At 40.2% G+C, this 144,179-nt stretch overlaps 2 protein-coding genes across 2 annotated transcripts; both read right to left on the bottom strand.

Moving 5' to 3' along the window:
• Positions 1-36,767: 36,767 nt before the first annotated feature.
• On the bottom strand, positions 36,768-101,822 carry FLRT2 (fibronectin leucine rich transmembrane protein 2). The gene is made up of 2 exons (XM_053224795.1): positions 86,195-101,822; positions 36,768-51,874 (listed from the first exon to the last, which is right to left on the bottom strand). The coding sequence occupies exon 2, from the start codon at positions 51,490-51,492 to the stop codon at positions 49,510-49,512; it is 1,983 nt and encodes a 660-aa protein (XP_053080770.1). The 5' UTR covers positions 51,493-51,874; positions 86,195-101,822; the 3' UTR covers positions 36,768-49,509.
• Positions 101,823-129,240: 27,418 nt separating this feature from the next.
• On the bottom strand, positions 129,241-143,355 carry LOC128316177 (translation initiation factor IF-2-like). The gene is made up of 4 exons (XM_053225105.1): positions 143,175-143,355; positions 142,632-142,918; positions 133,397-141,846; positions 129,241-133,219 (listed from the first exon to the last, which is right to left on the bottom strand). The coding sequence occupies exons 1-3, from the start codon at positions 143,353-143,355 to the stop codon at positions 140,644-140,646; spliced, it is 1,671 nt and encodes a 556-aa protein (XP_053081080.1). The 3' UTR covers positions 129,241-133,219; positions 133,397-140,643.
• Positions 143,356-144,179: the final 824 nt, after the last annotated feature.

Here is a 144,179-nt window from a genome sequence, read left to right as displayed (position 1 = left end):
GTTTTGTTTTGTTTTGTTTTGTTTTGTTTTGAGAGAGAGAAAGCAGAGGAGAGGAAGAGAGAGAGGGAGAGAGAAAATCCCAAGCAGGCTCTGTGCTGCTAGGCTCATCAACCCTGAGATCATGACCTGAGCCAAATTCAAGAGCTGGACACTTAAAAGACTGAGCCACCCAGATGCCTCAAGCACTCACTTGTTTTAAAATAAAATTATTTTATAAGTTATAAGAGTTTTTATGCTAATGACAGCTATAATCTGAAATACAAAAGTTAGATATTCACCAATTAAAAACCATACATTTGCAGACTTTCCTGTTTAATTAAAAAACAATACATAGGGCGCCTGGGTGGCTCAGTCGGTTAAGTGTCTGACTTGGGCTCAGGGCATAATCTCAAGGTTCATGAGTGAGTTCAAGCCCCACATTAGGCTCTGTGCTGACAACTTGGAACCTGGAGCTTACTTCAGACTCTGTGTCTCCCTCTCTCTCTACCCCTGCCTCGTTCATGCTCTGTCTCTCTGTCTCTGGCTCTGTCTCTCTCTCAACAAAAGAAAACAAAACAAAATTTTAAAATTAAAAACAAAGACAAATATTATATTATTTAAGTTAGCTGCAGTATGTAAGTCATTAAATATTTAGAGACAGAAAGTTGACCAGTGGTTTCCAATGGCTACCAGGGAGGAATAGAGTTAATTGTTGGTGGATACACAGTTATAGTTTGTGATAATGAAAAAGTTTTGCAGATAGTGATAATAGTTGTACAATTTTGTGAATGTATTTAATTCCACCAAACTGTACACTTAAGATGGTTAAAATGGTACATTTTAAGTTATACTTATTTTATTAAAATCTTAAAAAGTATATATACTTTATATACATACATATATGTTTTGCATGTATTATGTATATATGTATACATACATACAATGTGTATATGTACATATGTATATTATAGTTTAATACCATGCTACATCTGCTGAATGTCAATGACCTTAAATTGACAGCTAATAAACAAACCAACAATGTACCTATTACCTTTCACATCAACATATAACTTTTTGATCGTACATTGTTATGGTCTTTTTTATTTATCAAATGTAATTGGTATATCTTCTCCTAATTGTCCTGAACGCTATATTGAAGTTAAATCTATTTTGGAACCATCACCCAATAATAAACCTTTGAACTTTCTCAGAGCTTCTGATTAGAGGTAAATCAGCCTAAGGGATCATTTTCTATAACGAAGTTCTTTGATAGTCTCTTACTGAAGACTTTGCATTCAGATTTCTACACCCATCCATCAAAAACCCTCAAAGAACTCTGTTATTTCTGTGAATTCAGCTTTCCCATTACCTGTTGAACACACTCCTAGTTACTTCTTCAACGCAGAGAGTACACATTCTGTGGAAAGAAAATACATCCTTACTCTAGAATAAAGGACCACCACTCCATAAGCTAACTTTCTTCGCCGAGTTCCTAGACTCATTGAATTCAGGTTCAGGAGTCTGTTTACTTTATCCGAATGCATGTGTAGAGGATATAACATTGTTTATTCTTTCTCAGCATTCATTTTCTCTTCTGAGAGTAGGTCCAGTTTCCTTTGGAAATCCAGTATCACATCCTAACCCTCACTCATCTTCAGTGCATTTGGTTTGTGTGTGAAAACCCTATCCCAAAACCCACGGGAGAAGACAAAGGTAGTTAATTAGCATGTTCCGTCCTCCTGTCCACTGGACTTATTTCAGTAGACTACATTAATTCCATAGATTAATTTAATTAATTCAATAAATTAATTCAATATAATTAAATCAAAGTAAATTTGTTGAACTCATTTAAAATAGAAGTCATTTCTCTAATAGGTTTGCTAAGCCAGTATATTTAAGCCAAATTTGTTCGTACCACATTAAAACCATTCCCAGTCAAAGCCTCCCTGACAATGAAGCCAGCAAGTATAAAAGCAAAGCCAGAAAAGACAGAAAAAGTTTCCAGATGATTTCTTGTCAGCACCTGGGGCCACATTCATCTTAACCTTAAGGATCTGCTCTTGAACATTTTGAGCACTTGAATCAATATGTTCCTACTACTTTTGCTTAAATAAAATTGAGATGAGCTTATGTCCCTTGCCACAAAAAAGAGTTCAATCATGTATTAGCACAGTGTTCCTCAAAAGTGTTCTTGGTGATGACAAGGTGAATCAGAATTATCTGTACATCTAAAACATGCAGATCTTTGTGCCCCACTTTTGACTTACTGAATGAGAATTCATGGCGAATGAGGTCTGGTAATATACTTGTGTTATTCCAATGTCTGAAAGTCACTAATCTGGAATTTATTTGCTACTTTCCATTTTCTTGAGTCACCAGGCTTCCAAAATTTACTTCTATGTTTCCTTCAAATTATTTACATGGTTCTCTTATTTCTGTCTTTCCACCATTTTGAAAAATAACCTGGCCTTGACCTCATCTATCCCTGTGGTAACTACCATGCCTTTTGTATTTAATCAAAGTTCAGGTCCTGGTCTTGGTTAGATCTAGAAATTTCCTTCAGGAATCTTCCTGAAAGAAAAGGGCATTTAGCAGTCCTGAAACTGTAAAAACTGAATTTTATATGGGCCTTATAGCAATTATTACTGTCTGATATGGATTCTACAATGCATCCAAAGGGGTACATTTATGGTTCAAAAGATTTCTGTGTATGGGTTCCAGGGCAGATAAATACCAATGTTGTTGAAAGACTTCTAAAATTGGAGCAGAAAAACACCACAAGTAAGTATAAGGACTAATGCATTTTAAATCTATCACGGACTGTTTTGATGCACAGTGAAAGAGAGAGAAAGAAACACGTTAAGTGTTTTGGGGGCTGATTTGAGAGAGTGAACACGATTAAAAAAGGACTGGGTAGACCATCTGGACAGTCAAGATTCAAGCTTGCTGTGAACTATAATTCAGCAGTCACATCTTTGGTGCCCAGCAACTTTTCCAGGGCTGTGTTTGCTCTGTAGATGTTTCCTTCTGATTTCCTCCTGGTGGTCTGCCTGTTGGAGGTCTTTTCTGTTTCCATTCAGTATACTTTTTGACTTGCTTCCCACTTCCCTGGTTGGTTCATTCAGCCTAATTATGATTATCTGATAAAGAATGGAGGTGACATTTCCAAACCACAGTCCAAGCAGTCTCATTAGGCAGGAAACACTGCCATTTGTCTAATTTAAATAAAAAGGTGTGTTTTACACAGAACAAACCCAAGCAGCCAGCCACAGAAATTCCTTTCATTGGATCTATTTACTTCTCTTCGGTATTCAGTCTGATCTCTTAAGCAACAGGCAGTTATAATAAGAGTTAAATGGTCCTCTAATTTTTCAAATGGAAGTCAGATTTAGAAGGTGTTTGGCTTTTGCAGACCTGCTAAATTCCTAGGCTTACATATTTCAATAGTTAATCATGAAGTAGCTAAAAAATGTTCTCCTTTTTGGAAGTATTAAATAAGTACAGAGATTGTTTTGCTCTTTAAAAATGAAAAAATGCAGCAGGGAAAGCAGCTCATGAATTTAATTCTATGGCATCATTTTCAGAAAAGACAGGTTAATAATTGAATGGTGTTGTCAGGAAAGATGGACTATAGAGTACTTATGAATGTCTGTTGTCAAGTGAACATTTGCTGTTGATGTTGATGTAAAAAGCTAAGACTGACTGAACTTAAAAGAGAACACTGATAACAGCTGAGATCTCTAGATAATCTAGAACACTTGGACTCAAACACTTTCATTCTGTCCCCCGAGGATCTGTATGATGAGGAATGTAGGGGTATCAACTGCTTCTCCACCGGGGACCAGATGTTGGGAATGGGTGACCAGCTCTGTTCTATACAGTGGTGGTGAGGTGGAGGTTCCCACCTAAATTATCTGAATCCTAGACCTACTAAAAAAGAGATCTCTCTCCTCTGATGGCATGTGCTTTTCCAAAATAGAGAAACTATAGACACTTGTGCTTTCATGTTCCAAACTGCATATTTACTATGCTTCATCAGGGATAAATCCTGTTTGAGTCCATGAACACATTGAACCACACATGAAGACCACACATTTTTAATATTTTCTGACTTGATAATACACAGTACTTGGATCATCACATAGCAACAGCATTCTTTGCTTTTCATGATTAGTCGGTTAGAGTGGTCAGAGAGTCTTACTAAAATAATCTCATCAACTCTGTTTAGGTTCACATAAGTAGGATATCAACCTGTTGGCACTCTTGGTAGCACAACTTTTATATGATGAGGGACCTGGAGAGTTTAATTTCACACGCACTTCCATATATGGCTCTTTAACAGTTGCATACTGTTGGCCTTTCTTCCATATTTGGCTCTATACCATTTGCATGATGTTGGCTATTCTTCCCATTCCAACTGAATTTCTGACCTGGAGAGGAATGAGTCTTGTTTCACTAATCTTTCCCAAAGACATAATGCAGTTAAACTCTCTTGGTAATTTTTCCTGCGACTCTTAGACTTTTAAAATTTTTTTTATCTCTCCTGCCTTCCTGCCACTAAGAACTAAGCTGTTGGTCTTATTTTTCTTTACATATACTGACCTTATAATATCTTTTAATGATAAAAGGGAAATTAAGGTCAGCGAGAGATCACTCGGTAAGAAAAAAAGTATTTTGTTGACTATTATACTAAAGGATTGAAAATGGAAGAATTGCAAATATAGATAAAAGGTTTTTGGTGGGGATATGTGATACATTTTGCTCCATTTCTAGTAAAGTATAGACGGTGGATAGTAGAGTCCTGCTATCTTTGTGGGTTTTGGCCAAGATAGGAAAGGAGTCTAATAAGAGAGACTGAACTTGCATATGCTGATTCCTTTAAGTTACACAAAAAGTTTAGACCTGTGTTTTGGTTTCCTTAAGCCAAATCATGGAATTAAAAAGATAATAACAATCTTGTTTCCAACTAAAACTCATACACCCTTATCTGAACAACACTTTCCAAAATTGAAGTTTGAATGTGAGGTTGGGAACTGAAGTTGGTCTAGTTTCAATAAAAAAAGAATAAACTCAAGTTTGGTCTCTTGTAGTCAAACTTCAAAGTGATTAATTTTTTAAAACTTTTTATTGATTTATTTTGAGAGAGAGAGACAGAGAGGCAGAGAGTGAGGGAGAGAGAGACAATTCCAAGCAGTGCAGAGCCCCACACAGGGCTTGAACTCATTAACTGTGAGATCATTACCTGAGCCAAAACCAAGAGCAGGATCCTTAACTGACTGAGCCCCCCAGGCACCCCAAAGTTATAAAAATTAACAAAACCAGCAAATAGACTTAGCAGCAAGATGTACTTCCTGATATGATGCAGTCAAAAGGGCATAATGCCTCTTTGGTCCTCTTGCCAAAAATGCAAACTTGAATTTGACCATGAGGAAACATCATACAAACCCAAAAGGAGAGACATTCTCCAAGATAAATGTCCAATCCTCTTCAAAAGGATAGAGTCATGAAAGACAAAGATCCTTCCCAATTTGGAGGAGATTAAGGACACATGATGGCTGATTGCAATGTGGGATTATGGATTAAATATTGGGCCAGTAAAGAATACATTGGTTGGACAATTGGTAAAATTTGTGCAGTTCTACTGATTACCTAACAGTACTATGTCATTGTTAATTTCCTAGTTTGGGTTATTATACAACTGTAGTTATGTAAATATGCTATCATTTTTAAAGGCTGGAGAGATGGCATCTGTGAATTCTTTGTACTGTTGTTGCCAGTTTTTAAAATTTGACATTATTTCAAAATGAAAGTTGAAAAAGTTTATGAAAAAATTTGTGATCACAACTGATCACATGAAACCAGATTCCCTAACAGAGTTAGAAAATAATTTGTGTCGTTCAGCTATTCTACTAAACAGGATTACAACACTAATATAATTTGAGAGGTGTATACTCAGAGCAATTGCTGTACAGAATGCACAGGAAAACTCAAGTGTGGGAAGATGTAGTCTTTGCTGTTTAGTAGTACACAAATACTATCAAAACCTAAAACCTCTCTTTTAAAAAGCTGGGAAAATATATTTGAAAGTCCACGACACTAAAACTACATGGCATAATTCGTGTATTTCCCAGTATGTCAGCAATCACTGCATAATTTTGTAATTTACCAGAATTATTGTTATGAAGAGAAGTTTTCAGTGCATTATACACATGCAAAGAGATCAATTATATATTACAGTGTGGGATATGAGATATTCTCAGATAATGTTCATAATGACTAATCACACAATTCGCACCGCAGAGAATCTGATCGCTGGGTAATTTATTTACTTGAAGAAGCACAATATGTGAAAGAACTTACACGTCTTCAGTTCTGACAGAACACAATTATTAAATTATTTTTATGAAACAGGGCTATTTACAAGTTAGTACAGTCAAGATTTTGTATGTTTAAGTCATCTCTACACCCAACGTGAGACTTGAACTCACGTACCCGGGATGAAGCGTTGCACACTCTACTTACTGAGCCAGCCAGGCACTCCAGATGAAATAGTCTATCTATCGGAATACTCAATTTATATGTATCGTTTGTGTGATATTTCCTCTCCTTAGAAAAGTTCCCCCTAAATTATACATATGGCAAACTTCCACTTTTTCAAGTATCAGTGCCAACAGCACCTCCTCCAAGAAGACTTTCTTCACTTCCCTAGCAGACATGAGCACACATTCTTCCATGGTTCATTCCATTGTTGCTTCTGGGATAGGAACTGTCGCATCTCACTGTAATTTTCCATGCAGTGTCCTTCCACACTAGACGCTTGTCACCTTACGAGAGCACCTAGTCCACGACCCTATTTTGACTAATATGTAAATAAACAATTCGACTTGTAAATCCAGGATTAGGATGGGCTCTTCAGAACCAGTGACATGAGGTCAGTAAAATGATGATTTGATTGTGACCTAACCTGATTTCATGGGAAATTGCTTACTCAGATGTAGATGGGCTTTGATATAGCAATTATGGCATTGAATCATTGGGGTCCAGGTGTAATCAGCAACAATAATGATAGAAATTACCATGCTCCCATGAGTTATTCCTAGAACTTTTTATTTTTATTTTTATTGACTTAATTTGAGAAAGAGAGGGGGTAAGGGGCAGAGAGAAAGAGAGTACCCCAAGCAGGCTCCGCAATGTCAGCACAGAGCCTGATCCGGGGCTCAGTCTCATGGACCACGAAATTATGACCTGAGCCGAAATCAAAAGTTGGATGCTTAGCCGACCGAGCCACCCCAGCGCCCCTACCATAAGTTATTCTTAATTATCAAGATCTAAAACAAGGTTGATTTGTTTAAAAAACAAAACCCCCCAAATTCTCCAATGGCCTGCAAGCTGTGAATGTTTTCCACAGAGATTCAAGGAATGTCCATCTATATTCTTCTAATGAGATCGTTGAGGCAGCACCAGGAACATCAGAATCCTTCATATGTTGGCATTAGCCGGGCCATGTAACATTCCAGCTAGGCCAGCCTGGGAAGGTTTTGTCCCATAGGCTGCCCAGAGCACACCTCTTCTATTCATGTCCCTGCTGTCTGTCTTAGGAACCAGTGCCCGTAAAATGGAAGATTAATGAGATCATTTCAGCCCTGCTTTGGGCAATCACATTTATCCCTCATCATTCTGCTTCCCCAGCCCTGACATTTAGCCTCTTCTTATACTGCTGTCTGATATTACAAATTGTGCTGGGCAATTTCCCCCAGCCAAAACAGGAGATTTAGAAGCACCAGGGAGTTCTGGAAATCTATCCTGCCCGTCACAAAATGCTTCCTGTCCTGGCTTTAACAGCCCAAGGGAGAGAAGAAATGAGTCTACATCAGGGTGGTGGGGCCACTACAAATAATAGAATCATAAGAGCCACAGAAGCAGGGGGAAAAAAAAAAGACATGTGCTTTTTTTTTTTGGTAAGAATTACTATCTTGACACCCCAAAAGTAATAGAAGCTGGGAAATTTCTTAAACATTACTTAACCTACCTACCTTAATATGACAGGATTAGTTTCAGCAGAATTATTTTATGGAAAAAAAAAGAAAAAAAAAGGATTTTAGCTGGTAATTTATACTCCTAACCTTGGTAGTAAAGATGTTTTTGTTAAAAAAGCTAGGGTGTGTGTGGGAGATAGCTGGCTTGAGCCACTGCAATATGTGCATTGTACAGTCCTTATATAGAGGCACCTTCAGGCTCCTGTAGCTCAACTGAATTCCAGAGGAAAGGGATTTATAGGAAAGATTGGTGGTGTGTTTATGAGAACTGCTTATTTTGCTTGAATCAAACAAAATAAGAAAGGTTCCACTCAGACTTCATTCCACCCCCTTCCTTGCCCTGGCAACCTATCCGTGTGTTTGAGGGCTAAGCTAATTAGTAACTTGGAAGAATCGTAAACATTTTTTTAAAGGAAATATTCTTCTAGGGGCGCCTGGGTGGCTCCGTCGGTTAAGCATCTGACTTCGGCTCCGGTCATGATCTCACAGTCCGCGAGTTCGAGCCCCGCGTCGGGCTCTGTGCTGACAGCTCGGAGCCTGGAGCCTGCTTCGGATTCTTTGTCTCCCTCTCTCTGACCCTCCCCTGCTCATGCTCTGTCTCTCTCTGTCTCAAAAATAAATAAACATTAAAAAAAAAAGAAAAAAATCTTCTAAATGCTGGATTGTGGTAAATTTTCCAATTTTTTGCTTCAGGAATACGTAGAAGTAGAAAGAAGAGGAGGCAGGGGATGATTCAGAGTACCGCTCACTGTCAATGCCTACCTTGGTTTGGTTGAATGAAGTCAAACACAATCATGGGTGTCCTGACTTAAAAAGTATCTTCACAACTTCCAAATGGAGTCTTCATTAGAAATAAGCTCAGGACTATGTAAGCAACTAACTATTCACTCACTATGGCCACCCCGCCCTCCCGCCACTGGCACCCTCCTCCCAAATGCTGGCAGGTGTACAAAGTGAGTTCTTAGCCTCCAAATTATTTGCCAGCAAGATAGAGCCTTACAGATATTGAAAGTCTGGCCAAATGTATTGCTTCCTCGAGGAAAAGAAAAAAAGAAGGCTCAGAGAGGCTAACAACTCTTCTCCAAAGACACGCAGTCAGCAAGTAACATCCTATAAGAAGGTATGTGAGCTGGAACTCCCAAAATTTTAAGAACAGTTGCAGGGGTCTTTGATGCCCCTTCCCTCCTCCATCTCAAATTCAGAGTCCTTATGCTTTCAGAGAAGGATATAAAAAATATTATTAATACTAAGGCATAGAGATGGAAACATTTTCATGTGTTTCTCTTGGTATGAATTTTCATCCTTCAATGAATCAGGAATAAAACCAGTTAAAACTGTCAGAGTGCCTATGTGAGCTGACAGAAAAGAGTCGGGGGAAAGTGTCCCAAAATTCTCTCGGCCCCTAAAATCTTATCCAGCTGATATGCCTCTTCTATACATTTGTTAGGAAGTATCCCATGGAAGAGAGGTGTAGAGCACCTTGCATCCACAGTCTTGTTTATCTTCTTGGTTCTATCAACCCCACTCCCTGGCTTCAGGTCTCCAGGCCTACAGTAATAGAAAATTACAACTGTCTGTCAAGTCCAGAGAGAGTCTGGTATAGACTGACTCTCTCTCTCTCTCTCTCTCTCTCTCTCTCTCTCTCTCTCTCTCCTTCAGTCTTGCTCTTGCCCACTCAATAAATCACCTGCTTTTTTTTAGCATCACATAGACACAGTTTTGGCCAAACTTTGCATATGGGTGAATTCGTTTAGTAAATCTTGTCCTATGTGCTTGAGAAACAGACACTATGCTGCCCACTGGAATTTGGAGCCAGAAGACATGAGAACTAACCTCTCAGTTCTGACAATCACTTTTGGGAAAGGCATTTGACAAAGACTCTATCCTTCACCAAAATTTTTCAGGCTCTTTTAAGCTCTCTTTCTGGCTAGGCTTCAATTTTGGGGCTCCATGTTCTTCTTTGTAGAATCCATTTTTAGCAAGGCTTCCGAATAGCCCTCAATATCTTATCACCCTCAATATCTAACGAAATCCCCTATTTATGGCCCTTGGTATCTGATCACATTGACCTGCCTTCAGCAATAATCTTATAAAGTCAGCTTATTCAGAATCTCCTGTTACCCTGGAGATTCCTTCCTAGTAATTTCATATTCATTTACACCCCACCTTAATTTTTGGCTGTAATTCCCATTGGTCCATGCTGGATTTGGAATATAACCTTACAGTCTGTTTTTCCTTATTGCAGTAGCTTTTTAAAAAAATAAAATGTATCCTCACTGCCTCCCCTTCTATCCTGCTCTGATTTTCTTTAACAGGCCTCATCTCTCTGAGCATCAGTGTTTTTACTTGTAAAATAGGTCTAACACACTCTATAAAAATCTTTGGTTAAGGTTCAAGTGTGTTAATACAAGAAAACCCATTAGAAACTAAAAGGCATTACACCCTTGTTAGCTGCTAGTATCATTGCAGGTTCATAACCCCTTCCAGAAGTTCTTCAAAATTCAGAATATCTTAGATTTTTAAAAAGTAATTCAGCTGAAATTTACTAAGAGGATAGATCTCAAGTATTCTCATCATACGCACACACACACACACACACACACACACACACACACACAAGAAACTATGTCTGGTGATGGATATGTTAACTTGATTGTGGTAATCGTTTCACAACTTATTTGTGTATTAAACCATCACATTGTACACCTTAAAAAATGAAGCTTATTGCGATCCCAGGGCAAAAAAAGAGTAATTCAGTATATACGCCAATTATGAGAGTTAGTGGAGTCTGGGATAGCATCTCATTACTAAGCATATTAATACTTCTAAAAGCAAAATGGACAGATCTTCCCACTAAGTGGGATTAACAAAAAGACTAACTCTAGCTTCATGACAGTTTAGGACAGGTTTAACTCACACCTGAATTATAAAAACTGTTCCTCTCAATAACTTTTCAGATTTGGGAAACAGTGATGAGAAATCATCAGCTTATATTTCCATAATTTCAATATCAGATGCCATTCGTTCTTGGAAAACCCAGGCAGATTACATTTTTTTTTATTTTTTTTTAATTTTTTTTCAACGTTTTTATTTATTTTTGGGACAGAGAGAGACAGAGCATGAACGGGGGAGGGGCAGAGAGAGAGGGAGACACAGAATCGGAAACAGGCTCCAGGCTCTGAGCCATCAGCCCAGAGCCTGACCCGGGGCCCGAACTCACGGACCGCGAGATCGTGACCTGGCTGAAGTCGGATGCTTAACCGACTGCGCCACCCAGGCGCCCCATTTTTTTTTTATTTTTAAATGTTTTTATTTTTTTTTGAGACAGAGAGAGACAGAGCACGAGCGGGGAAGGGGCAGAGAGAGAGGGAGACACAGAATCTGAAGCAGGCTCCAGGCTCTGAGCTGTCAGCACAGAGCCCGACGCGGGGCTCGAACCCACAGACTGTGAAATCGTGACCTGAGCTGAAGTCAGACGCTTAACCACTGAGCCACCCAGGCGTCCCAGATTACATTTTTTTAATGTTTATTTATTTTTGAGAGAGAGAGAGAGAGCACACATGTGCATGCGATCGTGGCGGGGTGGGGGAGGGTGGCTGTGCAGAGATAGAGGGAGATGGAGAATCCAAAATGAGCTCAGAGCGGACAGCCGAGAAACCGATGTGGGGCTCAAACCCACCAACCATGAGATCGTGACCTGTGCAAAAGTCAGAGGCTTAACTCACTGAGCCACCCAGGAGCCCCAAGGCTGATTCATTTTTAAAGAACATTTTAAAAATATCCGAATGCACTGGGCACTGGGCACTGTGGGAGACCTGGTAATCAGGTGGTATGAAAGCAAAAAAAGAGTAGACTTTATCAAAATTAAAAATGTTTTTTCACCAAAAGCCATTACCATGAGAGTGAAAAGGCACCCCAAGAATGAAAGAATATCATTGCAAATCATACATCTGATAAGGATCTAGTATCAAGAACATGTGAGTTCCCTAAGAGCTGGAGACCCCTGGAAAATGTCTTCTTGGGTCCCTAGACAAACACTGAGTTGCCGCTGCTAGGTTATAGTTAAAAACAATTAAAAAATTAAAAGAAGAGGCGAAGGAATTGCATAAGAAATGTCTTCTTTATAGCTCATAATTGTGAAATGCCTTGTGCCCTTCTTTTCAGTTTCAATTCCAGAGCGCACAGTGTTCATCTAACAGAAATGGAAATCGCATCCACGCTGATAGACAGCCCTGCTTGTGTTTTCATGGTCGCTCATTTAAGCATCACTCCCCGCTCCGTTTTTTCTGGCTTTTTGTGTCTATCGTATATATAAAGCATTTCCAAATCGCCTTTGAAGGAAGCAGTTTGACATGCTAAATTAAACAGAGCTCCAGAGACATTTGTTTTAGGCAGCAAAACAAACTCAACTAGACAAAAAAAATGCCTAGCCCATCAGATCTGGAACCATATTTCTACTCGTCTGCGTGTTAAACGGCAATAATGTCAATGAATGCGAATCGCTTGGCGAGCCGTGAGAAAATAAGCTGCAAATTACAAAGCTGGCGAGTGAATGTTGGAATTGGTGGAATGTGATGATAACGCAATGGGTGGGGACCTGAGCCTTCATTAGAGATTCTCATTTCTCACTCATTTCATTTCCAGTTATAAAGTCCAGTGAAATGGATCTTGGTAATTGCAAAGTTGATTGCTGCATCAGTTTAGGGGAAATAAATACTGCTTTACTTTTTCCCTTTCTCTTTCTCTCTTCTCTCTCTCCTGCTCTTTTGTTACATCCATGGGATTTTCAGAGAGCTTTCCCAACCCATTGGGAGGATCAAACTCTTTAGTAGTTTTGACATTTCTATGGCCTGTGGGCACCAGTGCAATCTTCCCCTTTAAAAATTAGATGTGATAGCATCCCCAGATGACAAACCAGAGCTGAAGCCTTGGTACCCTGGATATCACAACTCCTCTGCTTGCCAAGAAAAGAAAGAAAACAAAGAAAATCGCTACTTTTTGAAGTAAAGGCTCTATAAGGAAAAGAGAGGCAGTGAGATCACTGGATATTACTGGTGACAGAAAATAGACTAGAAAACATTTTGTATCAAAGGTGTTCATTTAACTGCATTCAAAGCTCTTCTTCAATGAAATTTATTATACTTTGATAATCACACTAAGTAGATTCTGTGAGATCGATTGTCCAGTGGACAGTTTTCCAAATTAAACCAAAAGCAGCTTTTGTGTTAGGTGTTGACATCTGTCTCCTGTCATGCTCATAAACTATACTAAGAATTGACTGGTTCATGGAAACCAAGGTACCGCTGTTTTCATGAGAGTGGCCAGATTTCAAAATGGCTGGCACAGCCCTTTTAAGATCTGTTGGAAGCAAAGATGGGTCATAAGCAAGGTAAGGAGATATGCATAATTACGTTTAGGGATGATATTGGAGAATTTTCAGGTGAATTCAGGTGAAACCTTACAGTCATTATGATAGACTTCCTGCCTGGGACATTGTACCTCTCATGATCAAATTCCATTTTGTCTATGAGATTTGATCTTATGTCCCTATTCAAGAAAGGCAAAGCAGAGTTTCAAGATGAGTGTTTACTGTTATAACTCCAATGGGCTAGACAAGGGAATTTGACCCATATTGACAATAGTGATCAGATTTAGGGACAGCAAGGCTCAGTAGGCTGTGTCTGACTTCACACTCAAGAATAGGTCATACCTATTATGGTTTGCTCAGAGTGTTGGGACTGTAGTCTTTTCCAGTTTGCTTTGTCTCTCCTTATAGCAGGCTTCTGATTACAAAAAAAAAACAAGTCACAAGGAACATCCAATTCATACAGAGTCAGCCAAATTCCATCTTCCTCAGATTCGGAGCATCTACAATTCTCTGGTGTGATGATTAATTTAACATGTCAACTTAACTGAGCCATGGGGTGCCTAGACATTTGGCCAAACATTATTCTGAATATATCTATGAGGTGTTTCTGAAGGAGGTTAACTGAGTAGAGTAGGTTATTCGCCTGAATGTGTGTAGACCTCGTCCAGTCAATTGATAATACAACCAAAAGACTCAGCTCCTTTTGTCTTAATGTCGGGCTGGGGCATTGGTTGTTTTTTTGTCTTCAGACTTGAGCTGAAACACTGGCTCTTGCTGGACCTCAAATCTGCTGGCATGTCAACTGGAACTTACCCCATCATCTCTCCTGGTTCTCATGTCTTTTGACTTGAACTGGATCTACACCATTGGATCTCTTGGATCTCCAGCTTGTCGACAGTAGATCTTGGGCCTTTAGAGCTTTCATAACCATGGAAGCCAATACCTTACAATAAATCTCTAGATAGATAGATAGATAGATGTAGAGATAGCTATAGAGAAATATAGATACAGATAGATGTATCTATATATAGAGAGAGCCTATATGTACATATATACACAGTCATGTAAACATGAACTTCTCATATAGCACTGGTGGAGGACACCTAGAGAATATATTTTTCCCTTTTTTTTTTCAAAATGGAAAACTGAATGCTCATTATGATTTTGTATAACTATTTTCCTTTACTTTTTTTTTTGTTTTTCTTTTTGATTTTTTGTTTGTTTGTGCTAGAAATTTAACTAGGATCTTCACACACACACACACACACACACACACACACACAATTAACCTGTCAACAAACTTGCAGATGATGAGGAAATGAGGTCTGGAGTCATTATGCAACTTGCTCATAGTCATTCATTCAGTGGCTAAAGCAACATTCATATGGGTTCACTTTATACTGCCCATCCTTGGCACTGGTAGAAAAATGGTAAAAGGAAGTAGCAGGGGATGTCACCTCTGATTCAAATCAGGAGAAAAGAGCAGTAGTCAGCATGTGTTTGTCACCCAAGCTATTTATCACTTTGCTTATCTAATTATCTTATCGTTTCTTTCTCCTCTGTGCACAGCAAGATGCCACTTAGTTCTGTTCTCCATTACCCCTACAAGCTCATGGATAGACAGTAGCATGAAATTCAAGCCAAAACAGATTGTAAGACCCTTCTCATTGGGAAATGAAAATGGAAAGAAATGGAAATCCCACATACATACTCAAAAAGAAATAATTTGTAACATATCTCTGATGTTGACAACTTCCTTTGCCCTTGGCCCTAGGTTGGGGCTGGGGGAAGGGGAGAAATAAAGAGGATCTAGTCAAGTAATTTTATAATGTCAAAGTTTGCTTTCCATTCTTATAGATAATTTGCCTGATTTATAAAAGAAAGACTTTAAATAAGATCATTTCTAATGCTCCCAGGATTAACGCTGTTTCTTTATATAGTCCTTTTTTCAAAAAGAAATTCCACAAACTTCCAGTGGATTCATTGATTCAAATTCTTCCCTCTACAATCATTTCTGAGTTTTGTCCAACCTTTAACAGCTGAGAGTTACAAAGTCCTTGACAAATTCACAGGAGTTTCCTTAGACCTCCTCTTCTTGAACAGAATGCAGTATTTGGCACCGTGGGTCACTTGAGACCACATGTAGAAATGTGTTTTTATGCATTAGCATACTTTTCTAGTGAAAGATCTTATAGCTTTCATCAGAGTCTCAGTGAATCAAATTTCATGGCACAAAAAGATTCTTTAACTGATATAATAATAGTTAAAACAACTAAAAATAAGAAATGGAAAGTCATTGGAGACCATTGTCAAAGTAGTTCTATGTTTGGGATAAAAGAAACCTATTGCAAAAATGCTTTGAGAAGTGAAAGAAAACTAGAGGCACCTGGATACCTTAGTCAGTTGGACGTCCGACTTTGGTTCAAGGCATGATCTCTCTGGTGGTGGGTTCAAGCCCTGCATCAGGCTCAGTGCTGAAAGCTCAGAGCCTGGAGACTGCTTTGGTTTCTGTGTCTACTTCTCTTTCTGCCCCTCCCCTGCTCATGCTCTGTCTCTCTCTCTCTCTCACTCTCAAAAATAAATAAACATTTAAAAAAAGGAAAGACAAGTGAAAGAAAACGAATAAAGTGAGAACATCAGATGTAGTCCATACTTTTCAGAATGAGGTCTCTCTCCTTTTAATCACCTTTATTTTTATGATCTGTATCAATAATCTGGTGCTTATATTCAGAGTGGTCATCTGGAAGGATGTGCAATAGTAATTCATCAAATTCTCTCATTGTATGGAATGTTTAACTGGTTTATCCAAGTTGATACAGAGAGTTGTGGCAGATCAGAGCCATGAACTTGGGTTTCCACATCCTTATACACAAACTCTTTTCATCGTTTTTTATTGCTTCCTAATGCTTCACATATGTAGCTATTTGTGTTTCTCCCAAACTCTAGACTAAACTTATATTTTAATATGATACAATTAAGAAAAGGATGGGATTTGACTTGCAGGACCTGAATATAAGTCTGGCCTCATTAGATGCCAAACTTTATTTTCTTCATCTGTAAAGTAGAGCTAATTATCATTGTGTTTTTGATATGAGGATGCACTTTAAAGTTCTTTAGAAGAGCCCAGTCCATAGAAAAGTTCCATAAATGTTGGGTAATTATTATTATGGCACTTGTATTGCTCTACACAGTACAATATGGCATCCTGGTCAAGAATAAGGGCTTTGAGATTGCCAAGAGCTAAGTACAAACCAGGTGTCATTCCTTTCCAGGTGTGGAAATGTAGACAAGTATTGTTATAATTATAGGAACAAAACATATAGGACAAAGGAATACACACTGTTTCAAATATTCACCATACTCACTAGTGGAAAATTTTTACCCACTCCCACCATGCCCGTGTCATTCTGCATTTGAAGTCTATCTTTCCTCTGATCTCTGCAGTCACTCGTAAGAACTGATTTGCAGGCCAGACATTGTCTCTCTCATAAATCTGTGCAAGTAACTGTTGATTTGGTAATATCACTGCTTTCCAGGTGCAAGCAACACTTTGTCCTATCCTTGATGGATAAGCTTTTCATAAACAAAAGTAACCAATGTGGAATGCTTCAAGATGACAGGATGCAAGGAAGCTAAACTAAGGGAAGTACAAGGTGGGATGAGAGATGGACTTTGCTACTGAGGATTTGAAAGTCCTCTGAGTAACACAGCCTCCATTTCTATTACTCTTCTCCCCGCCAGAATAATTTTCATCACCAAATCATGCTGCAAACTCTACAGTTGCAGCCATCAGGCCATATGATACTGTCATCAATCTATGTGATAATTCTCATGGCACACTCTGCATGCCCAGAGGAATTTGTCAAAGAAACATAGAAGTAGCACGAGTAGACCTCTCTGAAAGGAATACTTTCCAAGTATGTGAACAATCAAATGAAAGAGAAATCGGATACCCCCCTCATTTGATCTAACAGCCGTAAGAACTCATCTTTACAATGGCCCCATTCCAGGTACCTGGAAGTAACTAGCCAGTTTAATCCTGATTAACAATTCCACAAGGTAGGTGTCATTATTAGTCCATTTCCCAGAAGAGAAAATTGAATCAAGTACAGGTTAAGTAATTTTCCAATGCCAGTAAGTGATAGAGACAGGTTCTGCTCCCCACTACAAATCTTATTATCCTGAGTCTGGGCTGTATCACCTCCTGCTATGCTCAGTGCGCAGTATGCGTAAAATTCAGGTGATTGTTTGCAACTGATTAACTCCCCTCATTGGCTGATATCTGATGGGTCTTCCAAAAGGACTCGCAAGGCCAAAGTCCATCAGAAAATATCTATCTTGATGCTGACACCAGCATAACACTGATTTGTTGGAGGTAAGTTTGAGGCAACACATCTATTGGAAATAAGTCCCAGATTCTCTTTTGCCTTCCTAATTCCTTCACTTTCAGACAATATGTTCCAGACTCTCAAAATTACTCTAAAGAGCCAAAGGTATCGAAGGGCTAAATCAAGGGGGATAAAAATTCTTGAGTACTTTGACTTAAGAAAAAGAAAAGAAGAAAGCTTTCAAAGTCATTTTCTGGACCTCATAACTTAAAATTCCTTCCCAATTAGCACCACATCTAATAAAACAAAATCAGTGTCACCCTCAGAAAAGCTCATTACCTTTCCTTCTCTGACATGCCAGGAGGGACCTTTCTCCCCCATGCCAGCTGTTTCAGAAGCCTGGGGCCTGCTTCACCTCTAGGGACGTTAGCTTTAACCTTTCAATCTCTTTGATTTAATCATACAATCATGTAATTAAATTCCAATAGTCGAGTTTCAAGGGCAAGGAGGCAAAGGCTGGGCAGTTCCATTTAGCCCAAGCAGATGGCAGACACTGCTCCTGGAACAGCATGCTCAGGTTGCATGTTGCTAGCATTTATGTTGAGTTCTCGTTAAACACATGCAACAAAAAGGCAGAGTCAGTCTGCTTAAAGAATGAAAGCCTCTTCACCCGCTTCCGTGAGATAAGGTGCAATGTATTTTTAATGTACACTTTTATCTCTCCTTGGCAGCAAAGATGGTTTCCACGTGATAGCCAAACCATAAGGTAAGCAAAGCTAATGGGTCTGATTTGTAGACAGCATATGGACCCCTAGGTTCAAATTAATGCATTCTTTCTTCTTCTGTTGCCTCAAGCTTTTCAAATGTTGAGGAAGAGCTTTCAGGATTGAATTTAAAGATGCTTCTTCAATTTGTTTAACTGTTGTTAATAGCCAGGTGTTATTTCAACATCTGGTTGGAGTCTGTTTTATGATTTTACCAAGAAGACATCAGCAACGGCTCCAACCTTGTTACATTAGCAATGTGTTAGCGGGGCTAGCATAAAACGGGGATCTTTATACACTGCAGGTAAATCTGTAACTTGGTACAAACTATTGAAAGAAGGTGATTATATGAAATAAAAGCTTAAACGTATTCAGACCTTTGCCTAATTTTCCCAATTATTCAAAGTGTACAAGCACGAAGATGTTCATGTTACTTTAAATATATTACTGAAAAAAAATTAATCTGAGTATCTTTCTTCATTGGACCACTGGTTAAATAAAGGTTAGTGCCTCAATAAGATGGAATAGTATATTCAAAAAGTAAATTTATAGATATAAATTGCTTAAGTAGGATTCAGATCTGTTTAGATTGGATTATCCAGATTTTATTTTTTTAAAGAAGAATACACGTACAGATATGAAAATGGGGACATTTGGTAGCTCTGGGCGATGAGAATATATGAGTAATTTTTACTTTATATTTCATGTGTTTTCTTAGATTTTCCACAATTAATATGTATTGCAATTACATAGAGAAAGTTACTTACAAATTAATACATGACATTTTCATAGCCATCTCAAATCTGTGCTATTATTCACAGAAAGATCACAGGCAAGAAGGCTGGTCTCTTCATTTCAATCATTCCACCAGAAACTGAACCAGACAATATTTGGCACAGGCATGAATGTCAAAGTCCTTTTGCCAATCAATTTTTCTTTTAACATCTCTCAGATTAAGAGAAATTATTTTGATTGTCATCCGATAACTTTGAAAAACAAGATAAGTAACACTAAGTCAGTTCACGTAAAATGACATTGATAGGAGATAAAATTGTAAAATCGCACATTCTTAGTATCATGAAAAACAAAGGTACAGCTTCTTCGTAATTTACTTTAAAAGAAAAATGGGCATCATTTTTTCTGTTTTCTTCATTCATTTCCTAGGCGGCTACTCAGTTTTGTCCTGACGATGTCTCTCTAATACCGACACCCAGCGAAAAGTTCATACACATGGACTTCTTCTCAAAATGTCCCTGCAATTACAGGCCAGGAGTGGCACTTAGATGAGGACAAAGGTTAAGTTACTCAATCAAAGTAACTCTGTGGCTGAACTCTTAATAGAGTCCACGTCTCCGGATCTCGGGGCACATTCTCTCCAAGGTGGCTTTGGTGAGGGGAATACAGTATACTCGATTTTGAGTTTCTTTCATGTGCTTCTAGGAAAAGGCAGTGAGTTTGAGTAGCACTGTGGAGAATACTAATAGGTCCCCTAGCAGAAGCAGTTTTAGCTTTGCCAGAGATTTCCCTTAAACTGCTAAAAGATACAGTTAAATTGAGATTCTGGAGATCACTCGCTTGGAAGTTTGGCTTAAATGACTTAATGGAGCATCCTTAGTGGCTCAACATAGAACCTCCGGATATTCTTCACCCAGGGCTGACTAGCCAAATGGCACTCCATTGATGCCACCAGAAGATTTGTCATCTAGGATGACGAAGTTGGTATCTTTCCAAGTTACATCTGTTCCTTAGAAAAAACTATTCTGTGTCTAGGGTTGCTTTTTAAAGTGTTTTTTTCTTTCTTTTTTGACTTTGCTTAAAACATTTCATTTGTAATATGTCACTGGAAAGCTTTAGCCTAATTACATAAACCCTCAAATTGATCACCAGTTGATTTTTTTTTTTTTTTGGTTCTTGTTTGTTTTTGTTTTTGTTTTTAAACGTGTTTTGAGTTCTGATGCATCATTGTAAATGTCTGGAACTTACTTGCTGCCTTCCTTGTTGTAGGTAATGACCATCATCCCAGCCATTGTGTATTAGCTGACTTGGGTTCAAACCTTGACTTTCTCCTAGTTCTCATGTGGTTAAAGGGAACTTCCATTCACAGCATGGAATATGACATTCCTCAAGCAGAACAAATCAAAGGGATCAAAGTTCTACAACTCAGAGTGAAATGATTTTAGGGTATTATTATGTGGATTAATGACTGAAACTTAGATTTCTTTTATTTCCTTTATTAAAAGGAGTGGGGGAAATTTGAAAACCAAAAACTGTTCAAACAAAGCAAATTCGTTGATAACGTCTACGTTTTTGTAAATCACTAACAGTATTTTTATACTTATTAGTTGTGATATACTCATTTTGAGCAACTTCATTTGATATAACTTAACATAAACAAAAAGCCAGAGGTTCAAATTGTGCAATTGGCTCACTAATAGAGGAAGATTATGTTTAAGTTGTAGCCTAATAAAAGACACACTCATTTTTTTTTCGATTGTCTGAAAGTTTTATATTTTCATAAGGGATAATTCGTCTAAAAATAAAGATGTCTTTTTTGTTTGCTTATCAAATTAAAAACTCAACTCAAGAATAAAATTCTCAGAAAATATTTTCTGTAACTAAAAAAAAAAATTAAAACCCACCCCAAGGTGGAAAATGCACATTGCTTCTCAAAGAAAGCTTGCAGAGTGTGTGAGTGGCTCCAGGCTCTGAGTGTCCGACTTCGGCTCAGGTCTTGATCTCACAGTCCATGGGTTCAAGCCTGTATTGGGTTCTGTGCTGAGAGCTCTGAACCTGGAGCCTGCTTTGGATTCTGTGTCTCCCTTTCTCTCTGCCCCTCTCCCGCTCGTGCTCTGCCCCTGTCCCTCAAAAAATAAAATAAAATAACGTTAAAAACGTAAAAAAAAAAAAAAAGAAAGAAAGAAAACTTGCTATCTTGGGTATTCTTCAGTGAAGAGGAAGCACGTCAGGGAACAGAAGTCTTTCCTAAACAGTTATAAAAAAAAAAAATGCTCCTTAGTGTAAATGCTACTGCATATCAAACAAACAAACAAACAAACAAAACAAAACAACAACAAAAAACTAGCAGTGTTATTTAGAGATTCTCCAAACAATATATTAGCACAAATCATTAAAATATCTTCTGTGCTAAAAACAGAATTCTAATGACTTTAAATAATATGTTTATGAAAGAATCTTCAGCAACATGAAACATACTTCTAATAACACTTTATTTTCCTTGGATGTTCTTTGTTCATTGCTTTACTTTTAAACAGTTCATTTAATGAGACTTATATAATCTAGATGATTTTCTTGGTGTTGTTTTGAAGCCCCTATTTAATAGAAAAGTCTTTTTTCAGATGTATGCATATGTGAGCTCCCCGCATATGTAAATAGGCACGGATGAAGGACAGTAACATGTTTGAAAGCCCTCTCATTATTCAGGAGAAATAAGAAACCATTGATTCATTTGGACTTTAACTCAAACAGGCTTGCTGTGATTGTCAGGAAACCACTTTTTAAAAAAATAAAAATAGAATATGCATCTTCCAAATCAGTTGCGGGAGGGAACTTCCTCTTAAGAGACAGTTTAAGGATAAGGACAGAGGCTAAAAATAAGGGAAAAAAAAAAAAAAACACAACAAGAAAATATCAGCCTAAATAAAGTTAGTGTAACCATGATAACAAAAAAATAGAGTCTAAGGCAATAAAGTGAAATGTCCCTCTGAGAAATGAAATGGGTCCGACATATTTATACAAGGAATAACTTAACAAAAACATAGAACTAGTTTAAAATCTACCCATTTAATAACATAGAGTCAACACATGACACAATTGACAAATTGCCACATGCACAATCATTTAAAAATGTACCTCAGTAATTCATCAAACAAGCAGGTAAAAACAAAAAGTTGAAAAGATAAAATGAGGTAATCTTAGCTCAATCTAATGTTACATAGAATTCCATAAATAACAATTAGGGAAAAAACACTCGTTTCAAGCAATGACCAAATTCTACTAAGCCATAAAACAAATCATAATACCAAAGAATGGATATTTTCAGGTCATATTCTCAACTTAAATGAAAATAATTAGGAATAAGTAATAAAAGATATATATCTATAAAACAAATAAACAAATCCTGGAGACATTCCAAATAATTTATGGATCAAAGAAGTTACATCAGTTGAATCAGAACTAAATTCTAGAGCTGAATGTTAAACTTACACGCGAAAAGTTGAGAGAGATGGTGAAACTCATACTGAGAGAAAAATTTGTAGTCTTGTATTAAGAAAAATAAATTTTAAAATGATTGCAGACAATATTACAACCTAACAGTTACTATTTAGCATATATAGAGGACTTGAACCGATAAGGGAAAAATTAACCAAATTTCCAAACGGATAAAAAAATAAATAAATGAAAAGAAGCTTAAACACCAGAAGAATCAGGGAAATGCAAATTCAAATCAGAACAATGCTGTTTCCTTTCCTAAAATAGACAAACATTTAAATGTTTTACAATAGGAAATAGCAAGGGTGTGAAAATGAGAACTCTCATGTATAACTGGTGATAATGAAAATTTGTACAAACACTTTGGAGAACAATTTGGTAATATCAGGTAGAGCTACAAATGAAAATTGAATGTTCAATCTAGCAATTCAAATCCTAGATATATATGATCAAGAACTCTCATACATAAGCTATTAAAAGTATGTTCAGTGAAGATTCTGTGATCCTAAAATGTAAAATGTAAAATGACTTAAATGTTCATCAGCATGCTAACGTAAAAGTTAAATTCTCATATTATATTATTTGTAAAATGATATATTTATATGATAAAATATTATACTGTATTGAGAATGAATGGGTTAAAACAATATAGGTACATTTCACAAACATGATACTGAGTACAAAAAAGCAAGATAGAGAATGATTCATAGACGTTGAAACCATTTAGGTGTATATTTAAAACATGTAAAACAACACTATATACTGTTTATTGATTCATGTGAACATAGTAAATATTTGAGAAAGTAAAAGAGACTAGTGTGATAGATAAGAGACACAAAGGCTTCAACTATATTTGTACTATATATTTTTTTAAATAAACGCAAGACCTGAAGTAAATGTAGAATAATATTAAGATCAGACAAGGGTACTTGGTGGGTATATGAATGTTCTTCTTATTGCTCTCTTTATTTTTCTGTGTGGGTAAATAATAGTGATTTCCCCATAAAAAATATAAAATAGTACACAAAAAAGATAACAAAGCAATAAGTTGTACAATCAACTAGGACAGAAACTCTACACTCTTCCTCAGAATATGAGAAAGCATTCTCTATGTGTATAGATGTATATTAAAAGCAGGAACTCATTGCCTTTGCCCAAAAAATGGTTTCTTCTCAGAAATTATTGACAAAATTCAAATAAAGATAATTGAAGACTACAAAGATGACCCCAACATGTCAGCGATATTAATTTCATTAAATTTTATAATGATGAAAAGTGCAGATACATTTAGATACTCCATTTTGAAAGAATTCATCTTACAATCTTTTACCTAAAACTAGTGTGATAGAAACAGAGCTCTGGTTGCGATCCTGAGCTGCTTGTTTGTTAGGATCAATGTGACACCATCCTTGCACATTATTCAAAAACTTAATCCAATGTATTTTGTGCCACTGATAACAAATGTGGTTAAGGAGTTCATCTGACAAAATATTTTGTACAATTTTGAATTAAGTTCTGCCTCGAGACACACATATCTATCTTGGGTCCTGATTATCCTCTTATTTTTCAAATTATTAAAGCACATAAACCAAAAGACCAACGGATGCGAATAGGAGTTAGCGCATCTGCAACAGATTTTGTTATCTGCTTCAGGCTAGTTCTTTCAATGAGCTATTAAATCATCAAAATTTGGGTCAAGTGATTTCTGCTCAAATAAATTGTTACCCAAAATAAATACTTCGGAGCTTTCTGGAGGAAACTGTAGAATAGAAAATTAATAATTAATACATTTTCAGATTCTTAACATCATGTTTAAAATGAATACATTTAGAGCCTGATCCTGGAGCCAGACTTCAAGACAATCTTAAGTCACATTGAGGTACTGGCATAATGACGGGGGACAGTATCAAAATTCCCCAGAGATATGGAATATCTGCCCACATTAGTTCTGGAGCACTGTCTGTGGCAAAATACTCTACATGGATGTGGGTAAATTACTGGTGGGTGGGGAATGGGTGAATTAGGCAATGCCGATTAAAGAGTACACTCATCATGACAAGCACGGAGTAGCGTATGGAATTGTTGAGTCACTGTTTTGTACACCTGAAACTAATATAACACTGTATGCTAACTTTCTATCTATTCTGGAATTAACTTTCTTAAAACTTGAAAAAAAAAGAAAACAATCTACAAACTTTGTACCAGCTTACACATGGTTTCAAATCTATGCATTCAAAGTTGTTGTTGTTTTTTAAGTCCCACTACGTGTGATAGTCTCTCTCCCTGACTAAACTTCAGACAGTTTCTTCTGAGCCCTCGTTTCAATGACGCCTCAGCCTCGAGCCTGCCTAGCCCACTTGTAGCAAGTGTCCTGCTAGGTCATGTTGTGAGAATTTTCCACATTTGATATGTGATGACCTTGGCCTGTGGAAAGGAAGAATCCTGACTCTGTTAAACAAGACTCCCCCTGCCCTTGACATTTCCTCATAGTTAACTAACTGTCCATTACTGACAACTCACTTCACTCCTTGGCTATAAATCCACCCCCTATAAATTCCCCCACCCCGCCCTTGCTGTGTTCACAGTTGAAGCCACTTCTACATTGAGCTCTCTTTTCCCTGGTTGCAATAGTTTCTAAATAAAATCTGTTTTCGCCACTTTCACTATTGTCTGTCTGCCTTTTCTGGTTCTGCTTACAGTGCGAAGCATTGTGCTAAGTTCTGACCAAAACAACTGTTGTCTCTACTTTCATGGATCTTGTGATGAAACAGGAGATAGTCATGAAACCCACAATCACACAGACAGATAACCACTGAAGCCAGTGTCGTTGATGCAGTTCCAGGGGTAGGTAAGGAGGTAGACACAACTGAATACCGATATCTAGTCAGAGATACAGCTCAGGAAATAAAACTTACCCTAGGTATTTAGGCAAAAAAAAAAAAAAAAAATAGGTAGATGGAAAATTGTAGGGAGAATTGAAGAAGCAGCAGAAGGGGACCTCCAATGCAAGTAGTCACAGTAAATTCTAGAACACGTCTGAGTGATTGTTCTCTGGGAATTAGGAAAACTGCTGCTCAGTCTGCAACTATCCCATCTCAGCTGCTCTTTGCACTCAGGTCTCCGTGAACTTGCTAACTGAAACAGCAGCATAAGCATGGCCTCTGCCTCAGTTTGCCTTTCAAAAAGGTACATCTGATGGTGTTACCTAATTTCCATCTACACTACTAGCAACAGGGGGGTTGGAAATGCCTTTTTAGGCCTGCAGCTTCTCTAATACAGGACAACACCCAGAAGGATGTGAGAACGGATGCTGAGTGCCAATTGGCTGTATCCTATACGCTCTTTGGCAACTCAAGACCTGCAACTTCTACTTTAAAAAAGGGCGGGGTGGCGGGGGGGGGGGAGTTCAATATGCACCTGCCTAATATATAGCCAGCATTCTTTACACAAATAGAAATATTTGTATTTCTCCCCAAATGTATTTGTCACTGCGGCCATAGCTGGGCTGTCGTCATCCTTCAGCTCCAGTCTTAATCCTAACCTGATAGTCTGTAACTGGAGGACCAAATTACAAACATCATAGTGTATATAAAATTGTAGAGGGAAAAGAAAGAGGTAAAAAGGAAAGTCAGTACATACATAACAGGGCAAGGAAGAAAAGAGGAAGGATTATGAATTCCTTATTCTGCAACTGGTCACAAGATCACAGATGTTGTTGATGACAGCTTTTATCCTAATCCCATTACCTTTACTTTTGAGTACCTCTCCCAGTACTGAAATTGGTCAGGTGTTTTTGTTTGTTTGTTTGTTTGTTTGTTTTGCTGGATAAGGGAATGGAATCCTTGTTCTTGAGTGGTCTTTATTGTTGATGGTTCTGCCTCTACTGGGTTGGTATGGTCTTCCATTTATTTTTATTTATTTATTTTTTCAATATAGAAATTTATTGTCAAACTGGTTTCCATACAACACCCAGTGCTCATCCCAACAGGTGCCCTCCTCAATACCCATCACCCACCCTCCCTCCCTCCCACCCTCCATCAACCCTCAGTTTGTTCTCAGTTTTTAAGAGTCTCTTATGCTTTGGCTCTCTCCCACTCTAACCTCTTTTTTTTTTTTTTTTCCTTCCCCTCTCCCATGGGTTTCTGTTAAGTTTCTCTTCCATTTAAATTTTGACCAAAAAGGTGATCCTATAGAATTTCCTAGGCTCCAATATACATCTCCTTATCTGTGTAGAAACAACTCTATTTTTCCTTGATAATCACGATCAGTTGTGCCAGCCAATGCAGTTAACTTCTCCAACTATTGGTTAAGTGGCATGGGAAGACCAAATTATCCAATGGTAATCTTAGAATTCACAGGAATCACTGGTGTGTGTCATCTTGGAAGAGAAGCTGTCTTCCTTTGAGTGCAAAGATCTTGAAACTATTGCAGCTCAAGGTCATGTGAATAGAAAGGTACATATTCTGAGTTGTCTCTAGATGAAATATAAATGTCTCCTCTCTCAGTTCCATAGCTTGGTTTCCAGACATATACTTTGCATGATTTATATATGTTCTATTGTTAGAAATCATTCAATTCTGCTATTACTGACACACACAAAAACACTCATAAGATGTGTTATAATGTTAGTAATCTATGAGCTATGTTAGCCATGTTAAATATCGATAAACAAGTATGTCTTCTGTGTGCTGAATGTAGATATAAAGATATGGGAAGACCAAAATCCACCTAATATTCATAATATGCTAAATATACATGAGGTACCTGAGGCACAAAATACTCCTGACATACTAAAAGTATATAAAACATATGAGGTACTCAAATTTATGGGGTTGAGGATTAGCCACACATTTGTGAAACTCATCCTGAACCAATGTGTCCTGTCTTTCATAAATGCAAATAAAATACATAGCTGTTAGTGCAACAATTGGCGGTCTACAGCTTTTGCCGGTTAAGTATGGCCCTGTGCTTCTTGGGTAGGGTAAGTTAGCCCCAGAGTACTTCTATCTATTAGAGACCCTTCCTTAGACCTTAAGCTCACTTGCACCTTATTTTAAGAATAGTGTTAACTGACCTCAGCTCTTTCCCCTTACTTTCTGTCATGTTCTTTTTTAAGTTTATTTATTTATTTTGAGAGAGAGTGAGAGAAAGCATGAGTAGGAGATGGGTAGAGAGAGAGAAGAAAGAGAATTCTGAGCAGGCTCCACACTGAGTGTGAAGCCAGATGTGGGGCTTGATCCCACGACACTGGGAACATGACCTGAGCCAAAATCAAGAGTCAGAGGCTCAACTGACTGAGCCACCCATGCACCCCTGTCATGTGTTTTAAATTGAGTTAGTCGTGTAAGATTTGGGCATCTTAGTTTAGTCTGTGAGCCTCTTTGTATTCAATGACTTCTGGGATAGCTTAAGGTAATTCCCACATGACATTTAACAATAAAAATGTACCATGTATTGGTCACTAATTCAGATCACATTTCTTATTCTGGAACACCATGCCTTCATCCCCCCATGGTGTCTTCTCCCAAGTGATGCTATAACTGAGTCTTCAATAGTACATTATACTGTTTTAAAAAGCCAGTTGCTTCAGGCAGCTTGTGGCATATGATAACACAAGTGAATCCTATTGACTTGAGTCCATTTTTTCAACTTTCGTATCATAAATGAATGCATTTCCCCAAAACAGTATTGTGTGGGTCACTCTGATAATGTCCCATTAAATAAGTCAACAGATACAGAGGCATGGCCACAAAAAAGGCAAATCCATATCCAGAATTGTCTATTCCAAATTGGATAAATGTTTGCCCTTTCCATAATGGAAGGGGTCCAGTGACATTACCTGTCATCCGATAGATTGCTGGTCCCCCTAGTGAATGGTGATGTGTGAGAGTGTCAGCATTTGTCTCTGCTATTGGCAGCTTGGATATTGATACTGATATGCATACTGATATTGAACTGAACCAAATAAGCCCATGTTGTTGAATCTATGTTTTAACCTATATTCTTGCTGTTGTTAATTTTTAATTCATGAATCTACTGAGCAAGTGAGGGGAAGTGGCTATTGAAAGTAACTTATTGACATTCTTATAATGAGTCATTGTATTCACACAATTATTGAGAGGTTCTTCAGCTGGGAATGGCTTCAGAAGAGAATTGTGGGACGTTAATATCCACATGGACTCTACCAGTTCTAAAAGGTCCTTCCACATACCTCTTTCCTAGATCTCCTATTACCAGTCTCCCAAATTGTATTCATATTTCTGGCAACTTTCATTTCCAAGCAAAGTGAACAAGCACATGCACTACTCAATGATCTGTCCACCTGGAAGATTTCTCATCTCTATAGCTTTTCTGGGGAATAAGCATAGGTTAAAGAAGTGGCAATGCACAAACACATAATCCATCGGTAGGGTAAACAATTGTTCAAACAACAATTTGAGCACTGAGCCAATCTTATATATACCATTTCTATTTCATGTAGGTTTTTTGTTGCCCAAGCTCAACTTTATGGTTAGTTCATTTTAAGAATGATAGCTATGGTTGCATGGCCACTTGGGGGTCCGATGGTCAAGTGTTTGGCCTCTCTTAGCATCTATTAGCAAAGTAGACTCTTTTTCACAAAAGGATATTAATAATCAATATCAGGAAAAAAACCTGATTTTGTTTCAATACCCAAAAGGTCTACATTATTAATCTCCTATCAGATTTGCAAGATTTTCCAGACTACAAGGCCATTTGCTTCAACCACTTTAGACACCATTGAATTTGCTGCATCATTATGACCAAGCGGCATAGGGAACAGCTTGCAGTGTAGCCTGGATGAGCTAGAGAGTCTACTCTTCTTCTGGAACAAACAAAATTCACAGCTTTAGCAATTACTTGGTAAAAATATTGTAATAGCAGATCCAAAATTAGTATATTTTTGCTTTCAAACATCCAGAATCCCACCAAGAAGTGGGCCTGTTTCTTTGGAAGGGATATTCAGACATGTCTCACTGAATTTTCAGAAATATGAAAAAGATGGTAGATCCTGAATTTTCATGAGGTGTTTTCGCCTACCTTTCAGCGTGTATGTAAATTACAAAGTTGGCTAGGATATCATCTATTCATAGCTCTCCAATTTCAGTCACTCGATGTCATTAAATGGTAGACCTGTGTGACATCTTCTAGTGTGGTGAAACAGTCAAGGCCCCTGGAAGGAATGCATGATATCACCATGAGAAATGTTAATTAAGGTGAAAGCAAACCAGTTTGGTGTCTTTGCTTATTGAGATAAAACAAAAAGGTATTTTATAACCATTTCTAGGTTAATAGCTGAAATCAAGATGTCACAGCTCAGCTGATTTTTTCCAATAAAGACCACATTGTCTACAACCGTGGCAACTGAAGTCACCACTTGATTAAACTTAGATCTGCCATTCTCCAAACTAGAGCCAACCTCTTCTGGGTGAAAGAAGCAAGTGAAATGGGGATAACATAGAAATCACTATCCCTACAACTTAACTCTGGGTAACTCTTGGTAAGTGGCTATGACACTCCATTGTCATAATTAAAGCCAGGCTCTCATTTGTCATACCTGGGTCATTTCTTCAGTTGTACAATATAATATTAGTTAAGTTGGCTGGACATCTATTTTATTCATAAAGTTACAATAAATATACACTCCTAGAAAATGGGTAAGCCATATTTGTACTACTTTACTGTTGATGCCTATTATAATCATGTCCACCCTATACCTGGTAATAAGTTCTGTCATTTGACCTCTCTGACTCCAGGATTCCATCATTCCCACTTAAACATAGAACCCATTTCAAGGGCAGTATCATTTCTGTCCAAGATAGGACAGCTTCATCAATGTATTGCTAAATGCCTCATTGAAATAAATACCCTTTGGACTCTCGTAGGAGACATAATTAGAAGTAAAGTGAATCAGATGATAAATCACTCCTCTGTTCATATGCCCCCAAGCTGCAGATTTTACCACATACCAAAGATTCCTTGCATCTCACCTTCATTTTGTGTGAGCCATTATTGAGTCCAGGTTTTAGGCAACCAATCCAGTAGACACAATCACTCTGAGCTGCTTGGGAAAGCACATTAGATGCAGATTCTAGTGGGTGCACACATATTGGTTCATTTCAACCAATGTGTTTATGATCTTTCTCATCTGGTGAAACTCCCTTCAAATCTATTGCCACACATATTCCCCAGGTTTCAACTGATAAAAATTAAAAAAAAAAAAAAAACACGACATTTTCCCCATGTTTTAGCCTTTTCCTCCTGGTTCACCCTTTGGCCTCTTCTAACACCCTGGGAACTGATTCTAACTCTAGGTCTGAGAGCAGTAAAGTGGCAAGGACAAGCAATGAGGAAAAATGGCATTCCTTATACATGAGTTACCTCAGGCAAGTTAGTTCCCCAAGTCAGGAAAAACTGACCTTTTACAACAGGGATAATGGGCTTCTACTGGCAAGGAGGTTTCATTGGATTTGGACAATCAGTATAGTAACATTAATCTATATCCACCTAATATTTCCATCTGAATTTTCCAGGTTCTCAGTCTTTCCCAATCAATGCCGTAACTTTTACAGAGGAGACCTGGGGAGGTTGTGATTCAGCCCACATTATAATTCAGCAATAAACAAGATCTGATACTGTGCACCTTTTCTTTCTTTTTCTTTTTTCTTTCTTTTTTTCTTTTTTTTTTTCTTTTCTTTTTTTTTTTTTTTCCAACAGCAGCCCTGCAGCTACAAGATATAAAAGACTGTGGGGAGTAGTCATGGATGCTTTCTGGGCCTCTGACTTGCCTTGAGCAAAGTATTTAAAACCCTGAGCTGTTGTTTTCTTTCTCTACACATTTCAGTCCAGTCAGAAGGAGCTAGCCTGTCCCACAATTATTATATTTATATTCCTATCATAAAATTCTATTGAAGAAATCACATAGCTCACCAAAACTTTGGCTGTAATAGGTATTTCATTCTAAGTGACCTCAGGTAATAATTTCAGTAGCTGATTTTTTTCTTCCACTGCAAGCCAAGAATTGCTAATGTTCCATTACACAGTGATAGAATTGTCTCTTCTTTCACAACCAGGTTAGGTAACCAATACCAAATTTATATCTTTGAGTAAATAGACTTGCAACCAGTTTGCGTTCCAAATACTTCATCCAACAAGAATAAAATGCAAGAGATAGAAATGATTCCAGTATTTTAAACAGGAGATGATTTAATATAAGTATTAGGTGTGCACAATATATTAAATGTGCATAATTTTTGGACAGCTTAACGGTTATTTTCTTTAATATCTTCAGCTCGAGCTTTCATTGTAACAAACCATGATCTACCAACATTCGGAAAAAACACTATTTTTAAACTATTTCCATGTCACCATGCAAAAATTCTTCCTTCTATTTCCTATTTAAAAGGTGACTTAAAAAAATCTATTGTTTATAGAGGCTGGCACTAGCCCCAGAAGAAGAGCAAGAAATGGCTAAGGGAGGAGAAGTCTGGGGCCACCCCTTAAACTACTGTATGCAATAACATTTTACTGTAGCCTTTATCTAGAAATCAGGGCTCTCTTGCTATTGGCTCTTGACCTCAGGCATTGGGACACTGATTATAGCTACCTTGTGTGACTGCCTCTATACCTAAACCCACATATTAATAGGCAGATAGCCTCCACTCCAGATTGTCTTGGAAATTTTGCACATGTGCATGTAATTTGCAAAGCCTAACTGACATCTAGAACGCTGCATGCAGGGGTGTCCTATACATGTGCTAGATTTCTTCCAGGAAAAAAAAAAGTATATAAAAGGAATTAGGAATGACAAATAGCAATCAGCCATACCTAAGGGCTTTGTCAAAAAGGTTAACTCTTACACCATGCACCTCAGCGTTATATACTACATTCCCTGCTTTTTATCTGTGGGGGGTACTATGCTTTGCAAAGCCCTGTCATTAGTTTCACTTTTGCTTTATTTAGTTTTAGCAGAAATGTTTTATTATCAGGATAGCAAGGCACTACAAATAAGTCATAGATCAAGTGTACTACAGGTGGGATTATAATATTGCTACCCACATTATGGAGAACTGGATATAGGATGTGCCTTATATGCATTTAAACTCATTTAGAACTTATACCAAATCTATGGGGAAATGATGGCTACAGTTTAAACAACTTGCCCAAGGTCACGTAGTGAGTAAAAAGCCAGGTCAGGATTTCCACACAGGTACTCAGCTATGCTATGGAGAACCCTAAGGTAGGATCTGTATTTTAGGAATGTCCCCACTAATTCTCTCAAGCCATATGTGAGAGAGAACAGGAGGTGGTTTCTCAAGATATGTTCACCAGGTTCCTTGAGAGCTTTGCTGTCTTTTAATCAAGGGGCTTGAAGTTCTTTGCAGAGATGCTAGACTCCAACAGAAAAGACAGAGAGAGACCAGTAAGAATCTAGCACATGTATATAGACACAGTAATATTCACAAGGCACATTTATTAAAAAGTAGGAAATTTATGGCAGCAAATTGTTGTGTAATGGCAGAGGTTTTAGTGAGAGAACTAAGTCTTCTTCTTCTTATTATTAATGAATTCTGTCTCTTCTAATTTGCTTCTTAAAGAAGGCCCCAATGGCTTTTCCAAAGATTAAAGAAAATACCGAAACAATTCTCAAGATGTCTAATATGTGGTATATATACTTTGGTGACTCAATTTTACTTGCCAAGGAAACCTGGGTCATGATCTGCATTAAAATCTGTAATTGCATGATTCTAAATGTAGTCAGCAGGATGGTTGGGTCATTAATCCACTGACTACCTTGCTGTTCTGATAAAATATACAGTTTGGGGAATAAAGTGCTCAGACTGGTCATTTCCAGATCTCTTTGGATTAATCTTCAGGATGGCCTACCACAGACTCATCACAGCATCACCACTAGTTAGGTAATTAGGTAATAATAATAACTGCAAGAAAACTCACTAGTAAAGTAGCAAAATGAGGGGAAACACCTGATTTGAAATCCTAAGCCCTGTGTTTCAAAGCGTCAGAGCTGACTCCATCGCTTACGGTCACCAATTCTCTCAGGGGGCTTCAGTTATGGCATCTCTGAAATGGGAGATGCATATAAGGATAGCAAAAAAGTTTCTAAGTATAAATTCTGCTAAGCACTCTAATCCTGGCCAAAATCATAAGAGAAAATTCAGCAGCCCTCCAATAGGGTTGAGACAAATCATTCATTGCTACCACTCCTTGGGCATATTAAAAAAGTCAGTAGCAGAAAGGAAAATCAAAAGTCTTAGGATTTCTGCTGAAGTCCCAGAATTCTACTTGCATCTATAGAACGTAAATTTGGAGCCTAGAATACCTGATAGCCTTTAGTGCTTATCCTCTGCTTGCCCATGTGGGCAACTGCTTTCAAGAAAAGCTGCTCATTCTCAGGGCACTTGGGTGGCTCAGTTGGTTTAACTTCCGACTCTTGATTTTGGTTCAGATCATAATCTCAAAGTTCGTGGGATCAAGCCCTGCACTGGGCTCTGAGCTGACAGCGTGAAGCCAGCTTGGGATTCCCTTTCTCTACCTCTCACCTTCTCTCTCTTCTCTCAAAACAGATAAACACTAAAAAAAAAACCCTGCTTATTCTAAACCATAAACTACTCCAAAAAGAATTCAACTTTTTTATTCCCATCAAGATTTTGTCCACATAAGGAGAAGATGTGCTCATAAACAACTTGCCATCCAGATAGCTGCATTTGTCAAGTGGCATTATGTCTGAAAGAAAGAAACTGGGCCAAAGTGAGTGAGAGTCACCCATGTTCCCGGCATTCAGCCAATGACTGAGCAAATTCCTGGGATTTTGCAGGTATGGTTGAAATAATTGGATCATGAAAAAACATTTGTTACAGAGTAGAGACCGCCTGCTCTGGAAATTCTTTTCAGTTTACTTTAGTTTTTGTCTATCCACAGAAAACACTTGTTCTCATGAAACCAGTAACCAAAGGGTCAATGGGACTGATCTCAGCTGCATACTAATAAACGCAACTGCAAATTTTTACCCCATCTTTTTCCTTTGCCTTTAAATTTCTCTGCCTCTCTTCCTTCTGGGAGGTGGGTTTCAGGCTTGCCCTCCTGTCTCCTTCCCCAGCCGCCTCTCCAATAGACCCTTTCCTGCCATACACGGGATTTCTCAGTGGTTACCTCTGCCGTGCATCAAGCAGACAGAGTTGGATTTAGCTAGACTAACACACCAAGCATTTCGATTGCCTTTTCCAAATATCTTTTTCTCTTCATATAGAGTTGACAACCTTTCGTTTCATGTGGCTTCAAGGAATTGAATGTTAACGGTTCTTTTGGGTTTTTTTTTGGTACCTTGTGTGTTTTTCTTAAATTTTTATGTTTAAGGTATATTAGAGTTATTTTCTTAGAAAGTTGACAATCATCAGAGATGGAGAAAGGTTCAGTATTGATCAACTCACTAGGTTTGCCATAAACATGCAATCAAAGTTGGACCTCGTGAGTACATGTTGATGTACGTCATTCAAATTCACAGAACTAAATGGTCAGAGGTTATAACGTGAAGTTAATTTTATTTCATATTGTTCAATAAATAGGGGACACCTTTGGGCTCAGTCATACCCATTCATGTGATTATAGTCCTACCTCTGGTGACATTTAGCCTTGAGCGGAAGTGTGAAGCAGGCCGTGGTGGGTTGGTTTCTCAGGGAATCAGACTTGCACACAGACTAGCATACAAGAGGCTTATTAGAGAAGGCTCGCTCAACTGACACGAGTGAAAGGGATGCGTGAAGAGGAAGGACAGCGTAGAGGGAGAGGTGAACTGGTGATGAAATCTCAGGTGAACCTGCAGCCCATTTGTGAACCAAGGTGCCTACCAGTCATCAGGGAAGGTTGGCGGCCATGGAAAGAGGGAAGAAGCTCAGCGAATACGCTCTCTTCAGCCTCAAGCTTTCTACTAACAGCACCGGTGCACTTCATGGAATGCCAAACATACAGGTGACCTTTGCCCTCCTTAATGCTGCCCCCAAATTTGGGATCCCTTTCAGTGGCTGTCCATCCTAATGGCCTGTGCTCCAAACTCTGCCATTTCTCCTTTTTCCAACCATACTCCATTGTCTTTTGTCCCATCCTCTACTGGTAATTGCTATATTTGGGTAAGACACATATGCCCAGCCCCCATCATAATGGTTAGTATACATTCTACATCTTGAAAACCTAGGTAACCTTTACCCATTTGGCGAGGATGCCTGGAATCAGAGGAATGAAGAAACTGGTGGGAATTTCAAACAAAGTGAAGGATGACAGAGCAAAGAGTAAGAGCCACAGGGAATTTAAGCTTTAAAAAAATTTTAATCAAGTTTATTGATTTATTTTGAGAGAGAGAGAGTATGCACACTTGCACGTGCGTGAGATGGGCAGGGGCAGAGAGAGAGAGGGAGAGAGAGAATCCCAAGCAGGCTCCACGCAGTTGGCACAGAGCCCGACATGGGGCTTGATCCCACAAACCTTGAGGTCACGACCTGAGCCAAAATGAAGAGTCTGACTGAGCCACCCAGGTTCCCCTAAGTTTTTTGTTTGTTTGTTTTCTTTTCTTTTTTGGCACAGTTACATAGGTACATATGGTTAACTCTGTTGTTGCTAATGTGGGGAGACTACATCATGAAAAATTTGCAAAAGTGCGTGCCCATCAGCTCTCCCACAGACACCCACAGAAGCTCAAAAGGCAATGCCCACGTTTTAAAACTTAATTTAAATCAAGCAATACATGAGCATGCCTGGTTGAAATGTGGATGGGTGGATCCACACTCAAAGCTATGTCACTCCTGGTCGCATGAGATAGTACCTCTCTCTATCTCAGGATCTCATGAAAGAACACACCGTGGGGTGTCTGTATTCGTTACAGGAGCACAAGACAGCATTTTGTTCTATGAGGGGTGATAGAAAAGGAAAGAGACAGGAAATGACAGAAAGAAGTTGGATGGAATTAACATAGCTGAGCGATCACTAGGTACAAGGTACTGTGCTGGTAACTTTAAATGAATTCTCACGCCAACACAATGATAGGGTTTTTTTTATTATAGCACTTTAGATATAAGATACCAAATATTAAAGTGGTTAATTATTTGGCTAGGGACACAGCTGGTAAGTCAATGAGCCAGTATTTGAACTCTAAAACCATTGCAATTTCCACCATCATATATGCTGTGGATTCTCAAATAACTTTTAATAAGAGCAGTTCAAATTTCTAGTACTTGAATGGTTAATATTTTTCCCCTAAATGTTTATTTATTTTTGAGAGAGAGACAGAGTGCAAGCAGGAGAGGGGCAGACACGCGCGCGCACACACACACACACACACACACACACACACACAGAATCTGAAGGAGGCTTCAGGCTCCAAGCCACCAGCACAGAGCCTGACGCGGGGCTCAAACCCACAAACCGCGAGATCATGACCTGAGCCAAAGTTGGACGCTCAACCGACTGAGCCACCCAGGCGCCCCTGGATGGTTAATATTTTAAACTACTTGTTAATTCTTTTGCTAACTTCTTGGTCTCGATGTTTCTTTTTTATTACATTTTCTAAACTAAACCTGATTATCTTGTACCCATGCCACAAATGATTTGTATATGTAAGTGTGCTGATTCATGTACCTACAAAACACATTGTGTGTTTTTCCCTAAAAATGCATTTCACACCCCAATTTATTTGCCCATACTTTAATCACTGCTCTGTAAAACATTTGTGTGTGTGTGTGTGTGTGTGTTTCATTTTGTTTTTGATGGGGGCTTTTTGTCCATTAACATGGTAATTTTATGTAAACATTTTCTATCTTTCTTCCCTATGCTGGTTTGTTTGTTGTTTACTTTTCCAGTTGCACTGGCTTGCACTGGCTTTCAGGTTACACTACAATAGACTCACTTTGTAGTAATTCTTTCATTAACGAAAGCTTTGTTAAAATAAATTATTTCAAAAGCATATCTCTGAAGTTTTGAATTTCCTTCACTATGCAAAATTGATTAACAATTACGTACTTTTCCCTCAGATGACTTCATCTTTGATTTACTTGTAAGTTCTTAAACTGCCAGGCAGAATTTTAATGTTTGGAAAAAAATACTATTAAGTAATTTTGTCATATTTGCTTTGATAAATTCCTTTAAAATGCGATTTTGGTCCTTTACAGAGGTAGCATAAGGCTTAACTAACTTTCGAAAATAATTATTGTACTAACTTGGTTACATTTTACTAAATTCTTTTCATAGAAGTAACAAACTTTTAAAAATTCCATAACAAGGACATAATGAATAAGTGAGCTTGTAAAAGAAGTGAACAGATAATGATACCTCGATCTGAGTCCCAAGGATCACTTTCTAAGTACATAGCTACAAGCTATTTATTTAAAGTGTCCATCATTAGATGGTATAAATTATTGGAAAGTCTGCATTATATAAACATCCTTAATAAAGCAATGTTTCATTATTAAATTCAGATGTATGATGTGATCATTTAAAGCTATTGCTTACTGTCTGGGATTCTTAGGCAACCACTTTAAGGTAAATATTTTCAAATTAACATCCTTTTGCTACCTGGTAAGCCATGGCTTTATAAATGTATTGACGGCCCTGGAAAGAAGTATTTTCTAATTGTTCTAAAAACTCTTTCTTTATTTTTAAGACCACAATTGTATATTTTTTCAGGGTTCAAAGATAAGAAGTGGCACAGTCAGTGTTAAAATCTGTTCTATTTCATCAAAAATAAAGTACATTTATCATTCAGCATTTTCCTGGGTATTATCATAATTTCTTTTCTGTTGAATATTTAAAGTTTAATAGCTATTACATAAAAGGCTTACAAAGATAGAAGATGCACTCGGTATTTTAAGAAACAATCTTGTTTTATACAAGTTTTATTGTAGGGAAATCTATCTTTAATAATTTTTTATCGAAATAAAGTATTTTATAAATATGTCTACTTAGTAACATAGTTTGAATTTCTCTCTTTTGGGGGAAAGATAATTGAGTTAATAAGAATGAGCTTTGTTTCCACTTGCTTCTCTTTCTATTCATTTGTAATTTTTCAGCCATGATGAGCTTGAATGAATCTGTTACTGCACCGAACACTTGACATAAATTATCTCATTGACTCTTCACAAGCACTGTTACCCTATTTCACATATGAGGAAAATGAGGTTTAGGAACATTAATAACACACAGGTATCAAGTGGGAGCTCTTTGTGATTCCAAGGCTCTTTTCATACTTGTGCATGATGCTTTCCAAACATATTCAGTTTACTGTTGCTGTAACTAATGGGGGACATGCTAGTCTTTGTAATAAAGTCAATGAAATGGAATTTTTGCATGCTCCCTGTTTTCTCTCCCATACATATCTTCCTGAAATTCATGAAAACACATGGCATAAATCAGCCCAATTCACTATAGCTAAGCTTCATGGAAAATTGACAAGAATGAAACAGAATTGAGAGTCCAGAAGAACTTAAGAAATCAACCAAAGTCTTATGCTCTCAACAAGAAGAAATAGGCCAGAGAGATGAATGGTCTGACCCATGATCCAAAGGAGATCCACGGTGTGTAATCCTACTTTGTGGATATTAATTCCCCATATTTTCAGAAAGCGCCTGACATTGATTGAACACTTTAGTGTGTGCCAGGCACCTTGCTGTATTGTTGCTGCTGAGGTAATTATTGTAATTACCTCAAGGACCGATGAGGAAATAGAAGCATAAATACGCTCAAGGCCCATGGAATGGAGCAAGGAAAACTCTGGACACATTCAAACTCAGAATCAGAGAGGTTCATCATGTTCAGTAAGCCCCATACAATAGGCTGTATAGAAACTGGTGCTTTCTGTCAGAGGTGATTGGCCTCCATTACAAAGCAAATGGTTCCCTCTTATTCAAGATCCACTAGTGGAGCACACTGCATTCCAACTAGTAAGAGTCAATATGTAAAAAGTTAACAACAGAAAAAGCCGGGAGGCAAGCTATCAAAACAGACACCAGCCCAAAGAGAAGAGAAATTGGCTATAGACCAGGGGAATGCCAATATTGACTTCTCCCTGCCGAATAGCTGCCCCTAAACCAATTAAACTCTGCAGTCAAGGACTAGAAGAGAAAGCATTTTTCCCTTAGCATCTGAATGGCTAACCTTCTGCCTTTATTAAACAAGGAAAGGCAGGATAAAAGGAAAATAACGCTGATATAGAGCCCAAATGAGTGACCTGTTTTGAGCCTGTTTTCACTACCATCAATTACCATGCACCAAAGGAAAAAAGAACATGACCTATTCAAAGAGGACGTATGCCTCTTAATTACAACGAGATTACAAAATGAAGAATGACATTGATTGCAAAAAGTAACTGGGTGACAGATGGTAGACTGTCACATCTACACTGCAGAACCATTAACATGCTCTTCCATTTGGTTGTTACCAGCCCCGCTATCTGCCAGCCAAGTGCCGGTATAGATCCTATGGTTGGTTATAGTAAAACGAAATAAAACCATGTCATTTAACATTATAGGTTTTTGAGCAGAAACTTATTATCTTGCTTTTTTTTTTAGTTTTAATTTCCCAATGTCTTCTGAACACTCATTCTCAGAGCACATTTGATACTTCTGTGCTAATTTTTAGCAATAATCACATGTATGTGTATTCTGAAGATCAGAGAGGAAATATGTTAGCTACACTACAAAGAAGTCTATTCTTTTTCCGTTCAACAGTGATGCTCAATGGTCCCACCCATCATGAGACAGAGGACGTGGTATTGTTCTGTGCTACCTTATGGCGCCTCACTTTCCCTAACTTTTCCAGTAAAAAAAAAAAAAAAAAAGTAGAAAAAATGGAAAACTCCCTGTTGGACTGTATTGATAATGGTTGTACACAAGTATGTGAAATTTGGGATGCTAATTACCTTTGAATACATGACTCTTGTATAATGCTGATCTTAATACTCATGAACTTGGGTGTCTTCATATAAAGTGGGCAATATGTCACTCTGTGCTTGTGAAAGAGGTCTGTCTGAAAATATATCGTGTCCGATGCCATTTATTCAATGCTTGCCGAGTCTGACAAACTGTTAACTGCTCTACATACCTGCACTTCTGGCAACCCCCATATGAGTTAGACTTCACTGTCTCCATTTCAGGTAAAGGAAACTGATGACCATAAAGTATAAGTTATTAACAAAGCCAACTGGCAGAGACAGGTTTCCAAAATAAGTCAGCCTGTTTCACGTTTGAGGTTTTAATAACTACCACCTCCACTGCATCATTCTTTATGGGAATATCATTTCTAGAAGAGAACTATTTATTTGTAGAGAAAATAATCAAGATAATACAATGTGGACCTCTAAATGATACATGCCATATTTTAGGTATAAGATATGACACAGTGAATATCGACTGTCCCTTTTGATATTGCCGATGCAAAAAACCAATCTACTTTTTTACACGTGAAAAGTTCATCATGCCTAGCAAAGTGTCAAAATGTTTTACTTTGACTTTATGTCTATCCATACTTTGTGTACTTCTCATGATGATGGCATCTGGTAAGACAATTCTTTAAGCTATGTCTTCATATGCCTTTTTGCAAGTTGGCTCAGAGTTTTGGGGTTTTCTGTAAAATATAAAAAGGATGTTCTTCAAATCATTTGAATAGTTCTCTCAGCCTTCCTTGTAGGTATAAACGTATCCTGATTCCATAATAAAGTTTTCAAATCAGATAAATGTGTGATCAACAAATAATCATGAAAACAAAATTTCGCTAAAAATAGTCATGGGTAAACAAGAGATTTTTTTAGGAAATTTATGTTTTGTTTCTTGCAAAACTCATATTGTAGCTTCTGAGCAAGTCTGATTCTGCATATCCAGAATTCCACCGATCATTCGGAGGCTTTTAAGAAAGTCATCCAGCCGTAGGAGGTTGACAGGGTAGCTGTTATTTGAGCTGCTGCTGTTTGGGGACACCTGACATCACTTCATTGTCCCATGTGCTCTGTTCACATTTTACCCAAAAGCATGTACGAGACACCTGCCCAGGGCTGAACACTGTACTTACTCATCACTGGATGAGATACAAAAATTGCCAGAGTCTGTCCTCTGTCTCCGGGGGGTTAAAATATAGGCATGAAACATACCCATGAAAACCCACAAAATATAGATGCCATAAAGAAAAGTATTTTAAAGTTATATTAACTGCACAAAGGAGTCCGATAGTTGACAGATGTGATTTGAGAAGCTTCCCAAAGGTGGGGGCCACTTGAGTCATATCTTAAAGAAGGAACAGTTCACCAAGCAAAGAAGAAAGTGAATGTCATAGGATAAACAACGTCGAGTAAAGCTACAGCAGTATGGAAGCGTTGACATTTCTTAGAGAGAGACTGTTGGTTGATTTCAAGTATCTATCTAGTCCAGAGAACATAATGAATGAGGAGGACATACTAGTAAGGAATGCCAGAGAGTAATGTATATATGACACATTATGTCATACAAAGAGCTTGAGTTCTCTCTTAAAATCATGGTAATGCCTGGTCACGATCAGGCATTATTTATGGACTATTATACCTTGTCCCACGGCGTGTAGGAAAGAGGCAGGTGGACTAGAGAATACAGGAAGGGTCTTAACCATGTCAGAGTTAGGAAACGGAGAGGAGAAAAAACATTTGAGAAAGCATGTAAGCACTGTAAGTAGAACTGCTCTATGATTACTCAAATGTAAGAGTGCGAGTGCTCAAAGGAGGCAAAGAGACAGGAAAAACCTGGCCCATGTGTTGAGTACCATAACTTTCAGGAAAGATTTCTGATGATGCCAAGTTTGCTGTCCCAGAAAGCAATCTTATTCAGCACCAAAACTTACCAGGCTTCATCAAATAGTTGCGAAATGAAAACAAAACTAAACTAACAAAGGCCCATCCTACCCAAACCAGGGAGTTTAGCAGAGTCTGAACCAGCATAATTTGATATTTGGTTAGGAATAGATTGACCCAATATGGAAGTTGATTATGTCACAGAAATGACAAGAATCTCCTTAAGGATGTAATGAATTTTTCATTTAGTTTAGACTTCACACCAAGAAAATGGGCAAACGGGTTCATCAATTGGTGTGTGTGTGTGTGTGTGTGTGTGTGTGTGTGTGCTAAAAAGACCTCTGTTTTTAGAGTGTACCATTACAGATGCTTTATCCTTAACTTTCCATATAACTAATAAAAACAAAGCTCCTACAATATCCTCTAAAGAGCACATTTTCTATTTGTGCTATCAAAAAAAATTGTAAATCCAGGAGCCAGTTTGCTAAGGCCCTAATAGATTCTGACATATGAGCATCTTCAGCAGGCTCTACAAAATACTTCGAGCAACCTCTCGAGTAAGAAACAAACTCATTACTAAAAATAACCTCACTCAAGTCCTTTTAATAGTTCTTTCAGCTCACCCCGTGGGTGTAGGCATATCTTGATTCCATCTGAAGCTCTCAAGTCAGATAAATGTGCAGCCACCCAATAATAACAAACACAGAATTTCTCTTAAAAAAACAGGAATGGGATTTGAAAGACAAATATTTTTAGGTTTTTAGAATGTTTCTTTGATTTGCCACAAACAATAATTAATATATGTGTCCTCAGAGTGATGTTGTGATATCTCGATCATCACAAATTTTAACCGTTGACAATGAAGTTGTCCTGAAGGCTAGTCCATCTCAAAGCTAGTCAATTTAAGAGGCGAGAAAGTACTTAAGAGTCTAAGAATCATGTTTGGGGTTAACGCCCGACTCTGCCATTCACAGGTTTTATGATCAGGGACGAATCGCTATACTTCTTGGGAAGTTTTACATGCTGAAAAGCTAAGATGAAACACCTTACATAGTTGAAGACAAAATGTGACCACATGTATCAAAGCATTCTAAATGTGGCATTACATTGGTGCTCAAGAATTGTCAGGTGCCATTATTTATTGTTTTAGATTAATTTATATTCTGGCGCCCAGTGGAAATTTAAAGTTGCATGTCTAATTACCAAACACAATTCCTAAATGTTCAATTACTTAGTATATGTTTGAAAATTTGATTCAAATTCAATTCTAATTTCATCAACGCACCATCACTTTGCGTCATCTATTAAACACCAAAATCATCTAATATATACAACAAATGCATCATCAAATGTATCAAGAAGTACGTCTATTTCTCTTGTCACCTTAGATACTCTGTTGAGGTTGAGAGAATGTAAAATTATTACATGGTCTCTGAGACTCCGGGATGTGTTCGAAAACAAGCTTCTTGCACAATCTGTGAGCTCCTTAGTGGTAGAGTCATATTTTTCTCTGAATCCCCAAAAGAACCTAACATAGAATTCTGTAGAAGGTACATGAAAAATAAATACTTTGGGTGAACAGACAGATTTCTTTAGGAACACAGGGAAGTAGAAGGTGTGCTTGACTTGCCTAAGACTGTATTTTATTCTTCTACAAAACTTCTGAAGTCAGGCAAATGCTGACTTGTAATAAACTTTTTTTTTTTAACGAATTTTATTCCTTGACTAAGAGTCTGGTCTTCACAGAATAAGGTCTGCAATTCTTGGTAAAAGTAACTGAGAGTTGCATGGACATTATTTGACACAAAATCTCCCAAGTGTAATAGAAATCACCAGTGACCACTGTCTTGCATACTTAATTTTCCAACATAGATTCTAAAATAATTAATACTAGTTAACTGAAGTGTCGTGATTTTGTTTCCTGATTTAATCTCTGTCAAATACATTATTAAAGAGTTAGAGGAAAGGGGTCTGGCAAAATGGTGAGAATAATCCGAGTTGAACTGGAGCACGTGAATAGATACATTTTCATGAGTGCTCATTAGAAGTATGGGTGCATGAGCTATAAACAAATCTGAAGTAGAAATGTACCATGGGAATTCTTAAGAAAAATTGACATTTTAAAACCAATAGTGTATGTTATGAAATGGGGGGGGGCTATTCTGATTGGATAACTACATTCGTATTTATCTCTATCCTAAGAATACAGATTTCACAAATACAAAACAATATTCTTGATGTATGGTGTATACTGAAAAGATATGCAGACAAACACACAAGTTAGTCGGGAAGTAGAAAAGAACATGAAGATTTCATATAAACCCCTCACACACACACAAAAGGTTAAATGGCTTTAAAAACAGAAGTTGTCTTCAAGGTAGGAGAAAAGGAAAAATCCTATCACCTCCTTTATTCCTGCCACCCTCATGCATCATCAGGAAGCCTTCCACATTAACAATTTCTCTTTCACATTAACAACGCAAGTGTTGGCTATAACCCAATGAACTTACTCAGATAAACAAAATGTGGTTTTCTTTTAAAATAAGCCTTTACTGAATATATCAACAAGGTACTGTATAGTGTAGAGTGAAGTCTGTAGTTAACAAGGTGTGCGGCATGGTAGGTCTCAGAGGACGTGCGATACAGAATCTTCCAGACCCTTGCAGTCCCTTGTTATGAGAACACACTAAACATAAACCAGAAGGAAATCAACATGTGGTTCAAACAAACCATTGGGATTAACTTTTGGTGAATATATACTGGTCTTAGAGGGACAGACAGTGGTGACGCCTTCACCTTGCCTCAAAAAGTTATAAATCTTATATCCCATGGACATCTTCATAAATGCCTCAGTGTGCATGTTTGTGTGTGTGTGTGCACATACGTGTGTGTTGCATACTAGTTTAAAAATGCCTGTTACGATGGCCTTGCTTTGTGCTCTTCTGGTGGATGATGTGCCTCTAGAAAAAGAAAAATGAAAACTATAGCAAAAGAATCTGATCGGTTTGTTGTAACAACAGTATCATACATGGACAAAACTTTCTCCCCACATTCTGTGACAAGCATCCCCCAGTGGTCAATTGTCTTATGGCCCTGATGTAGAAATCAGAAAAGGATGTAAGCCATAGCTTTCTTCATTAGTATTTTGACTTTTTAAAAAAGAGCATCAGGTCAGTTTTGACAAGAGTAAGAATTAGGAGAGCTGTTTGTTTGTTTGTTTTGTATTTGTATTGCCCTTTGCGGCACAAAGAAATTGCTTTGCACTCCCATGAAGCTGGAAAGGTAAATCATGGGCAAAACTGTTCTTGTTCTAACGTAAAACTCAATGTCTCCTTGTTGTAGGGTAGAGAAAAATGCTGTAAACAAAGAAATTGATGAAAACTAAACAGTTCACTGTCAAAAGGCGATCTGCCTCAGCCGTTCCCTGTAACTTTTGCTTGCATTGGGTGTTCTGCTCACCGCATGCAGAGCTGGTTCTCCACGTGGGGAAGTAAGTTATGATCTTGGGAAGTGACTAAGACCATCATGATCGGCACTGGTAGGAAACGGAGCCTTAAAATTAGCGACTTCATTAATATTTTTTGCCAGACTGGTCACAATACAGCAACACTGTTTGTTTTTTTAAACCTTGGGGAACATATCTTATATATTTCCAACAGACATCCAGGTAATTAGAAATCACATTATTTCTCAGGGGATAGAATGCTTTCCACTTCTCATACAAGGAAACCGGGCAAGGAAACACACTTTTTGTCTCTGCCTGTGGCCATCCGTTGTGATGAACTGCTAATGTATTTGACAGTTTTGAGGGGAGCACAGAGCCTCTCCCTGTTCAAACACATCTCCCCACAACAAGCAGGTATTAATGACAACCCTGGGAATGAATAACGATCAATAACATCTGTGTGATCACGGCTACACCTCTCACTCTTAGAATTTCCTCTGCACGGTGACAGTTGCCTAGCTCTGAAAGTGGCCATGTGTTATCTGAAATCAGCTTGTTTGGTCAAATAGCATCCAATTCTATAAGCCAGGGTGTATGTCTTGTTGGTTCATGGTCCTGGCCTGCATCTTCAACTGTGACTCTTCCTAATCTCAAAGTACATAACAATGGCAGCAAGAGAGGCTCCATTAGAGGGTAGATGTTTCAGCAAAACACACTTCCCGCGATTGAAGATGCCAATCAAAGCCTAAGCCAACACTGACGGTTGGTTATTCAGCAGTTTTCCTAAGACACCTAAGACATTACAAATTCCGTGATGGGCTTCCTATCCTGGCGTGAGAGCCCCAGGTATGCTATGACAAACGAGACACTGATCTTATTTTTAGCAGCCTCCGTCATACTGTGCGCAAGATCAAAGCAAAGACTGTAACTAGGTTCTATCTCTTCAGGAACGTCTTTTAGCAGAGGCCCCTTCACATGACTAGGACTTCATTGTACCACTCAAGCCCCAAATAATTCTGTGAATCCCACAAGACATCATAGAAACCTTTCCAACATCGGTCTTGGCTCGAAACTAAAATGTTTCAGCAGCCAAATATGATGCTGGGGGTTAGATACACAATATAAATAAACGAGCATGATTATTTTGTGGATAAAAGAGAAAAAAAAACCCTCAAAAGTCAAAGTACCATAATGTGAACACATAGTTTTATCTACACAGCCAAGGAGAAGACAACAGTGGAAGGGAATTATCCAGTTAAATACACACAACCCCATGTCATTGTCCTGAATGGTAGATGGCTTACTGTTAACACTGATCACCTTCACAGACTGTCTTGTCCCTTTGCTGTGTGGAATTAGCTTTCAACAAGCAACAGCCAGATTTTGCTAGCTAATAAACTCATATGGAAACCTAAGTCACTTTAGAATTAATTCAAATTAATTAACAGCTAATTTCAGTTCAACTGACTGCCGTTTCGATTCTTGCCTCTACAACATTATAACTTCAGTTATATGTTCTGCTTATTCTGAGGGACAAGGGAGATTAAAACATATAAGTTGGGGGGTACATTATTAAAGAAAATAAAGCTCTTACTATAAAGAAAAACTTGCATAGCGTTTTATACCTAAACTCTTACAAAGAAGACACATCACAGTTCTATTTTGTTAAAAGTGAGAGACAGAGAAAGAGCGAGAGAGAAAGCCAAAATGAGTGTGACATCAATTTCACAGGTCCCTAAAAAATGGCCAGTGGTAAAGGAAATCCACAACACAGGGCAGAATTTGATTTTAAAAGGAATTTTCCAATGATGTGTTTTTTTAGTTAATGTAGGTGATCGATAGCCCTTCTACATCTACGGGATGAAAAGGAGTGAGTTATACATACTTTGTGAAAATGGGCATTGCTTTGAAAATATCTAGAATTAAGCACAGACATCCCTCTCTTCTCTATGCCCTCTGCTCTTTGCCCACTCTGCCAAGATTAGGGGAAGGAGCCTGTGCTCTCTGACTTGTTCCATGTGATCCTACTAATGTAAGATAGATCATCCCTCCACAATTCCGAAAGAAGAGGGACATCCAAGACTGAGGGGGAATAAATGAAATTTCAAAAATGGAATAGGATGAACATCGGTCCAAGGTGGAAACTCAGTATTGCTTTAAAAAAATACATTATTTCAGCCAGCTTTGATATGTCCTTATAGAATTATCAGCAGAGAAAATTAGTATACATTTTAAAGTGTATAAGTATGTATGGATATTTTGTGGACCCGAGACTGGGATCTCATTTTCTTTTTCAAAGTTTAAGCAGAGTGGGGGGAAAAAATCTAGCATAAACGGCTAGTTACGAAAATATAGGTGAGGTGACTGGAAGACAAATTTGCAAGGGGATAAAGGTATTAATTCAAGCTATTTCAACATGATACTAACAAAGTCGTTTGATGAAGTGTAGCAGAATCACTGATCACTTGCTTTTGTCTAAATGGTACCAATAGTTGTTAAATAACAAGTTTAGTATATTCCAAACACTGATCCCTTGTTGGTCTAAATATCATGTTGACATAGCTGTGGTGAATCTACCCAAATAATTCTCATTATCAAAAATAATTCCATTCAATATAATTCTTCCCGTTATTTTATTAGCCTCTTCTAAAAAAGTATTCTAGAATATATCTCTGTTGAATGTGATTCAACCTGACATATAATTTGAATAGTAACACTTTTAAAGGGAGTTTTCTTGCTGGAACATCCTATCTGTCCCTGAAGATGGCCGGAATCAGACTCAAGTCTCTAACTCTGTTATCACATAGGATCAGGGAGGTGTGAGGGGTGATTTTTAAGCTCCCAGTCAGAAAGCCAGCCCCCGGGTTTGAAGTTCTTTTCAAAGCCCACATCATTTTCTGGATTCTGCCGGGTTCGGTTAACTTATCTTACAGGAACGGGCTTCCTCGTGATGCTTTCTAGATTTCCTGCTTTGGGTCAAATCAGGGTAACTACCTCCTTTCTTCTACTTTGAAATTTTTAACTTTCCTTCCACACCAGGAAGTATAGAAATAGCATAAAGATATCTATCTGGGCCATTCCTTGTTTTCCCCATGTTGTGTAGCCTACCCTGATGAATCCGTTTCCATGTGCCTTTTCATCTGACCACCAACCATAAGAAAGGAATTTATTCTGACAGCTTCAACAGTAAAATGGTGAATGTGCATCATGAGGAAGAATCACTCCTTAGCCTTGGCATTGGGTTCTCATGGTACAACCCTGTACAGTACTTCAGCAACTATTTTTTTTTTAAGATTTAAAAAGCAAAGAGTTACAAAACTGTTTGTCATTAACTTGAAATAGAAAAGATAGCACTTTTTTCTTTAAATCCCATTATATAGTACACCGTATAAATTACAGAGTATGCAAATGCACAAATGCATCTGGGCAACATTTATCAAATGTAATTTGTGTGTCTTTCGGTGCACACACGTGTGTGTGTTCTCCAGAGTCTTACTGTCCGCCTTTATAACGCTGGACCTCTGGCTGTCACGTGTGGCAGTGCTCCAGGTCTGGCACACTGCTGTTACAGTATCGCATGTTGTTGGGGATATGGCAGTCCGTGTAATTAATGCCCCCGTTTGGGGTATAAAGGGGCTGCAGTCTGAAATCTCCTTTAAGGAGCTGATCGTTATTTAAGGAGACGATCTGAAAGCTGGTTTCTGTCATCTCCAGGATGGAATTGTCTTTCTTGGTGCCCGCCTCGCAGTAGTCGTCTTTCCGCCGCCCTCGGTTGTATTTCCACTTCTGGGAGGTGTAGCGCCCCTTTTTGTGCATGTGCCAGCAAAAGACGCTGAGCAAGACCACGAGCACAAATATCACCGCGCCCCCGATCAGGCCCGCCAGCAGAAAAGGGGAGCCCATGCTGCGGGAAGTCGTCTGCTCGTGGCTGGAAGCCGTGTTGCTGCCATTGTTCAAATACGAGGCATGGGTGGTGGCCTCGGAACAAATGGTATCTTCCACAGCTCGGTAGTTAAAAGCATCCAGTGGCACTAAACAAATCCGATAGGTGGATCTGGGCTCTAAATTAACCAGGCTCAAGTGCTGTTTCTCACCGCTGACTATGCGTTCCTGAACAATGCCCCCTACTAAACTGTGGCCCATTTTCACCCACGTGAGTTTGTATGCCATCACGGTAAAGAGAGAGAGCCAGCTGACTTGGATGGACGTGTCATTCACAAAATGGATAGAGAGTTGGATCCGTTCAGAAATAGGCGGGGTCACTCTTTCTCTGCCATCCCAGTCAGGGATCGTGGGAAGTTTGGCTGTGGTGGGAGTCAGAGGCATGTAGCTTCTGCTAGGGGTTGGGACAGAGAGCGTGGAAGGCTGGGTCGTTGGCGAGGCTGTACTTGGAGCTGGGGTAAAGACGGGCAGCCCAGGGGTCGTGGTGGGGCATGACAAAAGATTCATATTCAGCTCCCTGACAGCCATCCCCCGGACTTGCTCGGGCCCTTGGCACATGAAACCTCGCACGTTGAGAGATGAAGGGATGTATTTGAGCCATTCCGTGACCCACTTAATACTGCAGTCACAAAACCAGGGGTTATTCCGAGCAGTGAGCTGCTTCAGGTTGGAGAGATTATCAAAGACCCCTTGAGTCAACACGCGCAGTTGATTGTTGGATATGTCCAGGCGTTCCAGCTTGCGCAGATTTGAGAAGGCTGTCAAAGGGATGTGGTTGATCTGGTTGTCCTGCAGGTAGAGCCTGATCAGATGTGTACCTGGGAGATCAGGAGGGGGGTGGGAGAGTGAATTCCGAACAATGGAAAATTCCTTGAGCTTGGTGAGATGACTGAAGGTGCCCTCGGCAATGCCCTTGTTAGTCAGGAGGTTCCCATCCACGATCAGACGCTCTAAGCTCGTGAGGTTCTGAAAGGCCATGTCTGATATGACAGCGATACGATTTTCATCCACTCTCAGCTCTTGCAAATCCACAGGAAGCCCAACGGGCACGCTGCTCAGGTGATTCTTGGATAGGAACAACAGTTTGAGGCTCACAGCCTCCCGGAAGGCCCCATCTTCCACCCCCACCGTGGATATCGAGTTGTCATCCAGGTGAAGCTCTTCGAGCTTCAAGAGCTGGGCGAGAGCAGCCCGCGAAATGGTCTGAATGTTGTTTTCCTGCAAATGGAGGACTCTGACGTTCTTGGGAAGGTTCATGGGGAATTCATCCAGTTGGTTGCCATAAAGGTAGACCGTGTGCACCGACCGTACATTGTGCAGTTCTGCGGGAAATCCAGCATTATTAATTTGGTTGTTGTGGAGGTAGAGTACGGTTACGCCCTCCGGGATCCCAAGAGGCACTGAGGTCAAGCTTCGCTCGTTACAGTAGACAAAGTTCCTGTCGCAGCGGCACACGCTAGGGCACGCCAAGGTTTTTGACATTTGTGAGTACAGCCCCAGGGAAATGAGAAGCCAAGACTTCAGGAAAAAAGCCCCATGGCTGGGCCACTGTGTGGTCTGTAGGCCCATTTCTGAAGTACGGAAACAAAATACAAGGTGGTGGGAAAGTAACAAGAAACAAAACCAAAATGACTGGAAAGGGCTCTGTTAAAGTCCAGAACTCCAACTAGAGGAAAAGTCCCAAGGGCCTGTAAGAAAAGAATTCTCCTGTGATCTCTGCTCTTATCAGCCTGTGTTGCCGTCTTTGTTACTGTCCTCCATGTGCAAAAACAAAAAAACAAAAAAAACACAAAAAATCAATAGGGAGAATTTTCCACACAGGCAATGAGTGAAGCCGAGTTATCTGCAGTCAACAGAGGCCCAACTGGGCAGGCAGAACTCCCTTCTGATGTTGTAGATCAGGTCAGTGTTGATCAGACTATGAACTTCTTGGTTAAGCTCAATCTGCACTCTGTTAGAGGAAAGTAGAGAGAAAAAAGTCAGTTTAGGATAGTGATGGATGAAGTTCTGGTTACTAGATGCCTTTTAAGAACACTATGGCCAGAACCAAATGGCCAGGGTCACAGAGTTGGCGTTAAATGATGTTTTAAGCAACAATAATTTAGTTGAAAAGGTATTCAACAAAGGAACACGATTCAATTACCTTATCTTCAACAACCCAATCAGTACTGTCTCTTAAATATCTGTTTGAATATCCAAATAGAAAGGGCACAAAAGGCACACTGCTGAATCCACTGAATCAATAATGATGGTTACCTACAAATCCAACTGGTCACATCTTCTTTCAAGATGAAACAAATGACTGAGTACCTAACACCACTTGAGAGAAGAAACTTGAAGCCTTTTCTAAATGCAAAATAGGCACTGCTGAGGTCATTTAAAAAGATGTGTCCTTTTGATCTAATGCCGTAAGGAAGAGGAATAAACACAATGCACAGAAGCACGCGTGAAGGCAGAGAGATTTTTTTTCTTCCCCATTTTTCGTCTCTCCTCACCTTTGTCTTCCATCAAAACACCTTACCCTCAAGGTACTAAGGAGAAGGACCAAACTCCAGTTCATGATACATGTGTATTTATTCCCTCTTTCGGGACCTCCAGGTACAGATTTGAGAGTTGCCACACTCATGATTGGGAATAAGGCATTTTTCAACACCACCCCCTTCCTCCCATCTGTGTTTATTTCTACTTTTTTTTTTTTTTTTTTTTTTGTAGGTTCCATGTCCAGAGTGGAGAGCAGTACCGGGCTTGAACTCATGACTCTGAGATTAAGACCTGGGCTGACATCAGGAGTTAGATGCTTAATCAATTTAACCACCCGGGCACCCCTTTTTCCCTGCTTTAAAGAAAGACCTTTAGCACACTTTGAAACGATAGAAGACCCAGTTGGGGAAGTCAAGGCAATACCCAGATAGTAATCATGCCTCCCTGCTCTACAATGTGTTCCATCTGTTTTTAGATCAGAGAGGTAAAGCAGATCATTGAAAGGTGCCAGATTTTATTTCCTTACAAAATAAGCCAACATGACAGGACATGGCAAGCTATGAGTTTCTTAATTCTCACCAAAAGACAGAAATTGAAACAACTCATATCTAGAAGCACAGAGGAACTATTTGAAATTGTTCCCTTAGCTATCTTTAGAAACATAATTAAAAAAGAAAAAAAACACACCACAAATGCTGTTTAACTGTCAAGGATATTGTAAATTTGTTCTACAACTTAAAAAAAATTGTGAACCACCTAAAAAAATGCCACTGATGACCTGAAACAGTAAAATTCATGTTTTGTTGTTCAAAAACCTTAAAAAGGGAAGGGGAGATATAGGGAGTTTTCTCCACGCCAAAACAGATTGAGATGTGATACTTTATTAAAATTCAAACATTATTTACTTTGTTAAAACGTACAAATAAATATATGTTTTGCCACTAGACAGGAGCCATCCCTCCAACCCAGCAAAAATCTCCCTATATAACTTAAAGAACAATTTATAATACAGCCAAGGATAGTATAGGGAAAATTAGTTTAATGCCATCCGCCTGACATCATCCTTAAGCTCAGATTTCAAATTTTTAAGCCATCTCAATGCTCCCTAATAGCTAGCTATTCAAGTGTGATCTTGGTCCAGTAGCATGAGCTTGAGCTGGGAAATTGTTTGAAAGGCAGAATGTGCACGTTAGCAAGAACCTGGGTGTGCACATTAAAATTTGAGAGGCATTGCCCTAAACACAGTAACATTTAACCATTCGAATATTTTAATTTATTAAATATAAAATAAATGGAAGAAGATGCCCAATGACTCTTCAAGAAGAGTGAAAGCATAAGGCATACTCATCACTTTTGTCCCCCGGAGACAGTCTCAAATGACATCTTATGTGTAAATGACATCTTGGAGGTGGAGTAGTGCAATGGTTATACCATATGTGTTACTTGGCCCCAACAGACCCTTGAAAATGCATATCTGCATGACAGGCACTAATGCCCTGTAGGAGCTTGCAAAGTTACTTGTGATCAGGGGAGCCCACTTTTACAAAACATGATTTATTTAAGAAGAAATATTTGTTTGGTGTTATTAGCATCTGATCTTCACAGGAGGCAAGAAAGTGAGACCAAAGGATAGAACCTAACACATTTTTTAGCATTCCACAAGTATCTTCAACATGTGATAGTAGCACACAATAATTTCCTAAGATAGAAAACCAGCTACCCCAGGGTTCTAAGTTCCTAAATAAAGAGAATAGATGTTTCTTAACTGAGTTTACAGTCTAAGTTTTAAGGCCCTGGAAACAATTAGCCGATACTTGAGGATGACAGAATTTATTTGGAAAGTTCCTCAGCTAACAGCCTCAAAGTTAATAATCACTGGGAGCTTAGCAAAGTACTCAGTACAGACCGGGACACTATCGTGCTTTCAAATTGTAGATTTTCCACTTGCCTGAACTGTGTCTTCTGTAAGAACAGTAAAAGCCCCATCAGCCAATCCTTTGCCCCAGGCTTTGCTCTCTGGCCTCTGAACTCTCCTTACGAGTGGTTCTTTTATAATTATGTAAGAAGAGGATGTGGTCCTGAAGAAATCTCCTAATAGGATTACATGGGGCAAACTGTCACTGCTTATCCACCTTAAGAGGAGAAAAGTCCCATCGAGATCACCATGTGTTGATCAGCTATGACAAGTTCAATTCTAAATGAAAACAAACTCTCAGGGTTTTCTTTGAGCTTCTTCGGAATCCCACAAAATTACATCAAATAGATTTGTTGTAATCCTTGGATCAACGACAGCCTATATTATGTCAGCCAGTATACTGTATCTTTGTTCAAATTAGTGCAAGTGTAAAATTACAAACATGTAGGCAATGATGACATTTTTTTTCATTAAATAGGCTAAAATTTCCTCCATATTTTCAGTGTGAATTCCTACCGAATACTGAGGGCAGAAATCCTTTTAGACCTTAAGCTGGAGACTCCATCCATAGAGAAGGCAGTACAGTATAATGGTCAAAAGCATAGCCCCTGACTTTTCATCCCACCTCTGACACAGAGTAGCTGCAGGATCTTAAACTCTATGCTTTCCTTTCCTCGCCGGAAAAATGACAATAATAATCGTTCTTATCTCATAGTATTCTTGAGAGAATTAAATAGGATAGTATTTGTGAAAAGCTTTTATGTTGCCTGATACCTACAAGAACATAATAAATATAAACTATTATTCTCTGTGTAATTATTAATATTTAGGTTGTCCAAAGAGGTGAACTCCAACGTGTAGAGCAAAATAAAATCACTTTGAACCTTTCAAGTTCTATGCATTTTTGTATACTACAGGATTTCTCAACCTCAGCACTACTGATATTTTGGGCCAGATGATTCTGTGGTGGAGCTTCCGTGAACATCCAAAAATGTCTCCAGGCCTTGTCAAATATATGTCTCCTGGGGTGACTAAATCACCCCCAATTGAGAATCACTGACCTACACCATCTTACAAGTACCTTAGAAGGTTAGCATTATTATTCTAATTTTATAGAAGAAATCAAACATAGGTTTCTAATAAACAGAACCTAAAAATTCTTCTTGCCATGGACACCAAAAAAAAAAAAAAACATAAAAATGCAGCATGGTTTTCATTCATTTATTCAACCAATATTTATTGGCCTGGGCATTAGAATGAAGATACACTCTTAGGCAGAAGCGATGTGGGTTTTGACTTCATGAGCTTGATTAAGTCAGGGGAGAGAAATGAATAAGCAGGGAATTACAGTACTGTATAAGGAGTTCTAAACTTAGGGTACTGTGTAAGGAGCTCTCACCTAGTCCTTGGGGTATCAGGAAAAACGTTGCAGGACAAAGACTGTCTATGTAATGATCTGAAGGATAAAAAGTTACAAGAAAGGGAAGAGATTCAAAAAGGGCTGCACAAGGAACCAAGCAGGTTGTAAGGTGGATCAAGAGGTAAAACTCAGCCCAGCTAAGAGAAGGAACAAAACCTGGATGGCAAGGCACCTTCCCAACTCTGCCTACTTCTCCCTGAGATAGTCCAGTTTCCGGAAGGTAAGAAGCCCATGTTTCCAGGTCATTAGCCATTTCCATTTATAAGTCTCTAAATATTAGCAATAAAAGGTTTTGCTTTTACAAGAGGTGTTTCAAACACTGGGGGCAATGTTTTCCCCCTTTCCTATTTATTTGAGTACCGCACTGAGTATGCTTCCTTTCCAGGAAACTAGCGATTATGAAGAACGGTTTAGTGGAAGGTCCTAAGGAAAAAGAAGAATTTTCACTGAAAGTAGCAAACACAGTTTCAAAAGACTGAGTGTAAATCAACACACAACAAATGCTCTTTGGAGACATCAAGACCCTGGCCCCGCCAGTCTGGTAAAGCTGACAGTAAGAGCAGCAGTTATTCTAGGCTACTTTACCTTAATTCAACTCTTTTCATAGCAACTGAGACTCAAAGCACATAAATCATGTTAAAGCTTTCAGCAAAGTGTTTCTCTCCCAGTGCTGCCCAGAAAGATTTTTTTTAATTAATTCCAGGAGCCTGTATTCCAGGAGTGCTTAATAAACTCAAACTATAAAAATCATAGTACAGAAAATAAGAGTTGTCAATAGGCACTGCCGATTGCATAATATAGTGACACCAGGACAAACCTAATAAAATCTTAATGGTCTCAGCATTGGCTGGATTGTGACAAGACAGTGCAGTAAAGGAACTGGTGTGAATGAGAAAGCTGACCTGAAGAGAGATTCTCTGCAAAATTTCCGGGGGTACCGGGGACTTAGCACTTCTGGAATTAGGCAATTCGTGCTTGAAATCAGACACACAGGTGCAGAATCGATAGGCCTAACTATACTACAAATGTCTCTGTTACAATCTGGAAACACTAAAGCCATTTATAGATCTTGTGCACATTTCCACATTCCTGAAGATAGGTTATAAATACTGCTCTCACAACAGTCAGGAGAATGCTATAGTTAGCTGGGCAAGATGTGGGGATTAGCAGAGGAATTTGGGGAAAAATAAAACAATAGCCACCCCCTAACTTGAAACAATTTTTCCATCTCCTTCACTGATCCTCAACCAAGCTCCTTGAAGTTTCTCAATAGACAAATATTTTTCTTTGCTAAAACAAAGAGAAAGAAAGAAAGGAAGAGGGAGAGGCAGAGGAGAAGAGAGAAGGAAGGAAAGAAAGGAAACACTTTAGGTAAACAGTAGACAATTTCCTGGCTCCAGTCAGTCTAGGATTGAAAACATTAAAATTGGAGCCCCCCCCCCTCCAAAAAAAAAGAGCTATTCTCCCAGCAAGCATAAAATTCTCTAACGCATTTGAAGAGTTGTCCCCATGTGGTTTCCAATGCAGTTGGTTCAAATAATAAGTTGAGAACACACAACCAATGTTAAAAACCCAAATACATAAACTTTGAGGGCAAATTCATTACTGCCATTCTCTGTTCCTCATCCACTGGGGAGCTTCCACTGACCATTCCTTGGGTCCATTAAAATCTGCATGTCTGGATGCAAGACTGGCCTCCATGTTTTTTTGTCTGCTTGTTTGTTTGGTTTTTGTTTTAATGGTTATTTTTGAGAGAGAGAGAGAGACAGAGACAGAGTGTGAGTGGGGGAGGGGCAGAGAGAGGGAGACACACAATCCAAAGCAACTCCAGGCTCCAAGCTGTCAACACAAAGCCTGACGTGGGTCCCAACTCATGAGCCATGAGATCATGACCTGAGCTGAAGTCAGACGCTCAACTGACTGAGCCACCCAGGTGCCCCTAGCCTTCATGGTTTTTAAACTCAGTGGTGAACAGACACTAATAGAGAAGAATTTTATTGAGACAGTACCAATAAAGATAGAATTAGGGTCCATAAAGGATGGAGCCCTCTAAAACCCACATCTATATATTTTTCAATCCATTTCCAAAAGAGGTAGTTCATTCATTCATACATCCATTCATTTGGTCAAACAAATATATACTGAGTACCTCATGTTTCAGGCCTAGAAAATAGCTGGTTTCATGTTTTTATCTCTGACATGGATTTTTCCCATCATTTGCTCCAGATGTTCCCATCAAAAACACTACGGGAAGATGATGAAAAAAGAGGGTTTCTTGGTACCACCCTGCAGATGTGGGGTTTAATAGGCCTTCAAAGAAGGATGTTCACTGTCTTTTGTCAATATTCCCCAGGTGGATCTGATGACCATTTACTTTTGAGTTCAACCACCCAGATACCGCTACTGGGAATTATTTTCAAGGCATGGAGACAACTGATTTTTCTCTTTTTTTGCATCAAATTGGCTTGTAAGAGGTGAAACTGTAGGTGTGGTGGCATGACAAGAACAAAGGGTTTGGGGTAAGTCAGAATTTGGCTTTGACCTCAGCTCAGCCACACTTCAAAAGCGTGATGATGGAGACCTGACTTGAACTCTCTCAATCTCACTCTATACATCTCAAGAGAGGATATTAAGCCATGCTCACAATGTTGTCGGGAAGACTAGAGATAATGAATATAAAGCAACTAAGAGTCCCAAGTAGGCACTCAACGAACTGTGTTGGGCTCTGGGGATATGTGACCTGGATAGCTTTCTTCCTTGCCAGCTGTGCTAACTCAGGCACAACATTTCACCTCCCTTGGCCCCAGTTAACTCACTTGTCAAATGGAGAAAATGGCAGTTTTACTCTCTCATACTTTTTGTAGAGCTGTAAATCATTTCAAGTGTTATCTAATATCTAATATAAACACACACTCATTATGCTTTGGCTATTCCCATTTTTAACTTTAAAAAACAGCAATAGAGGTGCCGGGGTGGCTCATTCAGTTCAGTGTCAGACTCTTGGTTTCGGCTTGGGTCATGACCTCACAGTTCATGGGTTTAAGTCCCACGTTGGGCTCCATGCTGATGGTGCAGAACCTGCCTAGGATTCTTTCTCCCCCTACTCTCTGCCCCTCTCCTGCACCCTCTCTCTCAAAAATAAATAAACTTAAGAAAATAAAATAACATGAAAACAGCAACCATAACACACAGCCTCCTGAACTGTGAATTTCTGTCCCTAATTGAGTAAAGAGTTGGTTCTTTGGAATCCATGACATTTCACTTTCCTTTTTCATTCATTGATCATAGTTCTTTCCTTTGGAGATACACACATACATCTTCCCATGTATCAATACTGCAAATATGCAGAGACATTTACTGGCTCTCTCAGATCTTTCCTATGTCAATGTTTCATTTCTTTCATTTGCTTCACGATCTTAGCAACGCTGATGCCTCCATTTCTTGGTATGTGCTGCCCATAAAGGAAGACAAGACTCATGTGGTCTGATCAGCACCAAGTACAGCCCAGCAAACACGTGGGGAGCGCCTCACTCCCTGCCAGGCAGAGAACTAGTTACTAGAAATATATCTATGACAGAGCCCCGTGTTTGAGTATCAGTTTATGTCAGATAAAATAACTCTTTGCATGAAGCTCTTGACAATTCCAAAAGCATTTTAATATGTTTCATTTCATGCAATCCCACAACAACCCTTAGGAGATATGTATATGAACCTCAAATGAAGTCTACAGAGATGAAGTCATTTGGTTGAAGCCATATTGATGGTATGAACAGAGGATGGTATTATAAAATTTCCATAAGAAAATACTAGATACTGGTATGATTTGATGACTGGTGTTAGTTACGATGGTATTAAAGCCAACGTGCAAAAACTAAAGCCTCTCCCACTGCTTAAAAATACAAAGCTATCAGTAGCCTGGCATCTGAAGTGAGTAAAACCTCTAAGCTGGACTGGTGCATAAATACAGAGTAATTATGCCAGGGAACGCAGTGTGTGTTCTCCCCATGTGACTCCAGGACTCCAGGAGTAGGAAACCAAGCTGCAGCTCAGCTGATGAGCAGTATCGAGGTGCCAAGGACTGGAGGTGCCTAAAGGACTCGATGACTACTGATAGGATGGTAGCAAAACAGACAGCAAAGCTTCCGTGCCTACTTTATCTCAAAGAATCTCAAGTTGGCTGTCACCACATTCTACGGCTTGAGCTCAAAGGGTCTTCATGTGGGGCCACCGTGGGAAAAGCTGTTGAAGGAATAAAGCTAGTCCCTAACTACCCAACACATGGCAACCTTATGTATACTAATCACTTGGGATGATAAGTGTCAAGAATTCCTTCAATTCTAAGGGAAAAAATCTGTAGAAAGTGAGATCAGTAATCTAACATAGAGTAATTTTACGAAAGATCTTGCTAGATCAGCATTTTTTTGTTCTTTGTTTTTCCTGCAACGGATTGTTCCTAAGCAATCCCATTGGAACACCTGACTCCAGAAATTCTGAAAGTTTTCTGGGGCGCCTGGGTGGCTCAGTTGGTTAAGCATCCAACTTGGGCTCATGAGTTCGAGCCCTGTGTTGGGCTCTGCGCTGACAGCTCAGAGCCTGAAGCCTGTTTCAGATTCCGTCGCTGTCTCTCTCTGCCCCTCCCCTGCTCATGCACTATCTCTCTATTTCTCTCTCTCAGATATAAATAAACACTTAAAATATATTTAAAAAAATAAAGTTTGAAATATTTCTTGTATCTTCTGCCCTATGATCCAAACATGCAGGGCTCACTCTGAATACTTATGTCCCTTTCCAAGCTGTCTTCCAGCCAGTCATATCCCCAAAGGCACTCTGCCAGCATTCATCTGGAGTCGGGGGAGGAGGAGGAAATGAGAAGTCATCTTCTTTTCTTCCCTCCTCCCCTCCCCCCCCCCTTTATTTTTTGAGAGGCAAGCTATGTTGGGATAGAACAAGAGATTTGAGCTTGTTTTTTTTTTTTTAATTTTTTCTTCAACGTTTATTTATTTTTGGGACAGAGAGAGACAGAGCATGAACGGGGGAGGGGCAGAGAGAGAGGGAGACACAGAATCGGAAACAGGCTCCAGGCTCTGAGCCATCAGCCCAGAGCCTGACGCGGGGCTCGAACTCACGGACAGTGAGATTGTGACCTGGCTGAAGTCGGACGCTTAACCGACTGCGCCACCCAGGCGCCCCTGAGCTTGTTTTTATACAGTCCTTGTTAATTCAACAGAAGAAATAAGCAAATAACTATAATCACTTTATGTACTCTTAGGCTTTGGTGCATTTCCAACTTGAGTTTAAATTCAGCTAACTATTCAAATACCCACTGAGTGTTAACCACTGCTAGTAGTGTGAAATACAGAGCGGTGAGAAATAAGTCATAATTATCCTGAATTTACAAATGAGGAAACAAGGTTGGAGAAATCTGTGGCTTACTCAAGTTCAAATAGTAGCAAATCCTAGCCATAGAATCCCAGCTCAGTTTCTGTGATAAAGAAAGAAGAAAGAAAGAAAGAAAGAAAGAAAGAAAGAAAGAAAGAAAGGAAGGAAGGAAGGAAGGAAAGAAAGAAAGAAAGAAAGAAAGAAAGAAAGAAAGAAAGAAAGGAAGGAAGGAAGAAAGAGAAAGAAAGAAAGAAAGAAAGAAAGAAAGAAAGAAAGAAAGAAAGAAAGAAAAGAAGAACAGAAAAAAAATTGGTGCTCTTCCCACTATATTCTCCCCCTTATTGGCTTAGGGTGTACAATCTGCACTTCAAAAATCCTTCTGCCAACACCCAGAGTTCTCTTTCCCTCTGTTCTTTCATTGCACCAATCAAGCAAACAAAGCCACCCAATCACAAGCCCAATCTCCCCTGTGCCTGCCCGAGTTTCAGGTTCTCGCCAGAGAAAGTCACCTAACAGCACAGATGAGGTCTACCTTAAATAAGAAATCACCAGCCTACAGTGAGACTGCACCAAATCGAGGAACACTGTTAAACTTCTCTGGAAAACTTGTCTCTCATTCTCCTCCTCAAAGAAGGCTTCAGTCTTCACCTCTCCTTTAGATTCCCTAACTTCTCTCCCTTTCAGTAGACAACCTGACTTTCATCTGAAGATGAGCAGAAGACATCAGACAGGATCTCCCATGTCTTTCTGTTGCCAAACATCTGAGCTGATCTGTGTCTGCACCCACTTTCTTTTCCTTAGTGGTTGACGACTCTCTCTCTCCTGTGGAGCCCTTGCCCTGCAGGCTTCTCTAGAATGTAACTCTATGTGCTCCTTCCCTGTGTATGCAACCTCTCTGTCTCAGACTGGATCTGCTGTCAATCATATTTCTGATATTTTCCACCAAAAACATCCCTTTGACTCCAAATCCTCCCTCCAGCTGTTGCCCTATTTCTCTCCTGACTTTGATCCAAACCTCTAGAAAGAATAGCCCATAATTGATATCTCTGTTTTCTCACCTCCTACCCATCTTCACATTCCACACTGTTTCCTGCTCCTACTTTCACACAAGCGTGTCTCACTGATGTCAACAATCAGCCCTGGGGTTGTAAATCAAAAAGACTAGTCTAAAACCTTCGGTCTTCTTAGCTCCTGACCTGTACAAGCAAACACCCACCTGATTTACCTATTAAGTGTTTTAAGAGCATTTCTAACTTAGCATTTGCAATTTCAGACTTTTTAAGAAACTTACATTCACTGACTCATAATAAAGCAATACTTTGGTACTGTTACTACTCCCACAGAGGGAACAGGGCTCCAAGTTATGGAGCTTCTCCAAGACCCATCAGCAGATAGAAGACAAGGACAGAGTTTGAACTCAGTCATGAGTTGCAAAGCCTTGCTAGAAGCAACCCATGTCTTGCCTCCCTGTAAGCTTCACACAGGCAGAGTTCAGACATCTTTTGCTTACTCTTGTTTCCCCAGAACCTACAACAGCACATGGCAGACATTCAAGAAGGGTCTATAGAATAAATGATGAATCAAAGAATGACCTTCAGATGATCACTTTGTTTGAAGAGGCAGGCTGTAAAACCTCGTTGACATCTTCAGTCTTAGGTCTCATAAGAAATCGCCAAGATAATATTTCAGAAACGGCTTCAAAGTTTTTAAGTAATACCAACCTACCCAGAGAGATTGAGGGATAGACAGAGAGACGGATGAATAGTCTTCAAATACAAAGAAACTAGACGACCTTAATAAAAGGCATATCATGCAACTAGAAAGTAACTGTAATTATCATAGCACTATACTTGTTTTGTAACATAATATCAAATTCTGTGCTCTTATCAACTGAAATGGGGTCAGTCTGGCCCATTATTACAAACTTGGTTTGATGAAAGGCATGATGATCACCTTAGATACCTAATACTTCAGGTTCTATGATTCTGACCCGAATTCAGGGAAGTCCTTATGGTCTACTGCAAAAAATAAAATAAAATAAAAAAATACATGTTTGTGCTCAAATAATGCCAACAGCTTATAAATGTTTACACAAATTTCAGTGCGACAGTTCAACTGTGCTTTAATTGCTTACCCCTTTACCATTCCTCATAGTTACAATCCATACAAAATAGGCCGGGAACTTTGAGAGCTATAAAAAAGCTCATGAAAAAAATAAACTGAATCCAAAAATGTAAACATGACCCATTTTCCCACCGAAATATTGCACCACATATGTAATATGCATAATGAAACAGAAAACCTTGTCTCCTTCACAAGGAGAATACAGATTTCCGTCAGTGATATTGATTAGGCACATGAAAGGAAATTACATAGTGTGTATTTGCAGGTGAGTTATCTGGTTTTGAGTTTAAAAAATGAAAAATTCATTGCACAAGCCTATTTCGGTATCATAGGGATGGCTCTGAATGTAAATGGTGCAAAACTTCCTCACTGAATAAATAGTTTTCGCGTTGCACCTTCTCATCTTCAGAACACCTGTCACACTGTATGTTCAGGGGGGTATTTCTGGATTTGAGCGATGAGAGGGGAAAAGAAACAAAAGAAGAATGATTATTTCCTTTCCTCGACCGTCTCCTTTTCTCAAGGGCATCCTCCCCGACCCCTGCAGCATGATCAGATATGGGATAAAATCAAGTGATTTCCAAGACTGAAAATTAAACCCCAGATGAGAACCATTGGTGCTGTGTCCAGTGTGAGTTTCACACTGCAGAAAGGGAATAATTCAAAGGGAAATATTGAAAATGCACAGCAGATTTTAAAAGCTGTCTTTAAAAAACCGACACTGGCAGCTTTTCTCATTTGAATGAATCTTAAGATATGTTTTCCAAACAAAGGGGAATTAAAACATATGAGCAGATCTTTTACAGGTTTATTATACACAGTCAGAGCACTGCTTTCATTTGTGAACACTGCAGACTTCAAACTTTACCCAAAGCGCAGAAAAGTTTGTCTTTTCTTAATCACATGCTGTCAATCATTTTCAATCACTTAATTCTGTTTAAAGACAGTGCCTTCCCCACCGCAAACACACACACACACCAGGAGAACATGATGACTTCTTCCTTTCCTTTCCTTTTCCTTCCTTCCTTCCTTCCTTCCTTCCTTCCTTCCTTCCTTCCTTCCTTCCTTCAGGAAAAGCAAACTACAGTCTGACTCAGTGCTTGCCCACCAAGCCCATGTACACAAAGCTGCCACCAGAGGGAAGCAACACAGCTAAATGATGGTCCCAGTAACTCTAACCCACACATCATGTGAGAAGACAGTTTGGGCTGTTTTTTTCATCTTTGTCTCAGTTACTTGATAGTTGTACAAGAAAGAGTTCCAATCTTCACTTCTAAGTAAAATTACAAACTCAAGTATTAGAGAGTAACAGGATGTTTGGGATGATAAAGCAAATTTAAAACATTGAGACTGATGAGTCTCAACACATCATATGTATGGAATTAGATCAGATTACTCATTGCTTCCTTAGTTACACTCTCATACTTGACTAAAATGTGCCCCCCCAGACCCTTGGGAATACTATGATTGTTCTAACAAGGCTTATCTTCTAAAGTATTACATCTTAAATGGCAGGTCTGCTCTCTGAGACAAAACATTCAAGAAATAGGTCAAAGAAAAACACACGTTGAGTGGGCAGCCACTTAACGTGATGTGGTTTCCTCAAAAACCTTTCCTCACCAGGTCCCTGATGCTTAAAATTTTATAAATATAAACCAATTCCTTTGGATTAGAATGCTACTCTCTCTAGAAATCCAAACATTCTTGGCAAACATTCTAAATCAAGTAAAGGATATCTGACCTTTTCCTAGAGCTAGTGTTTGTCACTCATTCATTCATCAAACGATTGTTGAGCGGTTACGTACTATGTGCCTGGCACAGTGTGGGATCTTTGTGATACAAAGATGAAAAATACAGTCAAGAAGAAGAAAAGAAAAAAATACTATAAACATGAGACTAGAAATGCTAAGATAGTGAGCAATGTCATGAAGGAAAGAAAGAAGGGTGACAGAGAATATCAGTGTGGGTGATAGGTGTAGGTTTAGATATGGAGGTCATGGATGACATTTTGCAGAATGGGATTCCCAAAGAATGAGGAGTTGTAATGAATGGGGCATCTGGGAAAAGGGAGGACAGCCCATGAGAAGAGAGAGGCTAACAACACTCTGGGCATAGTAAGGGCAGGAGCAAAGATCAATGGAGGAAGAGCCTGACCTCTTCCCAGAACTACAAGGCCAATGTGGCTGGCATTTGGTGAGGAGTGGAGTGAACAGAGGGCCACTAATGAGCCTGGTCACACAAAGTCTCATGGCTTTAGCAAGCCTTTTGGATTTTATTCTCAGGGCAATGGGAAGCCTACAATTAAATAGACTAAAACAGGGAGGGTACAGTGAGAGAAGGTAAGGATCAAAAGACACAACCTGAATCTCTATAGCAAAAAGCTGAAAGAAGTTTGGGGGGAAGGGATAAAGTAGAACAGAAAATGCGATGGAGAAGAGGGGCTCGGTGAGGCAAAGTAAACTCCGTACTTCTTCTGTCAGAATTTTCTCTTTAAATGCCCTGCTTCAGGACAAATCCGTCACCCCCCCTCCACCATTTTTCAGCTGTCTCAAATTCTCTTCGGAAACAGATGAAGTATAAATAATAAATAAATAAAAGAAATACAGCTTTGACTAAACAAGAACTTAAAAGACAAAGTGAGGTACCCATGCTGGGAAAAGACAGCCACATAATTAATTAGAAGGGTCTCTCCCCTTCTATCCTCAGCACTGAAGCCAGCCACCCTGCTTAGCATAATGTCCCCTTCACTGGGAAAGGCACAGACTACCTGCTGTTCCCTAGCAAGTAAATTGGTCCCTACTATAAATTATTCTATGTGGTGAGGAAAAGCACTGGCTTTTATTTATTTATTTATTTATTTATTTATTTATTTGGTTTTCTGAAGCTAGGAGCACAGCCAGGCAAATAACCCTAGATAATTTGAAAAAGTGGCTTTTAGTGACCCTAGTGACAAAAAAGTTGCCAGTGCTGTCCAGGGTGAGGCGGGGCTGCATCATTCCATGGAGGCTGTTCTGTCTCACCCAAAGGGGGTACTGGGGTTGCTGCTTTGCTCCCCTCAGGCAAAGGTGGACCTCACTCAGGGTGAGGGTGCAGGAACCCAGACATTGTCAGCTTCCACTGGAAATCTGCTCACACTCTCTAGACCCAAATCTCTTTACAAAGAATGAGTCCGTCTTTCGTGGGACTTGCGAGGCCAGAAGCTGGAGATTTATGATCAGGACTTAATGGAGGGATTGATTCTCAGGTGCAACAACCCCCCTCCATTAGCCTCCTTTGGATGTGGCTAAGCCCTGACCTTAATGTTTCCTCAGACTGTTTTGTCCCCTCTCTTGCTCCCTCTTCAGGGAAGTCAGAGCATGGGAATAATTTCAAAACCAAGGCGAGTTCCTCAAAGAACTGAGACTGACCACTGACCACAGCATCACCCTCAAGACGTGCACCCTGCACCCTCCCACCAGGGGCACGGTGTGCACAGGGCTACAGGCCATGACCGTCCAGAGCCTATATAGCCTTTTCTAGGCTATGCTGAGTACCCAAGTTGCAGAAACCTTCTCCCAGAACCTTGATGGGCTTCTCAGCTGCATCTGTCTTCCCAGGGTTATGGCACCTCCAGGCCGATTTGTCTCGGTGGGGGAAATGCAGAGCTGGTGTGTGTGCCCAAGGCCCCTTGGGGCTCAGGATACAGCCCCTGAGGGAAGAGAAAAGGGTTGCTACCAGTTTTCTCTGCACCGCCATTTTCCATGCAGAATGTGGTGGAGTGTGAGACTTCTAAAGTCAAACCTGGCTGGCCTTCCAGGCCACTCTAAAAGACAGATCAGTCACCTAGGAGAACTGTATACACTTTTTAAACAATTTTTTAATAAGATTTATAACTTTCAAGGGATTAAATCTGAGGTGGGCCTCCCTCTCCAACTCTTGCACAGGGCCCTACAAATGTCTAGGGCAGTGCTGCTGGTGACAGTGGCCCTTCAAGTGATAAGAGGAAATGTCACCATGGAGAGAGCAACTGTGCACAGCTACTGAAAAAATAGAAACACCGCCGTGGAATTTTATCTCTTTCAGGGTGAAAGAGATAAAAATATAAACATTTTAAGAAACTTACTAATAACTCACAAGAACGGACAGAATTGCTAATTCAAACATGGCCAAAAATAAAATAAAAATTCATTCATTAACCCATTCATTCATTCATTCATTCATCCATCCGTTCATTCATTAATTCACTGCTGAATGTCCACACATGACAGGTAGTGGATTATCATGAACTCAGTTGTGTCCCACAAAACTCATGTGTTAAAGTCATAGCCCCATGAACCACAGAATGTGACCACCTCTGGAAACAGAGACTCCAAAGACATACCTACGTTAAAATTAGGTCATTAGCGTGGCCCTAATCCCTTATGACTGGTGTCCTTATAAGAAGAGGCGATCAGGACACAGATACACACAGAAGAACCATGTGAGAACACAGAGAAAAAATGACCACCTACAAGCTGAAGAGAGAGGCTTTAGAATCCTGCTGACATCTTGATTTCAGACCTCCAGCCTCCAGGATTGTGAGAAAAGAAATTTCTATGGTTCCAGCCACCCAGTGTGTGGAACTTTGTTATGGCAGCTCCAGTAGACTAACAGAGAGATACCTTACAACGGTAGTTCACCACATAGCAGAAAAGAAAGATATGCCAGAGTCTATTGTAAACTGAGGTGATTAAGAAACAGCTCGCTAGGGGTGCCTGGGTGGCTCAGTCAGTTAAGCGTCCAACTTCTGCTCAGGTCATGATCTTGCGGTCCGTGAGTTTGAGACTTGAGTCGGCCTCTGTGCTGAAAGCTTGGAGCCTGGATCCTGCTTTGGATTCTTTGTCTCCCTCTCTGTCTCTCTGCACCCCGCCCCCCACACTCTGTCTCTCTCTGTCTTTCAAAAATAAATAAATGTTTAAAAAAGAAAAGAAAAGAACAGAAAGAAAGAAAGAAAGAAAGAAAGAAAGAAAGAAAGAACTCACTTACATCTCACTCTCAGAGCAGGACTGCAAAGCGATTTGAGTTTCCGTACCACTGGAAAGTCTTCCTTCTGGACCTCCACTCTGGACCTCCTTCTGAACCTAATCTCAGCTTCCAGGCCTTAAGCATTTCTCACTCTTGGAGCTGAAAACCTTTTCTCAAGTGCCATGGTCATAGCCCCAGCAGTTTCAAGAATCCATCCACCCCCCTACTTTTCAGGCAAATGAATAACAACTTCATACCTTCGATGATAATCCATTAATAAAAAAAAAAATGAAAGCTACTAAGAGGTCATTAAGAAAAGTATATTGTCTAACTATAATTGCTCTCTCAGACTCTAAAAATCATTGATGTGCTTCAGTTCCTTACAGGGTTGTCTGTATCAACAGTTCCCAAATCTAAGTGTCTGTCTCAGGGAGGGGAACATCCAGCGGGGAAGTGAGCATGACTCTCAGGTCAACTTGCTCAGCCATGTCCTGAGCCATGCCCACTCTAGCACAGCACCCCACTGCCTTGGGTAGAGGGGGAGTACAATCACCTGAAACACAATAGGTCATGCATTCTTGACAAGGGGGACAGCATCCCCAAGGCAGGTACAAACCGGTTCTTGGAAAAAAGGAGAAGAAATCCTTAGATATTATGATAGTTTATGGACTTTCCAGTGGCCACACTACACGAACAGACATAGTGAATGTCTGCAGTATTAAAATGTCAGGAGGGAAGGGGGTCTTTAGGAAAAGAAAAAATCTAGGGAACTTTTCAGGGGAGGGCAATAAAAAAAAAAAGTTTGAGAAATACTTCCATAGATTGGAAGTAAGAATACCAAGCATGGAAATAAGAATAATGATAGCTAGCATGTGTTGAGAGCCTTGTAAAACTGTGAAGTGCACACTGTGAGATCCGTGAACTCATTTAATTCTTGCGGCAACCCTATGTGATAACTATTATTATTACATTGCCATTCTAGCGATGTAGGTATTGAGACATTAAACGTTTAATTTTCTGAGTGTTACGCATCTTAGATATATAGTGGCTGGGATACGTGTAGCAGAAAGTTCCTTACCAATATTAGATTTTATCAACATACCTGAAGATGATTTGCACCCTCACTGACTGCGACAGTGGCACAGAGGATGTTAGTGGCGGCTCAGTGTTCGTCTAGCATCTATACACACACTCTTGACTTTCGAGCTCTATGCCTACCAAGAGTTCCCAACCATATTATGCTACGGGTGCTTTTGTACTGTAGTTACACGAGAATAAAGATTCTATAAAGCAATAAAACAGAAGTACAAAAAGGGAGTTACTCATATGAAAACATGGTTGAATATAAAAACAGGTTTGTTTTTTTTTTATTCAATAGCAAGTCAGTTAAAGTTGCTGGCACATTAGGGAAGACAAATATGGAGAGAGCAGAATCTTAAAATTCTGTGATGATTTTGCACTCAGATTACTCTCCTCATGCCTGAATGTTTTAAGTGCACTATAAGAAAGCAAACTGGAAATCAGAGTTGATGCATTTGGGGAAGAAAACAGGAATCCAATAAGTTCCATAAGCAGATGGAACCCTGGGCCCTACATGAAAAGACTGGCAAATTATTGTCCATTTAAATGTTTGTGTGTGTGTGTGTCTATAAGTTGTTATTAAATATTTTAATGCTTTCTTAATTAAACAATTAAACTTCCCCTAGTGTACCTGATATAGACAACTTGTATACTATGTCCATTTTCAAATGTGTCTCACAGTTCTATTGGCCCTAAAACCTAGAAACCCGTAACCTATTTTACTGAGGCAAAAACGTAAGCAAAACTGAGGAGCACCATCCAACGGAGACAGCTACCATTACCGAAAGAAATAATGCTCCCTATTTCCACCTACTGTTGTGAGTTAGCAAAGGCAAAATATAGCTAAGAGAAAACAAACGACTGGGCTCCCTAAATGACATTTCTTGACATAAAAAAAGAGAGAGAGAGAGAGACATATATGGGGGGGGGAGAGAAAGGAAGGAAGGAAGGAAGGAAGGAAGGATGAAAGAAAAGAAGGAAGAAAGGGAAAGAAGGAGGGAGGGAGGGAGGTGAAAGGAAGAATGAAAGAAAGAAAGAAAGAAAGAAAGAAAGAAAGAAAGAAAGAAAGAAAGAGGGAGGGAGGAAGGGAGATGAGAGAAAGAGGGAGTGCAAATTTAATCGAATAGATGGAAAGTCTTGGATGTTATTAAAGAAGATGAAAAAGCACACTTAGAGTCTTCCGCACCCAGGCACTTCTGACTCCCTGAATTATTTATCAGGTGCACTGCAGTTAGGCTCCAAAAGGGTTATGAATTCTTAGTGGTGTCTTTGTGACCTGTGATGATTCTGAACCCTCCGTGTCAAAGCGTCCCGTCTTCACTAATGGGCCCTGACAGCCAGATGAGGATGGGACGGCCACTGTGATCTTCCCATTTTCTTTCCTAATCCCCGTGGGCCGCCCCTCTGCGCACACAGGCAGCAGGAAAGACTAATTTCTTTCCCATTTTCTGAGCCCTCTTTGAAGGTATTTCTCTAGCAGTGTGCTGAACTGCAGCAGTTTAGAACGATTTAGTTTATCTGCATCTTTTTATTTCCTCTGCCATTAGTCCACTTTAAAAAAACAATAAGAACAAAAAAGAAATGGTCCTCAGTTTTAAAGACAACCCGTAGGCTTATTTATCTTGCTTCTGATTTTTTTTTTCCTTTGGTGGAGGTTTCCAACTCTCAATTTCTTCATCCACAGCAATTTGTACAAATAAATACTTCCCACAGCCATCATTAATCCTTGAAGTGTGACCTCATGTGAATAATAATATTCAAAGGTGCAGGCTTGGTTGTGCAAGGTGAAAAGAAGTCAAAGATGCGATCCAAGTCCTTGAAAAGTTTACAATTTAGCTGGGTAAATAAATATGCACATTAGAGAAGATTACCGGGCCACAGAGGAACAGGGTGGAAAACGTGAAATAAAGTATAACTGAAGGAAGACTTGGGTAAGATTTTTGAGATCCTGATTTTACTCCCGAATGTTCTGCTAATACAGGCATGTCAGTTGGGCGCCTAGGTGGCTCTGTCGATTAAGCATCCAACTTAGGCTCAGGTCATGATGTCCCAGTTCATGAGTCCGGGCCCGCGTCAGGCTCTGTGCTGACAGCTCAGAGCCTGGAGCCTACTTCTTTGGAATCTGTTTTCCTCTGTCTCTGCCCCTCCCTTGCTCTCTCTCTCTCTCTCTCTCTCTCAAATAAATAAACATTAAAAAAAAATACAGGCATGCCAATTAACTTTTCTAGGCCTGGTGTCACACATATCTTTACAGAAGGAGCTGGAATCACTTCTATCAGAACTTCTTCCTTCCCAATGTTAAAATAGGTGACAGTTTTTCATCCCATGTCATCCCCCCAAATTAACAATGATAAAACAAAAACTCCCCATTAATATTTTTAAAATCCAGTAAAACTGGGTAGTATTAATTTAGGTAAGAGAACTGTTGAAATTCCTGAGTTCACAGAAATAATATTAAAGAAAGCAATGATGTGAGCGTGAACAAAAGCGGTGTATTTTAACACAGCCAACACGTCCCCATCAAAAGCAGTGGAGTCACTTTTTTCGTTACCCAGAAATCTGTACAATGTTCATCTCTGACCTTTTCTCCATTCTTAATCCAGGTCTCAATTACCTGCCAATATCTGACAAAAAGAAAAGAGAAGAAAAAATAAAGAGAGAACCCCTTCATCTTCTATCAGAAGGTATTTATCTGCCCTTATCTTGTCCTCAAGCAGAAGTCACTCATCAATGAACAATAAGACAGGGTCATTCTTCATATGCTGGTTTTGAGCTTATCAGTTATTCAGTCAATGCGATTATTCTAGAAAGCATTAATGACAGAAGCCTTTTTTTTTTCTGTTAATAATCGATGCCCAGAACCTCAACTTTCGTCTTCCCTACAGACACAAGCAAAGAGGTCTCTATCTCCTGTTCTCTGGGGTTTACCTCATTGGAATAGCTTCAGCAGCTACCAAGTGAGCGAGCTAAGTGAAGAGCTCTGTACTGAGTGCCTTCAGGGAATTCAGAAATAAATCAGTTCAAGTCCTTGCCTGCGTGTTACTTAGGAGAAAATAAGGCAAAGAAGATGGATAAATGAATAATTGAAGGCAGAAGGTCATAAATGCCATAAATAGAGGTATCAACAAAATTATATCCAGGCTGAAAAGAAAGAGGGGGGATATTTGGGAATATCTGAAGGACTTGGAAGGGAAGTGGCATTTGAGACTAACTTCATTTCCAACTCCTCATCCAGTAGTAAAGAAGAAAATCACCTCAAGACCCCCCTGCCTGGCTCCCCAAAATAAATCCAAGAAGAGAGATGACCATTCATCTGGGGTTACGGGATATTTTTCTCTACAATATATCTTCCAAATGGTTATTAGTTTCATTTTCAGCAGGAATGAAGGGTCCCCACGCAGAATTCTCACACATCAAAGGATATGCCATCCATTTATGACATTGTAGCAACTCGTTTCCTGATAAATAAGTTGCCAGATCCATTCCCCCACAGGGTGAATGAAGGCATTGATGTTAAGGTAGGGTTCTTAAAGCAAAATTACACTCACTCTTTCCATTTCACTTTTCATAATAACTGGAGCTTTTTTTTTTTTTTTTTTTTTTACCAAATCAGTTTTCTGTACTGAATGTAGAGCCCCCTTAAGCTACGCTCACTTTGAAAACTCTAACTTGGCTTTGAACAGATCCTGATGAAGACAAAGAGAGCACAGAATGTAATCAATCCTGATTTCTCCAATTTGTTCTCTGAGCTACAGGGTGCTTTAATGAAATCGGAAGCGTCACGTTGCCTTCCAGTAGAGGAGCTGGGCCCAGAGAAGAGCCAAGAGCATAGCAGGAATGATTCTGCAGTGGTAACTCTAAATCTGAGCACAGGGACCACTGCAAGGTTGTTATAGCAAGACGGTTACTTTGAGAAACTGGAATAAATGTATCATCATTTGAAAAGACAGCTTTATAGGCTAGAACAAAGAAAATAAAGTAGCTGTATATGTAATTTTGTGTAAACATGCATGTAAAATTTTACATGCATTTACATAATATGTGTGTGTGTGTGTATATATATATATATATATATGCAAATATATACCCACAAAATACACTTCTCTACTCTTTACTACGAATACGTATTTAATGGTAAATTTTAGATATGGTTAAGAAACTCATGAGTCTATTTTGAAAAGAGCCTTTCCTCCATACAGACCAAGAAGCAGTATTATTTGTCAGTCTTCTACTCGACTTCTAGGAGCAACCACCTGTACAGGGTATTCAGAACCTTTCATGGTGGACTCCTGGGCAAGTGCATTTCCGAGTACTGTACTCCAGGTATAGGACTCAGATACAGGGTAATCTTTCTGCTAGTACTGTTTCTTAGCCATCCACATCTTTGCAGCTTTACCAACAATAATGAAAACCATTAAAGAGATAATATTTGCATAGAATTTGCCATTTACAAAGCACTCTCCCATACATGTCATCTGATTGTCCCACATCTAATGAGGCAAGTCTTGTCACTGGGCCATTTTACAAATGGCAAAACTGAGGCTCAGGCAGTTCCAGGGATCTGTTCACCCTTATCGAAGTAGTGGGTAGCAGAGCTGGGGGTGAAACCCAAGTGCTCTGATGCTAAAGCTATGCTGTTTCCTTTGGGGTGGAAAGATCTTTAGGGCTTTTCTCCCCAGGCCACCCATCCACTGCAGCTTGCCATTAACCAGCTGCGAGGACAGCCTGCTGTCCTCTATTATCCAGGGGCCTGCAGTCTCTCTGGGGGAATTGGTGATGTTGGGCATAATTTTCGTCTTGGCAGCCTGGCTGTGCTCCAGGACCTCTTTATTAGGATCACGCTGTGTCATTTAAAGTTCAAAGGGGCTTGTAAGCAATGCTGACAAAATGGCTCGACAATGGTCTGTGGGTCCGTGGTGAGTTCAACCTTCCCCTGATGGGTTTGGACTGCCAGTTTACTGCCTGCCCTGGGTACATTCTGCAGGTGGTCTCTTTCACATTTTGCATCCTTTAAATCTCATCCTATGCTCCCTTCAGCGCACCAGTCTCTGTATCTGCATCTTCACTGCCTTCGGGAGCTGTAGCCCCTGCCTGGCCATGAGTGAAGCTGCTTCTTTCTGAACTTAACCCTGTGCTCTCCATCCAACTTCCTCCGCTCCCTCCTGCCAACTAGAGGTCATGGCTTCCATTTGTTTGTTTGATTTCATCATGTTTTTAATAAATAAAATGAGGGTACTATCCATCTTTCTGGCTTTATAAAAGGCTAAGTGACAATATTCCACAAACATCTACTAAGTACCTGGAGTGGATGATACTATGCAGCTAGATGTTAAGATGAAGGTTTCACCTCCAACCAGATCTTCTCTGCTAACAAAGCTGATCAGGTCTCCACTATTCAAAACCTCTTTCCCAATACTCAATCCCAAAGCTCTCGCTTTGCCTTTCTCTTTGCATTTACATAAATCATGTCATCTCTATATCCTACCCTCTGGTTCCTTATGATCCAGCTTATATGACTTGAAACTTCTCTCTAAAAAGTCCACACTAGGGGGGTGCCTGGGTGGCTCAGTTAGTTAAGCGTTGGACTCTTGGTTTCAGCTCAGGTCACCATCTCCCAGATCATGGGATGGAGTCTGACGTCGGGCTCTGTGCTGACAGTGTGGAGCCTGCTTGGGATTCTGTCACTCCTCTCTCTCTGCTCCTCCCCGGCTCTCTCTGTCTCTCTCAAAATAAATAAACATTTTTCTTAAAGTCCACAGTACGATTTCCAAATATAAAATCTACTGCTCTCCTTCAGTTGGCCTTTACCTTGACTTCTTCACAAGGCTTGCTACTCCTGATCATGTTTCCTTTCCCTAAACTCTCCATTTCCATCAGTTTCTCTGATATCCTGCTAGTCATCCTCTTACTTTTCGACCACATCCATTTGACTCCCAACCTCTAAATGTGGACCATCCTTGGGGCGCCTGGGTGGCTCAGGCCCTCGGTTGAGCCAGGTCTTTGGCTCAGGTCATGATCTCGCAGTTCTTGCGTTCGAGCCCTGCATCGGGCTCTGTGCTGATGGCTCAGAGCCTGGAGCCTGCTTCAGATTCTGTGTCTCCCTCTCTCTCTGCCCCTCCCCCGCTCATGCTCTGTCTCTCTCTCTGTCAAAAATAAATAAACATTAAAAAAATGTAAATAGGTGGACCATCCTTATAATTCAATCCTCATGCACCTTCTCTTCAACACACAATTAAGTGCTCCTGCTTTAATAGTATAAAGCTGGATTCCAAATCGTCAACCCAGTTCCAACATTGATCCATCTGATCTGATTTCCAGACCTATGGACATTAACAGCCATACATCCAGCCAGAATTTCAAACCGATCTCTCAAAGCTCTTCTTCTGATTTCTCCAATTTAACCGGTGACAGTGACATTCCCTCAGTGACTCCACAGTAGTGGCCACCACTCGTCCTCCTTCTTCCAAACTTACCACCCAAATGAGGCACTGGTGAGGCCAGATCTTCCTAAGTGCTTCTTCATATGATGGCTGCTTCCCCCATAATGAGCTAAATAAAACTACACTTTGTCCCACATCTCCTTGTCCCCAGCATCTCCTTTCTAGCCGCTCTCAATTACTTACATGAGTTTCCTGGGGGTATCATTGTGTGACGCCACTCAAAAATTTGTATCTACTGCTTGTGAGGATAGTTTTCATAGCCAGTTACAGCCTATCTTTTTATCTGGGTCTTGAATTGAAATCCCAGATTTGCTACTTTCTGGCTGTGTGACCTTGGGGAAATGACTTAATCTTGCCATGACCTGCTTTCCTCACTTGTAAAATACACAGGCAGGTGTTAACTCGCTGATGAAATAAAGAAAGGATAGATGAATGAATGCGTTAACTGAGTGTCTAAGGCGCAATTTAGGAAGGAGGAAGGAATTGATTTTGTTGTGAGTGGCATTGTTAGATGTGCTTGATAATTCTTCAACGTTAATTGGCTTCAATTTTGTTAGGCCAATGTGGTACACAGGGAAACGTGTAAACTTCATAGCTAGAGAAACCAGTGTTCAAGTTCTGAATATTCTAACGACTAGCTATATGACATGGTGAAAATCATTTAACTTCAGTGAATCATGGTTTTTTCCCAGTAAACAGGGATAGTGATACCTACCTTACAGAGTTACTTTAAAAATTAGGAATAGCAACGTGTTGTACCAGTGTAGCCAGCAACTTGAGGCTGTTTATTAGTATGATTCTTGAGCATGTTCTGGGGATGAAACAGCCAGAACATAGCCATCTCTGACATTGGAAGATATTTTTAGCTTATTGAGTCAAGAGTGTTTCATGCAGCCAAAATCTGGTCGCATTTGCCATCTGAATTTAAAACAAACAAAAAATCATTTCCCTTCTTTCATCCTAATTCATAGCTGCATAAAATATGTTGTAGATGATTAAATTCGTTACTCGACACTACTCTTTATTTCCATTTTTTAATGTTTATTTATTTTTGAGAGTGATAGAGACAGAGTGCAAGCTGGGGATGGGCAGAAAGAGAGGAAGACACCGAATCTGAAACAGGCTCCAGGCTGTGAGCTGTCAGCATGGAGCCCCAATCCGGGGCTCGAACTCACGAACCATGAGATCATGACCTCTGTTGAGGTCAGACACTTAACCTACTGAGCCACCTAGGCGCCCCTCAACATTAGTTTTCAAAAAAGCCTGTCTGAATAGCAGACAGAGGTATAGCCATAGACTGTAGCGACCTGGCTCTTTGTCTCAGTGTTGTTACTAACTACATATGTGGCCTTGAGGAAAGTTATTTCATTTCTCTTCTTGAGTATTAAAACCATAACAGGAAGAAGGTTTTTACAATGCCTCAGGTCTCTTTCAGCTTGAACATCCCATGAGTCCCAGGGATGGAGTGCCACCTGTTGGGTCCAACTGAAAATTAGCTTTGAGATTTAAAGAATTTCTCAGAGTATCTGAATGTTACCATCAGAAGCCAAGCCCTACAATAAATAGAATGAATATAGTGTGATGATGAGAGTGACAGAGAAGAGGGGTTCCCGAATCTGCTTCCGGTACCTGACTTCTGATAAGTATCGTTTATACACTGCCATCTAAAATCACTTGAAAATCTAAGGAAGTTTAGAATTCCAACAGAATGATTTAACTAAATTAGGAAACATGTTTAGTTCAAGGATGAATAAATACAGCCAGACAGACTTGTGTCTCCAGACACCCTCTCTGCCATTAATGAGCAGAGCTCAGAGCTGAGAAGCAAACCATTTAACTCCTCTAATCCAAAAATTCCTTACAACGTGGGTGTCAAGATTAAATGAGGGGATCCATGCAAAGTCTTTACCGAGCAAGTGGCCTGAATGGACCAAGGACTCAATAAATGGGAATCATTATTTTCATCGTTGGATATAAATTGTTCTATATGAAGTAACGAGAGTAACAGTTTCAAGTGAAACCACTACAGTGAAATACTAGCAATACAAAGCTACTAATGTGAGTCTAAGCCAGAGGAGATCAAAGGGTTATGTCCCAACTGCAGAAATTATATTTGTGGCTGTAAATAAGTCACTTCTGTTTGTGTCAAAAAAACACCACCGGAGTATATCATCTCTGAGATCCTGCTCAGCTGTAACATCCTATTCGTATATAATTTTAAGCCACACGTCTGCTGTAGAATTCACCAATATCTTTAGCTTTCTGCAGAAGTAGAAATGAATGAACTGTAGAGAAACATGCTGCCTCTGTGAGCAGACGGGACTTCTCAGAAGTTGCTTAAAGCCCCCCCAAAAAACTGACTGCATTTTATTTCCAGTATTAACATAGAGCAGGTTAAGGGGAAAAAAAAATAACCTCACAGACTTTTGTTATTTAGCTGGGAATGGCTGACAGTAAAATCTAGTAGAACAAATAAAGAAAACTAACTTCGTAATGACACTGTGATGTTTTTCCTGACGAAGAAAAAAAATATCTCCAAGTGGCTCATCTCATTTACTCACATATTTCTATCAGCTAATAAGAGAATATGTACTGAGCACTTACATATATACAAAAGTAGTTCATGCCTAAATAGCTAATATTTCTCTTCATTTTTCTTTCACACCCTGACACATCTTCTCTCATTTTCCAGCTCCTTAAACTACATTTTTCCTTATTATATTTTAATTGACTTTTCATATTAAATTTTGCTTGAAAGGGTGATTGGAGTTCAAAAGCACCAAAGGAGTCATACCTTTTGAGCAAAGCCTTATGTCATATTTAATTTGATCTAAACTTTGATAGCAAATTCTGATTTTCCTCTTTATTTTTCATATTAACACAATAAAATACAGGAGCGGCTGAAAATAATAGAGAGGGAAGAAATAATTTCTGTCATTCAAACACTCAGATTTCACCTTGACTTTTGCTATCATGAAACTCTATCATTTTTTAAATGTTTGCTTGCTTTCTTAGAATCAAATCGTTAAAGCCATATGCTATCTCCCAGCTCAGCATTCTCATTACCATTTAAAGTGTGCTTAAAATCAATTGAAAGTCAACACATCACATAACCAGCAAGGCACAGTTAGCGTGTTCTGACCTGTGCAGTCGCATGGTAACTGCTGGTCTATGAAACATCCAAATTCTCCCAGGTGCCATAGTGATAGGCAGGAAGAGTTTAAATAGTGAAAATGTTTTTTTTTTTTTTTAAATGGCTTTCAAAAGATGATGGGTTCAGTTTCTTCAGAAGGTCTAAATCTGTAATTCTGTTATCTAATTTGCACACTGGAAATTTCCAAAAACTAAATTCTCATGTTGAAGTCTTCTTTCCATATTGGAAAAAAAAAAAAAAAAAAAAGAAAAAAAAAAGAAAAGAGAAGAAAAAGAAAAAAAAAGAAAAAGAAGAAGTTACTTTAAAAAAATCCTGTCTTGCGTTTGTGTCTAATCTCTTGTTTGGTCCACGATTCTACAAGGCGTAAGCACAACAAATAGCAAATGTGCTAGAGCATCTCAAAAAGAGAAAAAGAAGAACTACATGAAAAGGGCCTGTCCAACTGTTTTCATGTTGACAGAAATGCTTCATTCATTTTAACTCTCTTGTGAAGATGAGGGGGTGGGGGGTGATTCTTTAATGGATCCCACCTAAATCCGTGAGGCCAGGTTCTGTGTCATTCTCCAGATCTGGAAGAAGAGATAACACATGAAAACAAACAACTGCATGAGTTCAGAGGAGCCTGTTTCCTGGCCCCTGGGTGAGAAGCCATCTCCCTGACCCGTGCAGGGAGAGACAGTTTGTTTGTTGGACACTGGTATTTTAAAAGGTCCTTCCTGAATAGTCAGAAAAATGAACTGTAATTTCCTGAGAGATGCAGCCCTAAAGCCGGTCCAAAGATCAATGAACATGAGCCCAACCCCAAGGGAAGAATTCTCAAAGGCCTCCCAACCCATCCTTAGGAGATTTGTAGAAGTTGACTCTAAGTGACCCACCAAGTAAGGAACGTGCTCACCTCTTGCCAGTCAACTGAAGCCCTCTAAACCTTCTTCATGGCACCGAGAGAATATATATGTGAAGACAGGAAAATGCAGTGAACCAGAAATGGCCTAGTTTTCCCGCTGGGCCTGTTGCTTGGTATTAAGAAGTTATCCCCCTATAGAAATAGCTACGGGTTTCATTTCCAGGCCCTTCTGTATTAGGACTTCAAAGAAAATTCTGAATATTAATCCTATTGGTGCTCTTTGAACATGGTAGGCACTTATACCTTGGATAAAAGAAGGACATTAATTCCTAAGCTCTTTTCATATAGACTTCAAAGGGTTCTTTCTTCCATATCTTTGAAATCCATGATTTCACATAGCCACGTGCATATACACAAATATAAAATAAATAAGCATACATACATATATTCAAAATGTGTGCCTACCAACTACTGAGCATGTTCTTAATGCCAAGCACCTTGTCAGGCATCTTTTTCTTACATCTTACCACTAATCCTCACAAATCTCTTGTAGGTCATTACTATTAACCTAATTTTGAGATAAAAAAAAAAGAACAACTAAATTTAAGAAAAATGAAATGATGTGCTCAAATTTGCAGAGATTATAACCATCAACTCTTGAACCTAGAATTATATGAGTTCCAAAACCCAGAGTCATTCTATCACACGCATCTCCTATTAACTTAAGTTAGTGTGGGTGTGTGTGGAACTATTAAGAAAACTTCAGTTCTTTAAGGATTATATGAAATGTAAATAGAAAAAAGACTTACAAGTACCAAAACTTAAAAGCCTCATGTATGTTCCTCAACTGGAAATGACGGGAGATTGGCACAACTCTGGAAGCCAAACTTCTTTCCGTGCTCAGGGAGAACATTCCTGTTTATTGAGCACCTACAGCAGTAAGAGGAGTTTAGGGTGTGTGGCAAAGGGCTGAGTGGGTGCATTTTAAACAGGACATCTGAGCTGAGACCTTCAGGCAGGAGGGAACTGGGCACAAGGATACCAGGGGAAACAGTTCAATGAAGCTCTGTTCAGGCACACATCACCATACTCAAAAGACACACATGTGCATACGTTCCATGCACAAACACAAATGCCCAGTCTCCTGCAACTGTAGTAATCATGGCTTACTCCCTTCCCTTAAGCAAACTTCAGATATATGTAGGACCTGAGCAAGACCCTTGCACCCATCAGCAGTCACTCAGTCTTGACCGACATTTCTAATCTCCTCCTAGAGCGTCACTTTCTTTTACAGACTTATAACTCTCCTTAGGGTCAAGTCTCTGCTTCTTGACATACACGCGGGTGTGTCTGTGGAATTTCTATTATTTCTTTCTGTCCCTATGGGTCAGATGTTGTTACAACTGTTCTCTCCTTTCCTGGGTTTACTCTTATTCTACATTAGAAACCAACTTCATCCCATTTTAAGGGCTCTAGAGTATTAAGAGACCCTTTCTAATCAAGACAATTGTTTAATGTTTATTTATTTTGAGAGAGAGAGAAAGAGAGAGGGCAGAGAGAGGGAGAGAGAGAATCCCAAGCAGGCTCCATGCTAAGTGCACAGCCCGATGTGGGACTCCATCTCATGACAGTGAGATCGTGACCTGAGCCCAAATCAAGAGTTGGCGCCCTTAATCAAGACAAATTTATATTTTAAAGTGTATTCTTATTTTCTGGAAATTCAGTGGAAGGAAGCCATGCTAATGGGTATCAAACAGTGGGGCTGATGTTTCAGGGAGGGCTTACAGCTCTGTGTGTCTCTTCCCACCAGTCCAAGCTTCACGTTTTCTGCCATAGGAAGAGGCTCATCTTGGTTATGTCAGGACAGAGTTTAGGCTGTTTCACATGGCTGCTAGATTATCTGGATCTATCAACTGCGATATGAATTTTCTTGACAAAGTAGATTGAGTTGCTTAGGTCTAGAGCCAATTCATTAAAATATTCAGAAGACCACAATTTGAGTGGGCTGAAAACCTCATTACTGTTGAAAATACAAATTTTAGCTAATCGTTTTAGGTAAAGAATAAGTATGGTCAACTACTATCAGTTAAAACTTTAATCACTTGTTTGCTTCATATAATGTAAATAATATTTAAATATTATAAGCTTTGTATTAATGAATATTGTTTTTAGATACATTTGAAACAAATTATTAAGAGATACGTGTGATCTGAGTATTCTAAATAGCAGAGAAATGATGGGATCCCAAGGACATAAGGTGAATAGAAATTTTTAAAATATAATTTTTAGAAATCAGATACTGAGTACCTGTAATGCTAGAGCCAGGTCTGTAATAATCTCAACTCAAGAGGGGGAAAAAAGGTAACCAAGAGACATGTAAATAATGCTAAATAGGGGTGCCCAGGTGGCTCAGTCAATTAAGAGTCTGACTTCAGCTCAGGTCATGATCTTGTGATTCATAAGCTCAAGCCCAGCATTGGGCTCAGTGCTGAAGGTGTGGGGCCTGCTTGGGATTCTCTCTCTCCCTCTCTGTCCTCCCTGACTTGTGTGCATGCACATATGCAAGCTCTCTCTCTCTCTCAAAAAAAAAAAATCATAATGCTAAATGACCAAAAGAAATAGTTAAAGTTTGGCAATGGTATAAAGAGTCCAAAATCTATAAAACATTATTAACTGGTTTCCAGATAGACTATAAATATTCAACAATATCCCTTCAATATTTCCAATCCCCAGAAAGTACAGGACATATTTAAAAATCTCCTGGAACCCACTGATTTTGGCTCAACATGTCTCAATCTTATCAAATCAACAGGGTTCCAATTCTATTTCTTAAAAAAATCATATGAAAGATTTGGTAAACCTTATATTAACTTACTCTCCGTGCAGCCAGGTGATGAGGTACAGAAACAGAGTCTGAATATCATAAGGAAGAGGCAGCTGTTAGCTTCATGGAATTTCAAAAGCAACACAGAGTAGAGCCCACAGGCATCAGAGAAAAACTTAGAAGTTTTAAGAAAAGTCTAAAAAAATCTTTAGTTAACCATTTGAAAGCTATGCCCGAAGAAATGAAAAGTTAATCTTGGTATTTTATGTAGACATCTAATCAAATCATCTTTTTCTCCTTTCTCCAGATGTTAACCTAAATTTTCCTAATGAATCATAGTGTCACCCAGTGGCGACTATATAGCATATTGGGGAAAAAATGGTACCCGTATCAGATATGAATTGAGATGTAGTACATACAGGAGATGAAGACATATTTTGTGTATTTTCTTTCCACTGATTTGAAAATATTATGCAAAATATTAATGTGATTTTAAAATATTATGGATTGACTACAAAGAAAGCCCTGAGCTCATGGAACAGGCAATGCAGCATATTCTCCACGTCTGGATCCCCCGCTGCCCTCGGCATGGCATCCTACATGAACAGGTGCAGAAGTCATGTGGTCAGTTTGTGACTGAGAGTAATGCCAATACTTCTTTGCACTTCTTTGCCCATTTATTCTGAGTTGCTACACTTTTATCACCAAAGGAGAAAGTGTGTGCCAGTTTTCTTTCCTGTTACAGGAGGAAGGGAGGGTGAAGGTCACTATTTGCTGTGTGTCCCACAATTTGTAACCCGACTGCTACCAGAGTGGGAGAAAAGTGGGGATGTGGCCATTGGGATGTAAAAGGCAGAACAAAGGAGGAGCCGCCTCCTTCCTTCTCTAGAGTCATTTCCTTTCTTTTCTATTTTCTCTTCCATCATCACAGAATATATTGATTAACATTAAGAAATAAGAAAGCCATCTTTTTCCTATCACGTGTTTTCTTTAAAAAAATCTCATAAAAGATTATTGTTTTCTTCCTGTTGCATCTATTTTAATGACCCATCTCAGGCAGGGTGAAATCAACTACTTATGTAGACAAATATTTAATTTGACACTTAAAAAAATCAATTTGTAATTTACTTTGTTATTTCAATTTAGTGGAGTGAGTCATTCATTTCTTGACTGCTCTATGTGTTTAAAACAATAAGATGAATGCATATTAAATTTATATAGCATTCTATGTAAGCATAATGCCTCTTTATTCCTCACATCCATAAGAGTCGGGGTTTAGCTCAAGAAATATTTATTAAGCAATAAAACTGCTATATATTTAGGAGACAAAACTGAATCTCATTTGTAAGTTAAGCATTCATGTACACCTGTCACTCAGTAAATCAAAAGCAATTAAGAGGAACCATTTAGTTGTCTACTAACCTAGATATATAAAGATTTGTTTAATCCTCAGTTCTTGTCTATGCTAATTGGCAAGAACAATTTGATGGTGATTTTGCAGGCCGAAGGGGATGCGGTTTCTGATCACCTAAGCATTCACCTAAATTACATTTCAAGTGCTGATGGGAACCTGCTCCATAACTTCCCCAAGCAACGTACAGGACTGTGGTCCTTCCCCTGCATGTGCATCTTCAGATTTTCAGAGTTCAAATGCTTCCCACTGCAGACTTTCCACAGAAAATGAATTCCCATAGGACAATGCACTTCAAACACACTTAGACTGGAAGAAGGTCAGATATGTCCTCAGCTTCTGGGAAATGGACAGATGACACCAACATGAAGACACCACCAATGGGTGCTTTCATTCCATTCTCCCAAACTGATATTGGTCTGGGGCACCTGGGTGGCTCAGTTGGTTGAGCATCTGACTTCAGCTCAGGTCATGATCTGGCGATTCATGAGTTTGAGCCCCATGTTGAGCTCTGTGTTGACAGCTCAGAGCCTGGAGCCTGATTCTGATTCTGTGTGTGTCTTTCTCTCTGCCCCTCCCCTACTTGCACTCCCTCTCTCTCTCTCTCTCTCTCTCTCTCTCTCTCTAAGAGAAATAAACATTAAAAATTTTTAAAAATTCAAAATGATGTTTGTCCAAATCCTCAGTGACTATAAAGTCTGAAAAGGTGACTACTCCTGAGAATACTGAAACCAGGCTGAGGATAGCTTGGGAGAGACTTGTGTTGCTACCTCCTTGCTTTCTTCTACTTTATATAGTGATGACTAAGAAATAGATCATATCATCTTAAAAATCAATCCCCCTGAATGATGATTTACTTTTCAACAAATCGGATGTCTCGGGATTCTTTTCAAAGTGTTCAGCAGTTAACATCACACCGCTCTCTAAAGTCACAGTAAGAGGCACCACGATACAAGGGTGGTTCTCATTTCATCAAAACCACAAAAAATTAGGAAACGCAAAAGGCCACTCAGCTATTCATAGGACACAGTCATTAGAAGTCAACCCCATGAACACAAGACTACTGCATCACCCAAGCACACACTGAGCAAGGCAAGACAGATGAGCAATTAAAAAAAAAATGCTTACTGTATGTTTCTTCATGCATGCTGCTTTGTGTGCGCTATTCCTTTCCCAATGTGCAGACATCTACGCCATTTTAACTGACTACACCCACAAAGAGAATAGGAGGGTGTTTATCACTGCACTTTTAGCCCATCATTGAGATGAACGAGCAGACATTATTGACCATTGACTATGGGCTAAAACTCTAAGTTCAGAAAAAAGAAAGAGCAGGGGAGAGAAAGAGGCAAGAAGAACTAAGAGCTGTAGCAATTTGCTATATGGACAGAGAAAAGCAATGCAGTGTGGGATCTTAGAGGAAGGGGATTAATCTAAGACATTCCCAAGCTAGGCCCCATAACCAGTGTTCTCAACAGGGGCCATTTTGCCCCCCTCCCCTGTTGGATATTTGGCAATGTTGTAGACATTTCTTTTTAAGTTTATTTATTAATTTTGAGAGAGAGAAAGAGAGAGAGAGAGAGAGAGAGAGAGAGAGAGAGCGCACATGACCAGGGGAGGGGCATGAGAGAGGAAAAGAGAGAAAAGCCAAGTAGGCTCCGTACTGTGTGGAGCCTGATGTGGGGCTTGAACTCACCAACCATGAGACCATGCTGAACTGAGATCAAGAGTCAGATGCTTAACTGACTGAGCCACTCAGGTGCCCCTAAACATTTTTAATAGTCATGACTGGAAGTGCTACTGGCATTCAGTGGGTGGGGCCCATGGATGCCCAACGGACCCCACAACAAAGAGCTATTCAATTCAAACTGTCGCACTGCTGTGAAGAAACTCTGAACCAGTGACATGACGCTGAACAAGTTATTGACCTTTTGGAAGCCCAGGTCTCCTTATCTGCATAATGCTGATAATAATACAACAGAACCTTCCTTGAAAGGTGGGTAAGGATATTGTAAGACATAATCCAAGCAAAGCACTTCCTCCAGCTACTGGAATGCTGATTGCCTCATAAGTATTTCTTTAAATAAGTTTTATTGGTAACAGTGCCTCTGTTTTTCACTTAACACAAGAAGATGGGAAAGGAAAATATAAGAGGCCACGAGAATAATCACTCATTTTAAGTTGTAATAGTATAAAAAATAAAATTCAGTACTCACATAGTCAAGTTTGGTTCATTCCAGAATATTTCAATCTAACCGCAACACCAAAAATAAAAAAGGAAGCTCAAATAAAAGCAGCATCCCAGAACACTTCCTCATCATTCACCAAGCAAGGGTTCCAGAACTCTTACTATAAGGCTGTTGAAGACAAGACAGCCTTGTGGGTAGTGTTTAATGAGGGAAATTTTAGACTAAAAGGAGAATATGAAAACTTATTATCATTGTAATATCATCTTTGGAACATGAGCTCTCATTCCAAGGATGAGTTTTTATTTCAAGTCTTAAAGCGTTGTAATTTTTGTTCTTTCGAACTGTCAAGGGTGACCACATCTGAAGAGATAGTTTTCATTTGCCTGTTGAACCTGTGGTAGGGTCTGAGCAACAGCAAACTGTTCACTTAAAAAGGAAAAAAAAAATTCCACAGTCAAGTCCTTCCATTTGTTGAAACAGTTAGAAATTGAAGAGCAAGTTCCAGTTAAAAGAGCCTGAGAATCGAATATGTTTTTCTGCTTTAGATGGTGAAGGGGGCCAGAAACCACAAGATTGCACATCAAATGAGCAAAGAAAACAAATCAGGGAAGTCTTGGACAGCAGGAGTAGCTCTTTCACAAGAATTCTTTGGAAATGGTGTCTGTTGTCAGTATCAATTAGAGTGACCGAGATGAGCTCTGCTTTTTTTTTTTTTTCCATTCCTTAGCCATCTACAAAATGGATTACCAAGCAGTTTTTAAAATCTACTTCTGCCCATATTCTGAAATGCTGGAAGAATATAAATGGTTTTTTTTTAATATCATTTTGAAAACAGTGTAAAAGTGAGTTTTCTCACTTGATGGTAAAGCTGGAAATTATAACACCTTACCTAAGACATAACCAAAGGCCAAATATCAAGTCAGATATTAGTAATATAAAATAGTGAGATTCCCTGATAGCTAAACTGGATAATACTAATTTATAAAGGGAAGGCAACTCCAAAAATTACCAAAAAAAATCTCTACTATTTTTAACATTTACAAGCTATGTGGGAATTACTTTGATTCACCTAAATTCCATGAGAACCAGCTTACCTTCCTGTGTTGACATTTTGGATGTGAACTTCTTCCTTCTGACTTTGAGAAATATCATGGCCCCATTATACAAATGACAAGATCATTCCTCAATTGATTCTGTGTCTACTATGCCCAGGAGAATTTGCCTGGCTGGCGTTTTAACGTCAATTGCTTAAAAAAATTAAACCAGGATCCCTTTTTATATTTCACTTTTTATGTTGAAAAAACATAACAAAACACCATCTTTTCAACTCCTAAACTGTGGAAGAATTGACACCTCAGTAGAGGGGGAATTTATCAGGACTATGAAACACCAGTCTGAGGCATTGTTTCTTTTCTTTTCTTTTTTAATTTCATTTTATTGTGGTAAGAACAATGAATGAGATCTACTCTCCTAACAAAATGTTAAGTATACAATACTGTACTATAACTATAGGCACAATGTTACACAGCAGATCTCTAGAACTTATTCACCTTGCAGTAAGGAAACTTTATGCCCATTAAACGAGCATGATTTCTTACACCAGCATTGTCAATGAAGTCAGTGAAGTTGCTAGAAGCTCAAGTCACACAGCCCCCTGTGATTGAAGCCTGGCTCCAATGGCTGTGTGACTTGTCAGCAAGTTACTTAACCTCTCTGTGCCTCATTTACCTCTTCTATAAAAAGAATTACATACGTCATATATTTTGTATGTTTTTGCATGTATATGTGTGTATATATGTGTGTATATATGTATTTTATATATGCATGTGTGCTTACATATATATATGGCAAATAGAACCAATGCCAAGGAGATAAATGATATAAAAGTATTTGCTATCATTATTGCTGACTAACAGCAAAGCTGAAGCAATGGCACTCTTGAAGAACATTAAAAAAGGAAAATGTGGAGTGCCTGGATGGCTCAGTTGGTTAAGCATCCAACTCTTGATTTCAGTTCTGGTCATGATCTCAAGGTCGTAAGATCAAGCCTCAGGTCCAGCTCCATGGAGCCTGCTTGAATAAAGATACAAGAGGGCTGAGATTCTTACAACTTGAGATTCTCTAACTTTCTCTCTCTCTCTTTCTCTCTCTCTGCCTAAAAGAAATAAAAATAGAAAAAAGAAAGGAAAATGTATATACAATTCTATTTGTCAATTATTCTTCAATAAGCTAGGAGACAAAAAGAAAAGAAAATGCAACACCTCATCTTTGTTTCCCAGCTCTTCACCTAAACCCTGTCACAGAGTCCAAGGCCAGATGGCATTGTCCAATCTCTTACGATTTAGATACATATAATATGAAGAAAATAAAATTCACCCATCCTTAATCTCCACAAACTTTATTCTGCAGAATCTAGAATTCTAAATAACACATTAAGTAAAATAATACCTAATAAAATACCCAACACATATACGTATACTCTCCTGTATAACACACACACACACACGGATTCTTTATACTGAGATTACTATTTTTGGTTACTTTACTCTTTGACTTCAGGTTTATTTATTTGCAAATAAATTCTGCCTTATATTTGTGACCAGAAATAAGTTTTGTGGTTTTTAAAATAAGGATAAGTTTAGTACTTTTCTTATAACTGAACATTACCGAGCCCCCTTTGAGTGGGGAAGGCAGTATTAACCAACAATGTAAAATACTGTCCAGAAAAATGATAGTCTGGGATGAACCAAATCTGAAAAAGACTAGTTATGGGGAATAAAACATTTGAGCAAGCAATCTTGCTCTTTCAACCCAGAGGGGAGATACTCAACTCAAACCTGCAGAGGGATTGCTTTGAAAGGCTTAGGGACTGGAGACACTTATTGAGTGCTGATGACAGATGACGCCACAAGCATTATATCTCCCTTAATCTCACCTCCACCTTGCAGATAGCTGCAAGATTAGACCACCATCTTCCAAATAAAGAAACCAGGGTTCAAGGTCACACGGCCAGTCAGCAGCTGTGGTAGAAGGCCAACCACATTTCCTGGTTCTAAGTTAAATATTCTTTCACCATGCCACAGAAGCCCTCCCCTGTCTCTTGCCTTTCCTCAGCCCTCTTGTATTTTTATTCATTGCCTCTCCCAGGCACCCCCTGCCAGCCCCCCCTTGCATGCTTTTTGGATGATGCCCCGTTTGCAATGAAAAGTAAGTGGGGGTACAAAAGCCTCATATAGCTCCCACACAGAAGGCCTGACGAAGGTAGGGCCAGCGATGCCCGAACACGCCAGTATTGTCACAGACACGCAGCTGCAGACATGCACACCACCTCTGCAGGGCTCTTAAAGCAGCTCTCAGTGCCACTCAGCACCCTGTGTCAGCGGGCACCTGCGGTCAGCCACCGCACAGGAAGTCATGCTCTGCGGAGGCCTGCCATGTGAGTGGAGAAGTGGCCACAGGAGCCCAGAGGAGGACGTCTGTCCTCTGTGGCTCTGGAGGGCATATTGTCATGTCCTGAAAGACAGGAAGGGAAGAAAGAGCTGCAGAAGTGGCTAAGGAAGAACCTCCAAGCCTGACTGAGTCCAGTCACCCAACCTAGGCCCTCCGTGTCTACTCCTGCACACGAATACAGAACGAACGCACGATTCACAAGGCCTTTCGTGGCTTTAATTGGCCTCCACATTTTTCTCTTTAAAAGCTTCAGCACTTTCTTTTTTTTTTTTTCCATGTAACGTCTTCTGCTAACTATTTAAACAAGGATAGAAGTGCAGTGCTCCCAGTCAATACTGTACAGCCTGGTACGTGCACATCCCATTCATAAAAGACATTTCCTAGTCCTGTGCAAATACTAATCAGCTCTTCCGTTTGGCGAGGCAAGTAGCTACGGAGCCCTAGTTCACTGTTGCTTAAATAGAGATTAAGACGAGAGCAGTTGAGTTGTGGAGCCTTCCCTAGACTGAAAGCTCCCAGGTTCCGGAGAATGGGGGAGCCCATATTCTCTGAGGGATAAATAAATAAATCCTATCACAGGGATAAAGACAGTCCAGTGCATCGCAGGAGCCAATCAATAACAAAACACCTTGGCCAATCACCGCCTATTCTTAAAACATCCTTCTAGCCATTGTCAGATTCTGATTAGCTTAAGAAAGGCCCCCTCCTCCTTTTTCTCCTTGATCTTCAGGAGGTTCCTGCATTCACTCTCTCCAGAGCACTGCAATCAGCATGCAGTGCTCCCGCCTGGTAAAGGAAGTTAGATTTTCATCTTTGCACAAAGCCTGGAAGCAATACCCTTTAAGTGGACCGGCAGTCTGATCTTGACTTCATCCCGTAGGCGCTCTGGAGTGTGCTCGCAGCTTCTCCCTATGGCATCCACTGCCTTATTCTGGGTATATCTGGAGCTAGCTACTCAATTGCAAGTTTTCTGCTCCCAAAATTCATTGCTTTAACTCACATTTGACTTCTGCTCATGGTAAAGAGTGCCCATCAGTCACTCAATGGATTGATTCCTTGAAGCTACTATTTGGGAAATCTGCCCATTCCACTTTAGCCAACGGCGAGATTTTGAATGGGTCAAAAGTGTTTCCTTAATTTCTGATTTAACAAAACGGGTGCACTTTATATATTTTTTTTTCTCATTACCTCTACTACTTTAAGTATTATAGCACAGTACAAAAATCGTATAAATTAAAATTAATTTATCTTACAGAAACAAATTTTCCGGAAGTATTTATTTTTGGAAATGTTAGGAGAGGCAATCTCACTGTCAGGATTGGATCCCCCTACCTCCCTCCCATAATTTTTAGCATCTTACAGAGATTATTTCTCAATGAGTTTCTGCATACAAGTCTTAGAGCCCTAACCCTTCACAAGGACAATCTCACTCCTCACACAGGAATTTTCTCTAGGTTCTTTCCTCTCAGATGGCTTTCTAATTTTTGATAAGTGCAGGGGGCGGGGGTGGGCAGGAAGCTTAGCTTTAACCCACAACGTTGTTCGGTGAAACAATGAGCAATTTTTATTCTGAAAAAAATTATACAGAATATAGGAATACAGTAGAAATATACAACAAAAATTAACGTACGTCTAACATATACGGAACCCTATGAAATGATGTCCTTTTCCACAGTCACTACTTAACATCTCTCAACATTAGGTGCTTTCATCCTGAGTTGGTAATAAAAACGGCTAGATATACTGAGCACTTTCTTACAGGACAAATCCATGCACGAGTATCTCCTGTAATCCACACAACGACTGCATATGATCGAACTATTATCCCCTTTATACACATCATGGTAAGTAGCTATGTTGTATCTATTGGGTGCCTAACTATGTGCCAGACATCTTATTCCAGATGTCTTCATTTAATCCGTACAGTAGCCTTATGAAGTCAGTTCTCAAGTTACTCCGATTATACCAATGAAGAAACTGAGCCCACAGCGGGTAAGTAACTTACCGAAGAGGAACACCAATAAATGTCAGAACCGCGACCCAGACTGGCCTGATTCTACACTTCATAGCCACTTGGCTCTACTGTCTCAAAAAAAAAAAAAACAACAACAAAAAACCCTAAGTACAAATGAAAATCAATGAGTGGGGCTGAAAATGATCTCCCAGAGTAACTGGACAAATAATTTCTACTTCTTTCTTAGTTTCCCCATCTCAAGCTTTCTATCACTTTCATAGAGGCTCCTGAATTCAAACAAACCATGATTACCAACCTGCTCCCCCTCCCTCCACACACACATCATGTAATTGTAAGAATAGATTACATCAAACTAATGCTCATCTGGCTGCTGAACAGAATCATATCAAAACTCCATTCATTTTGCCTTACCACCAGCCTGCATATATAATAGGACCGGAACATATCTTGCGCCTGGTATATCATACAGGGTATGGGGTGACAGCTGTTAGTAAGTAAATATCTTCCACTGTTAGAGGTACTGCTCACTATAAATATCCTCTCATTTAAACTTCCTAAGAACGTTCCAGAAAGACTTCTTATGTACAGCTTTTAGAGACATGAAAACAGAGACTCAGAAAAAAATTAATAGTCAAGTAAATATTTAAAATTAGCTCTTCCTCCAAAGCCTTTAATTTTTCCACTGACAAACTGCACTGATGATGCTCTCCATTTGCGAACCTCCAACAAAAGAACAGCCAGGGTAAAGTAGGAATACCACAAAAAGAGAACCGTGCCCCTCACTGTAGGGAAACGCATAAATTAATGCCAGATTGCATCCACGTTTGCAGGTACAGCTGTCATCCACAGCCCGGGCTTCATCCCTTCAAAGGCTATGACCCAAGCTGAAATGCGATGACAGAATCATTGTTGTCACACGTCCTAATTGTGGATAGAATAATATTCAGAAATAACACTGCAAAATAACCCCAAATATTAGATCTCTTTTTCATTCTGGTGAAATATGGCAAAGCAACTTTGGGCACTATCTTCATAGCCCTAATAAATACACACACTTTTTTCCTGAATAAAAATAAATAACTTTATTATTAAAATCTATTTCTATAAATTTAAAAATAATTGACACCATATAGCAAACTTTATGACTATTGCACAGGGAGAATTTAACCTCTTATTCCAGACGAAAATGGAAATCGTCCAGTGCTAACGTGCTGCACTCATCACTACAGACGTCCATGAGGACTGGGGCTTTGAACCAAAGGAAGGGAACAACCATCAATTTGTTCCGAGAAGTGGAGATGTGGTAGAATTTTCTAAACTGTTTAAATTAGGGCTGAATGGTACAGTCAAACTATTGTTTTCCTTTCTTTGACCACTAAATATAGAGGCCAGTCTTCTCTGGGGTAGGTGGCATCCTGTAATGAGCCACGTGAAGCCTCGGGCTTGTCATTCAGAGCACTGCTTGCTCTGTTCTAGAATCCTGGAATACTCCATGACTGCCACAGCAGCCTCCGGACCCTCTCCAAACAAATGGGAAGCTCATTTGCATAAACCTCATTTCCATTTTATTCATCCTCTGCCCAAATCTAGATCAGGATATTTAATATCATCGCGCCGTGGGAGGTCACAGGAATTTAAAGGGCATCGTGGCCAACGATTAGAAAGCATACATTCCAGAGTCGAGTGTCTATCTGAAATCCAAAGCTGAAACAAGAGAAAGCCTGATGCCAGACACAGAGTAAGAAAAAAGGACCAACTAAAACATCAACAGGGAAGAAACTAGAACCATCTCTGTGTTCTCTCTCTACAGATGAGCTAGAAAGCCACCGCTGAGGAAGTAGCTATGAGGCACACCAACCACTTCACTTGCATTTCCATATTTAGTCTTTTTCTACTCCCTGATACCTAAGTAAAGACCCAGAGGAAAAGAAAGTGAAAAGGCAGGTGGTGTTTTCAATGTTAAACATCCTCTAAACAGCAGAAGATTGGAACACAGTAGTCCCTGGCTTGTGACTCCATTCCCTTCCCCCAGGGGATCTCCCTTCCGCTGACCTGTTGTTTTCTGACATTGTTCTTCATACAACAGGAATGTGTCCTACGACGTGTAAACCAAAACCTCAGCAATTTACTCAGCGTTTGCGTGTTTTCTTCTCCTTGACCACTAAAAAGACCGAGACAAACGGTTACCTTCAACTCAACTCTCCTGAGGTTTATGAGCCAGATTTTGAGGTCTGTGTGTCAAGGTTATTTTCCAAGAATGAGTCGGCTCGATGTCACGTTAAACGTATGCGCACACACCACACGCGCACAAGGGCGCGTACGTGAACCCAAATTTCTTCAGCACGCGTGATCGCATTAGGAGGAGAAAACAAAATGACTTCTGGAAACTCTGCAGAAATCCTGCAACACCAACAGCACCTTCTCTGGCTCATTAATTCTGGCCTAAATTTGCTACTGTCAGGCAAATCAGGCACGCTGACCGGCAGACACCCACCTGCTATTAAGCTGAATGTGCCTGGCATCTTGACATTCTATTGACTCCATTCCAAGGCTTATGTAAAAAAGGCAGCTCAGAGTCCAAAAGGAATTTTAGCCACAAATACTTTGGGAGAAATCCAACAAACAACTAAAAACAGAAAGACAAGATGCACATCTGAGTGACACAATTGAGACAACCAAAGCAGACTACTGAGTGTTCAAGGACAAATCTACAAATGACCCAAGCACCCCCTTTTGAGAACTACTCATGTTAAGAAATTCCAATAGCCTAGGCATCGAATGACCACCCCCTCTCATCTGGATTATTGGCATATATCCTCCCAAGAGTATTCGTTATTATTCCAAAGGTGTTGCTTTTAAGGAGACCCTGTCAGTTCTTGCCCTCTAGATCTCTATACAGATTCAGTAAAAACTCGTTGCACTGTAAACATGGTCCTGATAATGACAAGGGATTCAGGTTCTTAAGTAGTTATGACAAACCAGAAACTATCCAAAGGGCTTTAAAAGACTGTGTCCTTTAATCTTCCAAACAGCCCTATGAGCCAAGAGTTTGATTTCCATTTTACAGATATGGAATATTGAGGTTCTGAGAGGTAAAGTAGTTTTCTCCAGGTAGCTGGAAAATGAGATACTAGGAAAGAGAGAGCATCAGAACGCAGTTATACATTTCCTGAAACGTCCCAACCCTTAGCCACCACATTGGGGGTAGGGACCCCCAATAATTCAAGCATAAATAAAATGAGTATACACCCAATTTCCTAATCCTGGCACTGATGGCTTTGGTGCCAGCTGCTTGTCACCATCAACTATGCATAAACAGGATGGCCCTGGGGGTGTTCTTTAAAACCAGACCAACTCTCTCTTACTTTCGTCCAGAGAAGGCAAACATTTCAAAATCAAAATCATATATACATTAGAAAAGAGAGAGGGAAGGAGAAACCTGTAAGCCCACCAGGCAGCATGAATTTCAGCTGGCTCCCACTCCTCCCCTCTGGCTTCTCACTCCCACCAACCACTGCACTTCAAAGAAGGCTCTGAGAGGAAGGGGGGCATCAGACCCATTGGGGCCATCTGGAAGAAGGCTCTTCTGCTAAGGGGAGACTAGAATATGAGTGGAGATTCACTGCAGATGCCAGTCAACTCAAATAAAGAATTCAAAATGCTTTCCAAAAGCTGATTCCTATCAGAGCTGCTGGGAGGACCAGAAGATGGAAGGTTTTTCAACCAGAAGCAATGTGTTTCTGCTGCACAGATATTTCCCAGGTTTATAAGATGGTTCCAGGTTTTGAAGTGCCCGTGTGGGTTGAAGGAGCATAGACAGCCATCTATATTTCAGTTAGACTCAGCTTACCCCTTTTACCACCTGACAGGGGTGTTTCACCCTCCAACAGAGCTATCTGTGACTTTGTATGAGCCTACAATTGGAAGGAATACTCTTCTTATAAAAGTGCTCCTACATTGAGCTACATAAAGCCAATACATGAAATAACCAAAAACCAAGGTTTGTTAGCATTCCCCAACCCTCAACTTCCCTACTCTGTTGTGGCCTCTATTTTCTTGGCCAGCGTCAGCCCTAGGTAGGAGGCCAATGTATCCTTCCCACCACTTGGCCTCTTATTTGCAAGGTGACTTCTTAGAGACAGCCACTTGGCCATGGATTCTTGGTTTATCATCCATCAGTTAGCATTGCTACTGCTGCCATTATTATTCAAAATGGTTATATAAAGATGTTCTCATCTGATAATGATGTTTGCAATATGCTTTTACGCCACCTAGTCAACAAAGTGCCCCTGTGATTTTTGTGTAGGCACGAGTCAGCAAAAGTGCCATCCTGGAATGCTTAGCAGCTTTCTGAATGGTTATACGTAGAAATAGAGAAAAAAAAGGGGGGGTCTATGTATTAAAAACAACAACAGACTGGATGTCCTTTTGTGCATGGTTGACAATAAAAAGAGCAGCACCCAGGCAATATTAAAAATATCTGGCTCTTTCCTCCTCAACTCAGAGCTTGACAAACTCTGTAAAGGCAGTGATTGTTGTTTGCTGAATAAAGGCCCAAGTCTGTCCTTGACCTTCTGGCTCAAGTCCTATCGACAGTAGAGGAAGCAGAACACACATATCGAAGGCAGGGCATAGTCCTCGGAGGCTAAGAAGATGACTAACAATGAGCATAGTGCCTAGAAAGCAGAATATCCAAGGGGGTGACGGATGCAGGGAATTAATAAAAATCCATGCACCTCCTTTTAATGGTAGCAGCACTAGACTAGTTAGTAGAATTCTCCTCCTCATGATGCACTCAACTCTCCTTAATGTCAACAGGAGTTCTGTAACAGCACTGCAGGAGAAAAATGGATTCATACGTCATTTAAAATGAATCATTTCCCTTCCTATCCTCCATTTTTATACATACTGACAAAATACAAAAATAAATTTTAAAAAATCGATTCAGCTTTGTAGTTTTCTACTCCAACAGCAAACGCAAGCATCAGAATGATACGATTTGAAAGTCTTTGAATAATTATTTAAATGGGGTCACCCACAATGGAATCCCACGAGCCTCAGATTTGCCAACCCAAAATGAAAAATACAAGTGGCAATCCGTTACAAGGTGAGTCAATTTGGAGGCTCCCATCTTCTCTTCCTTGTTTATTGTGAGATTTGAATTTCCATTTTGTTTTTAACAAGGGTGGCAGAGTTTGCTGACCAATGGCCGGAGCTATAGTTAGAGGAGTAATAATATTTAAGATCATGGGCAGAACTGGCTTTTCACTTTTTCTAAACAGAAATACAAACCATGTGCTCATCATGACTTTCATGTCAAGGACTTGGGCTGGCCATCAGAATGTTTGCTCCCTTCTTAGCACAGTAGATGAATGCTCTTGGGGATCTGGAATGCCTCCAAGGTATATCTATAATGCCCTTTCTCCAATGTAATGGAATATATCTACCATCAAGCAAGTAATTGGTTTTAATATGAAGAGCTGTAAATCTGAATGAGTTTGTTAACAAAAAAAGACAACGTATTGTTAAGTTACCCCCAAAAGGTACAAGCAGTTTGTACTGCCATTGCTATAAAAATTATATGCTCAAAAATCAGAAAACACAATCTTTGCCTTTCCTCGAAAGAATGCTAGAGGCAATATGTTGATTATTTTTCAAAGGAGGGAAAGAAGGTGTTGAAAGCTCTTCCCAACATGTAAAGTTCTGAGTTTGCAAGCACCAAACACAAAATAATGATAATGTTTTAGCACTTTATAAATTTAAGTTACTCTGTCTACTCTTTGGAGACAGTAAATACTTTTAGACAAAGTACAACGTCCATGCCTCTATGCCCAAATAGAGGAAAACAGGGAAATACTTTAAAGCATCAGAAGATAACCATGGTGATGAAAATACGTAGCTCTTGTCCTGAAAGGAAAATAGGAAAACACATGTAATTAAAAAAAATAGCAGTGAATCTGAAGGAAACCCAAATAACTGCGGGTTTGGTCATGAGTTTCTGAGACTGCTTCTGATGACCTGAATTTCAAATACGACACAAATTGTGAGGAGAGAAAGATCATTTTACCTCCGATGGTCACTGGTGAACTCAATAGTAGGTTATTAATCAGAGAGAGTGCAGACAATAAATAAGCAAGGTTGTGAATAATCTCTTAAAGAGTTAACGCAATAAGTATCCTAGAATATACCCTCCCAAATGGAGTTTTACAGGCAGGAGGGAATTAAGGTTTACTGAACTCCTTAAAAGCCATGTCTCTCCCAGACATTGTGCTAAGCACTTAACATATATTACTTGCTTTAATCTTCTGGATAGCCCAGCCAAGAAGGTAGTATTATCACTTCTTTACAGATCAACAATTTGACACTCGGAAGCCAAGGCACTGAATGGGGGAACTACGACTGGAAGGGGGCTGAGGTAGAACAAAGGCAGGCCCCCATTCTGTCTCCCCTCGTGCACACACTCACTGTCTGCACCTCCCGGAGGGGCTGGACATTGCTGCCTTTGGCCTCTTCATTAATGCTTTGCCCCACAGGGAGAAGGACAGTCCGAGGCATGGTTTTCAACACTTGCTGTAAGCAATGTTGGTTGGGGGACTTGGGAATCCAAACTGCTCCTCTCTCATTACTACTGTTAGCTGCCCTTTGCATGAGAGTGCCACTGGGGAGGCCGATGTGCCTGTCCCAAAGCAGAGAACTATCTCATTTCTCCAGTTCCAACCTAACTTAAAAAAAAAAAAAGTGAGTCAATTTGGAGGCATTCATCTTCTCTTCCTTGAGCTGCAGGACCCCTTAATCCATTCTAAAACAATGTTTTGAGGGGGAGACAGGGGTACTGATAGGTATTTTTTGAGTTTGAAGAAATATTTATGTAAGACCTAATCAAATTATCAACAGCCCCAGAAAATGAGAAATAGGGTTGCAGGTCACAAAGTCCCGTGTCCCACCCACCTACACTCCATTCAAAGGCATCCGGAAGTATCAGATATACACATTCAACATTTACCTGCAATATAACATCGGGCCCATTTCACACACAAGGACTTGGGGGGGATGATTTGGGTTCAGGTTTCGAGATCTCAGTGACATGGGAAAAGCTCAGGAGCAACACTTGGGAATAAACAACCTTCAGGGTGATAATCAGGTTGGGTCCGAGCAGCTGAACCATTTCCTTGGTAATCACAACCACCTAGTACAGACTCTGTGCGAGTATCTGTCATCTTCACAAGTGTGTCCGTTAAGTGCATGGAAAACCACGCCCAATAATTTATTAAATAAAAGCCAAAATGAAAATATTTGCTTACCCAATGACTACAGGCCTTTCCCGCTGAGTCAGTCTATAATAAGGGTGGGCGGTACCCAGAGATCAATTTCAACCTAAATGAATCCTAGTGGTGTTGGCAATGACCCGGTCTCCTCTCGAATGATGGCCGATGCCTTTGTTGCCTATTGTAAACAGCATGTCCTGGGTAAATTTTTTTTCCAAAAGAGACTAAAGAGATGCAACTCAATGACAGAGGAAAATATTCCATTTGGAAGAATAACTATTTGGGAAGACAACAAATTAGTCAACAGGGAACTCTTAGGTTCCTCATAAGCCTCACATCAAAATAGAGCTCCGTGATTTAGGGAGAAGGTGGTTGGTACCCACATGAGAAGCACTGGAACAAATTTCCACATAAAGTGATGGCTTAATAGGAGCCATGTGGCTAAATTCCCCTGCACTCTAAAAAAAACCCTCCAATTTATTTAAGAAATAAAAGTGAATTCAACAATGGCAAAATGCAGCATAAAGGCAAAGAAAGGAATAAAAGATAAAAAAGGCATCTTCAAATTTCTTTCTAATATAATGCTCTCAAAAGGATCAAGATACAAGTTAACAGTACCAAAGTCTCCACATAGCCTTTTTGTGTCAGGATCCTTTCTGACTTCCTAGTATTAACACTTGTGAAACACCCAAGTGTTAGGCTTCTGTCACATGAAAGGCTGCCAGGTAAAGTAAAATAAGATACAAACAGAGCATAGGACACATGCATGCAATTATATATATGCATATATTTATACATATACATTCACTGTTTATCAAAACTTTGAATTTAATTGGGCAGGCTGTATTTTTATGTATCGAATCTATTACGCTTATGATCAGTCATGAGCTAATTTTGAATGAACTATTTTTGAACCGGTGAATGGTGCAAATCATTACCGTGCTTTGTGATTTCCTAAGAAGGCCTTCGAAAATGCTGACTCCTGAGACTCCCCTACAGATTATTTCCCCTATGGGACAAACAGCACTGTGTTTACCTGCTTGTGGGAGAGTCTGGATACACACATATTTGAGAAAGACTGTTTTAACCCAGACTAATAAAAGGAAATGAGGAAGACACAATAAGTTTGATTTCTCTGATGGCTCAAATCACTCCATTAAGCCTTTAGAGGGGGGTCAGATGTCTGAAATCTTAAGTGTTAATGTGAGAATGTCCAAAGGAGATCATGTATACCCAAATACTAGTTAATGAAATATTATCATGGACCACTTCTTCACTACTCAGAGGAAGATGCTGAGGGAAAAATCACTCACTTAAAATTCGCAATCCAGAATCATGACCGAGAATAGCATCTCTGACACCTAATGCCCGAACTCACCCCATGCTGTCATTTCTAAACAATTCTTCCTTACATCCTGGCTTGAACAGCTGAAGGAGTTGGCACACCCAACAGAAGGAGCTGAGACATTTTTCTATCCTTAGCTAATGTGTAAACTCCTTAGCTACAAAGTAAGTGTCCAATCACAATATAGCATAAAGAAATCCACATTTGAATCAGGAATTATCTCAACAGATGTAAGCTGTTTCTTCATTGTATCGGTAAATGTTAACATAGCATTAAAAGTGAGTAAAGAAAAATCTAATTGCACTTTACTGAATATAAAACTCAATGACTTTTTGCTTCCAAGGATATGGGGTGTGTGTGTGTGTGTGTGCGTGCATGCATGCGTGCATGCGTGTATATTGTATCTGTGGTAGAAATGATGGAGGAGAAAGTGTTTCCTTCTCTTGCTATCAGCAGACTTTCTTCTCTGTGATATTCTAACCATTTAATATAACTCCTCCATTTACAATTTAGCCCTCCATTTAAAATCGATGAGAATTTGCCTCCCATGGACTATATCTGACAATTCTAGGTTGCTAACTATGAACTTCAAATATCCAAAGGCACGGTTCAGCCATGAGAAGCTTTTAACATAGAAAGTATGTCTAATCAGTTGTAAGAGTGGCCAAGAACTGGAGAGTTAAAACTGAAGCATGGTCTATAGTTAATAGAACTTCAGTAGAGTGGAAAGTAGCGATAAAGACTCTCTTGAGAGTTGCTCAGACCTCTTTTTAAATCCAAGTTCTACCTTGACTGTCCATGAGATCTGGGGCAGGTTATTCAAACCCTCTGAGCCCCTTAGTTACTGGCAAAATGTAAATACCAGCATGTAATTACAAAAACTACCATGAGGATGAAATAAATCAGTATGTGTGAAGTACCTACCACATGGAAGGCCACACGGCTCACTAAATGGTAAGAATGAGAAGCAAGAGAGTGTGTTTCTCTGGACCCATTGGGTCGCCATGTATTTGCTAGTACAGTAAAAGCTTTGCAAGCATAATTCATTCTGGAAACATGCTTGTAATCCAAAGCACTTGTATATCAAAGCGAATTTCCCCAAAAGAAATAACGGAAACTCAGATGATTCGTTCCACAACCCAAAAATATTCATATAAAAATAATTACAATACTGCAGTATAGTACAAAATAATAAAGAAAATACAAAATATAAAGAAAAATCAACAAATTAATCTGCATTTATCTTTGAAAGCCTTCATGGCTGGTGCGAGCGTGACAAGAGAGGAGTGTTATTGTGTAGGACGACTTTCACTATCACTAGTGGAATTATTGCTATCTATTGGCTCAATGGAATCTTTTTCTGCATGGGGGTCATTTTATACACTGGCATGGATGTTGACTACAGTACAGTATTAATAAACTTGCCAAGTACTGTATTTAATGTAATTGGCAATAAAGCAGCAGAGGAGAGGGTCTATATCTGCATGTAGCCTGACCTAGAATGAAGCTAAGCATTCCTAAGCTTACTCTTGTATGGAAAAGCAGAGGACTGTCCACAGGTACTTTGAAGTGACATAAAATACACTAGTGACAGTTGGGGGCACCTTCCCACATTCTGAAAAGTCAAACACTGCCAAACTGCCAGTGAACTGCCAAACACTGTGGCCTGAGACCGAGCATCCAAGTATGGGAGACAATCAACCACAATCGCGCAGTGAAAGAGAGAGAAAAAACATTGGCTCAGTTGTGACCATGTGATGTTCGGCATCATGTACTACTCATATTGCAAGACATTACTCATTTATCAAGTTAAAATTTATTAGAAATGTTTGCTCGACTTGCGGAATATTCCCAGAACAAGTTACTCACAATCCAAGGTTTTACTGTTCTTAGTTTTGAACTAACTCTGTACCTAGCTAAGTGGAGGACAAATGAGCAGGAAAAGAATATCAAGGCCTACTTACTGTCTGCATATAATTGTCTTATAATCAATTAGCCAATACATGCTTGATAACCCCTGCCATGAATATTGGACCTGATTAATTAATGATGATAATACAAAAAATTCTAAGACATATTGCCCTGCTCTTGATGTCTTGGTTAAGGAGATAACTGCTTGAGAAGTTAATGAAAATAACAGCAAAATAACTACAACAAAAGGACAACATAAAAGTAAAAATGGCAGTTGATGGATAGCTGATGAATTATGAGAGAAGTTGTATAACTGATAACACCTATGAGCTCCAAGGAAAAGGGAACCACCATGAGTTGAAGAAACCCCAGGAATTCATCATGAAGATAAGCCACTTGAGATTCACTCTGAAGCGATGTGGGACTTAGATAAGCAGAGAAGAGAAAACCCTAGGTTTCTGATACAAGTAAAGCTGCAAAAATGAGAAAACACAGGGCCCAGTGACGACTTCTAGAAAGAGAGTACATTACCCATGTCATCATAGCACTGAATGCTTGGCACAAAAGATGAACCATTGCTATTGCTATTTATTTTTGTATATGTGCTGCCGAAGCGAGCACATGCTATTGCTATTTATTTTTGAAAGAGACACAGTGCAAGCAGGGGAAGGGCAGGGAGAGGGAGAGAGAGAATCCCAAGCAGACCCCACACTGTCAGTGCAAAGCTCCATGCTGGGCTCGAATTCAAGAACCATTATATCATGACCTGAGCCAAAAATAAGGTCAGATGCTTAATCGACTGGGCCACCCAGGCACCCTATGACCAAGGCTATTTAGGCCCATGGTTCTCAAGATTTTATTGTTTGGCTCACTACCATACCACCGTCAGATAATAACAGAGATCATTTTCAAGATGCCACCCAAAAATGTCTGGCGTTGCTTAGACAAGATTGATTGTAGAATATATATAATCTTAGTAAGTTGGCACTAATGCCTCCCTCCCCAACACACACACACACACACACACAAACACACACACACATTTCCGTTTCACTGACTATAAAACAATGGTGTCTCTTGACAAATGGTTTATACCATGAGAAACAGGGGCCATTAACAGCTTTGGCAAGCCCAATCAAGACACATTTGATAAAGAAAGAAGGTGCTAACTGTATTCTTCAGACGTGAAATGCAGAGTCACAGAAGGAGAGTCCCACTATGGTTCTGTCTCAGTGGACTTGCCTCAGCCCACCTTGCTACTCCACTATCTTATTACTCATGTCCCATTCCACCATGGTAAGAGAGTTACTGAAGTACCAGACAAATAATGGTTATCTTTGATTCCCTTCTTTGGCATCAATCTTTAGACAGGCTTTGGACATGTCAGTGGAAGGGAAGAGCTCAGAATTTAGACAAACTATTTTCCTTTGTTATACCCACATTAACCAGCCCACCCATTGGATTATACTCTTAAACTGCCAGTTAGGCACCATTAAATGAAAATGTCACAATATGCACTCTCTGCTCACCTAATAATGTAATATTCTCCCTATCCCATAACATTCTTTATGTTTCTAGTTTGCTAATGTTTCTGAAACTAATACACAAGAATGTGATGATTTCCATTTAAAGAGATTTTAGAGTATTAAAAAATATTACAGCAGATCCAAATATAAAAACATTATGGCCAACCCTAAGCCAACACCATGGTAGACTCTTAAAATGATGTACTCTTTTGGAGAAAAACATTAGCAAATAGCGTCCCATACTGAAATAAAGTATATTATTTTAAACCACTCAAGCTTGAGCAAAACAGATGAAGAAAATCTCTGGGTTCCAAATCCTTAGGAATGTCACCAGGCCCCATTACTGCCTCACAACCACACAAAGACAATACCACCGAGAAACCTAAATGGACACTTTCTCTAGAGACAGGTCTCACACACTTGAGGAAACAATGCTTTAAAATCTAAACTCTTAATTCAGTATAGAGTGTACTGAAGAAAAAAAAAGTAAAATGGGATATATTAAGTTACCAAAGTTGTTCTCAAAGAAATAATGAGAATTTAAGGGAAAACACAAACAGAAAGAATTCATTAAAACCATACACTCCACTCTTTGGTCCTTCATTAAGTGTACAAGTTAAAGCCCATCTATGCAGTGTTTTAAAAAATAATTGACCTCTAAATGTGAATTCATTTAGCTGCTTCCGATACTGTGGTCAGGTTGAGGTAAGAAAGTACAACTATGAATCCTAATGCCTAAAACAAAAAAAAGGAGTTGAATTATTGTATGTTCAATGTTCATATCTACTGAGTTATTTAGAATATCCTCACATAGATTCTAATCTAGAGTTGAAACTTGAAACCCATGAAAACCAAGGGTTTTCACCTTTAATGGTCAATGCAAACTTGGCAAAAGAACAAGAGAACATCTTTAAAGGAGCCAAGGTCTAATTTATGTGTCCAAGTGGCAACTTCCCCCTCTTGGGTGATGGCTGTCAATACCAGAAGCCAGAAAAGGGGGATGGTAGAGACAAAGAGTGCTATTTTGTGTAAAGGCAGCTTGTCAGTTTCTGTTCTTGGATGTTTTTCTTACGTTGAAATATGATAAGCCCATTCGGAGAAAGCCTGTTTAGAGAATACTATGGCAGATGAAATGGACATACCAACATCTTATAAAAGCCGCTAAGATTCACTGTCACATTTAATGAGCATGATCCCAAAATTGAACTGACCAAAACTTTTAGGAGAAAACATCTTGGTAATGGCAGCATTTGTGATCATTTTTATTGCTAATGTAAAATCCCTCCAAAAGCACCAAAAGAGAATGCTTTAATACCATTACTTCAGGATTGGTATTCTGCCATTGGCTCATCAGTGTTTAGCAAGATAAATGTATTTTTCAGTAGCTCTGATAAAAAAACAAAACAAGCCATGGTAACCAGAGGGCTTGGGGACAAAATAAGCCTCGTCTGAAATCCTTAAAATGCATTTCTTACTGTGAGTATCTGCAGACTTTTATTAGAACTCTAAAGGACTCACAGGGTCCTAGCTCCTAATGTTCCCTTGTCTCTAATGTTCATCCCTACGGGCCAAGTTGAATGCATCCCAGTGTGGTGTTTGGTGCAAGAAATGATCTCTTGCCCAAACCGTCCTTGCCCTGCCCTGGTTCCATGGTCCCAGCCCAGAGAACTCCACACTGGGTTCCACACTCCCACTTGGAGAAAGTATCCTGCTATCATGTTCTGGTCAGCCCAGGGAACCAGAGGAGCTCAAATTTCCCCTTTACTCCATCCCAGACTGGAAGAAGGAAAACTGTATCGACACTGGTAGCCTTAACAATACATGGTCAGCTGCCAAGAATCTGTGGCAATGACAGAGCTGCTTTGAGCAGACAGGGTTCTTTTCTTTCTAGAAATCCTAAGGAAGTGCTCAAAAGCAAAATGGTAATCACCAGTAGAGGCTAAAGTGCCCTCTTTTTGCCCCAAAGAGTCTTCGCTACTTTGCTACAGTGCCCCAAAAGTCCATCATTATGCAATCCTTCTTTTTCAAGGAAGGAGTGTAGTTGCCAGGAAATTACTGTTAAAATGTTAACTATTGGGGCGCCTGGGTGGCTCAGTCACCTAAGTGTCCAACTTCAGCTCGGGTCATGATCTCTCGCTTTCCATGTGTTCAAGCCCCGCATCAGGCTCTGTGCTGACAGCTCGGAGCCTGGAACCTGCTTCAGATTCTGTGTCTCCCTCTCTCTCTGGCCCTCCCTTTCTCTCTCTCTCTCTCTCTCTCGCAAAAATGAATAAATGCTAAAAAATATTTAAATGTTAACTATCATGAAAGGGTTAACTGATCAGTTAGTATGATAGTTGGAATTTCTGAGATAAAAGAGAGACTGACCTACAAATCTTTAAGAGAATGAGAGGCAGAGAGAAGTGGCTAATATATGCCAGGCATATACATACCATGTCCATTAACCTCCGAAGTCAGTAAAGCCTGCACCATTTTACAGATCAGGAAACTGAGTTTCAAAAGATTCGTAACTGACAAGAGAAAAGTAAGGATCCCAAGAATAGGAGGAGAGAGTAGGCAAGGTGGGGTTCCACAGTGAGGTGTCCTCATTATGGCGAGGTGCGGGAGGCAGGATTGGGACACCTGGTTCCCAGATGAGGTTCATGGAAATAAAGAAAAGACAAAAAACAAAACAAAACAAAACAAAACACAAAAAACAAACAACAACCAAACAAAACAAAACGAAACCAACAGCTGGTTAACCGACTGTGATGCTCAATCACCATTTTTGTACCCCTCTGGTCCAGACATGCTCCAAGCTTCCCGAATACGAGCACATTTCTTAAGGAAAATCCCCCTTTACATTATATAACACAAAGAAAGTTAAATTCGTTTGGAGATATACCTAGCAATGACCATTATCTTGGTGTATTAGTGCCTCACATACGGTCATTAAGGTTTTTCAATCATCTTTTAATTTCAGTGTTCATTCTTACAATAATTCTTTTGATTGCCCAAGCAGGGCAGAGACACTCCTACTGAGTGAGAAACTGAGTGACTGGCCTACGACAGAACTAGAACAAAGCCACGTGTCTTACCTCAAAGGTCCGTGTTCTTACCCTGGCACTTCCTTCCCCCAACTCAACATGGTTCTGCTTTTACTATCTCCTCTTCATTTGTCCCATTATGAAACAAGAAAGAAGCCAAATTCCCAAGAGACCAACCACAAGGAGAACAGGGGTAATTTCGAAATAAGTCATAAGACTCCTCACTTAGTGGCTCTGTACAAGCCTTCTGTGACTCACCTGCTGGGAGAAGGGTAACCCATGCTCTTCATAGAAGTTAAGCAAGATAAACATTCCTCTGATCTCTACAGGGTAGTAAAATTCACTTATCAAGTTATTTACTCTGTTCTAGGCTCCATTCTAGGCCCTGTGCAGATATTAACTCATTCAATCCTTACAACCTCACAACAGGAGTACATATGTAATTATGTGCGTTGTACCCAAGAGACTGAGGCAGAGTGGTAAAGGAACTTGTCCAGTCTCCTACGTAAGAAAATGGCAGAGTTGAGGTCTGAGTCCAGACTATCTGGCTCCAGAATTCACGCTCTTAATCCATACAATATAGCAATAGGGCAAGCACACACAATGTATAAAGACAGTCCCCGTTTTCCTAGAAAGCACCATTTTGGACTAATGGGAAAAGTCTGGAAGGAAGCTTAGAGGTTCTAAATACTTTTGGAGTTTCTATTATATGCAGGTACCAAGCTAGTGATGGGAATACTGTGTTCACAACAGTGCCTGGGTGCCTACAGTGTTCTGCGTGGACATGTCAATGTAGCAGCTGAACCGGATGGTTCTAACCACTTCTGTAAAGCTCGAATCCACAGTCCTGCTCCCAATTTAGGGCTGTGTTAGCGCACACATCTTTCCTGGCCCAGCTGCCTTGGGGGAAGAAAGAAAAAAGACTCCTGAGCACAGGTCTCATCACATTTTTCATTTAAATATGTTCCAATCGATGTGTCCTTCCTCCAACTCTCAATGACACTGGTTGAATCACAAGAAATTCTGTGTAACCGGTGGAAACTATTTTCATTACTTTTTAGTCACAACACAAATATTATACTGTTTGAAAATTTTCCACTTATTACCCTTCATCTGGCAGAAACAGACTGTTTTCTTCATCATGACTAATTCACAAATGACCAAACTGAAAAGTAGTTATGCTTGCTTCATTCCTTAGAAGCTGATACCGGGGAGGGATATGTTTCTTTTTATTCATGCCAAATATTTGATAGGACCCAACACTGAGATTATTTTTCAGCCACCAGATGACATTTTCTTTCCCTTCAACTAGGCCAGGAATATAAATCCTGTGTATTCTACCAAAAGTATTTGGATCAACTACTGAGTAATACCAAACACTGCATTTTCCAAAATGCTGTCACCTAAACAGAAGCCGAGATTCCCATCCTTCTTAAGCACGTGCACACACACACACACACACACGCACATACTCTTTGAATGGTAAGAATGGCTCCTTTAGGATTAGCCTTGAAAATTTACCAAGTGTTATCTTACAGGTTGAAAAAATCAAGATGATCCCCTGGATTCCTTGACAGAGCCATTTTATTCTTAGAGGGCAAAGTCTGATTCCAGTCTTGAATGCAATAATAATCTGTTACTTTGATCTCTCAATGAAAGTTTCCCTTGTAAATTTCTACAATTAGACCCAGCCATCATCCAGTGAATACCATCTGCCCTGACCCATGAACGTGCGGCTCACCATGGTACTTCAGCCCACAACACTGACCTTTCCCCCACGTTAACACATCTAGAAACTATTGTTGGCTCATGTGCTCTCTTTAAGGCCTTCAACCAGAGAGAATTAGGCAAGTGCCAATATGAAAGAGAATCTATCCAGTTAGACCATACCTTATCCTCCAGTCCCCACTGTATGAATAATCAGGATAATTCATCAGAAAACTACTGGCATAGTAGCATTTGTAAATGTCTCTCCTTTTGTGGTTTTCCTACACTAGGTCACCTGTCAGCGTGGCCTAGGTTTGCCAGAAGGCCAAGACCCATTTTTCTTATTCTAATGGTTGGAGGTTGGGGACAATCTTATAAAAATTGGTGCATTTTGCTTATTCTCATCCTCTATTAAAAGCACTCCACAAGCAGTGACTTTTTCCCCCTAAGATCTGGCCTGTTGGTTGGCATTTTGTAATAAATTCCATTACAGGTTCCAAACCTTCCCAAGGACCCATGAATTCAATAGGTACGCATACATCAGTGTGATGTCAAGCACATTTTCCCTCATGACTTGCAACAGTTCTTTCAATGCAGGAGTCTTTTTTATGCCATTTCCAAGTGTCTTTTAAGCATGACAACCTAAAATAGCAACTCTTTTTAAAAGCTAACAACCTGTATTTTGAAACCAATAACCTGACCACAGGAACTCTCAAGCATATACCTCTTAATAAATCCCCATGGATTTGGTTCCTCAAATATTTGAACATTTAGAAAAATAAATAAACTTGGTCATTAGTCATGCAGGTACTGGAGAGCTGGTAATATTCCTACTAATAAGATTAAGAAACTAGTGGGGTTCCAGATGCTACAAAATACTCTGGATATCTCCATAAACGTCATCATTTTTACACCCAGCCCATTAAAACAACTACAGTATCTAGTTGTCTCATATCCACATCGTAACTTAAAATGCATGTGACAGATTTCTTATGAGAAAAGTAACAGCACACAAGAGATATCATGACAAAAGCTATTTTTCTGACTCCATACATACCGAAGATATTAATATCACTCTTTCTATGCAAAAACAATATATGACACCCCAGACTGCATGTCATTTGGACCAGGAAGATTGTCATTATCCTTATCCTGCCTACCCCCCCCAAAATAAAACCCAGAAACAAACCAAAAAGGAAATTCTTAATGTAAGATATTTCATTCACATTTTCCTAAGATCCTTTAAAGGAATAGAAATGACAGACACGTAAGACTCATTTAAAATAACACTCTAAGCCTGCTTTGGATTATGTGTCTCCCTCTCTCTCTCTGCCCCTCCCCCACTCACATTCTGTCTGTCTCTCTCTCTCAAAAATAAATAAACATAAACAAATTAAAAAAAAACAATAAAACTCTAGAGTGACACCTGTCTGGCTCAGTCAGTAGACCGTGCCATTTTTTATCGGGATAGTGAGTTTGAGCCCCATGTTGGGGGTAGAGTTTTTAAAAACAAACAAGCAAACAAACAAACAAACAAACAAAAAACTCTAGGATTTCTATGGCTTTGTACCTTGACTTTTGTATATAGTATCCTATCAATTGTGTTTCTACAATCGGTATAGTTCGTAACTCTACTACTCTTTTCTTGCTGTCATAGAAACGGGAGGGCAGACACAAGATAAAACCAGTGATCGCATGATGAATTTCCTATCTCTTTCTTACTATGAAATGACCAGTACAGATTCAACAGCTTTCCTTTTAATATTATATAAATTAGGTGGAACTCCATCAATTCAGGAGTTTGAAAATTCTCCTTAATATTGAGGAAGCAATACTTGAAAATCTTCAAGGCTTGATTGAATTATAAAATTAATTGTTTGCTTTTTGGCAAGGCCAGGATTACATATGTGAAATAACTCACAGTTATACAGGAAATATGAGACAGTAAATTAGTGAACCAAAGGAAATAGGTTTAAGTTGCGTATTACTATACAAACCTCTTATGACAAGACAGGCGACATGAAACATGGCTTAATGCATGAACTATCCAGTAGAATCAGAATAATAATCACCACTAGGACTCGCACATGAATAGTACTCTTCAACTTACAAATCACTTTTAGATACAGTCTCACATCTGATCACTACAAAAAAACAAGTCCTTTGAAATCAGCACTATTATAATCCTCACCATACAGATGAAGAAGCAGGTCTGCAGGACGATGCAGAGCTGAAGGGTTTAAGAGCCATTATATTAAATTACATATCCTTTGTTTCAATCATGATAGGTAGAGTCATATTTTTCTGTAATAATGTTACCTATGTCTACAAAAGACATAGAAAATGGTTTTCTACGGTCTACAAAATACATACAAAAGTGACAGAACCTTACTTCCAAATACTTTATTTCTGTATTATCTGTGAGTCCAATGGCACACTCAGAAAATCAGCTCTTTTTGCCAAAGACAAAATATCTTCACATAGATCCTCCATGAATGTATTTGGAGTGGTCTTGGTTGACCCAGTGGAGATGTGACGATTTAGGCTTTTCATTACCTAAATATGTTTCTAGTTCAGGTTGTTAGTGATGGATATTGTTGGTTCCATTTTTGATTATCTTCTATTTTTCAAAGATAACCCATTTGTATTAAATGAGGGAAACCAGTGTTACTTTTAACATTTCCAAATTGCTACTCACTGTAAGACTGTAAAAAATTCAATGAAGTTTCTAAACCTATCCATCCAACTCAAGTTATGCATAGTCATTGGCCAAATCTATTCAATGAGTGAGACATGGGGGAAAAATGCCAGTTGGCTACAATATTCTCCATGTATGGGCAGAGAAGAGTAGGTGTAGCCATGTGTCACTTTGGTTTTCTGCCATGTAAATATTGAAAACAGATCCACTGAACAGCAGACCCTCCCGCCTATCCTTTACTTGCTTTGATAAAGATCCTCTTCTGGAAGAAGCCCTGACTTCTGGATGTCTATTCAAGTGCCACGTGTTGCACTACTTTGTTTTGAGGGCTGTTTTATGCTAAGATTCTTACATGTATCAACCCATCTCCTTTTCAACTCCAGTATCTTCACTGAGATTTAGAGTCAAGAGTCATCTAGTAAGTTACTTACAAATACCAGACACATCCATACTCTCCACCTAGGATGTTTGACATTTCACGTTGTTTTGCGAGAGAAGTCCTCTCTGTTTTTGTGTTTCTTTTCTAAAGTCATGTTAAGTACTGAGGTCTGGATATTACAGAAGATCTGAACCAAGTCAGTCACAAAAGGCGGGAGCTGGGGGGTGGGGGTCATTCAGTGTATTTGTTTAAATAGCATACACTTTGGAGTCAGATGAAACTGGAGCCATCCCAGTGTCATCACTTCCTGGTTGTGTGGCCCTGGTGACAGAAGTAACTGCTGGGATGTTATTTGGGCATAACCATGACAATTCATCTTTATCAGACTTCTGTAATGATTGAATTCCGTAGGGCAGCACAGAGTCTACAAAACTGTAATTCTCAAAAAATGACGTGTCTCTTTCCTTTTAAGGAATGCATGTGCTTTAGATGCTTCTGCGTGTCTGATTTTATGTAAGAAAATATAGATTTAAAGTATATTGATTTATGATGTATCTTTATATTGAATAGTGTTATAACAGTCTTGGAAAAGTAAAACAAGAGCCCCAGGCTCTAGGCTTTTCAATTGCCTCTAGGTCTCTGGGATTCAAGAGCTTTGTCTCCTCACTCAGGGTTCTGTTACAACCCATTGATTTTTCCTCACAGTATAAAATTTCCTTTGTTTAATTTCATTGGGTTGTTTCCCCTGGGTCATTCTGACCAATTATGTTCCTTGTTGTTTATACCGTTCAACCATCAATAGACTTCATTTTGAAGAATATGATGCAATCATGTGATGGCATTTTCTCCTGTTAGTGAACTGCTGTTGCCTGAAGAATGTTCTAAAGAACAGGAAAATAACCGATGCCCATTGAGCATCATCGTCTTCATGACATGAAACAAATTAGAGATCATGTACCTAGATTAAAAAAGAAAAGACTAGAGCAGTGGGTCAAGCTGGAACCAGCTATAGGTACCTGTGTTTCACGCCTATCTACTCTCCCCCTCTCTCCGCTACATTATACCATCTCACGTGATCTTCAGAACAAGTCTATGAGTGGCTGTTATGAACCTCAGCTAACAGAGCTGGGGACTGCACTTCTAGAAAATCAAACAACCTGCGTTAGGTCCTCAAACCCAAGGGGTGATAGAGACTGCACTCAAACTTGGTCTTCTCAGTACACGCTGCCAGACATCCTCCCTGCCAAATACAGGAATCATGAAAAAACTTAACTTTTTTTTTATATAACATTCCAATTACTTTGGCTTTGAATTTGAGAAGTGTCTAAGTCTATGTGACACAAAATATTCTTTTGAAAACCTGAGTGAGTCAGATGGGTTATTCAGAAGCCAACCAGGTGTATAGTGAACTTCCAGAAGAAAATGGCATCCTTCCTCCCATGAACACTCTTCCCCATTAGTTGTCCCAGGGCTGCCAAACATTCCATTTCAGAAACTGCTTGCATTTAGCTCAAGGCTTTACTCACAGTTTGAAAATGCAGCAACTTCTTACTAGACATGTCTCCGGAGGCAAGGGAAACAAAAGCAAAAATGTAAATACTTTCAAAAAAGTAACCTTTAGCACTGATGGCAGTTATATTCACTGTGGTCAGAATGAGTTTCCAGCTCATCTTGAGACTAGTTTTATCGGTAGGAGCTTGAGGACAGAAAAAAAAATATGGTGAGTAAAATGTCCCATAGAAGTCAGGATGGGGGGCTCTGGAAGTTTCTGGGCACTAAAAGAGGACAACAAGAAAATGCAAAGGCAATCATAATAATGGCCAAACTGATTTCTTAATTTTAGCAAAGGCCCGGACTGTCTAAAGAACTAATGATTCTCAGGGCTACATTATCCCACATCTTAAAATAAGGGAGATTTACCGTTCCACTTGGAAAGGCTTCTGGTATGATTCTATTTTGTCTCACCCTTACATTTTCATTATAAACCAAACAGTCATTCTGCGACTTGATCGGACATCAGCAATATCATCTGCTGTAATAATGGAGGGAGGATTTGCACGTGGGCAAGACTCATGCATTAGGATGCCTTGATGTCTACCTGCCAGGGTTCTGGGAGCGTTCTAGTAGAATCCCAGCACTCATGCTGCACAGTTCACAATCTAACAGATGGCACCATCAAGCAAGTGTCCCTGGTTGTCAGTGTCTTTGAAAATGAGGGCAAAGAAATGCAGACTATTTTAAGTTGGCTGGAAGAACGCATGTCCTTATTCCTTACCGTATGTTGGCGATGGCTGACAAATTTCTAGCAGATATAATCTCACAGAACATTCAGGGTAGCGTTTTACAGCAACATAAACTGAGACTGTAAGATACCTTGATAAATAGCTCCTTCCCCCCCCCCCCCCCCCCCCGCCAGGCTGGGATCTCCCTTCTCCAGATACGTGCCCAGCTCTCTGTCACCATCAAGCAGCCAGGGGACAATGACAGACTGCTCCGCAGATAGTTTTGGAAGCTGCGAGGAGGTGTTTAAAAGTTGTGTTCGTATCATGGGGTGGCGGAACACAAACATGTTTTATAGCATGCAACGTCATTTTCAGAGGCAAAAAAGAGAGACAGAGAGAGAAAGAGAGAGAGAAGAAAATAGATACCCTGCTGCTGAAAGGTAATGGGAACATTTTTAGTGCTCTGCGCACTGACAGTGAGCCGTTAACAAGGTAAAATTAACAAATATTGGTGCAATTTGGAGCCTGCATTTTCTGTTTGGGGAATTATGATAATGTGACAAGGTTATCGTTATAATTAGGAGAGTAATTAAAGTAACGGAGTAATTGCTCTTCTGCATTTTTTTCTTAGTCAAAAAGATCTTAATTGTAGGGAAAAAAGAAAAGAATACTCTTCATTTTTTTTTTTTTTTAAGAAAGGCAGACTGCCACATGCAGTGCCTCATTTGGATGTGTCTGGAGTCTTGGAAGCTTGACTACCCTACGTTCTCCTACAAATGGACCTTGAGAGCTTGTTTGGAGGTTCTAGCAGGGGAGTGCAGCTACTCGTATACCCTTGACCGAAGAATGGTCCTCCTCTATCGGGGAAGGTCGTCCTCTTCGACCGAGCGCACAGCTTTGGGAGGGACGCACATGGAGTGGTGAGGGAGGAAGGGGACACCCGCCTAGCCAGCCAGATCAGCCGAATCAACCCTGGCGATCAATGGGTGACAGATGTCGCAGCCAGATCGCCCTCACATCCTCTTCATTTTTTTTCTTTTATTTCTCACAAGCATCGCAGAATCCAAAATCAAGCAGCCTAGTCACATTGGTACATATAGCATCTTTCAACTTTCTGTTTATGAGCAACATTTTCTTTTTTAGCCGTTACAAATTCCTTGTTGCATAGAATGGATGCTACATGGGAAGACTGTCTTTAGGAGGAGGCGGTCCTTTGCTGTATGACATCACTTCTAATTTTTATAGGTTAAAGGGATTTTTCTGCTCATTACTTCCTGATTCTGGACCCAGTTTCAATTAGTTATATGGTCACACTGTCGCCCCTGTACAAATGAGGAAAATCAAAACTGCTCCTCCCAGGTGGGTATACGCCTCCCAGGTAGTAAATAAGTAATAATTTATAAACAAACAAACAAACAAGCCAACAAACAAACAAACCTACCCATCCCTGAAGAGTCAGAGGTAGAACAGGCAAGGTCTGTCTGGCAGAAATACTTTGAAGTACGGAAATGAGCCTACAGCAGTAAGAGATTTGTTTGAGTTCCTGGCAGGAGAAGGGGAGCCGACCTGGCAGAACTGTGACAAAGTCAACATTTTTGCTCAAATTCTATGGGCTTCCTGAAACAGATAAAAAGTCTTGCCAATTTCACATGAAGTCATAGTGACCAAGCAGGTGCACTGACTACCACTAACTACTTGTGCATCATCAGTGACTAATGATTAAGGAAAGCCACCGACTAAATGCTGTTGACGTGGGGGATCCTGGGTACTGGGACCCTGGAATCTAACCCAGAACCCACCATCCACCCTCAGGATGGGAAGGGCAGTGCACACTCGGTTCCAGGGGTGAGTCCAGGAACGTCGCCGGAGGGAAACTGAACCATGTGACCTTTTGCAAGGGACACCATTTCTGGAAAGCCTCCCTTTCCTTACCTGAAAAAATAATGATCCTACTCATCTATCTTGCTGAATTGCTACGAGTTAAAAATGAAATAAAATATAAACGAGCTTTATAAAGGGCCTTATGTATCCCATATACATGTATATATACACATATCGCCTATCACATACAGTCCTTACTACAAGCAACTGTGGTTTGGTTCCGTGACTCCCTTCCCTCTGGACAGTGAGAACAATGCATTCAGAGAACATCTAAACTATTTGGTAACCAAAGAATTCATACTCATTTTGATGTCCATTTAGCCCCAAATTGATCACCTACTGCTCCTGATAGACCTTTCACTGCTTATCTGCTTAGCTAATTCCTTCCTCAAAGACCAGCGCAAAGGTCACTTCCTTCTGGAGCCTTCTCAGGATCCCACAGGGGAAATGAGGCTCATTTTTACTTGGCTGTCAAGCCGCTGCATACACCCTGCTAACCACCACAAGGATATTTCCTCACGTATCTTTCCACCCCCAGGCCACGAGGAATTTGAGAGACAGAGGCTCAGTCTTCTGCCCCTCGGCACCCCTAAGCTGAGCATGTGTTCAAAGAGTATGTATCGACTAGGCTGAGTAACAAATTCTTCAGCATGAGTAACGATGACGGTTATAAGTGTATGTATATACACATGCATACATGTGTAGAGATATAGATCTATACGTATGTATATGCTTATATGTTCCAGATCTAGATCTAGGACTATATTTTAAATACAGGTTTCTTTGATTAGGATACTAAACTCTTCAGAAGCCACTAGCCACCCACACTGCCAAACCTGGAGAAGACCATGGAGCTAGCCAGCTCCTTTATTTCGGGAAACATTATTTCCTGGAAGTTATTATCTGCTCTGGCAATAGCAATATCATAGCAATTACTCTAAAGACACATTGTGTCCTACACGCATGATACAAAAGCATTCCCAAAACAAAATGTTGACCTCTGAAGGAATCACACAGGGGGAAGACCCCGGTGAATAAACATCTCGATGCTGTTACGGCTGCTGTTCGTCTGAGCAACTGTGTCTTCCCCTCTCCTCTGCGATGTGATTTTAAACTGAAAGCATTAGGTAGCGAGAAGCACTGTAATTAAAGCTTCAAACAGAAAATGATTGAAGAAACACTGAAAGAGACGTCTCCTTTGAATGTGCATGTCAATTCTCCCCATGTCTCCAGAAGAAAAATGCTTCTGACAGTCTATATTTTACCACTGTTTCACTTAATAATGCATATCAACATTTATCCAGGAACATTGGCCATTGCTTTGCTTCTCATTAAAATCAGCTAAGCACCTCCCTGTGACTCTGATTCTCCCCCACAACCTATCCACTTTGTTTTCTCGGTTTGTTTTCATTTACTTGTTTTTTTTTTAAATTAATGTTGAAGCAAGGATACATGTTGCAGGGTGGAAATGCAAATCCCCTGGTAAAGCAGACCAAAACTCTGGGGGCAAATGAGAGCCCTCTGCCTCTGGTTTTGTTTACCAAATGACAATTTCATAACTAGATGAAAACACATACGTGAGCAGGACGTAAGTATTCCAAGAGCAAACAGACCACACAGAGGGTTCCTTACTCTTATGACCTATGCTTAGAACATCATAAGAAACAGTTTTTAGAGATGCCCGTTACCTGCTTTACACCCTAAAGAGGGTCGCAGATTAACTATCGGTGCAATCACCGTTTTCTTTCTAATATGACATGATCCTTTACAAAAAGCAGTTGTGAGAAGTGTCTTTTTTTGTTTGCTTTTGTTTTTATAATCTCTGGGCCTGTGTGGGTACCTCACGTGGTCTGTCTCCTTTCGAAAAATCTGGGTATTCCATTCACAAACTTTAATATTCACACTATAAATGTAGGGAAAAAGCAGTTCAAGCAGATTTGTTCATCACTTCATTCAACACTTGGTTAGGAGCCGTGGAGGTTTTACAGAACGAATATGATATGCACTCTGGTCTCAAGGTATCTGCAAACTAATAATGTAGCTATCTAATTAAAAAAAAAAAAAAGCTTTAAAAGAGAACACTATAAGTTAGTCATGACTTTAGCTTCCAGTTGAGTAACGGGGCCTATGTTTTTTTAGGTTTATCACTCAGAAAGCAAGGAACGTTCACAAAGTCGTTTACTAGTTGATGACAAACGGGACAGAAATTGTGCTAGAAAAGCACTCTTTATAGTTCATAGAAATAGCTAATACATGACGTGCACAGACTACCTGTCATGCTGGTTCTGAGCAGATTGCACCATCAACTCATTAAATCTTCTCAACAACTTTATAAGGTAGATATTATCTCTGTGCTGTAGGTAAGAAAACTCAGGTGCAGAGACACAATAACTGGTCTAGAGCAACTGAGCACCAAGGAAGAGATGGGATCTGAACCCAAGGAGTCTCGCTCTAGGACCAGCTTACCCATTTTCTACAACTCTTTCCAGGTACAGCTGTACCCCTGCAGGGAAAAGTGTGTGCAGAATCACTGGGTTGAAACTAGGCTCCTTGCAAGGAATGTGTGGTTCTCAGGCCAAGCTCAGGCTACAATTCCATTTTCCAAGTTAAAACGTTTTCCCAAATGAGTGTTATCACCTGTTTTTGTTGTTGTTGTTGTTGTTGTTTTGTTTTGTTTTGTGTTTTATGAATAAAGTCCCACTGGGTGTTGGGATGCAGGATAGAACTTGTCAAAAGGTAAGGTGAATATCTTGAATAAAGCTCCTACCAATGAGATGACGGTGCCCTGCACATACTCCCATGTGCTTAATTTTCAACAGCCCAGTGGGCATTCTCTCAAACTGGAAAATATTGCAGATAAAATGTATACAATTATCTCTAGAATACCAAACTTTCAAGACATTTTAAATGTCCAGACTGCACAGCCTGGTACTCATGCTTTGATTTAATTTTAAGAGAATCATCTGGATATTCCAGTTAAAACCATCTTAAGATCTTAAAAGTATAAAATATCTACATTCGTAAGACTGAATTTATCAACTTCACAGCAAATTTCTTACTTACATCCCTCCTACCCATCCTGTATTACCATCTCACTGCTAGAAAATAGAAACTTGTATACATTTTAATGCTCATTTTCTTCCTCTAATCACTAAAAGTTACAACAGTTATTTGTTTTCTAGTTTTCACTATTTGGTTTTCTTCCCATTTTCTTTTCTCATTGCCAGATTCATTTTAAGATTTTTACATAGAGGAGAAATACTTCCATGGCCGATCTGTGCATAATCTTACAGGAATCTGGGCATATTCTGACACAGTGACTAGTTCCTCTCTGAAGGCACAGCAAGATTATGAGGGCTTCCAGCCTCCTTCAGCCCCTCTTGTATCAGGATCTGAATCGACTGTAAAATTTGATGTGAAAAGCCTTCAGTGCCTTACCACCTGTAAATTTCCTATCTCTACCTTTCAATAAAGACAGCTTTTGCATGAAGAATGGTATCAAATTTCTAACTTGCAAGTGTCTAAGGACCAAAATTACATTACCAGAATGATACCTCTCTCCATTAGGCAGGCATTATTAGATGATGTCATAGGTCTTTAATTCATATCAGTGCCTTCTGCGGGGTGTGATGTATACCCAGGGGGTGAGGGCGTGTGAGGCTGGCTCATGACAGAGTGCCATCTCTGACTCTCATTCAGCAAGCCGCCTTTAGGGGAAAAGAAACTTAGAATCACCTTACCAGCATCCTGTCGTGATACCGTCCTGTTCTAACCAGGCCAAATTTGTTGAAATTCACAGCAGCAGCTCTCTGTTTTGACATTCAGAAAGAAATGGCTACAAAAACATGACCCCAACACTCGGTAACAATACACTCCTATTGACAATGCTAACTACTTTGGTCAAAGTCAATGAATTAAATTTTACAAACAATGGATCAAGAAGAAATATCCCAATACGAAGAGGGAGGGATTCTCAGCTCTATTAAGTGAGTTGAAGTCATTGTCGGCTTTAATTGGAATGTCAGCTTTCAGTTAAGGGTGGGGGGTGGAGCATCAAAATAAGCATTCAAGCGGCAAAGATGTGGTCTGATAGGACCTAGAGTTATATGTATGCCACTGGCCAGCTTCGGAAAAAAAAAAAAATGAACATGTTGTACATCCTGGACCGTATTTCTTTTTTTTTTAATTGTTAAGTTTCTTTATTTTGAGAAAGAGAGAGAGAGAGAACACATGGGCAGGGGAGGGGCAGAGAGAGAGAGAGAGAGAGAGAGAGAGAGAATCCCAAGCGGCTACATACTCACGACATGGGGCTTGAACTCACAAACCATGAGATCATGGCCTGAGCCTAAACCAGGAGTAGGACCTTTAACCGACTGAGCCACTCAGGTGCCTCCTGGACTGTATTTCTTTTCTTTTTTATACTTTTTTTTAATGTTTATTTATTTTTGACAGAGAAAGAGAGACAGAGCATGAGCAGGGGAGGGGCAGAGAGAGAAGGAGTCACAGAATCCCGGAACAGGCCCCAGGCTCCAGGCTCTGAGCTGTCAGCACAGAACCCTACGCGGGGCTCGAACTCACAAGCTGCAAGATCATGACCTGAGCCGAAGTCAGACGCTCAACCGACTGAGCCACCCAGGCGCCCCACCTGGACTGTGTTTCTTAGCTGGACTAATATTTCAGGAAATGAAGCACATAATACTTCCATTCTGTAGAAAGAGTATTTGCAGCCTGTGACCACTCACTGACAAATGCTTGTCTTCTGCAGTAATTTTTTTAAAAATTTTTTGTAAGATGACAGTTTACTAAATCCCTCAAGACCACTAAACTGGTACTTGGAACTTTCTGGTATTTGGGACTTTTATAAATAGCTGCTGATTGCTGGCCCAGTCATGCATCCTTTTTAAACTTACATATACGTAGTGTCTTGCAGAGCATAATGAAGTCCTTTAATAAATAAGTGCTTTGAAAAATAAAATAAAATGTGTTCCCCTTTCTTCTACCTGAGAATGGAAAGAGAAGTGACGCTTGACTTTCTGCCCCAGATGAGATTTTCTTTCCAATTTAAACTTCAAACTCATGTTAAAAAGTATATGCCTTATCCTATAAGCTAATGAACATAAAGCTGAATCTATTATTTGTACAGTAATTTGGATAACTGTGTCAAGCACACAGAGCTGAGTTTCACTGTACTCCAGAAGTCATTTGTTATGCTATTTCTTCAATAAGACAAAAAGGCTCTGTCATTTTCCAAAATCACAGTGCAGAAACACCACCACCAACAAAATTATTTATGATCGTCTGTTGGAGGGAACGTGAAATCTTCCCCTTCCCCCCCCTTTATCCTTCCTTCTCTCCTCCTCTGATTCCTTCTTTTCTTTCCACAAATATGTGTTGAATCGCTAACTTTTTTACCTGATCAGTGCTGGAACTGGGGATAAAATATGACGTAGACAGCTGTCGTTCCAAGGAGTTCAACAAGGAAAAAGAACCCATTCATGATCCCAGTGGTATCACCAAGAGAAGGAGAAAGAAAAAGAGAGGGGGGGCATGTGGAATATTGAGGGCAAGCATTTAAAAGTTGGCCACTACTAAATACTCCGTTTGCATTCTAAGAAAATTTGATCATCACATTCTGTCCTGATCCCATGTTTCTTGGCCAATAAACTTTTATACCGCATTATCCACTGCATCCTTTTCCTCTGTCTGAAGGCTGCGAAGGAGAGCGGGTGTGCATTTCATAACAATGACTAAGGCAGACACTCGTACGACCTTACTTGAAGCAAAAGAAAAGAGCCAACAGGTGGAAGGTGGCTGCTCTCTAAGTATTCTCAGCCTTATTTGCGGTGTGTGTTGAGCCTGAAAGTCTTTAATTTGCAAAACTCCCATAGTTAAAAATAAATGTGAGAGTCACATCTTGAACCTGGCATCAAAAAATGCCATTACCTCTGCAGTCTTCTGAAACTAGATCCGGGAGGTGAGGCTGGTAAATTTCCAGAGACTTAATGCATGGCAGAAACGTCAGATACAAGAGAGACCTGACTTGTTAGTTACAGCAGTTTAGGCCTCTTTCTGGAAGGATTACTGGAATAGCTCCCTCACACCAAAGGTTCCATAATCAGTCTTCCAAATCCTGCCTTAAGCCAAAAGGTCCCCGTGTCTTACCTGTCTGCACCAGGAAACTCCATGCTCTGACAATCATCAGCATTAGCATTGTCAAACATTTACTGAGCTCCTAGAGGGAGCTAGATGGACTCTATCTCTCTTTGAAGAAGCCTGTGAGATGTTCTTCTGTGATCATCTGCCCTTGGTAGCTTTGAAGGGCATGACCTAAGCTGCTGGGTGCGTAATGAGGGGACACATTAACGTCTGCTGCTCTTTCAAAACATCAGAGAAACTTACCATATCATTTTTTTTTAATAAGCCATGCTGGAAAACTTGTTAATATTTATAGAGCACATAACTGCACCAGGTACTATGCTAAACACTCTCCACGTATGACCTCGTTTCATCCTAAGGCAACTCTTTAAGGAGGTTTTGATTTAAAGGCTCTTGTCACTGCACTGATGAGAAAAGTAAGGCTTATTTGGATTACGTACCTTGCCAAGGTGCCAAATCTGTGAAGTAGGGAAGGCACCTACAAGCCCAAGCAGACAAAATCCAGAGCCAAGCTCCAAATCTCTAATGCTAGCTCCCCAGATTCCGATAATTACACAATTACTGGAACTTGCCAGTGGAGAACAGATGAAGAAACTGAGGTCCAAGAAGGTTGAGCAATCTGACAGACATCAAAGACTTTTTTAGGGGCAGAACTAAAACTCAGACCTTCTGCCCACCAACTGAACGATTTTCTGGGTATCTCACACTGCCCATCCAATTCAATCCATGGCATCAACTGTTGATAGGATGACTATAGGTACACAAAACACAGGGACATGCCCTTCAGCATTTCATTTTTCTCTTCGGGATTCTCTGAGAAAGGGATGATTACATACGCCCTACCTACTGCAGGAGACCAGAAAGCAAAACCAAAATGAAAGCTTTAAGGAATAAAAGAAACTTGAGTTACAAAAATGAAAAGGATTATGAAGAATGAGTCCCACATTCAAGTTTCTCACTTCATACCATAATTTCCCTCCAGCAACAATTAAATTAAATCTTCAAGTATACCAGTAAGGCCCACCGCGATCTTAACTAAAATGAATCTTTTAGACATTTCAGGGCAGAACCTCTCTACATATTCATCCATCCCATGCATCTATCCATCCATCTTAGGATACAGTGGTGATTAGCCCAACACATAAAACTAACAGCAATATACTAAGATCCCATTATGTATGATACTTTTCATCTCTTACATCATTTAATAATAACTCTAAAAAAATATTAATGTGTGCAGTTTACAGAAGAGACTTGGATAAAATGTATACTTTGCCCCAAAGGTCACAGTTAGTTAATAGTAGAGCTGGGATTCAAACTCAGGCCCACCTAATTCCAACAATGAACGACCACACTGTACCTGAGGTTCCCTCTATGTGGGGTCATTCTTGGATATGCCCGTGACCACAGGGAACTGCCCTTCCCATCCATTCCCATTAAACAAGACCAGTGGAGGTGACACCGGAACCACTGCTGCTGTCACTTGGGCTCTACAGAGTTAAATGATGGAACAACATGAAAAAAACAAACATTTCACATTTTTATCCATTCCCAATAGCCATCCCTTCGGGAAGGGTAAGAGCTACTGCACACAGAAAAAGAAATTCTTGGAGGTTATCCTTACCAGTGACTTGCTGGGGTGTTTCTTAAGCTTCTGTCTCTCTGACCCCATTTCCTAACTTTTCCAAATAATCCTATTCTTTTTTTTTAATTTTCTGTTAGTTTTTTTAATGTCTGTTTATTGATTGATTGATTGATTGATTTAGAGTGCAGCTGTGCATGTGAGTGGGGAGGGGCAGAAAGAGGGAGAGAGAGAGAGAATCCCAAGCAAGCTCCATACAGTCAGTGCAGAGCCCCACGGGGGGCTAGATCCCCCTACCATGATCATGACCTGAGCTGAAATCAAGAGTCGGACGCTTAACAGACTGAGTTGCCCAGGCGCCCCACCCCATCCTATTCTTTATATCACTTCATCTGCGGTCTGAGGGTCATATTCACACATTTCACAGATACCAACTCCCACTTCTCCGTCTGCAACGTGCTCTAATTTTTGTTTTCATTTTAAAGTTGTACTTAAATTTCAGTGAGTTAACCTACAGGTCAATATGAGTTTCAGGAGTAGAATTCAGTGATTCATCACTTATATACATACAGCACCCAGTGCTCATCACAACAAGTACCCTCCTTCGTACCCGGCACACATCCAGCCCATCCCCCACTCCCCCTCATTCCGTCAACCCTGTTTGTTCTCTATCATTAACAGTTTCTTATGGTTTGTGTCCGTCTCTTCTGTTCCCTCCCTGCCCACTCCCCCTATGTTCATCTGTTTTGTTCTTAAATTCTACATATGAGTGAAATCATATGGTATTTGTCTTTCTCTGGTTGACTTATTTCACTTAGCACAATACGTTCTAGCCCCATCCACGTCATTGCAAATGGCAAGATTTCATTCTTCTTGAATGCTGAGTAACATGCTCTTAATTTTGAAGAGAGAAGTTCTGGGAAAAGGGTGGAGTCAGATTCAAACTCAAACTACCAGTTAAATGAAATTAGAGATTTCCTCTGGATCTCATTATTTACTAATCTCTCCACCACTTAAAGACAAAGAATTATCTGAATACTTGTTTTGTTTTTTTCAGGAATATATTTGCTATCCATTTTCATAGAAATTATGCGAATGACTGAGAAATACAGAAACACGGAACAGGAGGGGCAATGGCAATTCAGCTTCTTTCCATGCTTATCATGAAAAGACCAAACTTAAGCTAAAACCATCAAGACAATTATTCTTGTTATTTCCATCACTAACAAAGGGAATGCTATAGATAGTTTTCCCATAAACCCCTTCCAGATTTATAGAGTATTTTACATAAGGAAATCAGTATCTCCATACAAAGAAAAGCATAATCAAGGGTAAGTTCCAGTATCTGTCTGTTAAAAGTAAAAACAAACAAACAAACAAAAAACCAAAACCAAAAACATTCATGTTGTATAGTGTAGATCTTTCTTTATCTTCTAACACTGTCTTTCCAGACTCTGGATAAGCCTTTAAACTGAAATCTAAGTAAAGGCTAACATGACCCTGATTTTTCCCCAAAAAGGAGTCAATAAATATAATTTTGCATAGCTGTGATGTGTTCATATGAAAAACAGCTTCATAATGGTAGTGTAACACTAATATTATGCAGAGAAAGAAAAAAATATTCATTATTCAGTTATAATTACATTGGTCATTCAGGCTAAATGAACTGTGTCTCTATCACATCATATTTTCCACAGTGTGGTCTGCAATGAAATTATTTACTTAATTTGCCTTGTTTGCTTCTCTCTTTGTCATGGCTTCCATTTTGTTGTTTACCTGTTTCCTAATAGACATTCCCTAGGGTTCTCGAACGGTTCATGTTCATTCTTAGAAGCTCTTACTTGAGAATTTCACCTAGTGGTGAACATTCACAGCACTGTCCCCAAAGAATATATTATGACAGTTGCTATTTTCATGTTTGTAGTGACAAGCTGAAATTTAATAGAAAAATTCCTTTTTTGCCTGTTGATAAGCCAGACTCCTCTGCAAGCAGTTGTTTTTAAGAGCCCTTTCTTTGGATAATTCCTTTCTAATAATCCAGGATACCCACTGCTTTTGAGGCGATGAGACTGCTGGAAAGATTTTTTCCCATAAAAATAAGTGATTTTAAGAGTTTTTCAGCAGTGAGTATCCTGAGACAGAGTAATGGCTATTTCTGGGGTATTGTATCCTCTTCTGGACCCTAGAAATAAATAGTGATATGGAGAAACTGAGTAGGAGGAACTGTGTCCTTACAGAGATCCTTTGGGGAAAAGTGACACAGGATTGAAGAATTGTCTTGTCCATGTAGGAAAAAAATTGCCATTTATAAGCCACAGAATTCATATTAGTTCAAGTCAGAGGGCAAAGGGGAAGAGTGCTAATGCTGACTAGTACTTGATATGTATCAAGCATCACGAATCGATTTGCCATGGTGATCCTATGAGATGCATATTATTTTTCCTCTATTTAAACACTGAGAAAGTAGACCCAAAAGATGAAAGAAAGAAAGAAAGAAAGAAAGAAAGAAAGAAAGAAAGAAAGAAAGAAGAAAGGAAGGAAGAAAGGAAGGAAGAACGGAAGGAAGGAAGGAAAGAAGGAAGGAAGGAAGGAAGGAAGGAAGGAAGGAAGGAAGGAAAGGGAAGAACGAACAAGCTCTAGTTACCCTAGTTGGCTGAGGCAGAACCAGGATTCAAATCTGAATCCAAACATCATGGCCTTGCATTACCCCCAACCCTATGTCTTTATGCAGCTCCCTTGTAAAAAGAACACAATTATAGAGATAATAAAAAGCATGTGATTGCTGTATTTTTTCAAAACATCCAGATGCCGTCAAAGATTCCAGCAAGCTGAAGTCTATGGTTTTGCAATAACGCAAACGTCTCTTTCAGTATAAACTACCACACCACTAATTTTGGCTATCAAGCCTCAGTTATAAGAATCCAATTCAACATAATCAAGTTCTAATGCCTCTGATTATGTCTATTTGCTCTTGCCTCAAGGCCTGGAAAGACTACAGGTTTCGCAAATATAAACAGAGGGTTCATGATGTTGTTGGAATGTTCTACCTTCCTGTTTTCAAAGCAAGAGTACACTGCTTTGACAAAAAATTCCACTAAGGGAACAAAGGGAGCTTATTCCATTATATAACTTTAAAACTCAAAAATGTAAGAGTTATCTGTACAAACTTTGTCACTATTAATTTTTTCCATATTTAAAATCTGATGGGAAGCAGTATAGAGGGAGACATGGACTTGTGCCGTGTGCAAATTTCACAGCGGTGGTTGGGGTCAGTTACCTGAGTTCAGTTTAGCTCCTCAAACATTTATTGGGCATGATCTTTGCACTAGATGAGCTCACAGATAGTGGAGACAAAGCACTTGGTAAAAATGTACACCACAGTAAGACTACCATAAAGATAAAAGTAAGGCCATACTCTAAATTTAGTTCAGAAGAGAAGATAAACTTTCCTTGGGAAGATTAGGGAGAGCTACAGAAGGAAGAGCCATGAGTATCAAGCTAAGAAGTTTAGGCTTGACCTTGTAAATAATGAAAAGTAATGTCGTCAGCTCTGGAATGAGGAAGACTAAGGTAACTATGGTGGGAAGGTCAGGGTAGGAAAGACATACGGGGGCCACAAGGGAACCAATGTGAAAGGGGAAGATGGACAGCATTTTTAAAAGATGCATAAAACTAGAGATAGAAGATTTGAAAATGAAATAAAAGGAGTAATCAAATATGGCTCAAAATCGTGGCTCTAGACAGCATAACTTGCTTAACAAAGAAATATGAATTAAGTTCTCTGTTGGGACTCAGTTGCGAACAACGAGCTCATGCTGACACATACCCACCCCAAAGTCCAGGAGAAAACCAATCGGGTCAGCACTCAGAGTGGAAAGGGAAGAGTGACACGGGGTCACAGGCTGATCTGTTCCAGAAGCATACGGTCCAGACAAACCAGGCAGTCACTACTGGCAGGGGCGACGCTAGTATGTTTAGGTTTCTTTCACGTGACCTGATCATCTCTCGGTGGCAAACCGTAGATAGCAAATATTTTGGCTCCACCCAATTCAGCCAAATTCAGACTGTTGCAGAAAGAAACACCACAGAATTCCCCGAAGGGCCAAACAGAACTGGTGTTTTCATGTGGTATGGAGCTTGGCTGGCCATGGGGCCATTCACTAAACTGCTCCCATGCCTGGGCAGATCCTGCTTTCATAACTCCATCCATGAGCTCATCTAGATTAACTCAGGTCACTGACAACACGGCCTTGCTAATACTCAGTGTGATTCAAGAATACTGACTCAAGTATGCCACTCATCCAGAGCTGCCTCATGACAGATAGTAGGCATACGGTGACAGAAGAACCCAGAAACGCCAGTAGACAGGGTCTAGCTGTCTAAAGGGGAACGAAGGAATTAAGGAGTGGAAATTAAAGAATTAAGGCAGCATGGATAATATTTACATGGACCCGGGAAGGACAGTTATTTGGAAGGTCTTCACTACGATCCCTGAATTCAGAAAACACAATTTTGCTATAGGCAGAGATAAGTGCATCAGTACAAAATGCACAAAGGGAGAGATGGCCAAATGTCATTCAACAGGGTGAAGACTTTCAAGCGCATCCTGCGCTTATTTTCAAATCATCAGTGTAGAGCAGCCTTTTCCAGCCCATCTCTGTCTCGTTTTTTCACCCAATATAGTCTGCCGGCTGAGCAATTACATAGATCTAGAAAAGGAGAGAATCTGACCTATTTATAACACAGTCAATTCTCCACTATTTCCAGGCTCTCTCAGGGGCCACTGACTTTACGCTATTATCTGCCCTCTGGTCATTCTATTGTCCATTATCACCTCCACAGGGAAAAGGAGGTGACTCTCAAATCAATTCATTTAACTATTTATTATTAGTGCTGGTAAAGAAAAGAATGGAAAGTGTTCTCTGTAAAACATGTACCCCACAATCAGGCATTTATCTATAGACTTTCATTAATACAGAAAATGGGATGAGAGTTGCCATACTTTATTTTCAAACTAGTGAGTCTTCTCTCTTCCCATTTTACAGAAATACCTTGAGAAACTCAACAACCATTTTCACTCAAAAAACAGGCAAAGAGCAAAGAATGATTTCTTAAATAGTTACCCATTAAAAAAAAATCATATACAGAAAGTTACATCACAGATTCCCTACTGGACAATGAGCCATCACCTCTGAATTTGATTTTTAAGGCATGGAAAAAAACAAATTTAATGTTGATTTTGGAAATTACCCAGTGCTCACCTATCCTATAAAGATAATAGCTACGAAATAAGATAAACAACCTAAGGCAATTTTCTCTACTCTAGTTTCTTGTGGTGTCAAATTGGGTTATTAGCAGTATTACTCAACAGAACGTATTTATAGGGTTTCATGAAGATTTCAGTGTGATAATATACATGAACTTCATAAGCATACTCTAAATAAACCTCGTCTATGATCCATACTTTTATATATTGCTGTTGTTTACTATTATTATTATGGTGATGCCTAATCCCCTGATGACAATATGGCCTTGCTAATACTAAGTGTGATTCAAGAATGAGAAGAGCATATTGTTTCTAAACAGTCCCATAAGTTAACATTATAAGATCTTCTAGGATGGTGTTCGAAGCCTCTAGTATTAAAGCATAGTGGCTTATCAAAAATCAACTCAGGTGTCATTCTGTGTATTTCCTATTGGCACTGAAAGCACTGCCAACATACAGACAGCCCCGAGGGAACCAAGGGTCAAGTTTAAGGTGGGAGCATATCAAACTATGCTCCACCATCTTCCACCTATTTAGGCATCAGAAATGTTGCTGAAACTTTGCACACACTGAGCCCACATGCATGAGAGTCACCTCTGTCCAGCAGTTGATAATTCACCTTGAAAAGGTAGCAAGGTATTGTTAGAATTATCTTTTGCCTAAGCAGGACTGAGAGTCCGTCTGTCACCATTATGACCACATTAAACCTGGAAAGTTTAGAATTTATCGTAACCTTCAAATGTTCTTCATGTGCACGTCATGAACACTAAGGTGGATCCTGCTTTGTGGAGACAGAGTGATTAAAGAGTTATGATTTCAGGTCTTCTTTTCTCCTCTCTGGAGAGCCCTGGCTCCTCAGATATCTCCATCAGGAAATCATGTGCCTGAGATAAAATCAACAAAATAAAAGCAAAGGGCAAAAAAATGAGAGTACAAATGCACAAAATTTTCACAAGTTCTTTGCTTCGCTCTCTTTAATTAAGCCAAGAAAGATACACAAAGTTAATGGTACGAGTTAAGTTCTCATTCTATGGTTAACCACATCTGCGTGCACATCTACTTAACTGATGGTTTTACTCAGTGCCAAGAAAGATAGACCATCAAGTGGAATTATTTCTTCTTTAAACAGATCTTCCAGTGTGGCATCTGAATTGCCTCATGTGTGGTTTGGAGTGCTTGATGCTGATCAGGGTTGGGTTAACCAGCAGGCATTCGCCTGACAAACCTGCTTAGAGTGAGGCAGAAAGGTGGGCATTGTATTTTGTCCCCATTGGGCAACCTGTCTATGGGAATGAAAATGCACTTCTGAGGAAGCCATCCCTATCATTAGATTATGAATCTTCTTGTCTTCCAGGATTGGCCAGCACAATCATGCATTTATTCATTCAATTACATTTCTGCAGAACCTGGTGCTTTGGGCATGATTGTTAACACTAGGAAGACGGAATGAATGAGCCAAGGTTCTTGGAATCTAATGGGAAAGACTGACATTAGAACAGACACACTACAACACAACATGAACAGGGAAATAATAAAGGTACAAACAAAATGCTGTAGTAGCTCAGAGGAAGGAGTGAGTAATTTTGACTGGGAGGGAAGGTGACATTTGTGTGGGTCTTAAAGGAAATGAGTTTGCCAAATGGAGAGCGAAGAGGTAATATTCCACATAAAGGATAAACAGTAAGGGAAAGGCTCAAGAGGCCATTCCTAATCATAAAGGTGGGTGCAGGGGATGGGCGCTTGAGAATGAGGCCTGAATGATGGTTTGAGACGCAGATTTCATGAATCTCACATGTTATAATAACAAGCTTAGATGGGCTTTATCCAGAGGGACAGGGAACCCAAGTGGTAGATGACCAAAGTAATGTCATTTGGTTTTTAGGAGGGTAATTGCAGGGATTCCAAAAACAGCACAGTGTAATAGTTGAGGCAACATGGATGGAAGCTGGAGGCATCATACGGAGACTGTGGCCACCAAGAGAGAAGCCAGTCCGGGCGTCTGGCCCTCTGAAGGTTCTTTCCTAGAATAGTTGGGTTAAATCAAGCAGTATTTTCTTTGTGACAAAATACACAGAAAAATTACTGATAGAAATTCACAAATGACTATAAACCAGATGATTCTAAAACTACTGAATCTTGGGTCAGAAAAAAAAAAATCCTAAAAAAATTATGTAGGTCAGTAAACTCCAATTCCATGAGTCTTTGGGCATCCATATTCCCAGGCTTCTCACAGGCTTAATAAATCAGAATCTCCAGGCCTAAGGCCCAGGGACCTGGATTTTTAACCAACTTCTCCAGTTAATTAAGACGGATGAGTCAAGTTTGGCAAAGGGCATCTCTAGGCCAACCCATCATATTTCTTGATGAGCAAGGATGAAGTCTTCTTTGAAAGAATATCCCAAATGCCAAAACAGCATGGTGCTTGGCACACGGTAAGGATTCAACCTTTGTCAAATCCCCAGTTACAAGCCTGTGACTAGAACGGATGTCTGCCTTGCATTCCTTCGGGACTCAGAGATTATTAGACTTGAGTTTTAAATTCCACTGCTGTCAGCACTATTGGACTTGTTCCTTACCTATTTGAGTCAAAGAAAAATTTTAAACTACTTTCCAAAGAATGTTAATCTCTCTTACATGTTCTAAAGTAGCAAAACAAGGTCTTACTGTTTTACGCCGGGTAGAACGTTTGGTTCAGAAGCTACTTACCAAGATGTGGACACCTTACAAAATATGCTCTAGTGTCTGCTTCTCTCTTCTCCAATTTGATTAATTATATGTATATATACCACATTATATATTATGTGATCTTCCCAGGAAAAGCTTCCGCACTTCAGGACTTGGAGGTCTGGGACATGCTTAACAGCTTGTTAACTATAATTTCCTACAGCAATAAATTTATAGATTTATACTGGGGGGAAACACCTAAATTTTAATGGTTGAGTAGAAAGCAAAACTTATACTATACATACATTCAATTACGGTGATAAATGAAAAATAACCCCAGCATTGTGTATTTTGACCAGTGACCTTGAGCACTATATTTGTTCAGAATATCTCCCATAGAAGCAGTTAGAAGACCCTTTGCTTAATTTCACTGGAAATTACTTTCTGGAAGAAATAGTTCCACATTAAACTGATAATCCACTAGCATCATTCGGATTCAGGCATCTGTCATTATACCAGCAAGGTGCAATCATTCTATAAGTACAAACTAAGCATTATATAAACCTAACAATAATTTGTGTGTTAATCTTCTACGATAAAATACTCTCAGGACTCTGCCAAGGGTCATGTGTGAGATGAATTGTGTGCAGCAAGCGTTTAAAATTCATCCGGATAAAAATCTCTGTACATTGGCAAAGACCTACTAACCGTAGCTCACTAAGCCCAGTGTCACAGTCTGGACGCAGGACTTTGTTGCAAGCTGCAGGCATTGGCCACCCCGGAAGGGTGCGTGGAGGTGAAGGGGGCTGCATGGAGAAGCACTCTTCGAGTGCCAAAGCCTGTGCTTTCAATGAACAACAATAACAACAACAACATCCACAACCATAACAGCAAAACCATAAGTTCGACAAGCCCCCGTTGACACCACTTTCTGATTCCCCAGAACTCAGACGAAAGTGTCCTCGTTTCTGTTCCCCTCCCTTCTCCGACCCCTATGACACCAGCGGACTGAGATACACCACTAGCTATGAGCTCATTCTGCCACCGTGTGAAGTGCTTATTTCCTTTGCTGTCCTTTTCATGCTCTGTTATACGCATACTACTGAGATTTTATTTTGCAGAAGAAGCTGTATCTTGTTGGTGAATCGGTTCAAGGGGTCAAACGCCTTTTTTGGGATTCCAGAGAAATGGCAAAGATATTTGTAGAAGGGGAAAAGTAACATGGGGAATCATCATCATTTTGGAGAGAGAAGGATCTGCAGTCAGCATCTATTAAGCCTCTACCGTGTGCCACACAGGGGGGCATTTTATATAATTATCTCAACCCTCTCAGAAGAACAGCTCGGTGAGTAGAAAATGTTTTCTCCCATTTTATACTAGACATAAAGACTAAAAGACATTGAAGGGGCTCCTGGGTGGCTCAGTCGGTTAAGCATCTGACTTCAGCTCAGGTCATGATCTGTGGCTCATGAATTCAAGCCCCACGTTGGGGTCTGTGCTGACAGCCCAGAGCCTGGAGCCTGCTTTGGATTCTGTGTCTCCCTCTGTCTCTGCCGCTCTCCTGCTCACACTTTGTCTCTCTCTCTCTCTCTCAAAAACAAATAAACATTAAAAAAAATTTAAAGATGTTGAAAAATCTGTCCATGGTTTTCATTAATACTGTGTATTCCTGGCACATTTCTTAGGGTTGACTAATCTTCGGTCACGTAGAAGTATAATGCAATTAGGTTTTGTGTCTCCCTCTCTCCTCCCCAGCCTGGGCAGCCTCAAGGACAAGGATCCTCCTGCATCATTGTTGCCTCTCCAGTCCTACTCTATGGCTGGCATACAGTAAGTGCTAAAAGTCACCTCCTGGATGAATGGAAAAGCTTTATCATCTGGTGCATACCTTCTGTCTCTAAAAGAATCATATCTCCTTCATGAGTATCAAGCCATTCACACAAAAATATATCCCTTCATTGCATTTTGTGCTTCTCTTTATTTAGAGTTTCCTTAGGACCTATTTGGAAAAGAAAATGTCCAATTAAAAATAACTTGGGCTATCTCATTATTCCATTCTGTTGGGGACATATGGGCTAGATTAGCACCACCAAGCTTAAGAATGTAATAGTACACCCTCCCCATGGTATCTAAGACTTAGATTTGTTTGTGCATTTCTAACTTCCCACACATATACCTCCAGATTCTTCTTGTTTTATTAGCAGAACTCTTCAGAGTAGTTGCAAACATTTTCCTTCTTCAAATGTTATTATTATGTCACTCAGCACTGCCAGAACAGAAAGCACTCAGATTAATTTTGCCAAACTACAAAGGTAATTTGTCATGTAAAAATATAGTTATATGGCCAGGTACTTTACAACATACTGCTAAAATACTCATCAATTAAAAAAAAAGAAAGAAAGAAAGAAAGAAAAAGAAAAAGGAAGGCAGTGTCAGAACTTTGGCAAACTGTAAGTCAGAAACTGAAAAGAACATTATTAAATACAGATTGTCATAAGTCCAAATGACTGATAAATACATTCTTCTGATCAAGAATCACAACCTAACCATACATTTTACAAATACACTTCCCATATGCATGTGTTTTCTGCAAGCTTCAATTAAGCAACCATAAAATGATTACAAATTCACCTTTACAAGGTCCTACATGTATACAAATCAGGAAAGTAAAATAAACACGCTAACTCTTGAAACATTTAAAATTAAAATGTCTCAGATGTGACAGTTATAAAAACGCAATTGAAAAACACTATGGAAAAATAAGTTGCAAAAAACTGTCCCACAAGGGTTTTGTGACACTAACAATGTCAAAATAAGGCCAACCTTTGGAGAGTAATTTGGTATCTTAATAAATCAAGTCTTTCCACTCATTGGTAATGAGCTCACTAGGTTTGCTCTACCAAAAAGGCAGGCTTTTCACCAGCCTGTCTCATGTTGCAAAACCAAAGTTTTAAACACCATCATATATATACATATATTTTTTTTTTAATTTTTAAATGTTCACTCATTTTTGAGAGACAGAGAAAGACAGAGCATGAGCAGGGGAGGGGCAGAGAGAGAGACAGACAGACAGAATCTGAAGCAGGCTCCAGGCTCTGAGCTGTCAGCACAGAGCCTGACACGGGGCTCGAACTCAAGAACCACAAGACCATGACCTGAGCCCAAAGTCAGGTGCTTAACCAACTAAGCCGCCCAGGTGCCCCAATACCATCATATATTCTACTAATGACTTGTGTTTTGCAAAAGGTAACTTGGATGACTGAAGCATAAATGCACCCAAGAAGAGAAACAGCCTTACTGCGGGGAATGTTAATGGTTTCTTCCCAAAAGATCCTCAGTGGAATCCATTTGTGATAAATTCAGTTTCTAACATTAAGCCAACCTGTCAAGGATGGGAAGCTTGGCCCTTACACAGATCTCACCATAATTACCCTTGATTCTTGAAAAGAATACTTGCATCAAAACAGGGAAAACTCACAAAAGAAGAAAATGCACCATTAAATGAAAGGAAAAAATGATGTGGACACTTCACTGACACTTTACTGCTTGGGTGATAGATATCTCATGGCCTTCACAAAAACCAAAGCTCCTGGAAGGCAGGACACTGTCTTAATATAAGACCTAGAACTATCCTGGCATATGACAGTCTTGCATAGGTAAATGTTATCAATTTGAATAATGCGCCTTTATGGAACTATAACACTGTATGATTATCATGGTATTTTCCCACACATTAATCTCATCTGACCCTGCACCAACCCTGTGGAACTCTGCAGAAAGGAAATTAAGTCTCCAGCAGATTAAGTAATTTGTCCAAAGTCATAATGTAGAAAGCAGTGTGCTGACATGAGAATACAGGTTTTCTTTATATGGACATATATTTTCTTTCCTCCACAACAATCTCCCTACCGCTCACTCCCCACCACAGTTAAGGTCCCAAATCACAAGGCCTACATCATAAAATTAAAGCCATCCATAACAGGAAAACTTGCATCTAATATAATGGTGGGGAGACAAGAAATGCTATTTATTTAGTTCTAAATATTTATGTGATTTAAATAATTGTTACTATTTTTATAAAAAATCCAACTCTAATCTTTCGGTTAGGTTGGTAAAGGAAGAAACTTATAAACTGTATCTGGAGAACTCAACATCTATGGGATAAAATGTAACGTTCATCATTTTGTGCAAAGCCAAAGGATCTCAAAGGGAACTCTATGCAGACTTACGTAGCCTTCTACTTGTTTCTGGTTCCCATCATCCAGTGAGACACTAGACTAATAGGGCTTTCTCAGACCAACTCACAGAGGCAGTTGTGAGCAATAAAATCCCGCATGTGATAATTGGAAAAGGTACAAGAAGAGGGGGAAAGGCTAAGTATGAATCAATTTCATCCCTCGGAGCCTAGACAGAATTTTCTGGAACCTCTATGTCAAATGCTTCTCCAACCTACTTCCGTAACGTTCACCTCCCTCTATCTATGAGGAGTATTAGAATTCCCTGCATTATTTCCTTCTTCAAAATACTTAAGTCCAAGTTCTGGAGCAAAGTGGGAAAGGAAACTATCACAGAGGCTATTTTGACACTGGATTTTCATGAAAGTGACGCCCCTAGGCAGCTGGGGATAAGAGTGACACCAGCACATGGACCTATTTCGGGACTGATATGAGTCTAATGTTTTCCATTCAGCTCATGACCTCTGTTGACTTCAGTGGCCACTATATTTGTGAACAGACTTTAGGAGCCACTGTTCTTGTACTCTTTGTTGAAGGGGGTTTCGATATTCCAAGGACCTAATAGCTTCTATGAACTTTGAGACCTGATATTTTTTGGTGGGTTTAAATCCAAAAGCCCTCAGGTTCTTAAAAGGTTCAGATAGAAGATTCTTTTATCTGTGTCTTGAAAGCTCTAATAAAGAGAACTGAAATATAACACATGACCTGTGAACTGAAGGGGACAGAGGAACTTTTGCCAAGTTTCCTGCACATTCCCTTAAAAGCAACCAGGGAAGAAAGTGAGAAAAACTGCTCAGCTCTAATGAGCGCCTAACGGGTAGGAGGGCCAGAGATTTACTCTGTGAATGCTTAAAAAAAAAAAAAAATGGCTGAGGTCTTTAACCACTAAACTGCCGGAAAACGTGTGGCCTTATTAAGCATCAGCAGAATAACTGACCAGTGTTTGAGAATCGTGAATGTGGCCTTTTGACTTCCCAAAGTATACAAGGATATTTTCTTTGACTTTCCCTTATTACAGATCCATAAAAACGACACTGCTTTGTTCAGGAGACTCGAGACACATGGTGCTGCATGCTTCTGCAGAAACACATCCCACATTAAATTAAGTTAGAGGTGGTATTTGAAAAATAAATAAATAACGGAGTTCCAATTCACTGCAAATGGTACAGGAGGCCAGTAAGTGGGAAGCCCACAAGAGAAGGACTTCTTTTAGAAAGATGTTTTACAGGACTTTTTCTGCATCATTAACTCTTCTGGAATCCTGAATATACCATGATGAATTTCCCTAAAAAAAAGTAGCTACTGTTTAATTTTGAATCACTTCAAAGAGCCTCAGTAGAAGGAATCAAAGAAAACCAAAAAAGACCAGTAGATGTGAAATCCGCCAAGAAAGAAAGAAAAAAAAAACCCATGAAGGTTCTAACAGATTTTGACCATGTACTGAAAATACCACTGATTATTTTGCTAATACAGTGTTTTACTGTTCCATGCTACTGAAATAAGTCTCTGTATTCATCGGAACACAGGATATTTTTATTACAATATTTGTGTCATAGCTCTTTAAAAAGAACCATATTTAAAACCTTGAAAAGAATCTCTGTCTTAAAAGGGTTCTTGATGTGTAGGTGAGTGTGTGTGTGTGTGTTTTACTATAAACAGATACTTAATTGGAGTTCACGTTGCTGAAAAGAGTAAAAAGATACTGGGAGTCATATTCCTATCCCCAACATGTAGTTCTAGAAAAAAAAATACGTAACTTTTAAAAAGCAGAGCATTTGGAAGGCGGGGAAAAGAAAGAAAGTTGGCTAGGGTATTATAATGGTTGTATAATAATAATAATAATGTCTTTAAAAATGTCTTTTGCGTAAAACCTGCCCAAGGGAAAAGAAAGAAAACCTCCTAAAAATTCCATATCCCTGAATACCACTCCATCAAAAACCATCTGGAAAATGTCAGATAATGGTATCCACCCACCTAAGAAATTCAGTAAACTTTGTCTTCAATTACCATTTAGGATAATCAACCCAAATTGAAATTTCAATTTCAAAACCCTCAGAAGACAAAGCTGGGATTAGGAATCAGATTTTAAAAGTCTCCTTAAAAGACCATCTGTTTATAGACACCCTTCTCACATCCCACCTCGCCTGTCCTTGATCTGTCCCATAAGTTCACAGCAGAAGCACAGCTGAATTTAAAGACATACACACACTGCTACCATGAAGTCTAGTTATCACATATATGTTCTGAGCCTGTCTCAAGCTTCCCTTGTTATGTAAGCACTTAGGGGCAATAAAATTTCACTTACATCCAGCAGCATTGTGAGTCTCAAAACATTAGTCTACCTGACTGTACAATCTTTTTACTGGCAGTGGATAGCACTGGTATTTTATTTATATTGATCATACTGTCGATGCTATATGGAATAACCATTTAGTAGCCTATTAGCCTGTAACATTTTATTACTGTTGTTAAATATCATTACCCATACTGAACTCCGTATTAGAAAAATCAGGCTCGGAAATCTAAATATTCCGAAAGAACTACAGAGCCTTTGGGTTTTTTTCCCCCTACATAATCTGCAGACTGATGAGAAAAAGAAAAACAATGAGTATTCACTTCTCACAGATAGAGGTCACTAATGGACTGAATTTGAATCACCATGGCAGAAACCACAAAGTTATTAAAGTAATCTAGTGAAAAATGAACTTGAATTGAAATTAAAGTAAAAATACCAAAAGGTGATTATCCAGAAAGGTCTGACCTGAATAGAAATAAAACTGCATCACCTTGACCTTTTTTGAATCTTCTAAATAGTGAGCAAAACCGAGACCCCTCCCCCCCCACACACACCCTTTGCTATTTTTTAACTTCAGACACTGCTCATTGCAGAAGCGGGAATTCTTCCTTGTAGGCTACAAGACCAAAGAGCCAAACTAGATCAGATGTTCACACTGAGTCTCTACAGAATAAAGCTTCTGGACGTACATACTTGAGCCTTTCTTGAAACCACAGCTTCAAACTGGGAAGATATAAGGTTGCTTCAGGGAGATATGTCTAAATCCTAAATCAAACTCTCCAGCAGGCCAGAATATAAATGTAACAGGCATCAGAGGAGGTTCAAATTAGATCCAGCCGGTCAAAGTCAAACTCAGATAAGATCACATCATCTGAAACCTAGCATAGGGGGGAGAAAAACCATGACTACCTAGGGAACCTCAAGGCAGCCCAGCATGGTGTCATTTGGGAATCTACTTTCTTCTGTTAAAGAAGAAATTCCCCCCAGGAATTTCTAAAACTGCAATGAAACTACTGAAGTGTTCAGACATGGGCATTAAGACAAACAAACAAACAAACAAAACCCAGCATTCTTTCCATGCTAGGTTTGTATTTGTAATAGGTTCTGCTACACAGCTAGCCCAATTCTTTTTATGATTTCTTGTACCTACTGGCAGAGACATTGAATAATGCTTGAAATTTCTTTTTCCTACCTCCTCCACTCACATACTGGCAATTCAACATGACAGTATGGTGTTGCACTGCCATAGATGATCATTAAAAAGTCTTAAATGGTTTAACCCTATCCTGTTTGGGGCTTTTGAGGAGGAGAGGAAGAAAAGTTATATTTGGAAGAACAATAGCATCATGGGGAACGGGCAACTTTTCATGGCATGTGTATTCCCCAAAGATTTATTCTCTTCTAATATGGTGGCCTGTCGATCTTATGAATCTGCTGCATATTGCTTAGTGATAAAAAAGAAAAAAAGTCCAGTTCTCACACTTTAAATACTGACCTAAAATTTTACGTTTATACTGCAACAACTAAATACATCCCCGGACAAACGCCAATCTGCATTCTATTACCTCAAAATGGTTGGGGGATCCTTTCACTGGAGACTTAAGAAGGTCATATCACTTAAGTCCACAGACAATATGGGTTCCTATATGGAAGCTAGCCTACATACTAGCTTTTGGCTAGGAGAAGTCACACTAATACATTTAGCAATCAGCCTGTGAGCAAGGGGACATGCCCCAAAGCTCCCTGAGATGCTGTGTGATTTAAGAGCCTCCCAGCTGAGTGGGAAGCAATGCTCCCATTTAGATGGGGCTTTGCATAGCAAATGCAGCATGTGAAGAAACCTAATCAGCACCTTGCACTCCCGCGTGAGCATTTACACGGATTTGCGCCTTGCACTTGATTAGCTTACTGTAAGCTTTACAAGAGATTCCTTCCACTAAAATTAATCAAAAGGTCTTGGAGACTGATTTCCATTTACAAGAGGAGTCAAGATGAGCTTCCAGGTGAATAAATAATGATCCTAATAGTGATGGTGGCAGCAGCAAAGGAGGAGCTGCTTTGAAACTCAAAACTCAACAGGGGGGAAAGGGGAGGTTGGAGAGTTGGGGCTGGAATCTTTCTGTAGCTCTCTGAGGGAAAAGCAGGAGCTCTTTTCTTAGTTAGCTCAAGTAAGGCTGCTGTTCTGGGAAACGTGACCATATTCTCTCCGCTGCACACCCCCCACCCCCGCCCCAAGTGCACACACTCTAACACTCACCCCCCCCCACACACACACACCATGGCGCATCAGGCCACCACGGAAAAACCGGCCTCTCCGCAATACCACTACCCCCCCCAACACACACACACACACACACACACACACACACACACACACACACACTACAAACACTGCAAACTCACGTCGTCAATGGTTAATGCTTTTCTTATCAGTCTGCAATAAAAATGTGACTTCTAAAGTTTTTATTTTATGACACCAGAAGGTGAATGGAAGGAGGGAGGAAGGGAACGATCCGAGGATGTCAAAGGGGGGAAAGGTAAAATTTTTCCCTTTCCTTGAATTTCTCTCCTCCTCCCTCCCGCGCTCTCTCTCTCTCTTTCCCCCTCTCTCTGTCTCTCTGTCTCTCTCTGTCTCTCTCTCTCTCTCTCTCTCTCTCTCTCTCTCTCTCTCTCACACACACACACACACACACGCCCAGATTTGCTTTCCTGCACCAGCTAAACGGAGTGGGCGAATGGGAGTGGGCTCCTATCATCTTTAAAAGACGCTAAATAAGGCTGAGAGAGAGAGAGGGTGAAGGTGAGGATGGGAATTAGTGCAATCCATGCATCATTCCCCCGGATTGAAGAATACTAAAAGCCCCCCAATCCACATTCTCAATTTCCAACGAGCTACGAAAAGAGGCCCCAGCTGGGGCCGAGGGTTCTCCTCCATCCCCAGGGGGAGCTTCGCCTCCCCGCACAGCTGCCCACCGGGGGCAGAGAAGCGCCGCGGGTCCCTCTAACCTGACTGTAGATCTCCCCGCGCTTGGTGCCCATCCCCGGGATCTCCAACTTCGCTTCCCTCTTACTTTCAGTCAGATCTGTCTGGCCAGGGTCAGCAAAGGCGCTGGGAATGAGCAGAAGCCCAGCGGCCGGGCACGGAAGCAGAGGGTTGGGGGTGCGCATTACCTGCGAAGGTTCTCGAGGTCTCCTTCCAGCCCCGGTGGTAATCTCGCTCAGCGCCGCGTCCTCCCCCAGATCCAAACTTTTGCTCGGTCCTCCGGGTGGCGGAGGCGGCAACGGTGGCGGCTGCCGAAGCCCAGCCCTGTCGCCCGCAGCGTCGGGGCTCGGGGGTGCGGAGGCCGGAGCCTCAGAGCGGCGCGCGCCTCCCCGCAGCCGGCCGGAGCCCGGGCGCCCCACTCGCCTCGCTCGCCTCGCTCGCTCTCGCCTTTCTCCCCTACGGAGCCGCGGCATCGTCTTCCCCCTTCCTCCGCCACCTCCGCCTCCAGGGTTCGGGCATGCCACTTTCTCTCGGCTCCCGCCGCCGCGGCCCCCGCCTCCGGTCCTCCTCCGCCTCCCCCTCTCCGCCTCGACCGCGCCACGAGTCCCGAAAGAAGAGGGCGAGAGGGGAAGGCAGCGGAAAGAGGCCCCGCAGCGCCGGAGCTCCGCGAAAGCGGAGGACCTCGGGGGGCGGCCCGAGAGCCGGGCGTGCGCGCCCGGAGCTGACCGCTCAGAGCCCCGGACCCGGGCGCAGCGCGGGGCTGCGCGGGGGCGGGCGCGGGGCTCGCTCCAAGTGCGGCGCCGGCCCCGGTGTGGGTCCCGAGGCTGCTCCGACCTCACTGCTGCCACGCTCGGACGCGGCCGGGCTAATGTAGACGCCGCGGCCCCCACCCCCACCCCTCCTGACACCCCCGGGAGATGTTTACAGTAATGAATTCGCGGGATCGCCTCCGCCGCTCCCGCGCTCCTCCTCTCCCTCCGTCCCCCGCGCTCTGGCGCGCTCCCCTCCTCGAGTCCTCTTTCTCTGCCCCCCTCCTTTACTCCCTCCCTTTCGGAGTCCCTCCCACATTTCTGGTTTAAAGAATGCTTGGGAGGCGCGGCTGCAACCCTAAGCTTTCCAAGAGGCAAAGTCGCACTCGGCTTTTAACCCTCTCCTCCCTGAAGAGAGTTGCAGGGCGTCTGGGCCAACACCATGGATGCCACCCGGACCGAGCACGCCCCCTCCTCTCTCCCTAGCCTGCACCCCCTCCCACCCCCCAACTCTCAGGGATAATGCCACCGTCTGAGGGCTGAAAGTCGATTCCCCCCCCCCCCCACCCCGCCCGCCTGCGATGTACTTGCAAGGCAGAGGATCTATTACGTAGACTCGGAGAAATGATCGAAACGTGAGATTAGAGGGTAAAAATATAACAAGTCTCACAACCAAGATGGCGTTATTTCAAATGAAGGCAACCCTGGTGATTTGAGCCCCCACCCCCATCCCATCCCCCGTTAATTCCCAGATCCCGGACCTTATCCAATAACTTTAATTGGAAAAATAATCCGAAGTTTAACATGATCATTTCGAACACCTATTTTCTCCCTTCACTCTGGCTGCTGGGAAAAAGGGGTGTTCACTTTCCCCGTAGATTACCACGGACAACTAAATTCAGCGTCAAAGGTTCAGAAAAAAGACTTGACAGCAAAAAGAGCCTGATGTGTATACAGGCGCCGTTTCCACTTAGCAATCTCTCTGCAAAGGTTAAAGAGTAATGTAAGAAAACCAGGTGCACGTCTCTTTCTTGGAAAACATATTTTAAAAGGTTCTGGTTTTCTGCTCTCGTTTCATCGTCGCTCCTCCTGGCTCCAGTAAGTTGCTGTCATGTTTTAACAAGTCTGTAGAGAGGCTGAATGCGAACAGAAGAGGGAGAGCGAGCTCGCGCCAAGCGTGGGGTTGCGCGGAGAGGCGCCGTCGGTGGGGCCACGCGAGAAGCAAACAGCAAGCTTGAAACTAGCGCAGGACCAACTCCCTGGGGACCCACGGGCTGTCGCGGACCGCGAGTGGGGCAGGGGCGGTGGCCGCGACGGGCTCGGGAGGATTTCCCCGTCCTCAGTTCAAAGCCTGAGTCACTTGGCACCACTTTCCCAATTGTTTCCATTTCCTTCTCATCCCTGCGGTGTCTACCGCCTTCACGTATCTGAGTGCCTTAGCCGTGTTAAGACGACTTAGAGAAACGCCCCATTTGCCTCCTAAGCACAAGCCACGCACGGATCCACCCAGACGCACGCCCGAGACGCACGGTGGCACACGCGCTCACACGCGCGCACACACACACGCACACACGACCTGGGTTTGTGCCCGCGGGTCGCTGCTCCTGTTGCATTATGCAAAGTGGTCAGGAAAATACTTTGATTCACATCTACATAACCGCTCCTCTCCCCAGACTCAGTGTGTGACTAACAAATATCCACGGGAGGAGGGGGCACGGCTGGGGGAGTTAACTGGACTAGGACAGACAGAGTGCCATCTTGCTGGGAGGTTCCAGGACCAAGGCGCCAGCGAGGACAGCCGTGGTGGCCTCCACCTCCACCAGCAGCTGCCGCTGGCTGAAGCCCCATGCGATCCAGGAGTTTCCCGGGCATCTAGTAAGAGTCCAGTCGGCCCCAATCACCCTGCTCCCCGATTCTTAATGTCCCCGGTAATGCCCCGACCTCAACTGGCAACCTTGATCTTGGGCCTGATTAGAAATGAGAAGTGACCGCGCCGGCGCTGAAGGCACGGAGCCGAGCCCGACACTGGTCAGCGCGGCGGAGGGATCTTCCCAGGCTGCGCCGGACCCGCGCGGGGACACGGTGGCAGCTGGCGAGGCTCTGCTCCCGCCCTCCTCGCCGCCGCCTGGCCCACGCACTTAGCGCCAGGGGGTGGGGGGTGGCGTGTTCCGCCGGCTTTCCGCGTCCCACGCTCGCGGCTCAGAGAACGCAACCCGGGTTCAGCCTGGTGTGCTCCCTGAGCCTTCACCGCCCCCACTGGCGCGCCAGGAAGACGCGCTGGCCGAGCTCAGAGCTGGGCCACCGAAGAGCAGCAGAGCTGGAGAAAGACTTGGTTTTGCAAGAAAGTAACCTTCTCCCCAAGTCGAAGGGAAATGCACCTCGAAGGGAAAGGCACCTCCTCCGCGTCCGTTTAGCCAGGAATCAGTCCCGGGTTTCGGGCAGGAGGCGGGCTACCGGCTTTGGATGCAGCCGCTCGATAACAGCGGTGACATTATCAGCAGATGGAGCGGGCGCGGGGGTGGCGGAGTAGGGGGTGTTACTCCTAGAAGTTAGCGTATTCATTCGGGGGAAGTGAGAAGCTGGATTCCAGCAAGCTTAATGGCTGGAGAACCCCCAATTGGGGATGGATCCTCCTAGCAAACTAGCAAATTTGCGTTTGACCCAGAGCTCAGTTACAAAACTCTTTGAAGGAGGTG

Source organism: Acinonyx jubatus, chromosome B3 (genome assembly GCF_027475565.1).
Source record: "Acinonyx jubatus isolate Ajub_Pintada_27869175 chromosome B3, VMU_Ajub_asm_v1.0, whole genome shotgun sequence".
Taxonomy (NCBI): Eukaryota; Metazoa; Chordata; class Mammalia; order Carnivora; family Felidae; genus Acinonyx; species Acinonyx jubatus.
Note: the sequence above shows the minus strand (reverse complement) of the source record. Positions and strands in the feature narration are given on the sequence as shown.

Coding starts and splice junctions, on each gene's coding strand:
- LOC128316177 (XM_053225105.1), bottom strand. CDS start 143,355: ATGCCCGGGAAACTCCTGGATCGCATGGGGCTTCAGCCAGCGGCAGCT. Junction 142,919..143,174: donor CCCTCCTCCCGTGGATATTT/GTTAGTCACACA, acceptor AACACGGCTAAG/GCACTCAGATACGTGAAGGC. Junction 141,847..142,631: donor GAGCTCGCTCTCCCTCTTCT/GTTCGCATTCAG, acceptor CCTCTTGGAAAG/CTTAGGGTTGCAGCCGCGCC.
- FLRT2 (XM_053224795.1), bottom strand. CDS start 51,492: ATGGGCCTACAGACCACACAGTGGCCCAGCCATGGGGCTTTTTTCCTG.